This window comes from Kogia breviceps, chromosome 11 (assembly GCF_026419965.1).
Source record: "Kogia breviceps isolate mKogBre1 chromosome 11, mKogBre1 haplotype 1, whole genome shotgun sequence".
In the NCBI taxonomy this organism is placed as follows: domain Eukaryota; kingdom Metazoa; phylum Chordata; class Mammalia; order Artiodactyla; family Physeteridae; genus Kogia; species Kogia breviceps.
In genome coordinates, this window is record NC_081320.1 from 2,947,740 (window position 1) to 3,090,796 (window position 143,057).

Consider the following 143,057-nt stretch of genomic DNA (forward strand, 5'->3'; position numbering starts at 1 on the left):
CGCCCGCGGCGGAGCGCGGGGCCGAGGCTGCGACGCCGGGCAGCCAGCCCCGCACCATTGACAACCCGGGCACGTCCGCGGAGCCCGGGGGGACGATCAACGGACCCTCCGTCCCGGGAGCTGGGGACACGCCTGTAAGGTGTGTGATGCTTTAAAGATCCTTGGTACTACTTTTGCGCGAAGCCTTTGTTCCAGCTTTGTCAGCTCGCGCGCCTTCGGCAGCTCCCCCTCCCGGGCCCTTCCACCCTCATCACCCCCCGCCCGGCCCCCCCAACCCCTGCAGAGAGGGCCTGGCGCAGGGAACCTGCCCGGATCAACTGCCCCGCTCCAGATCCCCTCCTGCAAAACGCTTGTCCCTCGGTTACATCTCCCCTTCGCGCTGGGGCAAATGAACACGGTTTGCACTGCCTTCGCCTTTGGGGCGAGGTTCTCCCAGAACAGGCTTTCTGAATGTGACCTCGGGCTGCGGCGGCGGCGGCGGCAGCGGCCTCCTGCTGGTGGTGAAAGAGCAGCTCTCCAGCCACAGGCCGGGGCGACCCGGGTGCGCACAGCAGGGCCACGGGTAGGGGGTAACCTGCCCTCCCACGGTAAGGATTTGAGGATTCAGACGAAAAGAGCAGGTTAAGGATAACACGGCCGTGAACTAACTTGACTCCTGCTGGCAACAGGGCCACCAGGGCCCCGTATTCCTGGGTAGGGTGGCCCTCTCCCAGCCCCCAGATTAGGTACAACTCCTCTTTTAGCGAAAGTACAGCTAGATGCAGGGTGTTTAAAGGATACTCTGGCAAACAGGAGGCGCAGATAATGACTGTTCCCATACACACAGGCTTGCACGAATCGTCGTATGTGGTCACACATTTCCCATTTCTCCCTAGTGTTTTTAAATTAAAGCTATTTAATTTGTCTCCATTCCTTCTTTCTAGGCCTTTATGCCTGCACATAGACATTTGGAGAAAAATCAAGTGTGAGCTCCTCTCCCCGGAGAAAGTTCTGTATGTTATGTAACACACTCAGACAGGGATTCCTCGGGTTACCAATTTGCTCCCAATCAGCCAGCACTTGGCTTTCTGGCTGGGGTAGGGGTGTCAGGGTGATGCAAATGGATGTGGCGGCTTCACTGGGGGGGGAAGCGCTTTTCTTCCCCCTTCTTGAAGCCCCAGTTCAAGGCCCAGGAACAAAGGGAGAGGTAACTGATCTGTCCTTTGGTCTCTCTCCCTTCACTTCCACCGCCCTCACCTGCAGACCTGCAGGCCCTCCTCCTTGATAAAGAGAGGAAAGCCTGTGAGTTCAGGTACACAAGCAAGTAGTGCTGAGCTGCGAGGCCCCCCTACTGAAAATCAAAAAAACCCCATTTTAGGTGTGCCTTGAGTCCCCACCACCTCCTCTCCGCCAGATGTCCCCGGACCCAAGGCTATTTTGCTTAGCCTCCCTCTCCTGTTAAAAAACATCCAGGACAACTATTAAATAGTTCCTGGAAGAGTTAAAGACATCTCTCAGGTTTGAAACAGTTTCTAAAAGCCCCGTTTGGGAGAAGTCTTGGAGGAGTACAAAGCATCCTCAGTAGGATGGCCCGAGCAAGTCTGAAAGATTTATCCCCCAAAACGTGAACTCAAGAGAGTTTGTAGGTGTTGTTTTCTTCACCGATGGGTGTTTCCCTGTTGTGACCTACAGATTCTCAAGACCAAGATAGTAAGACATCTAGTTTCATTTTGTTAGTTTCTGGGTGATACTACACTTTCCGATCAGACCTAATTTATTTATTTTTTTAAAAAAAAAACTCTGCTGGAGAGTTTTCAACCTTGGCAATGTGAATGAAGAACAGACTCTCCCTCCGAGATTCTTACACGGGCAGAACGGACGGACCCTGCCTGCCTCCCCTTCACACCTGCAAGTTGCCCTGCCTGAACCTAGGTGGATTGAGGGTGACAGTTTTGGGCACCTTGTATTTCAGTGCTGGCACAAGGCGAGCTCTCTGAAATGAGTATCTATTCTGTTTCAGAGTGCAGTGTCCCAGTCGGTCTTCTGCCAGGAGGGACACAGTCCTGCAGGGCAGAACGAATGTTGGATCTCCCAGGAAGCTCTTCGTCAGAACATCCCTTGCCCTTTTGTTTTTGTTCTTGAATTAAAAGATGTGTTTGCTTTCCTCTCAGTGTTCGTCCCGTTATTTTGTAGCTACAACAATGAAATGTGGAAAGCAGTTATTCTTTTTTGTCCTCTGTAAACGTCTCGTTTGGGGACCTCGGGAAGCTCCAAACCTACCTCAGGTGTGTCCTGTGCTTTTGACGTGTACTCACCCCTCCCTGGCACACCCAGAGACTCACACTAGGGTCCCCCCTTTCCCCTGGGCGTCCTTGCTCTCCCAGACAATGCCCCTCTCGCAACTCGAAAGAAACTCGCAGGGGAGAGGGACTGACTTAGAGAAAGCATCCCAAATTAATAAAGACCAGACTCAAGTTCTCCAGGTAGGTGATGCTTACACTGGGGGCAAGGAAGCCAAGAACCAGCATCCCCCCAGGTGCGACTCCCGTCAGGAAGGAGTGAGGGCAGCAGGCTCATTGCCACAGAAATTCCTAAAACTGTGGCAACTAAGTGAGGTTTACGGTTCAATTTTGCTATATTCCCAGCCAGCTCAAGTTATTTAAATTTTAGTTTTGTTCACACACGTGCACACACACCCCAGCTAGGGTTAAGTTACCAGCGCAATTTCCCTGGGCAACTCTGGTGACAGGAACCACAGCCAACAAACTTATTTTCTGAAGAGGAAAAAAGGAAAAAAAAAACACAAAACACACAAAACCTCTCCATGTCTTTTAAACGGTTATTTTATACTATTAACATCCCCACAGACAGGAATTGGCCGGGACACCACTGCTGCTTTTTCTAGGAACAGGTAAACTAACCATTCTTCTTCCCCTCCCCCAAGACACGGCTATTTTTAAAAGCTAAAATTTCTCTTTCCAAAGGGAGGAGAAGGAACAAATTCCATTAATGAATTACGTACATGGAATGTGGCTTGTCTAGGGCAATTGTATTTGTAAATAAATGGCTTCCTGTTTATTATGTACGTTTTCCTGAGAACTCTGATGCCTGTGAGCACCTAATATAGCAAATATTCAACTTTTGGTTTAATTTCCACTGGGTTTCTTTCTTTCTTTCTTTCTTTTCCTTTTCTTTTCTTTTTTTGTATTCACTACAAAGAAATCAGGTTAAATTGAGTCAGTTGGGGGGCGGTGTTCATGATCCTGGAGCGTCCAGCTAGACCAGGGGAAAAGTAACCTCTTAAGTTCTCACGTTTGCCAAAGTGCGAGCGAAGGGGGCTGGCTCCCTGGAAATGCTGCTGTAATTAATCTGGGGAGTTTCACTTTTGGCCCCGGATCTTTCTAAAGCTGACCACGGCCTGCTGTGGCCGCTTGAGAGGCGAAGCCGGCGCGATCCTGCTGGCGGGCGGCTTGGGCACCGACCCGCCGCCTGGCAAACCCGCCTCCCTTAGCGGCCGCGTTCGCCCACCGCCCGCTCGGGGTCGCCGCGCAGGCCAGCGGCCCGCAGCCCCCGGGCGGGGATCGCGAGGCGGCCGTGGGGCGCCCGAGTTCCCCCACCACCACGCCGGGGGCGAGGGCTGGGCCTGGAGCCCCGAAGTCCACCGAGCGCCGGCCTCCCGCCGTCCCGCCTCCGCTCGAGTCCCGAACAAAGCAGCGCCCCGTGCCCCGGGCCGGCCCCGCTGACCCCTGCTCCCCGCCCCCGCCTTCGGACCGCAGCCCAGGGCTGGAGCCTGTTCCGAGCCGGTGCGTCCCCTCCCCGCGCGGCACCCTTGGGGAAGGGACACGCAGTGCCCCCGAGGGAAGCCCCAGGCCCGGGTCTCTGGCCCCGAGCCAGGTCCTTGGAGACCCGGGGCTCCAGCTCCGTCTTTACTTCTCCTCCAGGGCCCTCGGGCGTGGGCCCCCGAGAGGGTCGGTCAGCAGGCCCTGAGCTCGGCTTTCCCCGGCTCCACGGTCATCGAATTCCCGGCAGAGCAGGCCGGGCCCCGGGACGGAAAATCCGCAAACGTGGAGCAGAGGGCAACAGACCTTTCCACCCCGGTGTTCCCAGAAGTTGTGCCCAGACGCCCGGGGCCCGAGCCGCGCTGAGCGCAGCCGCCCCCCAGCCCTCCCGGGAACCTTGCACAAGTTCGCACCCCGCTCCTCAGGTTCTCAGGTTTTCTCCAGCTCCCGGCCTCGTCGATTGCTCCGCCAACCGTCCTTGGGTCTCTAGGGCTCCCGAGGCCTGAGTCGGTCCAGAACTATGATAATCATTGTTATTATCAGACTGGGGACGGAGCGCAGAAGCAGAGGGCGGGGGCTGAGGGACGGAGAGGAAACGCTGATGAGGGGGGGATATTTCAACCTGTTTCCAAAAGTTTCAGTTGACAATTGCCGGTAACCCCGATAGACAACTCCATTTAAAAAAAAAAAAAATTTACTACTGCTCTTGAAAAGCCGTTATTTCTTACATCGCTTTTAGGAAGATAGATGAACAAAACATCGCGTTTCAAGCCGTTTTGATCTGTAATTAAATGGCAGGATCGGTTTGTATTCTCCTACGGCTTTTACAGAAGTTGCAGTGATCCAAAGTCGGGTTGCTGTGTCAGAGTGGCATTTTTATTAATGAGAATACAAAAAGCTTGCATATTCTTAGCCCTGCTTGAATTTAGTTGCTAAGCAACCGGTGTATGGTAATTCATCCGCGAAATTTAAATCTTTGAGAAAGGATCGTGCGTTTTGCTGAATGGTCGCCACGAGGAAAACAGCTTGTGGGACTGTCCGCAGCTGTTACGGCCGGGCCGCCGGGCAGAGCCGGGCCGGGCAGGGTCGGGCCACCCTCCCCCGCCCCGCGAGCGCCACGGCCCCACCTGGGCGCCGGGCCCCGCGCTGCGTCCCCGAGGGAGGCGGGCGTCTGCAGCCCGCGGCCTGGGGCCGGCACCACCCTCCCCCGCTCCTCGGATCTCCCACTTCCACCTGCGGCAGACCTTGCACCTGAGCCAGCCGTCTGCACCCCAGGGTGGAGGGGCCAGGCCGCGACCCCGCGCCGCCCCCCTCCCAGCGCCCGCGCCCCCAGGCCCGCAGCGCGCGCACACCCGGCCGCCGCGAGCACGCCGGTTGCCCTCTTCCTAGACCCCTCTGAGGTCACTTCCAGGAGGACTCTTCCTCGAGGAAGATCCGACTCATACAGAACGCAGCCCACAGCCCTCCAGAAGGCCAGGCGGCCGCCGCAGGCCGGCAGTGACATCATAGGCTCCTGCTCGCCACGCTCGCGCCCGCATTTTAGGAGACAGGAACAAACACGGATGTGAAATCAAGAATGAAAGAGACAGTAATCTAATTAATAGGCCATGAGCCAGGCTAACAGAATCAAAGAATCTGATTACACAAGTACCCCTCTTGCTATCTCCGCCGCCCCGCCCACCCCCGTCTCCTCCAGCCTCCCTGCCGCTTCCTTTCCTAGGTTGGAAAGTCCAGGAGGCAAACCCAGAGCCCTCCGATTTCCTCGCTGAATTCAAGATCAAGCCCACGGTGGGGCTCCATCAGCCGGGAGGTCACGTGGGTGACCTTCGGGACCTCGGAACAGCCGCTCTGAGGAACTGAGATGACCGAGTGACCTACAGAATTTGGAAAGCTGGAGAGGTGACCCCTACACTTCCTACAGTATCACTCTCAACCACAACAACGACCACGACCACGACCACCATCACTACACCTGCACTAGTGGCTGCTTCTCCTGTTAGTAACAGGACCAGGAGAGAGCCATTCTCCACTCAGAGACATTTTAAGAGGGTCTACTTTTCCAAAAACCCATAGCACAACTCTTTTTTTCCTACATCACCTTGCTTCTGGGTCACCGGTAACTTCAAAGTTTTAAGTCTCCTTCCACACCCTTCCCCACCACAGACATCTGAGCACAGCCATGTACTAGGTTTTATTCCTGCTACACATTGGCGTCTGTTCTAATAGGTCCAGCCAGCCATGTGCCATTCATGAAAGAAGTGAATTCTCTCATTTCTATCCTTCTGCCTTGAAAAAAACCAGGTCCACCTCCTAAATAATTAATTTCAAGTCTGCATCCAGTGCCAATACTTGTTGCATCCATTTTAGAGTTTGATTAATTACCCTGGAACTGGGGCAAACTAAACTCAGTGTGGAGAGAATGTTTCTTCCTTCAATTTAGTTCCGAAAGCTACAAGTTATTGATGGACCTTTACTCTATTTACATACAAATTGGTGCAAATGTGGCCATCTCTTAAAATGCATTTTGTATAAATATATAAGAGTGTCATTTTTGATTTAGCTTGAAGAGGTTGATCATTTATTACAAAAATAAACGAATAAATACAACAATATATTGTTGCTTCCAACAGGATAAATACTTTACAAATATATAATTTAAAAAACAAATTTAATTGTTAAAATTATTTAAAATATTACACTTATCGATAAAACTATCAATAGCATAGACTGCATTTAATATTAGAACCGATTATTCTCTGAAAGTTGAAAACCATTCATAGAAAACAGATTATGAGCTTGGTAATGAGCGTACACTGGGGGCTACAGGGAAGCAGGGGGAACCTTTCAGATCAATAATGGATAGTTCGGTTTGGGAACAAAGAAGTAGTCCTTGGCTAAGTACTTAAAGAAAAAAGAAAAAAGAAAAAAAAAAAAAAAAGGCAGAGCAACAACAGCAAAGGGACTATTTTAAATACACCTTGAATGATTTATCGCCCAGACTTGCAGGGGAAGATGATTGGGTGAATGAGACGGCTGTAGCTTGGACAACTGATCAGAAGCCACGGGAGACTGCAAACTATAAATGGGCCTAGCTTGGGATTAGCCAGATTGATGGAACAGAACTTTGTCACTTTCCTCTGAGTTGGAAGGGGAGGGGGGGGTGGGCTGAAATGGAGGAAACAAACGAACACTTGACGAAGCACAAGACACTTGCGCTACAAAGGAACACAATGACCAAATTCATTAAAAAGATCTGGTGATATATAACAATATTTTCATTATTTACATGTGTAACAATATAAGCCTTAGCACAAAACCTCTCAGTTGTATCTGCCCTCACTTGTTTTCCAACCATGAATTTCATTTTGTAAATACATTCAAAGGGTTGATTTTTTTTTAAAAAAAAAAATATGGAGTGCAAGCATGAGCTCACTTTAAAAAAAATACAAAATAATGGAATAAAATGGGCCAGCTTTCCCAGCTGCTCTAAGTTACTCTGCTACCTCTAAATCAGAGCTTCTTCCAAAGTAAACAGCAAAGGTTACTTTTTAATAGAAAACAGGGTGAAATCCAATGTTAGTTCTTTTGTTGTCAGCCAAATCAAGTAAGCAAATGCCTCCTAACATTTGAAATAGACCCATTCTCTCTCTGATCAACCACTACCAGTCCTGCAGGGAACACAGGTTTTCATCTCACGCGCCAGTAGCATCCACCCTATAAAAACAACCACACCCGATCCTCAGCTTTCCAATAAGGCCTTCCGTGCTTGCCCCTGTAGACCCTCAAAAAACGATAAAGTTTGTCACCACCCCCCCCCCCACTCCAGGTTGTAAATTTGCTGGGCAAAGAGATTACAACAGCAAGACAAATAGGAAACGAGAAGGCAAAGAAAAGTAAATTGTGGTTTCTTGTTTTCATTTTTTCCCTGCTCTCTGTTTAATAAATATGGCCTTTTTCAGATTTCACAAATCAAAATGATTGTGATTTTTAGTACGATTTGGTGTTTAAAATAATGCAACTCAATACACGGCCATCTGGCTGGGCTTGATTTATGAAAGTGACACAGGGTCTGTCTGGAAGAAATAACTGTTCCTTGTTGCTCTAACAGTTTTCCGGGTTTTTTAACCCCTGCATTGATATCACAGGGAGAGGGAGTAAAGATGAGAGAAGACGCAAAAAGCGAGTGACAGCTCAATGAGATTAGGGGGGAACTAATCTACAAAATCATTGCTTTATCACCCCCAAATACTTTTTAAAGTACAATACGAAGGGACTCAAGGAAGCAGAGCCTTTTGCGCCTTGTTACTTACAACCTGAGGCATTACACTTTCACTTTCCCACATTGTAAATATTGATACATTAACTTGATAAATGTGACCGCTCTGCAGGGTGTATCTAAAGAGTGATCAAAAAGTGAAAACCCCCAGCACCGGTAAAGAAAATACAGAATCGTACTGGGGGAAAGACGGAAACACAGACATGTAGCATCTTAAGTCTGAGCTGGTGATCACACTGAGGGTAATGCAGTGTGGACCACAATCCGGAGTTTAGAAGTACATTCTCCCATTATAGAGAAAACAAACAAAACACCCCCCCCCTCAAAACGGCTTAATAATTTAAACTTAATTACATATAGTTATTAGTGGGAAATAATTGATATAAAAATATTTCGTCGACTTGTAAACTATTCTTTACCACTATTAGTCTTCAGAAAAAAAGAGGAAAGAGATGTAGCAATATGGTGGGGGAGGGGAGATGAGAGGGAAAAGAGAGGCTAAACTTTGGTGGTGGTGGTGAGGGACTCTGTGTTCACCACTAATAACGAGTTGGCACATTTTTGCCGGGGATGTAGTCCAACGTTCTGATAAAGATGATAAAGGACACAGGTATCTCTGAGAGAAGGACTAGCATTTAGACAATCTCACCTAAAAACACTAAAAACACCCACTAAAACTAAGGGAGGGACACATTTTGTGAAATTAACAGACTAACAAGGAGTGACTACGTACGTGGTCAATTACTAGCGGTCTCTGTCATCGCCTTTTATTCTAGATTTGCAAATGTACCTTAGGTGGGGCAGACGGCTTCCTCAGCTCTATCCCTTCAGGATTTGCATTGTAAAAAAAATATTTTCTAAAGGACTCTTTTCTTCCCCCACAGTGTTTATGCATCAGACACAGACTATTTCATTCTAACAAATTTATTTTCTCGATCAGCTCTTATGGAATCACTACTCAAATTAAATTACAATCAAATGATCACATCAAAAGATACCCTTATTACCTAGCAACTGTCCATATTTTCATTTCATTTTGATTTGTGCTCGTCTGAAAAAAACACGTAATACAAGATCTGGGGAAAAATAAATTACCGTTTTGCAGCAGTTCATAAGTATTCTGAATAAAATATTAAAAGAAGTCATTTAATGAAAATATAAAGCAAATATTTTTAGATCAACAACGGATCTAACAATTCTATATTGCCGTCTTTTGAAAAGTCTGTTTATTAAAACCTACCAAAAACACTGCTTGGAAAGGGCAGTATTATATAATCACATCCACAGCACCCATTCAATCAAAGTTGGCAACGGATTGAGGAGAAGAGTCCGGAGAAGTGCTGTCTTTCCAAATCCCTTGATCTGAGTCAGTCCAGAAATAAAAAATAAAAAATATTAATAAAAAAAATATTAGCGGTGGCATCTTTAGGCGTCGTCCACCCATCGAAGCGGCAGCCGGTAAGCCGGGGTAGGATGCCGGCGGGCCTCGCTCCGCGCCCAGTCCGCCCGCCCGCGCCCGGATTCGCCGGGGCCTCTCCCACTGGCCGCTGGACATCCCCTGCTCTTTCGAGATGCTTTTATTTCCAAGGTTACTTTGAGGATACGTATTCTTTTTCTTTTGGCTTTGCTATCAGTCTGTTAATTTCAGAAGCTGTGAATACATATATGTATATATATATATTTCTTGTTTTCCAGAGATTGTTCTTTTTTTTTTTTTCTCCTTCCCGTTTCATAGGCAATTTGTTTGTCCCCAAATGACTTTGATATGGACAAGAATAACAGGGTCCGGGAGCACAGAGTCACCCCTGATTAAACCCGGTGCCTCTGCCTGCTTTCTGGTCGCTCCCAGGAAACAAAGTTTCGGTGGATCTCTCGAGGCGAGGGGTGGGGGGCGGCCCTCTGGAGGGAGGAGGTGGGAGGGAGGGGGGGGATGCTTTTTTTTTAAACAAATGTTTTTGTTTTTTTTTAAGAAGATAGGACGAGGCAGGTGCTAAGTGCTCTCCACCGTCGCCCCGTAGGACTTCTCCGGGTGGGAAAAGCCTCGCGAGCGCAGTTTTGGGGCGCTAGGCATCTTCACCCTTCTTTAAAAAGAAGCCCTCAAACGAACCCCCACCAGAGTAGAAACGAGATCTCACGATCGCCCCCTTTTTTCTTCCGGTTTTGCCACGGTCGTGTATATAAAACAGTCTGGGCATTTCTAGGCTTTGTTTGTTTGTTTGTTTGTTTCGCCCCTCCTTCCTTGGACTTCAAACAACGTCTCCTCGGTGCGTCCCTCTCCTTTCCCCCCCCCGAGGGCGGGCAGGCCTGTCTTTGGGAGGAGGGGAGGGCGGCCCGGCCCGCCCGGCGGCGGCGGCGGCGGCGGCGGCTTGACAGCGGCGGCGACGGCGGCGGCGGCCCGCTCCGCGCTCGCTGCGCCCGGGCCTTCACTGCACGCTCGTCTGCAGCCCGTGGTGCGGCGGCGGCGGCGTGTCTGCGCTCACGGTGCCCACCTGCGAGTAGACGTCGTCAGGCGTCTGCTGCTGGATCCCGGGCGGCGTCATGCGCTTCTCCTTCTGGCGCCGGTTGCAGAACCAGACCCGCACCACCTCCTTCTCGAGCTGCAGGCTGTCGGCCAGGTTGGTGATCTCCTGCGCAGAGGGCTTGGGGCACTTGAGGAAGTGGCTCTCGAGCGCGCCCTTGACGCTCACCTCGATGGAGGTCCGCTTCTTGCGCTTGCGGCCCTGCGCCGCGATCTTGTCGATGCTCGTGGGGCTGCCGGTGCTCGAGTCCGCCTCCTCCAACCACTTGTTCAGCAGCGGCTTGAGCTTGCACATGTTCTTGAAGCTCAGCTGCAGGGCCTCGAAGCGGCAGATGGTGGTCTGCGAGAACACGTTGCCGTACAGGGTGCCCAGCGCCAGCCCCACGTCGGCCTGCGTGAAGCCCAGCTTGATGCGCCGCTGCTTGAACTGCTTGGCGAACTGCTCCAGGTCGTCGGACGTCGGCGTGTCCTCGTCCGAGTGCGGATCGTGGCTGTTGAGTCCGGGCCCCGCGCCGCCACCGCCGCCGCCGCCGTGGTGCGGGGGTCCCTGCGCGTGGTGCGGGTGCGGCGGGTGCGCGTGCGCGTGGTGGTGGTGGTGATGGTGGTGCTCGGCCAGGTCGGGAGTGTCCCCGCGCACCAGCCCCGGGTGCACCAGGCTCTGGGCGCCGCCGCCCGCGCCGCCGCCGCCGCCCCCGCCCGGCCCCGGGGGCGCGCTCAGCATGCCGTTCACCGTGAAGCCCCCGGGCTGCGAGTAGAGCAGGCTCTGCGGCGGCGGCTGCTGGCCCCCGGCCATGGACGGGAGGTGCGCGGCGGCGGCGGCGGCGGCGGCAGCGGCGGCGGCGGCGGCGGCGGCCCCCCAGCCCCCGGGGTGGCCCTGGTGCGGCGGCGGCGGCGGCGGCGGCGGCCCGAGGTGCGGCGGCCCGCGGTGGTGCAGCGCGGTGCCCGCGTGCAGGTCGTCGCGCCCCGCGCCGCCCTTCACGTCGGGGCCCTGGGGCGGCGGCGGCGGCGGCGGCGGCGGCGGCTGCTGGGGGCTGCCGGCCATTCCCACGGCGCTGCCGGACCACGGCGAGCTCGCCTCCACGGCGGCGGCGGCGGCGGCCGCGGCGGCGGCGGCGGCGTGGGGCAGGGCCGTCACCCACTGGTGCGCGTGGCTCAGCATATGGCCGCCGTTGCTGGCGGCCATGGCCCCCTGCATGAAGTCGCTCTGCACCATCTTGACGGAGGCCGGGTCCCCCCGGTAGGCACCCGAGGTCACGGCGGCGCTGCCGGGCGGCATGCCGCCGCCGCCGCCGCCCGCCCCGCCGCCGCCGCCGCCGCCGCCGCCCCCGCCGCCGCCGCCGCCGCCGGCCCCCGCCGCGTCCGAGTGGACGATGGAGCCGGCCGCCAGCAGGCTGTTCCCCGGCAGGTAGGGGTTAGAGGCCGCCGTGGCCATCCCGCTCCGCTCCCGCCACCCTACCGCCGCCACCACCGCCGCCGCCGCCGCAGCAGCAGCCGCGGCCGCCGCCGCCGCCGCCGCCGCGCCCCCCCCGCCTCCCCCCGCTCCGCCCCCCGCCCCGGGCCCCCGCCGGCCCCGCCGCCGCCGCCGCCGCCGCCTCCGCCCCCGCCGCCGCAGCCGCGGCCGCCGGCTGCAGCTGCAAGGCCGCTGGGCAGGGCGCGGGGGTCGCCGGCCGGCCTTGGTCAGCAGCCGCCGCCGCCGCAGCCGCCGCCGCAGGAGCCGCGCTCCGGGGAGGGGGGCTCGCTTCTCGGCGGGGCGCGCTCCGTGGCCGCCCCCCTCAGGGGGGGTCGTGGCCGCCCCCCAGCCCCGGCGCGATCGGCTCGCTCCAGCGGGGCTCGCCGGGAGGGGCGCGGGCCTGCGCCGGGGCTCCGGGCCGGGCGCGCCGGCTCGCGCTCCTCCTCCTGTCCTCGGGCGAGCGCGGACTCTGCCGGGGCGCGGGGCTCGGTCCACCTGCTAAGTGGAGGTTTCGCCGGAGGCAACAAAGAAAGCAGCCGCTCCTTTCTTCTGGACCAAACCGTGGACGCCCGGCGACCGGCCGCTCCTCGCCGCCTCCTCAGGAACGCAGCTCACTCGTCTCCCCTTGGAGTAGTAAAACTTTTTTTTTGTCCTTGAAGGCGTGGTGATGCTGGCTGCTCGCGTGCGGAGAGGAGAGGCTGGCTCCTGCTCTCCCCCTCCGGTCCTCTCCTTTCAAGTTTTGTTCTGTCCTAGGAAAACTTCTGGCGCTGGTGCATTTCTCTCAAGTTGCTATTGCCGGAGCTCGTGGTTGCCTCTGAAACAACAGTCCTGTTTCATTCTCCTCGCAACAGTCACAGTCTGATGCGACATCTTTCCTTTTGGGTAGAAATTAGGAGACAAATATAACAAGGAAAAAAATTGAACAGGAGAAAAAGGAGGTCGAGTTTCTCGGTTACCTTGCTGCTGACGGTTGGGGTTGGTGTTTTATTTTTTTCCCAGCAGAGGTCTGCAGGAGGAGGAAGAAGAGTGCACTGGTGGAGGTGGAGGTGTGTGTGTGCATATAGGGGATCCTTGATACACAACCAACTCCAGTGGCACGACGCACGGCTCAGAGGCTGCCCCGACGGCGCTGGCGCTGGCCGTGCCGGAGCGGAGTTGCCGCGGGAGCTCGCTCTGCGCCCTGGTTCGCGCGCTCTCCCTCTCTCTTCCCCTCTCCCTCCCTCCCTCTCTCGTTCTCGCTCTCGCTCTCCTCGCTCTCTCGCCCTCTCGCCCGCCCGCTCGGATCTGACAGTTCGCTCTCTGTCCCTCCCTCTCCGAGCGGGGACTGTCGAATGTTTACCCTCCGCCGCGAGCGCGCACCCACCACTGCACTTTCCCAAATACAAGGAAGTCGAGCACCAGGGCCCCCGCTGATTGGCTACCCGCTGGGTGATTGGCAGGTCCGGAATGACTGGCTCAGGACGCGCGGCCCCCCTTCCGGCCGTTCCGATTGGTTGCTTTTTAATTTAGGCAGAGCGTCGTAGAAGCTGGAAATCTGTCGTCCCCCTCCCTCCCCCCGCCGCCTCCCTCCGGTTCGCCACTTTCTCCTCCCCGCCCCTCCTCCGCCACCCCCTCCGCCACATCTTAACTCTTAGTGTCCGGCCGAGACGTAGGCTTTACCTCCGTGGCTCTGGGCATCTCAATAGGTCTGGGAGGGGGAGGGGGCTGGAAGAAAGGGAAAGGAGTTGGGGGGGGGCGTGCGTGCGTGCGGGCGGGCGGGAGGGGGTCCGCAGGAGAACGTAGAGGGGAAAATCGTGAAAAATAGCAACCTACCCACTCCACCTGGTACCGCGTTGTGCAGCCGTCCTCCCCGCCCCCCACCCCATCCCAGAGATCGGTAACGCGCCCGGCACGGATGTGCCATTCACGCCAATACCTATAGGCAGATGTGTCCCCAGTGGTTTCAAAGTTTCCTTGCTCCTCCACCAGCCGGCCCCCGTCCCCGCCTCGGCTGGGGTGCGAAGGGGGAGCTGGCGGCGCCGAGAGCCCGGGTAGCGGCCGCGCTCCTTGGAAATCCGCCACCGCAACTTTCCGCAGCCGCTTCGCGCCGGCGGCGGCCCCCTTTGTTTAAGTTCTCGGATGCCATAGTCTGGGAAACCTGCAGCCCGGGACCAGCGCCGGGCCCGCGCGTGCGAGAAGGACCGCAGGCTGCAGCGCGCTCCCCACCCCCGCCTCTCCCTTCCCCCGCCCCCTCCGCCGGGATTCCGGCGAGGAGCGCGCGTGCCCTTGCGAGTCCCGGGGTGCCGGGCGGCGGAGCGCTCGGCCGACCTTCCCCCCTAGACACACCGTCAGTGTGTCTGCCCCGACCCCCGCCCCCGACCCCCAAAGGCGTCGGGAAGCCTGCGGCAGCGAGAGCGGCCTAAGGAAGCGGATCGGCCCGCCGCGCCCTCCACCGCTCACACTGTGTGCGGGTGCGTGTGTGTATTTCTTTATTTCGGTGCGGTCGCTATTTAGTGGTGTTTCGCCTGCTCGCTATTCTTGGGCACGCTGGCGCTTTCTCTTTCTCTGCGGCCTCGGAGGGTCTGCGGCGGGCGGCGCTGAGCGCGTTCTCAGCCCAACCCGGCGGAAAGAGTTAAGGGGGCCGGGAGGGGGAGCGCGCGGGGTGGGCGGGAGAAGAGGGGGTGGGGGGAAGCGGCCGAGCGGAAACGCTGCACAGAGGAGCCTCAGCGAACCAAGAAAAAAGAGAAAGTGGCCACGAAAACAAGGGCAAATTGAACCCTCCTCGGGGATTTCCAATGAACTAAGCCGACTCGGACGTTCAGTAAATACATCGTCCCTAACGAGTGTGCGTGTGCTTGCACCCCGCACCCGGCCGCGCTGCGCCGGCCCTGCCCGCCGCCCCGGACGCAGACGCGGAGCCGCCGGGGTGCTCGGGGCTGCCCTTCTCCCGCGAATAAGTCCTCTCCTGAGCGCAGTTAGGGGTACTCAGGGCCGGAGCTCTCCAGCCCAGTCGCAGACACGCAGCCCTTGCGAGATCTCGAGATGAACGGTGTGCGCGTAGCATTTGTGTAGGATCTGGTCCAGCTCCTGCGTGCCGGGGGGAGAGGTGCCCTCGTAGGTAGGTAGGTTTTAGTGATTCCATTATTGCGAAGGTACAGACCTGAACGGCGGCGGTAACCAAACCCCAGACAGAACGGATTTTTTCCCTGCGCGTCCCCCTTAGGTTCCTTTTTATATTTATGTATGCGTATATGTATATATGAAAGATGGAACACAGATTTCATTGAATAAATCTGAGATCTCCAGGTGCAGACGTTTGGATAGTCGGTGCCAGCACCCCATGTTTTCCTTTCCTGCCGATTTTGCTTGGATCCGGCTCAAAAACCGAGAGAGTCTCGTGGTTTTGTTTACACTGAATGGGGAGGATAGGAACAGAGCCATGGGGCCCCTTTCATTAATATACAGTGAGGATTTTGTCTAAATTACTGCTATGAATTTCACAGTACACGCTTTCAAAAGCAGTCTCAGGTGGCCTGATGAAACGTGATAGCGCTTCTGCTATCCACTTTACACACATCCACTCTCTTTCTTTTCAAGGAGGGTGTGTGTGCGCGTACGGGAAGCCCCCCAAAACGCCTTGCTCCTCGAAATCAGAAATACACTTCTGTTCCGAGCTCTGTCCCCTTCGTCCTCCCCCTTCGCGCACTTAGTTCTCCAGTCGCTCCCCAGCCCCACCCATCCGTCCCCTCCCTTTGCCGAGTGTGATTGTTTTGTCTGGAAAAAAAAAATCCAAAGTATATAACAAGGGGAGAACAGTTAGTGCTGATTTTCATTTGCATACATTTTCATATATTTTGGTGAAAATAATAGACTAGTGGAGAGCTGGGCTTAGAGGAGTCGCTGGAAAGGCAAGGCTAAGGAAGCACCGCTTCTGGGGAGTTGAGAATATGCCTCCCCCCACCCCAGTCACCTTTTTAAAAAAAAAAAAAAAAAGAAAGAAACATCTTCATTTATTTTAAAATCTAACCTTGGAAGTTTGCTCGGTAAGTGTTTTTCATTTTCTTTACCTTCTTTCTCTCTTCTGCTCCTCCTTTCAGGTTTATTTATGCTCTTGTAGGTTTGGGAGCTTGTTTCCAGTGCTTGGGACAAGAGAGGGCGACTGTTTTGAAGGAAGGAAGGGAGAGAGTGTTTGGGGGGAGAGTTAAAAAAACCCAACCCTGCTAAAATATTACATAAAACGATGGCCTCATTCCAAAGCGCCCCACGGCAAGGCACTTTACTTATTTATTTATTTTTTTTCTGGGGAGGAGGAGAGTGCTATTAATTTTAATTGTTGATTGTCAGGGAAATATAAAGGCCCTGAAAAAGAAGTGAGGATGGAGCACGCAGCATTATAAATATTTCTTGCTTTGGGGTTTCTTTTTTCTAGAGAATCAGGACTAGAGGGAAAGAAACCCCCTTTCTGTAGCCAGTGCTGATGTGTTGAACTATGTGTGCCTGCCTGGGATTGGGGTGAGGGATTCCTGCTGGGAACAGGGGGATGGAGTGAGGGAGGGGGGCTTGGCAAAGGGAGGGCAGGGAGCTGGAGAAGAAGGAGGCAGGGGAGGAAGACGTGGCAGGAAGTCCGTGCCCCCCTGGTTAAGGCCGCGTCTGGGGAGCTGGCCGCAAACTGCAGTCTCCCAGTTCGGTAGTGAAAGGCCATCAGAAAGAGGGTGATCAATCAAAACTAACCAGGACACCTTACACTTTATTCCCAAAGGAGGCTGGGGCTTTAGCGTGGCGTAGTGTTTTACTTTGTTTTCTAGTTTTGACGGCCGGCCTTGCCCCCCCCCCCTCACCCCCCGACTCTCGCCACTGTCCCTGGGTTTTGTAAAAATTAAGGGTGCCTTGCTTGCCAGGTGCAGTTAATTCGAGAAATACGGCTGGAGGAAATAGCTAGGCCAAGTCCAAGCCCATGGGAGAACCCTACTTACTGTAGTGAAATAGGCTGGAGAGGACCCTAAAAGATCCTTGGTTTTGTTCTTTTTAGAGGAAGTCACGTCTGGGGTGGTGAGGGGCTGAGAATCCAATAGCTGGAATATTATTGCACTTTTGTCTCCGGAACACCTTGCAATTTGAAATTTGTAATTTCTTTGGAAACAGTTGATGCCAAATCAATGAAATGGTTTGTCAGGAAGGAGGAAGAGGTTTCACTTGGGGAGGGGGTAAGAATCGCCAGTTTTCCGCTCCTTGTTTTGCGTGCCTGGCAGCGTCGCTTTTGACTGAGGTTAACTCTCTGTGCTCCATTGGACCAGATGCCATATAGAGCTGCTCCCTGAAGATCATTTGTTTCCTTGATGGGGAACATTTCTGAGCAGAGCATATTGGTTGCCATAGAGAGAAAAAGAAAAGGAAGAACACTGGTCACATTAAGCTATATGTTTGTGCACTGGGCTTTAGATAAAAGGACCTTGGCTCAGCCAAAGAGAAGAAGCCGCGATAGAGATTTCTAGCGCCACCAAAACTAGCTTTATTTTGTTTTGGACTTTTACAGTTGAAACATATAAGCTAATTTTATTTGTTGTTGTTAATTTTATATGACACGGTTTACTGAACAAAATAAACTTTGCAAGTGCTCGGGAGTCGCACTCTTGACTTGTCAGCAGGGGGCGCACTGACTCGTCTTAGCAGGTACCGTGTAAAATGCAGCTGTTTCAAAAGCAAATCTGCTCTTCCAAACTTGCCAAAGGAACAAATGCCCCTACCTTTCTATGCATATTCACAACGAGCAGTGAATTCATTGCAGAGCACAGCGCCTTAAAATAGGACAGTGAGCGCCCCCCCCATCTCCCACCCATCTCCCACCCAGCCCCTTCTGTGAAATGGCCCCGAAAGAAAAACAGTTCAAAAAAGTATTCCTCCATTTCTTTCCGCAGAGTGGATGTAAGTCTGGAAAACAGAGTTGGGCTGTGAAAGCAAAAAACACTTTACAAAATTATTAGGGGTATGTAGTAAGCTACCTCAGAAGCTGGCTTTCGGGTTGTATATTTTGGGAAACAGTCAAGAAGAGAAAAATACATTCTAAAGATATTATCTACTAAATAGTGAACATTCTTCAACTTGATGCAGGCTTTGACTTCTAAATAAAAATCCAGCTCCTGGAGACTTAGTCAAGGCATCCTGGATCTCTTTTACTCCATTTGATATTCAATGGCTCCTTTAATTCTTCATACCTCCTCTGGCTGTAGAAAGATTTTGGATGTATCCTTGAAAGGCTTGTTAGGGAAAAGGGAAAATACAAAATAGCCATCCCTGAGAGGTCACTGTGGGCTTGAAACTTTTTTTGGCACAGTATGACTTAACACAGTTGCAGAAAAGTTTTAAGAGAGCACAGGCTTTCCGCCTCAGAGAGTTTTAGATACAGCCAAGGAAGACTGAACTTTATTGTGGGGAAGGATGAAAAGATACGTGGAAAACTTCCTAAAATAGTGAAGGGCAAAAATCCTGCCCGGTTCTGAGGAATTAGTCAGTTTGTCACTAACAATTCTCCCAAGGAGATTTGGAGAGCCTAAAAAAGGGAAGCCATGAGTGACTTGTGAGAAGCTGGCTTCCCTTGTTCAGCGGCTCCGCACACCTGTGAGTATGCCACTGAGGCTGCAGGAAGGGCCCCGGGCTGGAGGCTCTACCGTCCCTCTGGAGGAGCGGGAAAGACATCTTAGCCTTTCGAACTCTATTCCAAGGCAGCCAGGTTCCAGCCAGAAGTTTTGCTTTGAAACTAACTTGAAAAAGTCAAGGTTTGGGTTTAAGTGGTATTTCATCTAGGAGGGCTGAAAGATTATGGGAATAACGTATGCAGAGGAGACACTTTAAAAAACATTTTAATTCCATGATTTTTTATCCGGGGGCTCTCACATTTAGAGTCAGGAAATGTACTGTCAGGTCTGTGCGAATAACACAAAGTGGGCAATGGAAGAAACCGTGTAATTTGAACCCAAACATGGCTTTTTCTTCAGCTCTCCGGACATTTCAGACAAAAGACTTCTGGGGGAGATCCACAACGCACGGGACCAATGCCCCAAAGCTCTAGGTTACTTTGCAGGCCCTGGGCTGCTAAATGCATTTTAAAATTATTCAGGAGAAAGGGCACTTTTTTGTTTAGCCAGGCATTTTGTAAGACAATAGTTAAGCAATAATTGTACATATTGGGAGTGTACTTTTTGGTGTCGCTTTTCATGAGATCTGGGATGGTTACTATCTTGGCTGCTTCGTATGTTCCTTTTCTATAAAGTTACTTAAAAAAAAAAAAAACCTGGAAGAAAAAAAAAGCTTGCTACTCATGGTATCTACGATCTTAGGTTACCTCGAGTAAAGGAAATAGAAAATAATAATTCTGGATAAAGCAACAAGTTAATTTGAGAACTGGCATATTATAGAGACCGCGTTAGCGTTCTGTAATGATCTGGAGGTGGGAACAATTACGCTGTGTGTGAACTAAGATCCAAAGAGCTGGGCAAAGCTACAGACTTTAAATTGTTGGGGACGGTGAAATTGCTTTTGCCAAAAGAGAGAATGAAGAACATCACCTGGGTCAGATGTACAAAATACAGACTGGGTATTTACTCATTTGCTTCTATTTGAGGATGATGAGGCGCTCCGTCCGGTACCGTGGCAGTGCAGAAGGACATCTGCCGTTAGCATTTACAAATTAAAACGTGTAGCCTACTCACAGTCCACCCTGTGTGCCAGATCCAAAGAAAGGGCTCTTCAGTGGTAGCTTTTGGGTGGAAATCAGTATTTGTCATCTGGCTTGGTGGTGGGTGGGTTGTTTCTTGGTCTTGCTAAGTTTTGGGAAGTGTCCCGGGGGTTCCTCCTATGTGGTTCTTTGTATCACTTGGATAACTGATCTAGCTGATCTGCAGGAAAGGAGCAAGCACTTAGTTCTCTTAGATGGGCTGGAAGGAGCAATGATACATTCAGACACTTGTGATTTCTCACCCTCAAGTAAGAAGCTTTACTTCTGATGCTTATAGGACAGCTTTAAACTACAGACCACCTCAGATTGTGGAATCTACATTAAGAAGGCACGATAAGTTGTTAATCGAGTGTATGCTTGAAAAACATCCCATTTCCAACAGTTTGCTCACTGTGGCTGCATTCGTGCACCTGACAAGTCTGGTAATGAAAGCTACCAATCGCTAGGGAAGCCGTGGCGGACATAGTGTGATGGGCTATTCTTTCCTGTCCCCCCTTCACCGCCCCCCCCACCAACAGTGGTCTTCTTGGAATTTAAATTCACAGGGCTAGGTAACAGAGAACCCAGCTGATTGATCAGAGTGATGATGATGATTTATTAACAAAAACATGTGGGTATGTCTAGCTAGAAAAATATTCCAAGGTCAACTTGGTGTTTTTGTGTCTGTGTTTTTAAAAACAAAATATTAACTCAGCTTTGCCAGAGGGGTGGTTGGATTTTTTTTTGAGCTTGTGGCCCTGACAGAATGAACTCTCCTCTCTTCCTTGAGGACACGCCCTGCCCAGAACCACCACCCCCCCCCCCCGCCCGCCCGCCCGCCCGCCTGCCCGCCATTCCCTGTATAGCTTCTCCTTTCTGGGTTGGGATCAGGTAGTCTCCTGATGGATGTCTTTGTAGCACACCAGAAAGCAATTCTTGTGCTTTAGTGCCTCTTTTTTTTTTTTTTTTTTTTTTTTTTTTTTTTTTAAACACTTGAACTTAGCTATTGTCTGAGGAGCTGGGTGCAGATTGCAGCTCATCAGGCTGAAGGCTGCTCTTTTGGGCATTTCCCCCAAATGATGCTTCTGTGGTGTCTTTTCTCCTGTGGATGCTGAAGCTCCCACTTCACTGCCCGGCTCCCTCCCTAGGCTCACCCTGGACTGTCAGCCTTAGGGGGTCTTCAAGGGTGGCTATTCTGCTCACTTTTAAAATACAGTACCAATATTCACTGATAACTGATACTTAGGATACTCTGTGGTTTGCAGCAATAAAATTCCAGCACTAAAATATCTGGCAAAGAGACTTTGGCGGTAGAACTAAATGACCTTGCTCGTTGTAGCTTCATGCAACTGGGGCTCGTTAGTCCCCAGTTAAAAGTTCTGTGTCTGATTATAGCTTTGAAGGCCCACCTCCTCCCCCCAGATTTCAGGTAGGGAGCCTGGTTTCTCAACAAAGCCCAAGGGGAGGATCCCAAGCTTACAGTGGTGTTGGACAGCCCTCAGCTCTGAATTTAATATTATATCAGGGTGCAAAAGACCTCCAGAAGTCAAGGCGTGTGTTGTCCAAATGGCTTAGGCTCTGTTCCCTTTATTTGAAATCCACATCGCAGAAACAAAACAAGTAAAACTTCCCTTGGAAGAACATTGACTATTCAAGTCTCCAAAATTCGAAAACACTGGGCTGTCAGTGCTAGGGTCCAGGAAGCGATTCCTTTGCAGGGTTAGGAAGTCAGATTGGGACGTTCCCTAGAAAGGTTTGTTTTGTTGGGCGGGGGGTGGGGGGGGTCTCTCTTCCGCAGCCGCAGGGTCCCCCTGCTCGCCCCCTGCTGTGACTTGCGTCCCTCCGAAGCGGCTTCTCTCAAATAGGCGGCGGCTTCTGGGGGCCCCAGGGCCGAGCTCTGCTTCCTTAAGCTGCATTTTATTTTACTGAGAGCACAATTTGCATAATAAAATGAAGAGGACCCATTACTCCCCTTTTCTCCGTACACGCTGCCCGGCAAGGACTTTGAGACTGTTATCTGAACACCCACAGCGGCCTTCAGAAGTCGAATTAGCATTGCTTTTCTAGGGGAAAAAGAAAAATGGAAAGCGATTAAACGCAAAAAGGCCAGGGGAGAGGGAGTAAAGGAGGAGGAGTGAGGTGGAGGAGAAAAGCAGGGAGAGAGCGAGGAGCGCGGGGCCAGAGGCACAAAGGCGAGAGACCAGGCGGGGTGCGGGCCAGCGACGAGGGAAACGCTGAGTCACCCTAACCGGTCACCGGGGACGAGGCGGCGAGATGCCGCAGCCCAGGAACAGCCGGCGCGCATCGCACCCCACCTTCGAGGCCTCCTTCCCGCCCGCCGCCGGCGGAGCGCGGCCGTGGAGCTCGGCGCCGCCCGCCAGCCTTTGTCACCGGCTCGGTGCGCGGCCGCGGTCTCCCGCGGCGGGCTTTGTTCTGGCGGAGCAGGGCAGGGACCCCTCGCCCCGCCGCCCCACCCCCCCCGAGCTGGGGAAGCTGGGGGTGGGGACGGGGCGAAGGGGACGGGGACCAGAGGAGCGTCGGCGGGCGCCTTGGAGCCTGGGATTTCCTGCCTTCGCTCTTTTCGTAATTGAGCTGTTCTCCTTCGGGGCGGGGGCCGGGCGGCGCGGGAGGAGGAGGAGGAGGAGCGGGAAAGAGGCGCCCGCTCTCCGCCTGCCGCAGGGGCGAGCGCGGCTCGCGGCGGATCCGCATTGTGGCCGAGTGTGCACGGCTGGAGGGGCGCAGGCATGGATGCGGGAGGAGAGCCGCTGAATCTGGCCCCGCGTTCCAGGTTTCTGGCCAAGGTTTCGGCGGCTGCGGGGCGCCTCGGGTCGGTGCCCGGTTCTCCCCCAAGCTCTGCTCTCGAGGTGCTTTGGGACCGCGCGTGGGCGCTGTGGACGCGCCCTGGGTCCGGCGGCTGCCCACGGGGAGCGCGCAGATCCCCGTCGCCGAGGCCTGTGGCTGGGGACAAAGAGGCAGACGGCCGGAGCGACCAGCGGGCGGGCGCGCACAGGCACCCACGCGCGCACCCCACCGGGGCCCTCCCCTGGAGCCCCCGCGCCTCGGGGCCCGCGGCTCTGCGTCTGGAATGTTCGTCCCTCGCACAGCCCGCGCCCTCCTCTCACCCTTGCCTTTAGCAAACGGCGTGGGATCGTGTGTCACCCTCTCCCTAGCCACCCCCAAAGGTGTGGGTAGATTGCAAGAGTTGCTGCTCTGTTATTGTTTGTCAAACAGGCCCTTTCTCTGGGGAGAGGGGCGAGGGGCATGTGGCGGATCCCGGGCCAGGATTACATTAATCAAAGCATTATTTCCCCAGAGAAGCCGAGCACAAATGAGAGTAAATCCTAATAAAATTGGATCGCGGAGAAGTGGTACGCTTTAAGTAATCTGTGCTGCCTGGTAAAAAAAAAAAAATCTCACGTTTATAAGATGTGGGTCTTAAAAAAATATCTGCACACCTTTGGCCTTGGTTGCTGGGTCCGTAGCGATCGGGACGGGGGACAGTCACCACCCCAAGCTCAGGTGAACTTCTTAAGTAAGAAAGGGACGTGGACACCCCGGCGTCCGAGGTTCTATTCCAAGGGTACTCTTGGCCCAGGCGCGCCTCTGGAGTATTTGCAGAGGCCCTGGGCCGGATCGAGACCCCTCGGTGCCCTGCGAGGACGCGGACTCTGTTCCTCTGGGATCGTGGCTCCACCATCCTCCTCTAGCGAAGCTGCAGGGCGGGCAGTCCCCGTGGGTGGCGGCGCGAAGCCCACCAAGCGGGCGGCGGGACTGCCACGTCTCCCCGGCCCCCGGCCCGCCCGAATAGGAAAGGGGGTGACTGCTGGGGAAGCCGGGGACACGGCTGGCCGGCGACGCTTCTGGTACTTTCAGGTCGTCCCAGCCTGGAAGCAGGCTCGCACTTCGTCCGCCTCCGTCCCCCAGCTGGTAGGAAGCTTTCCGATACCCGGTGCGGCCGTGCGCTAGAGAAGAAGAGCTCTCCTCCCCACCCAGAGCTCCGAGCAGGCAGGCAAAGCCCACCGGCCAGGAGGAGACCTCCCCGGCCAGCTCCCGTCCCCCTCCGGCCGCGGGACACGAGAGCGGACTAGCTGGTGACAAGCGGGAAAGCGCCGTCCCCGTCCTGCGGGCGAGCACCAGCCTCCGGACTCCGCGCGACCTTCCAGAGACGCGCGACCGACACCGCTTCCGCGCCGGCCTCGCGGCCCCTCCTCCGCGCCCGAGGCCGCGGCCCCGCGAGCGCGGCGCCCCCTGCAGGCCGGCGCCGGAGGAGCCACCGCGCCGCCCGCGGGTGGCCGGGTCCCGTGGGTTCACCGCGCTGCCCACGGCCTCGCCCGGCCCGCGCGCACGCGCACAGCCAGCGCCCCCTCCGCACGCGAGCTGCCGGCGGAGGGGCGGGGGGAGAGCCGGCTGGAGGAGGGCGCAGGAGGGCGGCAGGAGAGCCGGGGGTGGGTGGGTGGGGTGGGCGGTTTGCGCCGGGTCACCCCTCCCTGGCCCTTCCTCCCAGCTCCCGACCCCTCTCGGGTCGGCGCCGGGCAACCCCGGCCGGAGTAGGCGGCCGCGCGCCTCGTTCCCGGCCCGCGGGCTCCGGAGTCCCGGGAGCCTCGCTGTCCGCTCGCGGGGCAGGGCCGGGCGCAGGGAGGGGCTCCCCTGCGGAGCCGCAAGGAGAGCCGCTTGGAGCCGTGTGCCTGCGCGTGTGTGCAGGTGCGGTGTGCGTGTGCGTGTGCGTGTGTGTGTGCACGCGCGCGGGTGCGAGGGCGGCGTGCGTGGGCGGCGTGCGTGTGAGTGCGGTGCGCGCGCAGGGCAGGGCAGGAGGCGGTGAGGGATGCTCTGGTGCAGCCGTGAGATCTAAATCTGCCACCTAGAACTCCCCCGCCCCCAACGCGGGCGTCTCCTTCCTCCGCCTTCCATCCCCTCTGAGCCCCAGAGAGATCCCTCTTGGGGTCCCGGCATGTTCATGGACCCCCGGACTCACGTGAGCGAGGGTGAGCCGAAAGGGACCGTGTCCTCTGAGAAATGCGACCGAGAGCCTTTCCAGGCTTCTGCCTGCCCTTGAGACGGGATTTCACCCACTGGGAAGCCACGTTTCAGGGGCTTGTGTATCTGCTTCCTCTCGGTCTTGGCCTTCAAAGGGGCTTACGTGGAGGTTGTTTTTATTATTTTTGGAGGCATAGGGTGGAGGTAGGAACCAGTTGAAAATTACTTTTGGGGGGGGGGTCTCTTTAGCTGACCTGCCAGCCAGTTTTCGGGCTCCTTTCCAGTGATGGGAATTGTTTTTTTTTTGGGGGGGGCGGGGAGTGCAGACACCCACATCTTTTCAGTTCTGAATTAATGACTCTCCTTTCCTCCAATCTCTGATTTTCATAATTTCATACAAAACAGGGCTGTCAGTTATGTCTTATTGGAAAAGAGGAAAGCAGACTAATAGAAGAAAACTTGGGCCCAATGAAATTCCTCCTTCTTACAACATTAACTAGCCTATCCAAATTGTTCAACTCTCAAGGGGGAACACAGGGCAGAGGGAATTCAGAAAAAGGCTAAATATTTCTCTCCATCACTGAAAATATGAACCCAATCGCCCAACTGTAGTTTTGATAACGTGACTTTCAGAGGATCCTAAAAACAAACTTTATAAATACTTTTAGTGCCCTCTTTTTGTCCTAATGTTTGCATCTGGGGATTTTCACTAATTTGGAAACACCATTGGTATATATGTTTTTGCTTCTTGGATTTAGATGGACATTATGTGGTTTAACTCTTAGCCACAATTCACTATAAGACCTCCTCCTGTTCGGGAAAAAGGCTCTGAGTAAAATTTACTCACACTCACCTCCAGAGACTCTCACCAGCCAGTATCTTGATACTATTTCCATCACTCCTTTTCATAAGATAATGTATAGACAGCTAAATTTTGGTAAAGAAGGTTAATGGTAAAATGTCAATGTTTAACAGGATGAGCTTTTGTTTTTGGATTCAAAGTTCAGCTTTTCTTTGAATTATTTATCAAGCTGTTTGCCCATAGGCCTTCCTAAGAGAAGGACAAGGTGAAGGGGGGGGCACCACTAATTTATTTAAAGCATATGTTGACATAAGATTAAAAAACTAGCCTTTTGGAAAACAGTAATAAGTAAACCATGTCTATAAACACCCACCTTTGGGACTGTGAAAAAAAGGAAACCTAATTACTTTCGTAGAAAACAGCCTCAGTTAACAGTTAACTAAAATATTGTATGGCAGTCCCTTGGAAGCTCCTCCTCCTCCTTCAGTATAGGACCCTTTGGTAATATACACATATTTATACATGATGTAAATATACATATGCACGAGGGTAGATGTTTATGTACATAACATAACAAAATATATACATACCCCAACTGAATACATTTGCATATAACATGCCCATGTGTACTATACCAAACTTCAACGATTAACAATACATTTTATAACAGATAGTCCTAAAATAAGAGGAAGAGTGAGTAAATCTTATGCCTATTGAAAAAAATTTCAAAATTTCTTTTGAAATCTGAATTGTGCCAGCTGTAGGTGACACCACAAGAGTCAGTTAAAAATAATCCATGCACAGTATTAATATTTTCAGCACGCTCCATTTAAAAATACTATGAACGACTCATTTTACATAAAATAAAAAAGGGCACCATACGTTAGAATTTACAATATAAACATTCTATCTAAATTCAGGTACTTTTCTTTTTTTTTTTCCCTGCAAATGAAATACTGTTGTCTTAGAACAAAAATTCAATTCGGCACACAATGAAAAAGAGCATTCGTTTTATTTTCCATTCTGCTGTAAAGAAAACATTTTTTAAGTAGTTTAATTCCGTGGGCCTTTATGTCATTAAAAGACATTCAGTAGTCTAGTGATAATTCCAAATGGAAAAACAAGTTGGAGACATATGTTTATCCTTGAAATGATTTGTGTAATATGGGATGACATCTTACTTATTTGCCTCTTTTTAGATAGTATTTTGAATCTTTGCATTTTCAAAGACTTTTTTTTGGTTGAAATAAGAATTACAGTTAAAATGAATACATTGGCAAGAATCCAAACGCCTGTTCGCGCTGAGCAAATGTAAAGAAATATTATACCTGAAGGTTATGCTTGAAAAGTGATTTGCCCTCAATGATAAAAAGAATCAAAATGATGAAGTTTTGAAATTTTCTTGAAGACCGTGATAGAAGGAGCTCTCTCATGTAATGAGAGTTATTTTTACTGATATTACAAAATATTTTGTTGTCTTTCCTGTGTTTGTATCAATGTATATTTCTTTACTGAAAAACATATACGGTGTTTATGATGGCATTTATTCCCACATGTAATTTATTGCTTGTTTATTTCAGAGTATTTCAAAGACTGATGACTCATCGGTGGTGTCTAAATATTAGTGATGAGCTTGTGAAAATAAAAATCAGTTTAGCCCAAGTGCTTTTTGAGGTTTGTTTTTTAATTTCTTAAAAAAATTAAAGTTAAAATGATGGAAATACCACAAGTGGAAAAATTTTTTAAAAAAGAATATTACTTGGAAAGAAGTAAAAACATTTTACTCTAGATGGGGTTTAAAATCAACTGTAAAAATAAGTTAGTCGTTTATTTTAGAAAGTTTTCTTTCTGATGGTGCGGTATGATAGGAGACATAGGCTATATAATGATCTGAAATTGCACAACGTGTATTAAAAAATTTGGATAAAGAGTCATTCACTCCAAAATGTAAAAGAATCTTTTCTGTCGATTTAATTAATGAAGTGAGTAAAGGACTGTTTTAGTAAGCTCAGGTTACATATATAGAAAGATTTGTGAGAATAAATACTTTGGTGTTGTGTGGCCGAAAAGCAGACAGAACTATAATGTAGCGAATAAAACTCCCTAGAATGTAGGCATCCAAGATCCAATGTTTAAAAAATTTGTCAGTTACAGAAAAGAAGGGAAAAAGCTTATTAACTCAGGGCAACTATAAAATGTTGACAGATATCAAGTTTCATAGCCAACCAGGCTGTTAGAAAACTGCTCAGATGTTGGTGGAGAGCAAGTTACTCTGTGAAACCAGTTTCACAGTGAATTATCTTCTTAATAAATTTAAACTCCAGCTTCATAGACTAACCATTTTCTTCCTCTCTCCTCTACTTCCTCCCTCCCTCCTTCTCTGCCTTTCCTCCCCTGCCTTTTTTTTTTTTAAGTCTGTAAGCAGTTGGGTGAGGCTGCTTTAGTGAGGTTCCGAGCGACCCCCAGGGAGATTTCAGGTTCTCAGCCTCACTGTTTAGACAATATTAGTGACACACATCGAGGTGAGATGTATCTGTGGTCTCTCAAAACATTTATTTTCTTTCCTCATCCAACTAATGGCATGTTTTAAAGAGAGAACCAGGCAATGTCTACCAAAGGCAAAATCAGAGAATGTAATTAATTATTTGAAGAATTCTGCCTAGCTATTAAGAAAAAAGAGAGAGAGAGAGTGAAATTTGAACAGTCTAGATTGGCTAGCTATAGCGATTAAATTTGTAAGCTAGCGACAAATTCTAGAAGATCTTGCTTGATTCCTCATTGTACGGATGGAACACATACCTGAATGGACCCCCCAGGTGAGGCAGTTACTAGATTTAAATAAAGAGAGTGGAGGGGGCTGACTTTCCAGGTTTGGCTGAGTACATTGACTGAAGTTATTAGATAATTGTTCAACTTTCTACTTAGCCCCATGAGAGGAGACACACACATATTATAAAATACTTTAAATTAATGTTAGATAGTCCAGCTGGGATTGCTAAAGTTATTTACATTTAGCAATGGATTAAAATGTTAGCATTATACATTTAATAAATTAGAATCTTGTATGCTCTGACTTGGAAACATCTGCAGAACACATTTTCAAGGGTCTTTTAGGGAGGAGAATTTTCTCTGTGTAATTTGAATTCAAAGGTGCTGTCCCTTTACCTTCTGTGTGGGACAAAAATATGAGAGGACAATGTTATGTGTTGTAGGTGGTAATTAGATCCATAGACTATTTTAGAGTAGTCTTTGGTAGAGTAGGATAATAAGATTTGGGTTTAGTTTATAGAACATTAGTAAACCTTAATTACAGGAGATTTTAAAAAAGATATCTAGTTGCAAATATTATTTTAAAAATAGCACCTAGAATCTATATTAATGAGCTTTGCTTACTTGCTCAAAAATTTCTGGAAAATTATGTCACTACGTTTTGCATTCATCTAATTAAACAACTGAAATATTGTTCTAATGCATAAGCTACTCCAAGAACAAATAAAATGTATGCCAGATAAAAAATATTGCTGATTTCATATTTGCTATAATAACAGGAGGGAGTGGCCAGGTGAAAACTATAGGTGAGTAATGCTTTATATTTATTTATAAAGTTGTTGTGTTACACTAACAGAAATTATGAAAAAAGTGTGATAATCTTTTGAAATTTTTCATGATTCCTATTTCTAGATGCACCTAAAAATAGGGAAATACGTAGAGCTTTAATGTTTGCTTGCACAGAAAGTAAACATCTAGAAAAATTTAATGAATAAGTGAATGAAGGATATTTAGCAACTGGGCAGTTAAACCTAAGATTGTACTTTTGCTATTTACAATTACTAGTCATACTACCCTGTTTTTTCCTTGAGCCTCCCACAAACATACACAACGTGGAATTGTTACAGAATCACTCATTATTTCTCACCCCAGATCCTTTTCAATGAAATAATGCCATCCACTGAAGATTTATGGCAAAACAAGATAATAGACTTATTATTAGGAAGTTCTCCTGTCGTAAGAATTTACAAGATTTTTTTGGAAACAATACCTCTAGGGATATCTATTTTGCTTCCTTTTTTTTCTCATTTTAGAGTTAAGGCCTAATTTTCCATGTTGGCCATTGATCATGGTGGAGGCTCTTCAGAGGTAGCCATGTAATTTCTTTATCTTTCACCTGCAAATTACACACATTATTTTGCAGCTCAAAATAAGCATTCCCAATGAGTTGCATTCAGTAAATGTCTTTCACAGCATTAGTACAGAACTGAGGTACAAAAGAATATTAATCTAATACATTCCAAAATTCAAATACTTGTGATTAATAAGCATTATTATCTATAAATAAGGCCCTAATGATACTTTGGCAGTGTTGTAAACACAAGAATCAGAAGCAATTATTGTCATTATTGTTCAGCAAGTACTTCCCATGAATACCAAATGGGTATTGCTGTCCAGCTACTTGGCAAGTAGGGTTCCCATAAAGAAACAGCTGTTGGCCAATCAGGACTGGCTACTGTTTACTGCCCTTAACCCCAAATGCAGGGTCCTTAAAGAAAGGAAAAAGAAAAAAAACAAAAAACCCCAGCCATCAAAAGAGTTTTGATGTGATTTAAAAAAAAATATCGTTTCTAATAAATATAAAAGCATCTTGAAAATGGTGCTATTGTGAAGCACTGACGTTGGTGAATTGGCTACATTAGCAACCATTGTGTTCGCGAGAAGGAAAGGTCTCATTTGTGAGGCTCTAGGCCTAGTGTGATGAGCTGCCCTGGAAGTAAAATCAATGGACAACGAAAAATCAATGGCAGCAACATGAATTACCCTTCAGAGAGCACGGGCTTGACCACGTCCTTACTTTTTTACCTTCCTCAGTCTACACCGAGCTCACCCCTCTCTATTAAACAGGACCAGCCCACCAGGCCCAGCTCTAAAGTGGTGTGTGTGTGTGTGTGTGTGTGTGTGTGTATGTGTGAGACCTGCTGCAGTACAAGTAAAATAAGTTGCTCATGTTCATAGGAAACCTGACACAGTCACACATGCCCTGTGCTCCCCGGCTCTTAGAAGTCAATGCCGGGCCCGCTTTGGCTGTGTCCAGGAGCTGATTTTAGCTTGCAGTCTTAGTCGATTCAGTGGCACTGGTTAAAAGCGAAGTTGGTTTTTGTGGAGAGGGGAAAACGTTTCATATACATTTTCCTAAGGGATACATGCATTTAGCATCAAATGTAGAGTTGTCTATTTTTAACTTTTCTTGTGCCAAACCTTATGCTTTAAAGATGTTATAGGTATACAGTGGGGGTAGGGAAACATTGAATTGGTTTCCAAGGGCATCGGAGAAACTTAGGAGGGCTGGGGTGGCAGCGGGGTAGGGGATGCGGAGGAAACCACCGTTGGCAGTCAATTTGCGCGAGGGTGTGGTCTTTATGGAGCGTGTGACATGCACCGCTGGAGGTACAGACTCTCAACCTCAACCCCCGACAGACCCCTGGGTCCTGGCGCTTCAGCTTTGATGGGGTTTCCCCTCTTGCCCTCAGAAAACTGAAACAGCCGGGGATTCCGTCGTCCTCCCAGTAAACTGGGAGGGCGACCAGGGAGAGTGTCCACCTGTGAGGTCCTTCTGTCCTTCTGAGAATGTTCTTGCCACCGTTGCCTGGGCTTTGTCGTGGGAGCGAGGTGGTCATGCGTGGGGATGCAGGTGGCTGGACTCCGAAGCTGTTGCGGGTGGGGAACCGTGGATTCTAACCCGGGCCCTGGCCACCCTCTTCTCTCTCTTCCGTTTTGAACTCCTCTGCGTGGGCTGGAGGGTGAATGGTCCACCAGGACTCATCGGCTCGTGTTCATCTCTCTGAGTCTGGGAAGATGAGAAAAGGTGAGCTCTTCCAAGCAAATCTTTTCTCGTTTTCAAGCACAAAGACTCCGAAGAGAATTTCTATGACAACAGCAGTAATGATAAGAACCAGATTTTACTAAGGACTTAACCGCGTACCAGGTATTGAAACATGCACCTCGTGTGCAGTGTCCTAGTTGAGCCTCTAAACACCCCTTGAAATGCAGCCTGTATCCCAGTTGGACAAATGAGCCAACCGAGGCTTCCAGGGGCTACGTTACCTGCCCAAGGTCCTGGAGCGGTGGTACCCAGTTCTGAACTTTGGTCACGTCTCTTGGAGACAAGGTGCTTTTACCAGCGATGCTTTACTGCTTTGCAAATTCTGGGACCCTGCTGCTTTCTCCCTTTCTTGGAGATCCCCAGATGTCCCCTATTTAGGGCCACCTCTGTGCTTGCTTGCAAAGCAGCCCTGTGGCATTTGTGAGTGCAGCGCCCCCAGCAGTCTCTGTGTACACTAGTACCATAGTGAGCTCCGTCTCCCAGGCCCCCGGGATCCTGAGGGCAGGATAAGGCTCCATAAGCCTTCACGGAGTCACCAGAAATGAGTGTTACAGTTCGTTTGGATGCTCCATGAACGCCGAGGTATGGCGAGTTACGAGGCGTGAGTGTGTATCTGTACACCTTGCACGAACTAGACAGCAGTAGTGTGTCTGTTTCTCTGCATCCGAGCACCCCTGGGGAGGAGGGTCACCTGCTGATGGGAAGTGCCCTCCCTAAACGTGATGTTGGCTCCGAGTCCGGAGACGTCGCCTCTTCCAGGCCGGTGGAGGAGCTCGCGGGGCCGCGTCGTCTGGTTCTGGCCCTCTCTCTGCTCAGCCCGTCGACACCTTCGCAGGGACCACGCGGATACCTTGCAGCCACAGGCAGAGCCACTGTCGTTAACCTTCTCACCGATCCGGCATCGTTCGGAGACAAAGGAGCTGTTTCAGGCGAGCCCGGGATGGATCAGCGAGGCTGGACCCTGCGCCTCCCCGGGGAGCGCCTTGAATCTGGGCCCCGCAGCAGAGTGTGTGCGAGCCTGGTTCCCGGCGAGAGGGAGAAGGTGGGGTTTTGTTTGGGGTCCAGGAGGAGACGGAGTCGGCTGTGGGACCCTGGGAAGCACCGGTGCTCCACTTGTGACCGCGACATCAAGGGTGACAAAAGCCCCGCAGTGATTTCGTTCTAAATGGAATCTGCCTTTGCTGCTGCAGCTGGTCCCCAGAGGGCAAAATGTTACCCGTAAAGGTCAAAGTGAAAAGGTTACTTGGCTTTTAGAAAATGACTTTCACCAAGTTATTAATTAGTTATTCGTTAATTAATATGCTGCCTCATTCCAAGAAAGAATTTGAAGCAGTTTATAAAAATATGTGACAGGGGAAACTAATTTGGGGAAAATGAGCCAAGTGAAGTCAGCATATACTGATACGTACCCTCCAATGCTTACTCTGCTTGGTGATGTTAGAAAGTCATGACGTGAGAGTGGGTTTGCTTTCCCCACGGCAAAAAAAGAGAAAAAGAATAAAAAAAGAGTTTTACAATAAGCTATCAATCTATGTTAACTTTTATTTTAAAAAGGCACTCTTTTCAAGATGGACCATCGACTACATCTGACTTGAATGTATTTCCTAAACATCTTTGATAGAATAGCTAACCTCCAAGAAGACGTTGTGAAAAGAATTCACTACGATATCTTCTGTTTTAAAAATAAAAAAGCTAATCTCGAGTCCGTTAGGATTTTACATTGGTGAAAAAGTGTTATGATATTCTTTGACAATTTTTCATGCTAGCAATTGGCGTTTTACTTCCTATGTTTACTTCCCATAAGATAATTTGACACTTTGCAAACTATAGATCACGTCTGCTTCTTCTCAGTAAGTCGCAGGAAATCAATAAGTGATATATGTTTTGCTGTTCCTTCTATTTTTTGTTTAGGTAGTCAAGAGGCAGGTAGTATAAAGAACTCGGCAAGGTTCCATGTCTTCAGGGGTGTATAAATGCATGCACAAAGCCACAAGTAGGTTAGTGGCGTGGCTCCCTCATGCCACCTTTCTGGTCTCAGTTCCTCGTCTATTAAATCAGGGCATGGGATTTGCTTGATCTCTGAGTTGCCTTCTAGTCATAAAATTCTGTGTTTTGAATTTTCTGTCATCCTGAGAATCCATTAATGTAAGCATGATTTTTAAATATCTAGTTATATTTCAATTGATACAGAACTTGCATGGAAAGGAGATTACAGGGCATGCTATTATGCAGTGTAAATCAATAAAATGAAAATGTAACCATTGACAACATTTGTATTTTCACCTATTACAGAGCTGTGCCATCTCTTTGAATACAATACACTTTTATGCCCCATTAAAGCATGCTTGACATAGCTTTCAACTACTTGCAAATGCTGAGAAGTTGAAAAACATAACATTTACAAAAGATACATCTGGTGCATATTTACATGACTTGGAATAAGGAATCATTTAAATACTGCTGAGCCATCTCCATATTAGGAGAAACGATATTCCACGTCCATATGTGAAATCGGTAGTAAAATACATGTAGGTTTAAATTTCTCTTAGGCAGTTTTTTTGTTTTTTTTTTTTACTTTACACATGTTAGAAATATGGAAATATTGATTAGGGCTTAATTCATCTATTTGAGTTGTTGGGATTGCTTTCTCCCTGAATTTTATAGATTGCATCATTAACTCTAGTTTCTTTTCTAGAGGAGATAAGTTTTGAAAGGGGCTGAAAGTAGCACTTTCTACTTAGAAAACTTGCTTCTTCAGGTCTAGGAGTTCTTAACCTGGGCACTATGGGCCCGGTAACATCCAGAGGCAGGCTTCAGAGGCTCTGTGACCCTCCGGAGTTTATGTGTAAACATTGGTGTGTGTAGATATGCAGATCATCTCCCCCCCCCCTTTGGAAAAGACCTAACTTATATTGGTATCTCAAAGAGATATGGCCCTGGTGTAGTAGAAAACTTAGAATCATAAGAAATACTTGGGGTTACCCCTTACTAGTTGTTGGACCCACTTTCTGCAGGCCTTACCTGTGAAGTAAAAGGATTGTACCAGATCATCTTAGATGCCCCTTTGCAGCACCAGCATTCTCCAGGCAGAAACTTACCTCCATCTACCTAAATGCTTAAGCCACCAGTGCCCTCAGCATCTGTTCTATCCGCTGCGTTCCTTTTTAGGTTGTAACCGTGGAGTTTCTGCGTGAAGTCTAGGTGAGAGGGCTGCATACATAGCAAGCTGGGAAAAAAAAGCACACACCTAAAAATTGTACAGCTCTTCTAGAATGCCATGTGGTACAGCATATGAAATATAACTTGTACCCTCCAGCTCACACACACACACTTTAATTAATGTTATGGGCTGTGCTTTAAACTGAGAGAAGTGAGAAAATCAAGGTTAAGGATGCTCTGTTCTTTACTGTGTAGAAGGAAAAAAGAGACAGCTATGTAAATGAAGGGTTTCGCATCTCCTTGTCAATTTCTTATCTGTTGTCAGTTTGAATGATTTCTAAATCAGAAGAATGCTGAAGATCTGTTTTCCCATCAGTGTTGAGCCTAAGGAATTTGGAGCTGGAGTTCTGAGCCAGGAAACAGTCCTGTTTTGAATTCAGAGGCTCTACTGCTGAGCACGGATGCCAGGCTGATGATAAATTCCAAGAGGTTCAGCTTGATATTTCAACCCCAAGGTCAGAGAGAATTCCTTGGAGTTGGGCAAATGAGGCAAGTGAGGGTGGCCGGGGCATCTGCAGCAGTCCCCGTGGCGGAGGAGCGCCTCACCAGGTTGTGGCGATGTGGTCAGCTAGGAGAGACGCACCTTTACCAAGTAAAATACTGCGGTAATGGGCACCGCTGGCCTCAGGCTATGGTAACGCTCAATTTCTATACGTTTCACGTGGTGTAGCTCCAACATCAAGAAGGCTTTCTAAAAGTTTCACTTTATAGTTAGTTATTATGGTGTCACGTAGACCCGAGCTCCAAAGCTGATATGATCTATTGTGCAAAAATTCTTAATTTGACAGATTCTCCCAGGTTTATTTATTTATTTTTGAGCCCTTAAGATGGATTATGACAGTGTGGGCTAGCTCCACATGCATATGCTGTACGCCAGATTCCAACCTCGGCGGCTGGCACTCACCCCACCTTTCTTTCCTCTCATTCCCCAGACATTTTTCTGTATTGCAGATTTGTTAACAACTCATTCAATACAACAAGAGGTGATAACTTTTTCTGAGTTCAAACTCCGCAAAGAGACAATTTGAAAGGGTCCTCTATCGAGATGTCTGTGGTCATGAACTTCATACGAAGTCTGAAATATCACACACACTGTGATGTATCGTAATGACACCAGGAAATCTGGGCACCTCGGGATTAATTTACTATTAAAGACGAACGTCTGGGCTCCCCTGGTGGCGCAGTGGTTGAGAGTCCGCCTGCCGATGCAGGGGACGGGGGTTCGCGCCCTGGTCCGGGAAGATCCCACGTGCCGCGGGGCGGCTGGGCCCGTGAGCCGTGGCCGCTGAGCCTGCGCGTCCGGAGCCTGTGCTCCGCAACGGGAGAGGCCACGACAGTGAGAGGCCCGCGTACCGCAAAAAAAAAAAAAAAAAAAAAAGACGAACGTCTTTCTAATGGTTGACAGGACTTTCCATGACCAATTGAAATGATAAAAACAAAGGAGACGTGATTAAGGATTGAAGTATCACAGACCAAATTTCGATGAGGAAATAAACACGTATTTTTTTTTCTAAAGGATCCTAACTGTAATGTTCCAAAGCATTGTCAAAAGCAAAACCACATCCTCTGTGCTGGATGTCTTCTGAAGCGGTTGAGTTTTGGCTCTGCCCCTAACCGTTGTTCACCTTGATGGAAAGATGCTTTGATTCAGCCTGCATCCCAGGCAACCCCAGGAGGGGGGAGGTCCGAGTCAATTTGGGTATCGATGTCATGTTTTCATCTCTGGAAGGAAGGAAAAGAAAAGACGGCCACCGTGCGTTCGATGGCGTTTTGTCTACCTTGGAAGAGATCTGAGTGACCAAGTTTTGTCCCTTGGCGTTCCGTGTTCTGCCACGGGGAAGAGCAGCCACGCCGGGCTTTGCTAAATGACATTTGAGCTTTTCTACCTTGGAATATTCTCGTGGGAAAGCCTCTGAGCGTATGGATGAAGCAACCACAGTGAAACTGAACGGCGTGCTGTCCGTGACATTAGCTGCTTTAGGTTAAGTAGAACCCCGTCCATCGACAGTGTATCTGTTTATTCATAGGCGTTCACACTATTTGAATCCCAAGAAGAAGTGAAATAAAGTGTGTCTGCAGCTCCTTAGAAGGAACTGCCTTACAGGTTGAAAGGATCGTCACGTCCTTTCAACGGGAGATCCGTGACATGGAAGGTGACAGAGAGTAAACAAACGAAAAAGGATCTCTGACAGTCCCTGTGATGCACCTTATTCAGACTTTCCCAAGTCCCTTCCCTAAGGCCTGGGCGATCCTGCTGTACTTAAGTGCCTACCTTGTTTTGATTTGGAAACCTCATTTGTTTACAGTGGTAATTTGGGGGTTGGATAGCATGATTCAGACGGGGGATGGAATTCCACCTTGGGGAGGTTATGCGTTGGCACAGGTGAGAACTGAGATCCTCTGCTGGGATTTCTGGGGTCTGCCTAGAGAATGTTTTCTTCTGTCTCTTGAACCTTATTTATGTATGTATGTGAATTCCAGAGCAGTATTGCTAAGTAAATATGAAACAGGCACCTGGATGGGGAAAAAAAGTCAGTTGTTCAGCCAACTCCACTTCTCAGTGGAGGCACTGAGACCAGAAATCTCTATGATTCTTCTCTAGGAGTTATTTACAGAACACCGCCATGAGATTACAAAAATGACCGGGACAGTCTCCTAAACTATATTTTTGCATTCTAGGATGGAAAGCATTATCATTTTAAATATAAAAATATTTCCTTTACTTGCTAGTTGTTCTCAGAATACTATACCCGGCCTTAAGTTTCCGCTTTTCCTCATGTTATCAACCAGGAAGTTTTTTCTGATGGAAAAGATGATTAAAAGAGATCAGGAAGTGTGCCTTTTTTTTTTTTTTTTTTTTGTGGTATGCGGGCCTCTCACTGTTGTGGCCTCTCCCATTGCGGAGCACAGGCTCCGGACGCGCAGGCTCAGCGGCCATGGCTCACGGGTCCAGCCACTCCGCGGCATGTGGGATCTTCCTGGACCGGGGCACGAACCCGTATCCCCTGCATCGGCAGGCGGATTCTCAACCACTGCACCACCAGGGAAGCCCCGAGGAAGTGTGCCTTTTAAAGGTGTGATTCTTCATAAGAAAAGGCATGGCCTACTAAATTCTCTAGATAAAGTGGCCTGGGCTATTAAATTATCCCTTCAAATTTGGGAATTTATGGATGAACATTCACTATGCAAGGCTGAAGGTTCGTGTTCTAGATCCAGAATTTAAGAAAAACCATTTTGCCACTGATCTGCAGCGAGGAAGCACTGCCATTGAGGAAAGCACATCATGTGTCTATATCCTTGAACAGCTGGCCTGTGTGGACTGAAATGAGTGATAATTCAGCTATAAATTCCAGTTAAGTTGGTGAACCAGTTAACTCAGTAAACAAATTCAGTAGAGCTAAGTTAAAAAAAATAAATTGGATGGTTCAAGTAGATCAAAATCAAAGAATGCTATAAAGGAGTATGGACGTGCCTCCCCAAATGATGACCGTCTTGTGATGCCATTTGCAAAGAAGTGAAAAAAGAGACCGCAAACATTTTTGTCAATTATTTGAGATGAGCGTGTCCATTTTTGGGTCCATAAAGTAGGAAAGTAAGTGGAGAAAAAGACTAGCTTTTAAAAACCTGGAGGTTTACACCCAGAATCTTTTTTAGAAACCTGCATGTGTTTTGAATATTAAAAGGCTGTCCTTTCTCTTCTTTCGGTTATGCTTTTTTACGTAGCTAATGGTTTTATCGGCATCCTTAACCTGAGTCAGATGATTTGGCCCTTGATGATGTTTCTAGCGCCTCTGACGTCTGTTTCAACTTGTTTTCTAAGGAGACAGTGTGTATATAGTTTTATGCAGAAATGATTTTGGCCATTTCAAACCCCTCAGTTTTAGGTTTATTTTTCTTATTTTTTTTTTTCATTTTGCTCCTTGGATTTTCTTCCCTTTTGTCCTTACCCTCTTTTTAATATTGAAAATCAATCTCCCACGCCCGCATTTGCTGTTCTTTGCTTTGCTCCGTGGTTCCCTTCTTTCCCAGTGATATTGCTGGATTTCTTCTCTGCCCCACCGTCAAGTTTCCCTCTCAATGTCCCATAGGCATCTGTTGACTGCCCTTTATCCCTGCATCCTTATCTTTTCCTGTTCTCTTTGCTTTTATGGATATGGTATGTTGTCTTCTTCTCATAGATATTTCCCAAGCTACTAGAAACGTCAAGCCAATCTGTGTTGACAGACAACGAGCTTTTGTAGTTTTCATTTAGTTTTGTAGGTGGACTTGCTCCCTAATTTCTTTTCCACAGTTGCTCCGTCCTCTTCTCTTTCGTATGTGCACAGATCCTCTCTTTCTTCCTCACTTGCCTTGTTGAGTCCTTGGTTGTCTGGTGGGCTTTGGTTCCATCGTGGAGATTTCTGCCAAGCCCACTTCACATGGGCAGTTTAGGGCAGCCTCCCGTCCGCTAAATAGACGGTGCATCCACACCCACCCTTTCGGAACAGACTTGGCTGGTCCCAGGAAGACACCCCAGGTGGGACATCGCACCGTGTACATGTTGAGTCAACAGACAGACAGGCAGGGTTCTGTCCGGGGCTCTCCCCTTGCCACTGTGGGTGTCACCTTGGGTAAACACTGAATTCTCTGTGCCTCTCTGCATTCTTGGAGATAATAACACCCAACTCATAGGGTTTTTGTGTGAGTTGTGTACTCGGAGCATTTCCAGTGTAAGCTAATTCCCTCTGTACTTAGAGGTTGCAGAAAGCTTCAAGCCTGTAAGTTAGACGCAGCAGACACGCTAGACGGGATGGGAGAAATAATGCTGTGAATGTAGCACTTCTGATGTTTCAAAGTATATTCGTATCGTCCATTTCACTTCACCCTTACAATGATCCCGAGGGCTGCTGAGGACTCCAGGCCCCTCAACAGTGGCCCTCTTGGGGCCACTGCTGCCATATGATTCACTGGGGAGGAAAGAAATGCCCACTAAAAAGCCATGTGGATATTATGAAGGTAATGGGGACAAAGAGGTCGTCCTGAGTGTAGAAAATTGGAGCCATTCAGCCTCATAGAAAAGAGGAGTTTTATGTTTCATTCCCAAGTTCAGAGAAAAGAAAACCTTTCCTTTTCTTTCCTCTTTGCTGTTGTTGGCAAGGCTCTGTAAGACGGCAACTCACATAGAAGGCACACACTGGGCCAGATTTTCAAAGAGCCTCTATGCTTTGCATGTGTTAGATTTTTTCATGCAGAGCTGCAGCTCTGGGTGGTGGGGAAGTTTGTGGGGTGGAGGGGAGGGTGGGCACAGATGGCTTTTCACATGTGCCACCTCACTTTGAATGTGGAAATGTACTAATTTTGTGAGACTTAGTTTTCTTAAAAGTAGAGTTCCTTAAGAAGGCTTATAGCCTGAGCAGTGCAGTCTTTAAATGAACAGTTCTGCAGATGAGATGCAATCTGGGTCTGTCTGGTGGACAGTGGTGTGAAGGTGCTTTATTGTTGGAAACAGAGCTCAGCTAAAGAGACTCCAAATTACCTTGCGGTCCGTGTGGATTACGGTGACTTCCAACTGCTTGCAGGTCATGTTATACCTTTTTCCTGGGCAGTTTTTGCTAGAATAGACCTTTGCTAGGGGACGATTAAATGCCTCAGATTTAGTGATTTGATAACAGAGCCTCGAGGATTTGGTTTAGTCTCAGAAAGATGTAGTTTCCTTCTTTCCCATGTGACCACCAGTGACTTTAAATTCTCTTCCTTTGCCTCTTTGCCAGTTGTATCTGTTCAGATAGAGAAGGTTATGCTGTGGTAGAAAAAAAACCATCAAAATCTCAGTGGCTTTACAGCAACAAGTCTGTTTCTTTTTTTTTTAATTAAGAGAATTTTTTAAATTGAAATATAGTAAAATGTGTTAGTTTTAGGTGTATAGCAAAGCGATTCAGTTATATATATATATGTATGTATGTATGTACGTGTGTGTGTGTATTGCAAGTTTGTTTCCTGTTTCCATTTCTTGTCCACTGTGGGCTGGAGGAGGTATCCGCCAGCTGTAGACATTTAGGGACTCAGGGTGCTGGGGCCCTTCTCTGTTCTTGGTCCCCCACGTGCCACAGCAGGGGGAAGGGGACCTGGTGAAGCTTGCCCTGGCTTCTACAGCTTCTGCCCAGAAAAGCCAGCACTCCTCACATCTCATTGGTCAAAAAAGGCATGTGACCATGCCTGACTTCAAAGTAGTTGGGGCCATTCAATCCTACTCTGAGCCTAGAAGGACGGGAAGAGAAATATAAATAAACCGCCTCTGACGACCTCATCCTCGATTACACGAATCTACACAGGGAAGGGATTTCTCTGTATGTATTGTAATTAGCACTGCCGGTGTGCATTTTCAAGCCTTGCTAAAAAGGTGTCACGTGTCTCCACAACAGTCTCCATGCATTGACTCTTCTGCGTCCTTGGACTCTTAGGATACTTTGGAATGCTTTCAGTAACCATGATTAGAATGAAGATAATAGTGAAGAATAAAAAGTCACCCACAGAGAGAAATACACCTCTTAATCAGTTGCTTAAACTCCACTTCGTTTCTTTCTTTTGAAAGTGCCTTTCAAGTCTTTATCAAAGAACATCTTTGTGATCAGATTAATCAACAATTGATGGGTGAGGAAGCTAAGACTCAGAGAAGATAGGTAGAGACCTTTCAAGTCTCTGATATGTGAGTTCGAGTGTTTAATTCATTTTCTGGGATTTGACTAATCACCACCACCATCCTCACCGCCATCACTAGTACCACCATCTCTCATTATAAACACACATTTGTGTGACCCATATAATGTTTCTCTTCACACCATCATGGGAGCCATAACATTGGTAAGATTTTTAGTAATTTTGTTTTTTTTCTCCATATTGCCTAATCTAGGAATTAAAAGGTCGTGGAAGAAAGTGACAACTCAGAACTGTCTTCAGGACTGAGTTTGGATTAAGCCTATCTGTTACCCTCTTCAATTTGCATTTTTTTTTCTTTTCATTTTCTTCCTGTGGTACTCTCTTCCTTGAAACTTGAAAGAGAACCAGAGCTAGAAAATGACATGCTCCATGGCCTCCAGGTCCCAGGAAAGGGCTGTATTACTGCAGCACTGACTTTAAGTCCTTTATCACAGACATCACTCAGGTATGGCCTTTTAAAGTGCACAGGTGTGGGGAGTTCCCTGGTGGCGCAGTGGTTGGGAATCCGCCTGTCGACGCAGGGGACGCGGGTTCGTGCCCCGGTCCGGGAAGATCCCACATGCCGCCGAGCGGCTGGGCCCGTGAGCCGTGGCCGCTGAGCCTGCGCGTCCGGAGCCTGTGCTTCGCAACGGGAGAGGCCGCGACGGTGAGAGGCCCGCGTACCGCAAAAAAAAAAAAGTGCACAGGTGTGGGGAGTTCCCTGGAGGTCCAGTGGTTAGGACTCCACCCTTCAATGGCCGAGGACCTGGGTTTGATCCCTGGTCAAGGAACTAAGATCCCACAAGCCACGTGGGCTGCAGCCAAAAATAAATAAATAAGTAAAGTGCCTAGATGTGCCTCGGATTTCCAAAGTTGAGGCTATTTTTCCTGCCATACTCTGCTCAGCAACCAGCAGGGGAAGCTAGAAGGACCAGTCCAAAGGAAAGTGGCACAATTACCCAGTGAATCAGAATGATTTAGCAGAATCATTGCAGTTGGAAGGTTTTACTTCATGAGTTTGCCTGTCTGCTCTGATTTGGGTGTGAGGCCCTGGGCCCCTGGGAGAAGTGTTCAGAGTGGGTTTTCTTTGGAGGTGACTCCATTGTCCCCTAAGCCGAGGAGATCAACGTTCTGTCGTAGCCTCTGGCTTATGTGGGAAAGGTGGCATCTTTGACCCTTGCCCGTGGCCTGTGATTTGTGTCTTTAAACACCGTTGCTGGCTGAGGTAATGGTGGAGAGTAGAAGGGATCTGGCCCAAAGCTAAAGCCCTAGAGCTTTACCCGCCCCCGCCTCCCACCCCCCAAATATTAACAAAACAAAGATGTTATTAAATTACCAATCCTGGCTCCAATTGAACATGTGCCAAGAATCCCATGCTTCCACCTCACATAATACGTTTTATTTTTCTTTTGGGGATTTGTTTTCTGAATCAGTTTACTTCTTTGTGGCCCAATAATCACCCAATGGAATTCTCTCCATCTTTCATCCTTCATCATTAGGAAAAAACACAGTATCATTTTCTGGCAAGAAATAAATATCTCAAAATGAAAGACAATATTTAGTGACCAAAAAAAAAAAAAAAAAAAAAAGAATCCCTCAAGAGTACTATTTTTTCTGATGAATCAGAACTGGAAGTGATTAAGGGCTCAGTACATTAAAACAATGAGCACTCGTGTTCATTCCTTCATTTTCATAAGAAAATCAAACGTCCTCTTTTATGTAAGTGGGGGGCTACTTAACAAATCTTTTAAGTGAGCCATAGACAAGTGAATTGGCATGGTTTGAGGAAATGCATAGAGGAAATTAAAAATATTTATTTTATTGAACTAGTATTCCCTGCTGGAGATTAAAGTAGCAAATCGAGCCCACAACTGTAAGACAGATACTATTCAGCAACTGAGTGTCTATTTATTTGGTCCCTAACTGTCAACTTGAACTTGAGTAGAAGTTTTAAGTTGTTACTTACTAAATGCTTATAAGAGTCTTCCTCGAATATAAAATTGGGTTGTTTACGATTGTATTTTCATAAAAATATACCTAGTCTGATTTTATTTGGATTGGTGGATTTTTAAAAAATGTGTTCGGAATCGAAATTCCTGAGAATCTTTAGGGTGGCTGAAACTTTGGTATGGTGTAGAGAATTATGATTTTAAGATCATGTATTTTGATCATGCCAGTTTGGAAAGCTCCTTATGCCATTTTTTTTTTTTTTTTTTTTTTTGGGTACGCGGGCCTCTCACTGTTGTGGCCTCTCCCGTTGCGGAGCACAGGCTCCGGACGCGCAGGCGCAGCGGCCATGGCTCACGGGCCCAGCCGCTCCGTGGCATGTGGTATCTTCCCGGACCGGGGCACGAACCCGCGTCCCCTGCATCGGCAGGCGGACTCTCAACCACTAGCGCCACCAGGGAAGCCCCCTTATGCCATTTTATAACATATTTCATAAGGAAATATTTTTCAAGGCATTGTTTAGAAATCAGGACTAGCTATTTTCATTTCAGGCTGCTACCTCTTTGCTGTTTGAATCAGAGCATGCTAGTTAAACTTGGCTGTGGCCAGTTTGATCATCAGTATCTTTTTCATGGATGTACAACTATAGTTGTAGCGCAACTTAGTTTTTATTTTAGATTTATAAAGGAAAGGATATCTGGAACGAAGGTGTAAGCACTGAGAGGGTCAGGAGGCAGAGAGTAACTACAATATTTTAAGTTACTATGTTCCAATCGACTAAAGAATTTTGTGTCCATTTTCACGTGGGGACACTTACTATTTTGCAGTAACTATAATTCTCATCACTTTACAGGTGAGGAAACTGACAACTCAAGGAAGATACTAACTTTCCCGCCCAGCGCCACCCCTCAGGGCTGGCAGGTGGCGGAGCTGGGCTGCTGCGGGGAGGCCAGGTTGGTTTTCTCCACTGGAGGCTGGGATGCTGTGGGGTTTCCCTTTTGCAGTGGGCAGAGACCTGCGTAAAGATGGTCTTCAGGCTCCTGGGGCAAAAGGTGATAAGTGCAAAAAGCGAGGCTGGCTTCCCGTCCTCTCACCCTTCATAGAAATTCTCCTGTACAACGTCCGTGCATCTTCAAGCAGCCTTTTCCATGGAAGAGCTCACGTGGGCACGCGTTCAACTCAAGTCCCAGTGGGCTTTCCCCCAGGGGCTCTTTCACAAGATTACAAAGACTGGGAAACTCGCCCACGATTATTAATATTTAAAAAAAGTCATTCTGGCTTCTTTCAGGGCCGTATCAGTTTCAAAGATCGCTGTCAGGGTGCGAGCAACTGAAGTTGAAATGGCCGGAAAGCGGAAACTTTTCTTCAGAGTTGTACGGTGGTGGAATATTCATAGAAGTGTAATGTGACACAGGATGCCGAGTCGGTGTCGAAACTTTGTTCCAAACCATATTTGCTATTTGTAAAGCTGGTCCCTCAGGGGCCAGCTACGGATAAGGTAAGGGGTGGAGGGGGGGGTGTTGCTGGCTGCCGAGTGACTGAGACACAGGGCTGCAGGAGGGGCTTCTGGCCACAGGAATTAGGGTTCTTGGGAGCGGGGAGAGATCTGGGGTCCAGCCTTTCCCACACTGGGAGAACCACCTCTGCCTCAGGTAGGGACACCTTTCCTTCCTGTTGCCACGTAAGTTTTGTGCCTGAGTTTGAAACATGAACTTTGGAGGAATTGATACAGAATCATTGTGCAGTTCTGCTCGTGGGGAAGTGACACCATTAGCTTTTTCCTTGAAAGTCTCCTGGTCAGGATGTTGCTTAAAAAAAATATGGCGCCATGGATCTTGATGAGTGTCATCTCTCGATGCTGAAAGTATATTTTAAAAGGAACCAAAGGTATCATCTACTGATGACCCAAATTTCCTTGCAAGAATGAACAAATCTCTCTCATTTTTTTCCCCCCTAGGAACTCTGTGCATCTGTAGTTAATCTAAGAATTAACATTTAGCAAATTACTGCCTCAGTGCCTTAAATGAGGTATGTGCCTGGTGGCTCTGTTGATTAGAGCCCCGTGCTAATGAGGTGCTAATGAGGTCATGAGTTCGGTCCCCAGGAGGGCTGGTTCACTTCTCCATGGTCCCCCTCCGGACCCTGGCCACGCCTCCAGAGGAACAGTGGTCACAAGTGGCCTTCTGGGGAAGAATCAACACAAATTCTTCACGATTTGTGGGAAAAGACAACTCAAAGCAGATGCCTTGAGTTAACCTGGAATATGGCAGTGATCCCGTGGGGTGACTAAATGCTCCCCTAGGAGGCTTGCAAAGACGTCCTACAGACTGGGCCAGTGCTACGCTTCCTGGGGTGGCTTCCGTGCTGGGAAAGCTGGCTTTGATGTGTGTGTGGGGGACTCTGTCCTGCAAGGAAAGGGGAGTGTTTTCTAGAAACAGTGAGAGTTGGGATGCCTATTCAAGAGGCAGAGTCAGCGGGATGATGTAGGGGAATTTGGCTGCATTTTCATTGATCACTTATTCCAAAGATGCATCATTTGGGGTCTGCCAATTAGTGTCTGTCCTCATGCACCCCCCTGGGACCACTTTTCCTGTGGTCAGGCCACGCCACCGACTTGTCTCAAGCTGGCAGCAGACCCAGGAGTGAAGAGCTTTCAGGGCATGGAGGATTCTCACACTCATGCATTCTCTCCATTTTGCACTCCCAGAATCCACTTTTTCAGGTCCAGGTTCAGTTCTGAAGCTAAACCTCAGCCAGGCATGACTGGATGCATTGGTGTCCTCTGAGGTCGTTTCTTGGGTTTAGGGAAGGATATAATGCCTAGCGACCTCCAGCTCCGCCTGGTGACATTCCTGGTTGAAACCAGCACCCTCGCTGGCTTCCTCCTATTTACCAAGAATACATTCTCCACCTCTCTTTTGAAAAATTTCTTTTTAAAATAATTTTGACCACTAGCAGGAGTTCAGTAAATATTTGTCAAGTGAATGAGTGAGTGGATGAAAGAATCAAATGTAGAACTGGTTCCATTTAGAAAAAGGCAGTGTTGTTAATTTTATCATTTTCTTGCTTTTCTCTTTACAAAATTCTATGTGTTTATTAAAAATAGTTCAGAAAATAGAGATGAGCAGAACTTAAGAAAATAAAGATCACCGGTAATGCCGTCACTTGGAGACAGCCTTTCTTGACATTTTGGGGTGTGTTATATTTATATCTATATGCATATCTATTATATACATGGGACTCAGACAATGTGTATTATTGTGTAATTTTTTAAACTTATATCCAGAATCTTTGCATGATAGTATATACTCTTCTGTGTTATTATTTTAATTTTTTCAGAGCATTTTATTCTATGACTTGACTTCGACTTAGTCGCATATTAAAACATCCCTATAGCTTAAACTTTCTACATAGCTTTATTTCCTTGGGATAAATTCCTACAAGAGGAATCGCATGGTTCCACGGTTTTCTAATTCACTACGTGTTGGCAAGTTATCGGTTAGAGCAGTGCCACCAATACGTACTCCTGCCTGCGATCAGGTAGTGTCTGGCCACACTCCTTTGTTGAACGGTGTGTTGTCATTTCTTATATTTGCTAATCCATAGGCAAAAAGTATATCCAAGTTCTTCTACTTTGCATTTATTTTTTAATTAATTAATTAATTAATTAATTTTTTTTTGCGGTACATGGGCCTCTCACTGTTGTGGACTCTCCCATTGCGGAGCACAGGCTCCGGATGCACAGGCTCAGCAGCCACGGCTCACGGGCCCAGCCGCTCCGCGGCACGTGGGATCTTCCCGGACTGGGGCACGAACCCGTGTCCCCTGCATCGGCAGGCGGACTCTCAACCACTGCGCTACCAGGGAAGCCCTGCATTTCTTTTTTTAAAATTTATTTTTTGTTTTTTTACTCTATTGCACTCTTTTATATTTTAAAAATGAATTAACAGTTTTTTAATTTTTACTTTTTGGCTGCATTGGGTCTTCGTTGCTACACGTCAGCTTTCTCTAGTTGCAGGGAGTGGGGGCTACTCTTCGTTGCAGTGCGCGGGCTTCTCATCATGGTGGCTTCTCTTGCTGTGGAGCACAGGCTCTAGGTGCGTGGGCTTCAGTAGTTGCAGCCTGCGGGCCCTAGAGCATGCGGGCTTCAGTAGTTGTGGTGCACTGGCTCAGTAGTTGTGGTGCACGGGCTTAGTTGCTCTGCAGCATGGGGGATCTTCCCGGACCAGTGATCAAACCTGTGTGCCCTGCGTTGGCAGGCGGATTCTTAACCACTGTGCCACCGGGGAAGTCTCTAATTTTTTTTTTTTTTTTTTTTTTTTTTACAGTAGGTCCTTGTTGGTTATCTATTTTAAATATAGCAGTGTGTACATGCCAATCCCAACTCCCGTAGTGAAACTGAGTATTTTTTCATGTGGCCATTTTAACATCTTATTTTCAAACTGCCTGTTAATGTTTTTGAAAACCCACATATTTGGGGGCCCAATATACATACCCCTCTCTACTTCATGGACTATTGTAAGAATTAGTTGAAATAGGGCTTCCCTGGTGGCGCAGTGGTTGAGAGTCCGCCTGCCGATGCAGGGGACGCGGGTTTGTGCCCCGGTCTGGGAAGATCCCACATGCCGCGGAGCAACTAAGCCCGTGTGCCGTGGCCGCTGAGCCTGCGCGTCCGGAGCCTGTGCTCCCCGGTGGGAGAGGCCACGGCGGTGAGAGGCCCACGTACCGCAAAAAAAAAAAAAAAAAAAAAAAAAAAAAAAAAAAAAAAAGAATTAGTTGAAATAACCTATTTGAATATGTTTGAAACCGACACAGCAATACACAGATGTGTTGACCACGTTTCTGACCTGTAGGGTGAGGCTGAGAAGGAATGGCCGTCTGGACGCTGAGTCAGTGGTACCCATTGGAGGCTTGGGCAGCTCTGCCTGATGACGTATGGGGAGAGGCACCTGTGAGAAAGGGAAAGGGGCCTTGACCTAGAGATATGTTGCTGAGAGAAGGCCACCGGAAACAGACAAGGTCAGAGGCACAGGGGCTGGCAGCTGGAAATGTTGTTTCAGTTGTTACAACTAGTATATGGTACTTCTCTAATTTGAAAGTGATCCGATAAAGAAAAAAACAGTGAAGACACTCCATCCTGCAGCACGGTCGGCAATTCGTGAGGCGGCAGGAGCTGAGCTCGGGCTGCCATGGGTGCCCGTGCTGACTCGGCCAGAGCAGCGCCAGGGAGCCTCTGAGAGTCACACCTGGACCCTGCAGGACGCCGAGCTCACGGCCATCTCGCCCTCAGATGACGGGGAAGCCTTGCCTCCTTGGCAAGCAGGACCCTGTGAACAGGTAAGACGTTCCCCTGGCTGGAAGTAAACACAGGCCATCCTTCCAGAGCCGGTGTGTGCCTCACTGCCTGGCAGGGAGAAGGCAGGGCTTCCGTGCAACGGGAAGAACTGGAGTTTGCGCAGGAGGAGAAATGCGAGCTTTTCGTCGTCTTCAGTTCAAGGGCTGCCACTGCAGCCTGCGATGCAAAGCATCTGACTGGGCTTTTATGTTATTTTACACCAGGTAAAGCTGCTTTGAGGCCACACTGTTTCCTGGGACAGGGACAGTGCTAGGGCCTGGGGACAAAGTTGGGGACAGACTGTGATAACCTCTGGCTTCCCGCAGACTCAGCTGGGTTGGGGACACGGACGGTACACAGGGGACCGGGCGAACGGGGAGAGTGTGGTCTGTGGCAATGGTGCTCCAAAGGAAACGGAAGTGGGCAGGGATCAGGGCTGGGCCATTTTGGATTTGGAGGCAATGCAACGTCTTTCTGGGGAGAGCACGTTTAAAGCAAATTAAGAATGAGGAGACGGGCCAGCCGGTGAAGAAAGGCAGACCGAGGAGGGAGGAGGTGTCTCAGCCGTTCCCCAGAGCGACAGCAGAGCAGAGAGCTGGTCAGGATGAGGTCCGAGAGGCCAGCAGGCACCAGACCACACCTGGCCTCATTCGTGCTTCACGTTTGGAAGTTTGATGTTACCCTAAGCGCAAAGGCGAGGTGAAGTGTGCTTAGAAATCCAACATCATAACGCCTTGCTGAAGCCTCGACTCGGCGTGTGTAAAGATTTGTTGAGTGAGCTCAAAATAAATAAACAAATTGATGTTCTGTGCTTGGAAAACATCCTGTTTTATTTTATTCTATTTTTAAACTTTGGCTTTGGCTTCTATTACATGAAAAATCACTCCCACTTAGATTTATTTTTGTTAAAAGACCAAGCTTACAGGGATGAGAATACAAAGTCTGATGTTGAGAAACGTGCCTGAAATGAAAGGAAAGGTTGATGAGACAGGTCTCCACAGCCTGTGTGCTGTGGAGCATTTTCAGAAACCATCAGCCACTGTGCAGGTGTGGAGGCAGCTCAGAGATGTGAAAAAAGGCTTGGCAAGGCCACATCCCTGTGTGAGGTCCCGGGAACACGTGTCTCTGCTCTGGTGGACTTCCCGTGAGCCCAGGGCAGATGGTGGCCACCGTGGCCTCATGGAGTTGCTTGGGCTCCTTTCTGTGGCCTCTGGGGCTCTTGCTGTAGGAGTTTGTGGAAACAGGAAGGCTATGGGATGGTCATGGGGGTTCTCGTTACTCGTGGGGCACTGGAGGGGCCCGTGTCTGCTCATGAGGTAGACTAGAGACTCAGCCCCCTAACCTCCCTCTCTGACGACCAAGCGTCCACCTCTGAGACCTAATCAGGGCTCCCACATCTTGAGGTTGGGGAGATCAGTGGAATTCCACCCTTCTCCTCCCATCCCAACACTTAAAAATGTGGGCTGTGATGATTTTGGACATGCCGCCTCTCTACACATTGGCCTCTGGGTCCTCTGTCCTCCTGGAGCCCTTGCCAGCCCTCCTCGTCCTCCTTGAACTTGTCTCCAGGGGAGTCTGCTGTGATCGCTAGCATCACCCCTATTATCTGGGGTCCACTGAGACGCATCAGGGCTTTGGGACACGCACACGTAGCACTCAGGCCAGCTATGGTAGATCTGCAGCCACCTTGGGTTTCGCCTTTCCTGGCAGGATCCCATTGGGAGCTCTCTGGGGCAAAACATTTCTTTTGCAATTTAGTCGCCAGCAGGTGGGATACAGTATTCCCTGCCTGAGCTTGAATTGAAGGGACCCGTAATCTTGGAGTTCCAGCTCTTGAGAAGAATGGCAGCTGCTGGAAGATGTGAGCTTGACCTTTGAAATGGGCTGACACCCGGGAGTTAGTGTGAGGTAGATAAACAAACAAGGGCTGTGGCGTTGGGTAGGTGTAGGTTCCAGACCAGCTCTGCACTTCCTGTCATGCAGCTCTGGAGTAACAACTTGTATGATCTCTGTGAGGCCCATTCTTCCATCTTTAGAATGGGGGTAGTACAGTCCACTGCATAATATCTCGGTGAGGATGAAAAGAAGAGAATGAAAATAGCTGTCACACAAGAGATGCTCAAGAGACATTAGCTCTTATGTTCCTTTACCCTCGATAATGTCATGACTCCTTCCCAAAACAGAACATCCTTCAGAATAGAATCCTACCCATTTTTTGGCTGATGGGACATCCAAAAGGACATAGGTGCCTTTGTTTGGTTTGTGGTAAGTTGACTTTGCACTTTAAAAGGGAAAAAAGGGAAATGTGTAGTCCCTCAAACAATGACCCCTTTTAAAGCCTACGTTGGACTCCGATTTCAAAGAATATTCTTATTAACATAGTTCCTTATAAATGGAGTACGACTCATCAAATATTTATAAAGAGTAGCCTGAGAAGCCAGTGTAGCGCTTGGCAAGCCTGGGGACACTTCCCACATGCTCTGTGGGACGGCGTAGGTAGGGGACACCCTTTAATTTTGTGACAGGATTTGGGGGCTCCGGCGCAAGCTGGCCTTGGCATGGTTTCTCCCAGTTCAGGGCCCGTTCAGGCCTCGCAGGCAACTCCCTTTGAAGTCCACGGGAGCTCTTTGAATGGAAAACATACACAACGGGGTGCTGATGCAAATAGGAATCAGGCCTGATGTACGCGGGGAATAAAGGTGCTTCTCCACCCAAATATTAGCTCTTTAGCCAGGAAACTATGGTTTGATCATTAAATGAAAGAGCCCCTCCCTGCCCCCAAAACCCCACAATCTACCACCAGAGCTCCACCATCCATTTGCTCAGGAAATGATAAACCTGCGAGTTTTAATTAAGCAACAGATACAGACAGTGCAGGGCTGGTTTTGCTTTAAACATATCAATAAAATAAGCATTCTCAATTCCAGGGCAACTTGCTCAATGATAAAAAAAAAAAAACTAAGCATCACTATCTTTTGAAATATCACTCATCAAGTGTGATCATTTAGAAAAATATCTCTATTAGAGACAGTTAGAGATGTTTTTTTGGTTGAAAATGCAGTCGCCGATGGAGTGCAAAGCTGCAATTTGTAGACAGGTTAAGTAAATTAAATCACTCACTGTCTTTTTTTTTTTTTTTCTTTTCTTTTCTTTTTCCTTTTCCAATGGCTTTAAAAGTTAAAGGTAATTTGCAAAGAAAATGCTCGGTTGAATTGGTTTGTAATATCTGTTAATGATCTTTAAAAAAATCCACTTATTCACAACCCTGTCCCTGAGGGAATAGCAGTGTGCTATCAGAAAAATTTCTAAAGTCTGAAATGTCATTAGCTAGTGATTTCTTTGAAGTAAAAAGCCCTGAAAAAATAAATTATATAAGGTATACAAGTGCGCAGGACAATCACTTTGATGAAAAATATCTGTGTTTTTCATGCCGCAAAATGCAACAATTGAGATCCAAGCTGCTAAATTACAGAGCTGTCTTTTGAATTACGTCCATGTAGGCATATCTGCTCTGTTTATTTCACACATATACTGAGTTCTTCCATATATTTATAGATTGTTGATGTAAAAACAGTAGTGCTAGGAACCATTTTGATTATATTCCTTGTGTTTACCTTTTGGAAATACAAGGTGTTGCCTAAATATGGGCCTACAGGTGTTCCATCCAGGATGCAAACAATGACCTGTTTCAGTGCAGCAGCCTGGATCCCAGAGCCAGGTGCCGGGAACGGAGGTGCAAACGCCAGGCAGCGCCTGGATGGTTCACTATTAGATAGCAGAGCTGTGAAATACTACACCAAAGGGAAAATTTCCTTCCTGACCCCAGCTGGCTATCAGTTTTTGCCTGGAAGCAGGGGAGTCTTTGTAATATAATATTCGTCAGTGTAACTGCTGAGGCTGTTTCGGCTGCTATAAATAGCTAATCTTTTTTTTTTTTTTTTTTGAGGGAGGAGTTGGATTTTACGAAACCATTGGCTAGAGGTTAATTATACATTTCATAAGAAAGCATTTCCTTGCAGCCAGCCAAAATTTGTTACCTTTTAATCCTGCTTTACATAAGAAGGCTGGAAATATAGGAGTCTCCCCAAGGTCCTTCATTATTGCCATTATTTTATACATTGGGTCTTTAATTTTTTTTTTCCATGTACATTCCTTACCTCTTTTCTAAACTGCAGAGGGTCCCAGTTTTATTCATTTTTCCTCAAGAAAAGACATTCTCTTCTTCCCAGCCCAGCTGACCTGTAATCATATGTGTGGTTCTTCCCGTTTTCTGCTCAGTAGCTGACCAAGAGAGCAAGCTGAACCCAGGTAAGAGCAAAACCACTGATGGATTTTAATAAAGATATTCTGTACTATTTTCTGTGTTAGTGCCTGCATTTGTGTCACCTAAGGAATAAACATGTGAGACTTTTTTGAAGCTTTATTAGGGTTCCACATATGGAAGCTTGCAAAGAGCAGAGGCACGTGACTCAATGTGTTATCCTGGAGGGAGCGCACCCCTGTAACCACCCTCGGGGTAAGAAAGACAGCACAGCTATCCCTGATTGCTCCTGTGGTGGGACCCCTCCTTCCTCCTCAAAGATAACCACCATCCTTATTTCTGACCTCACAGATTGTTTTTCTTCTTTAGGGGGGACATCTTATAAATGGAATCATATGGGAGTTGTTCTTTTGTGTCTGGCTTCATTCTTTCAACACTCTGTTTGTGAGCTGTATCTCTGTTGTTGGGTGTAATTATAGTATTTTTTCCCTGTTGTATTTCCTTCCATTGTATCAGTTATATAGCACAGTTGACCCATTCTACTCCTGATGAACATTTGAGTTGTTTCAGTTTTAGGCTATTTCAGAGAGGGTGGCTGTAAGCTTTCTTGTGCACGTCTTTGGGGTGTGTGTGTGTGTGTGTGTGCGCATTTCTGTTGGGTGTGTAGACCAAAGGGGGACTTACTACGTTGTAGGGCACAGCTGTGATTGGCTTTAATAATGTCAGTTTTCCAAAGAGGTTGTGTCAGTTTCCACTACCACCAGCAGTAGGAGAGACTTATGCTGCTCTACGTCCTCCTTAATGTCTGGTTCTCTTAGTCTTTTTGATTTTGGTCGTTCTGGTGGTATGTAATGGAATCTCATTGTGGTTTTAATTTGATTTCCTGGATTACTAATGAGTTGAGCGTCTTTTCAGGTACATTGGCGATTTGGGTATTTTGTGAACAGGTTTTCAAGTGTCCTGCTTGTTTTCCTATTGTATTGTTCATCTCTTTTACTGATTTGTAGGAGATCTATGTTCTGGATATGATCCTCTTTTGGTTATATATATATTGCAAATATCATATACCACCATGAGCTTGACTTTTCACTCACTTTATGGTGTCTTGGGATGAGAGGAAGATTTCAATTTTAGTGTAGTCTAATTTACCAATACTTTCCTTTATAGTTAGTGCTTCCTATGTCCTACTTAAGAGAGCTTTGCTTACCCCGATGCCATGAAAGTATTCTTTTATATTATCTTCTGGAAGCTTTATTGTTTCACCTTTCACCTTTACATCTGTAATACACATGGTGTTGACTTTTGTATACGGTGTGAGGCTGGGATCAAGTTTGTTTTTCCTCCATCATATCTACTTACCTTACACCATTAATAAAAAAGACTTCCTTTCCCTAGTGCTCTGAAGTGACACTTTTGTCATAAATTAAGTACTCATTTATAGACTGATCATACGACTTTTCCCCCTTTATTCTGTTAATGTGGTGAATTATCCAATAGGTTTGTGAATGTCAAACCAACCTTGCCTTTCTGCACTAAACTGAATTTGTTTATGATGTATTATTTATTTCATGTATTATTGCGTGCTTTGATAATTTTTACAATATGTATGGATGAAATTTACCTTTAATTTTCCTTTAGTGTAATGTCCTTGCCAGGTGTGTTATCAAGGTTTAGCTGGCCCATAAAAGGAGTTGAGATGTGTCTTCTTTACATTCTTTAAAAAAATTAAAACATAAATGAATCTGATCTAATATAGTGATTAAAAATATACATAGTTTGTCCTAAGTATATTAGTCAGGGTTCTCCAGAGAAACAGAACCAATAGAATATATATAGACATAAATATGATCTACTATAGGAATTGGCTAGTACAATTATAGAGACCAGGAAGTCGCTTGATCTGCTGTCTGCAAACTGGGGACCAGGAAGGCTGGTGGTGTAACCCAGTCCAAGTCTGAAGGTCTGAGAATTGTGGGGTTGGGGGCTGAAGGGTGAGCAATGGTGTAAGTCCTGGTTGGATTCTTTTCTAATTGAAGCAGAGTTGATTTATGACATTATATTAGTTTCAGGTGTATAGTATAGTGATTCAGTACTTTTACAGATTATATTCCATTAAAAGTTATTACAAGATAATGGAATACACCTGTGCTATACACCTGGTTGGCTTCCGAAGGCCTGAAAACTGGGAGCTCCTATGTCCAAGGGCAGGAGAAGATGGGCATCCCAGCTCAAGCAGAGAGAAAATTCACCCTTCCTCTGCCTTTCTGCTCTATCCAGGCCTTCAGTGGATTGGATGGTGCCCACCGCAGTGGTGAGGGTGATCTTCTTTACTCCACCCACCCATCTAAATGCTGATCTCCTCCAGAAATGCCCTCACATACATGCCCAGAAATAACGTTTCACCAGCTACCTGGGCATTCCTTAGCCCAGTCGAGCTGACATGTAAAATCAACCATCACAGTAAGTATTTATTCATCACAACTATCTTTCATTCCAGGCTTCTGTATATTTTAAATTAGACTTTCGGCAGGAAACCGGTTTTGTGTGAGTTTTGCCTGGGAAGGCAAATAGAAGTTAGATGATCTAGGAGTTTTCATGTGGCTCTCGGCAGTAAGCTCGTGTGCCCAAGGCTGAACTGTGTCACTGTGTCTCAATCCCAAGACTCATGATCAAGGTCCATCCTGGGTTTAAAGGAGAACCTATAAGATGAGAACTTTCTGGACATACGATAAGCATTCAGATAAAACACCTGATCCCAGTGAGAATCTTCAAAGCCAATTTCATCTCCTCCCTTTGACCCGTCCGTCACTGTTCCACTGACTTTTCAAAAAAATCTCATTCAATACTGTATATCTCATAGCTCACCCATCTTTCTGTGCCTTCTTGCTGTGGTCCTCCAGACTGTGGCATTTCTAGAACACGTAGTCTTCATTTCATCCTCTTCTCAGCCATCCAAGTGCTCGCTCCAAAATGGACAGCTGGCCACCTTAGCCCTTGTTGACAACTCCTTGATGGCTTTACAAGGTGAAGTGCAGGCTCATGAACACACACGCAGTGCCCCCACTGGCTGGGCTGTTCCTTGCTCCTCAGCCTGCATCCCCCTCCAGCATCTCCAGCTGCCTGCAGTTCCTGGTGTGCGCCGTGGGGTTTTGTGGGCAGCTCTTTCTCCCAGGCGTAGGCTGTCCAGGGCTTCCTCCTGGATAATCCATTCTTTGATAATCAGCTCAGGCCAGAACCCCTGACTCCTCGCAGCTGGGGCTGCGTGGTCAGCTTCTGATTTCTGTGGTTAGATGGTGAACTCTTTGCAGGCAGGACCCAGGTCTCAGCCTGGTGGCCAACAAGTGCTCAGTAAACATTTGTAGATTCACACAGAAGAAACAACACTGACTAGTTGACTAGCTTGCATTTCATTTCATCTCTTTTTGGAAGCCTGAGATGGACCAAGAGGGCCCACATACCATGAGGTAGGGAGGTAGGAAGGCCAAGGCTATGGAAAGTCCGTAGATGCCACCTTCTCCTGTATGACTGAATTCAGTTCAAGTGGTTACAACTCTCTTACGTGGCATTCGCTTTTTGGAGAACGGATTAGCAGCAAGGATTTTCTATAAAGATAGATTTTTCTGGAGTAAGAAATATGAACCATTTACTCTAAGAATTTAAATGAAAAAAAAATCCTACTTAAAAGGCAACTGACTGAGATCCTTCCCCTTTTCTCTTATTAATAAAAGAGTTTACACAGAAACTCTATACGAAATTGTATGAGAGATTCACAAGGATCATTAAAGTCCCTACTAGACATTTACTTCCACTTTGTAAAATTGGCCATACTCTCCAAACGGTATCACATAAAAATGGACTTTCCGGGGCTCTTCTCTATGAATGGCTTTTAGCTGCACAGTGGCGCCATTCATTTTATTTGGCCCATTTATTGCAAGTACATTCGAAATTTGGCCTTAATTATTTTTCCTTTCACAAAAATATTTTGTGGGATCTTTTTGAATCCTGACTACTTCCTTCTTGTCCCTTAAAACAGAATCCAGGAGTGTTACTTTTGTTCTCTTCTAATTAAAATAATTGCTTGGTTCCTTTTAACTAGATTCGTGCAGTTATTAGCCTAATACGTGGATGGGTGCCATGGGGTGCTTGAGAGACAGAATGAAAAGTGATCGTGTAGCTTCGCATGAAAAAGGTTCTGTGGTGACGAGGAACATTTTTCCCTTTCAGCCGGCGTCTTATAAGGGCCTTTAGTAAACCTGCCCCCCCCCATCCCCTTACTAAAAGACGATTAAGCGAGAGAATAGTTCTATTTTCTTTATTAGGTATACAGCCAACCCGGTACCATTTGAAGAGGGGCACTTGATATAGCTGGGTATGGCACAAAGACCTGGGGTCTGGTTTTAATTTCTGCCCCGGCTTTGTCTTCCAGAATAACGGCATTCGAAGGGTAAAAGCCCCATGTCTCCTCGGCCAGTGCGTGTTTATCAGAGGACAGTGGAAAAGAGGGACAGAAATGCCTGGATATAACATTAAGAGTTGGCAGGACCCGGCCTCTAAAAGGAAGTGTTAAAACAATGTTTTTGACGTCAAGGCTTTTCTCAAAGTTGATGTAAGTCCTGGGGTTGGTCAAAGGCCCACGGGCTACATCTGACCTGTTGCCTCTGTTTGTAAGTTAAGATTTAGGGGGCCATAGCCATACCCATTTATGTATGTGCTGCCTACGGCTGCTTTTGGACCGAGACGTGGAGCAGTGGTGACAAAGACCATATGGTCTGCAAAACCTAAAATCTTTACTACATGGTTCTTTGCAGAAAAAGTTTGCTGACTCTTGCTATAGTCTATCCAGTTCACTGAGTGTCTGCTAGGTATCTACTCCGTGTGGAAAAATGTGTTTACAGGAATTTTAACTGTGGTCCTCTTTTGATGAGATGCGGAGGGCCTTTGGTGATGTGCTTTTGTCATGGGTGATCGGTATAGGTGTCTAGGTAGCAGGAAGCGAGAAGGATTTGGCCCAAGAAGTCATGGTTTGAGAAAAGGTTCTGCCATGATTGTCTTGGTGGCAGGTCATGGATCATGGCTGGGCTCTTCCTTTGTCTGCTACCTGGAGGAGAAGGTGTTGATGGCTTGGAGTGCACCTTTATTAGTGACTTAAAGACCTATGGTCACCTTTAATAAAAAAAAAAACATCTATGGTCAATATGTGGACTCCTGCTGCCAGGCCAAAAGATGGGCCCCCTCTGCACCGGTTGGTTGGGAGGGTCAAGTAGAGAGAGTCCAACTGTTTTCTAAGCCATGAGGTGCTGTATTTGTGGCACAGATATTATCCATAAAACATTGAATGAGTGTTATTTCTCTTTGGCATGTGAGAAAATGAGACTTAGCCTGTCAAAGATTTAATAAGCCAGTAGAAACACTGGAAGCTGGGTCTCCTGGTTCTATTCGCTGTGCTTTTCAGTGCACCATATGCTTCTGTATGTCATGTTTCTTTCCACGGTTTCAGAAATACTCAGTTCTTCAGTTCCTTCTCCTCCCTCCCTCCCTCCCTTCCTCCCTTCCTTCCTTCCTTCACTATTTCAACAATATTTATGAGTCTGCTATGAACTGGAAAAAGAGCTGACTTTTTCAGGGAGAGTGATGACTACTTAAAGAAGAGTTGGAAGACTCTTAGAATAATTTTGTTCTCGGACCCCTATGGCTGGAGTCCAGAAGTATATAGATTTCCTCATGGTTTCTCCTGAGCCGCCCAAGGAGCTGGCCCTTATTTTTGATACGAAGAAAGAGGGTAGATGGGATGGGAAAGGGAGAGTAATCTTGTCACTCAACAAAATGTTGCCGGAGACATTGTTTTGGATAATGTGTGTATGTGTGTGTGTGTGTGTGTGAATGTATGTGTGTATTTGTGTGTATATGTGTGTGTATGTCTATGTGTATTGTGTATGTGTGTATATACATGTATATGTGTATGTGTGTATATGTGTATGTGTTTGTATATGTGTGTGTATATATGTGTGTGGTTGTATGTGTGTTTATGTGTGTGTATATATGTGTGTGTGTGTGTGTAACCAGATAGGAAAGAGAAGGAGAGATGGTGAAATGATGACAGAAGATTATACCAGCAACCAAAAGGTGGAGATAGTCTAGGTTTAGAGGATTTGAAAGTTAGAATTTTTTACCTAAAGTCCAAGAGAATCCCTATCAGAGACAGTTTCAAATATGAATTGTCCAATTAGGTGGCATATATGAAACATGCCAGTATGTTGACCATAGTGTCCAATACAGTCTTCAATCAGATTGTATTCCGTCAATGATGTGTCTTGTAATTTTTGAAATGATGATTATCAAATGTGCCTGGAGGAAGCAGCTTTAACCAAAATACTGAATTTGTTGTGTCCTGGTAGGTGAAGTGGAGTTCTTGAAAGTTCTGTTTTTGATACTTGTCCTTTTAACGGGGGCGTTTGCCAGTATTTCCCTTATAGTCAAACAATCAATGTCATTGGCTACTTAACGCCCTTCAGGTAACCTTGAACCTAAGAGTCATATGATTCTCTGAAACAAAGGTACCAATGAAGTTGACTCATCAAAACAAAACAAAATAAAACCTTCCAGAATCTTCCATTGTACGGTTGTCACCACAAAGAGCTCTGGGAAGTACAGTAGAAAATTATGCCTTTTCCTCCTTTTTCACCCACATCAGTGAGTCACAACCCTGCTGACTGAATTTGGAGGTGGGTGTATCTGACCCTGCAATTCATCCTTGAAGCTGTGCTACTTCTCTGATATTCCCTGGACCCAGGACGCTCTTGTTTTCAGAAGTGCAATTTGTTTCAGCACAAAAAGCATATGCATTGCAGGACTTAACACTGATACAGATAACACTTTTCCTCTCTAAGAAATTTGTAAGCATTAACCAATTTATTTAACTTTCCTGCCGTGAAGTGAATTTTCTTCCGTTTGCTGTGGGAAAACCCTTCTTTTTCTAATTCTAATCTTTTAGCAGGTATTCTACTGAGAAATTGTCCCTACGCTGGAAATGTTTTGTAGAGGGGGAAATAAATCTCTCGACACAGTGTAAAATTCTACTGAAATAGATGACCTCCATTTCCTCAGTGTCTAAGGCCTCTTTTTAAGCAAATTAGCAACGCTCCAGAAAAAAGTAAAATCTCATTGAAAACTGCGGGAACTATTATTGTATTACTACTACTGTTACTATCATTACTGTGTGCAAAGTTCTTAATGATTTATGTGTATTATTTTGTGTTCCCCAGAAAGGAGAGCTTGTGGAAAAGCTCATGTGCTGTCTCTTCAGTGGAGAGTTCAATCCAGGAATAGGATGTGATTAAGGATCTTGAGATGGAGAGTTTACCTTGGATTATCTGGGTAGGTCCTAAGTCCAGCTGTGACTGTCTTTATGATAAGGAGGCAGAGACAGAGGCAGATTTGACACACAGAGGAGGAGAAGGCAGTGGGACCACGAGGCAGAGGCTGGAGTGATGCGGCCACAAGCCAAGGGACGTGGGCATCACCAGGGGCTGCAGGAGGTGAGAAAGGGACCCTCCCCTCCGGCCTCTGGAGCGGGCACAGCCCCTGCTGACAGCTCCGTGTGGGCCGGCGACACTGAGTGCAGACTGCTGGCCTCCAGAACTGTGAGAGAATATACATTCCTGTTGTCTAAGCCACCACATCTGTGGTGGTTTGTTACAGCAGCTGCAGGGCGATAATTCAGGGACCATCCTCCCCAAAGCACGAACTATGAGGTCTCAGGAGAAACTGACCCAGTGGATGAAGAGGAGGGAGAAACGGGAGAGAACGTATCTGCCAGTTCCAACCTCCGATTGTTCAATGGCTTCCCTCAGGGGACAGTAATACCCCTTTATTTCCCCCTTACCTCCGGGTCAAGCGTGTTTGGAGACTGAGTTTTGCTGGAGGGTCTCAGGCTTCAGGGTCACAGGGGAGCCCCAGGGTCGGGGGGGGGCAGAGGCCAGTCATGGGGAGACAAGAAGAGCCTTCATTGGTTGCAGCCTCTGAAGTCCGTTGCTTGGAAGGTGAACTTTCAGGCAGGGGCAGGGTGTCCAAGTCACCAAGGCATAGCGGGGGCCTGAAGCTGTGATCTCCTGGTCCTCGTCACAGGCCCGTGTGACGGGCCTCCTCTGACGAAGCCCATTCCCCAAGCCTGAAAGCCTTCAGCTTATGGAGCTCACTGTCACTCCGGGCTGTGCATCTCACCTTTAAATGCAGTAGCTGCAATCTCCTTCAGTTGAGTCAAAACCTGCCTTCATGTAGATGTCACGATTGGTTCTAGTTTTACTTCCTGGTGCACATAAAGTAGGGCGCACTCTTAGACACAAAAGTTCTCACCAAATATCTGAAGACAGTTTTTTTCTGTTTTCTTTTCTTTTTTTTTTTTTTTTTTTTTTTGCGGTACGCGGGCCTCTCACTGTTGCGGCCTCTCCCATTGCGGGGCACAGGCTCCGGACGCGCAGGCTCAGCGGCCACGGCTCACGGGCCCAGCCGCCCCGCGGCACGTGGGATCCTCCCGGACCGGGGCACGAACCCGTGTCCCCTGCGTCGGCAGGCGGACTCTCAACCACTGCGCCACCAGGGAAGCCCCTCTCTGTTTTCTTTTACCAGGCAAAGCACTCCCCGTTTCTTCAACTCTGGAGCTGTGGAGGAGTACTCTTTGGGGAGTGGAGGCCACACCCATCCCTTCTCTGGGCGTGTTATCTCCCTCTGTCTCACGGAGAAACTCACACCATGCACTGGAGCTTCAGGTACCGTCTGCTCAAGCACACGGGTGTCTTGTCTCCTTGGTTCTCACGTCACTGAGTAGCTAGAGATTGTTTCTATTTTAGGTTTTGACAAACACATCATTTTTAGTTGTACTAAACATAGCATTGATGAAAATGCCCTTTTGGTAGCCTTGAGTACAGATGACTATATGGAAGGATGTGTTAGTACCAAAGGAGCCCTAAGAGCCCCAAGGCATTAATCGATATGCTAGGGGTGCTACTGTGTGAGATCTGTAGAAGTCAAATGCCACCCCACATCACGACATGTAAATACCCACAGTTTTATGCAGAATTGAGGCCCGTCGGTGATGCCTGAAGGTCAGTGCCAGTCAGCCACGCCAGCCTGCGGAGCATTCTCAGCCAACCTGTCCTGCCACCAGCCTTCCTCCCCAAAACAACCAACCAGCCAAACCCACTTCTGGAGCATCTTCTGGCCTGGAGGTGGGCAGGTTTCCTCTTCTTGGCTCTCAGCAGGAAGCGCTGATTTGGCTTCTGTTCCTGGTCCAATCCAAGTCCCAGCATCGTTGGCGAGAGGAAGAGCCATTGCCGTGGACTGAAAGGCCAGTGTGCACGGCGTCCCCCCTACCACGTCTCACAGACGGAGTGGCCCCGCGAGGCAGACACCACGCTCTTCAGTTGACAGGTGACGGCATTAAGCTCCGTTCAAGGTAACTTTCCCAAGGTCAGAGAGGAGCACAGCCAAGGTTCAGACTCTGCTCGCCCATGCGGCGGCCAAAATGATTTGAAGTGTAGAAGAGACGGGGCGCCTGGACCACGGCAGGCGGACCCAGCCTGGAGCTGGCCCTTCCGAGCCCCCATAGGGGCTGGGAGCCCGCAGTTGGCACTGGATGGCTCAGCCTCTGTAGGTTTCCCCTCGGTGACCGGGTCTTCTCACGTCACATATGGGAGAAAACAAGACCCAGCTGGCCCAGTTTCCGAGGTTCACGAACATGAGCGTTTCTGTGGCCCGACAGCCTGGGCAGGATGGGAGAACAGAGGCCCTAGTACAGGTCCCACGTAGCTGGAATGGACCTTCCAAAGTGAAACCTGAGTGCATCATTAACCTGTTGATAATGGTAAGCGTCACCTTCTTCCTCACTCTCATCACACCAGCAGATCCCCTCACCGCCCCCAGGAAAGCCTTCTCACCACGGTTGCTTTCACTCTACTACTCAGAAGGGACGCCTTTCAGTGGGCTCCCCCCGCCCCCAGGCTTGATGCCGAAATCATAATTCCAGGGGGCAGAGGTGAGTGCTGTGTATCTATCTGGTTAAATTGCCTGTTGTTTTAAATCTATTTGCACAGAGACTTACGTCCTCCAGGACACAGGCAGTGACACAGCACATTAAAAATTATATCTGGATCAGCGGTTGCCTCTGTTGTGTTTATGTAGTGCGTGCACGCGTGTGTATGTGCGGGCACATGTGCGGGCACGTGCTAACCCAGTGGTCTCTTGTTATGAAGGATGTGCATTCAATGATTATGAAATAATCGCAGCTTAAAAAGAAGGTTGCCTCCATACTTGATTGACCAGTGAAAAAATGAGGGAATTCTGTGACGCACTAAATATGTAAATTACATTAAAAGGAAACAAGAACGCGCTCTTCACCCAGACTTTTCTGCGTGAATGGTGGACCCTCCACTGTCAGGGGCAGGGCGGCAGCAGGCCTTTCTTCCGGGCCATTTTCCTAATATTTCTGCTTTTCCTCAGGGCCTGGGGACCAGGACGGTGGGATCTCAGCCCTTGCCCACTGCCCACGTTAGAACCTTCATTAATCTGTGAGTTCTTTGCCGCCTCACCTTTACCCAAAGAATAATGCCTCCCCCAGAATTACACAACAGTCAGTGGCAAAGTTAATGGAAATCTGGATCTCTTAATGTTTTTCTCTTTCTTAAGTGATTCTTTGGTTTCCAAAGAGTGAGGTTGAACTCAAAGGATGGCTTTAATTGAGGAGGAGTGAATTGGTAAGAGAGAGAAAGCAAAGGTAGATAATTTTCCAAGTGACTGAAAGATAGGGTTTTTTCTTTTTTTTGAAAAATACTGTATTTTGAACTTAAGGAAAATAATATTGTTTCAGTGTTTTAAAAGATATATTAATGGAAGCTTAAGTTGGAGTTCAATAAAAGCTAAAATTTGCAGTAATTCCCTTCTGAACAAATTTTCCTACTATACTTTTCTCCCCAGGGTATCCACATTTTGCCTTTGCTTATACAATTGGCATATTTATCTATATGAACTGTAAGATCATCTTAGACTTGACCTTTGAGTTTTTGGATTAAAAAAAAAATTATTAGTAGTATTATTATTTTTGCAGTACGCGGGCCTCTCACTGTCGTGGCCTCTCCCGTTGCGGAGCACAGGCTCCGGACGCGCAGGCGCAGCGGCCACGGCTCACGGGCCCAGCCGCTCCGCAGCACGTGGGATCCTCCCGGACCGGCGCACGAGCCCGTGTCCCCTGCATCGGCAGGCTAAAAATTAATTTTTATTGTAGTATAGTTGCTTTACAATATTGTGTTCGTTTCTGCTGTACAGCAGAGTGAATCAGCTCTACGTATACATAGATCCCCTCCCTTTCCGTGCAGGTCAGCACAGAGCGCTGGGTAGAGTTCCCTGTGCTGTACAGTAGGTTCTCATTAGTCCTCTATTTTATACATAGTGTTTCCCTTTAAGATTTCATTTCCTTTCAAGTTTTAGGTTGGGGCTTCAGGAATGTTACTGGATGGAGTGACCAGGGCATTTTCCACGGCCCGGCTCACAGCTCTGCTGGCTCCTTAAAGGGCTGGAGACGCTTTGAAGGAGGTTGACACCTCTTCTCTTTCCTCCCAGGGGACCAGGGAGGGAAAGAAGGAAGTGGAAAGTGACGGAGTTCACTAACCACTAGAAAGAAGGTGTCCAGCTCCTTTATTTTAAGGAGTCTTACTTTCCTGATGACTGCAGTGTTTGTATCGTAGGCACTTGGCCTGTAATTTGGCTGCATCCTGCAATACTGTTTATAGCAGTCCATAACACACAGAGTAAGCGCTGTTTCACCGGATTCTCACATCAATTTGCTGAGGCAAAAGGGACCAATATTTTGATCTCTGCTTTGTAGAAGAAGAAACGAAGTGTCCAGTGGATCGGAATTTGTCCGAGATGACCCAGCCGGTGGTGGGGGGCGGGAGGTACAGGTCTTCAGGCTTTGAGGGGGAGAGAAAGGGGGTGAGAAAGGGCCGAGCACTTAACTCTGATGGAGCTCTGGATAACGGGGGTGGGCAAGGCTCACCTGCAGCCCGTCGGGACCCACACGGCATCCCCGTGGTGCCCTTGCGTGGCTCCAGTCCGACCACTGGGAGCTGCAGTTCAGAACGCTGGTTCCCACTCTCGTTGCTGTCTGTAGCTTCCAAACTATTCAGACAAAGGGCTCCGAAAGGCATCTGGTCAAGCTTTGCAAAGGGAGAAAACTTATCCTCTGATTCCCAAAGCCCTGAAGTCAGGGATTTGATTATGCTTATCACGATCTCAGCTTCCACCGCTCCAAATGTGGTTAGTTTTGTAATTAGTTAATGTCATTACCTGTCATCAAATCCAGACAACGCGGGTCTCCAAAACTTCCCATAGCAGAGAAACCCACAACCTGACATCTTTCCACCGTTTTACACAGAGTTTCTTCAATAATCCTGGCAACTGTCCCCTCCTTCCTAGACCACAGGTCTGAAAGTTAGCAGAAAGATTATTTCTCGTATTTTTTTAAAGGCCATTTAAAATTCTTCAGTGCCTCTTCCCCAAACTTTTCTTCGCTCCAAGCAAAGCATAAATAAAATCTTTTCAGCAACTCTTCTACTCTTCTCTATTTTCCTTCTTATACACGTCGGTTGTATTTTGCTTTGGGCAGAATGGCCAAAATAAGAGCGGGTTTATTACCGTAGGGAAACACCCCGTTAAGGACTATTTTTACCTCTTATAAAATGCTGTGCTTGTCTTGTTACCTCCTCGCTGTTAAATCCTGGGTGAGCGGTTTTCTTCTGTGCTCCTATGCAGTCATTCGACAAATACTCTCTGAGTGCCGACTGCGTGTGGCTACTTGTGGGTACTTGGGACACAGCAGGGAACAGACCGTTTGCATCCTGGTCCTCCGGGAGCTTACGGTCTGATGGGAAAAGAAGACGATAGGAAAGTCAACAGTGCGTGTGCCCCCTCCAGACCCCCCTCCTCACCTCCCTGCGGCGTGGGCAGCCCCGGCAGGGGTGGGGGGGAGGTCGGCCAAGGTGTGTCATCAGTGGCCTCTTCGCCCTCAGGGTCTGTCTGGGTCAGGACCCTAAACGGGGGAGCAGGTCGGTGGGCTCCTGCTGATGGCCCCATCCCCTCTGCCGGCCCAAAGGTGACACAATTGCTTTTCTGTTGCTTAGGAATCAGTCCTTCCCGCGGCTGCTTCGAGCCCGGGATGGTAAGTGCTCTTCCCGGGTTTGGTTTTCCTAATCTTAAGAACCCCTTCCATAAGCAGACCACCCGTCGGCTTCTCCCGAGTCACCCACTGGAAGGCGCCTCCTGTCACCACCGTGGTCTGAGGCGGTGCCGCGGGACCTGCCGTCTCCTCCACGCTGAGTGCATCGGCGATGAGGCCTTGTCACCTGCACACTTTTGGACTAAATGTCCTGGGGTTTCAGGCCGCGTCGCTCCCTATGACACGATTACTCGCTGATAAGGCACGTGATGTAGGCGTCCTCACCATGTACGTGCGTCACTATACGTGATAAAACAAGCGCACCTCCTCTGCGCGCCCTCTGACCCCGCCGTCCTGCTTGGCCAGCGCTCACTGCCTCCCGGATTCCGGGGGCCGCAAGGACCTGCCCGTCCACAGGCCAGTTCAGCAAGCTCCCCACGGCCGGCGCGATAGGGTCCAGCACCCTAATGTGGCCGCGGAGACCCTTCTCCCCCTCGCTGCCTAACTGCTCTGCCGGTGCTACCCGTGCTCTGTGCTCAGGGGACCACCGGGCCGTTCCCGGCCCCCGACGCTTTTTTTTTTTTTTTGCGGTACGCGGGCCTCTCACTGTCGTGGCTTCTCCCGTTGCGGAGCACAGGCTCCGGACGCGCAGGCTCAGCGGCCACGGCTCACGGGCCCAGCTGCTCCGCGGCACGTGGGATCCTCCCGGACCGGGGCACGAACCCGCGTCCCCTGCATCGGCAGGCGGACTCCCAACCACTGCGCCACCAGGGAAGCGCCCCCCCCCCTCCCCACACTCATTTTTATTTATTCCTCTGTGATGAAGGCCCAGTTCAACAGCTCTTGGGAGCCTTTGCTGGTTTCATCATTTTGAGGAAAGGGTAGGGTTTTATCTTCTTTTTAAAGGTTCTGATTTTAATTGTTTATTGTCCTGATTCTGAAAAAAATGCATCTCCATGAAAAAGCCATAGAGAACATAAAATACAGAAGTTAAAAAATATGTCTCACTGTTGTATCTAAGTTCCAGGGGCAACTGGGATGTACTGGGGGGCTTTGTCTTTAGCTTGGGAGGCAGAGCACATGTATACATCGCCAGGACACCTCTGCTGACCAGTGTCTGTCGTTTCGAAAGAACTTTTGTAGATTCTCGGGCTCTTCTGCCTGCCCGGTTCACACTGGCCTGAACTGCCCAGTTAAGCCAAACCAAGTATTTTCCTTGTCTGCATTTAAGCTGATTGCTTGTATTTGGGGGAGTGAATCTGGGCTCCGAGCTCTGCAGTTCATGGCTTCGCCTCTTCTTGGAAGCAAGGGCCGAGGATTCAGATGGCCTGGAGCATGCTCCTCTCAGTGGGTGGTTTCTGTACTCGTCTCTCTCCTCCTGGAAACCCCTGACGGATGCCGTCCGGGTGAGCTTTGCTGCTCTGCCTAAGATCTTCAGGGGTGCCCTGTACTTCCCCCCAAGAGACATCAGTGTGTGTTAAAGCCACACTAGGATTTCCTGTGCAAAAAGCCCTTGAAATATGAAGTTCCCCCATCTCCCGATGATAAAAGCGATGCGGAAAGAAAAAACCCCAACGTAACAGCTTTGTTACCCGATGGTACGTATTAGTAAGCTTCCCTCAGAAAGAGCGCTGAGAGATTTCATGCGGCTTTGGGTTATACTCTGCGGAATTCGTCTGCAAAAGCTCCCGAGTGGCCACCGTTCCTGCGTATGTGTTTCTCGTCTGTGATAGATGAAATAAGGATACTATTCTTCGTTTGGTGATGCACTCATTCCGTATAAGTTTAAGTTTAAAACTCTTAGTTTTCGGCAGCTTATTAAAAAACACACACCAGTCTGGCTAAAAAATATCCTCAGGAAACCAGGCTGGAAGAAGAGGCGGTGAGACAGGAATGAGCTGTTTAGCTTTTCTTGGAAAATGGCATAATTCTCAGAGGAACGAAAGGCCAAGCATTCCCCGGATTTTTCTCCGTCACATGTGCCAGTCCACAAAGTGCTGAAACCCCAGACACAGAATCTGGATTGATTTCAACTTCAGTCATTCAGGTGTTTGTGGAACAGAATAAACACCACCCGGAAGGCAGTCTCCTGCGTTCCCAGAAGTCCCAAGGTCCAGTGTAATTTTAGGCAACACTTTTTCGGCTTCTACATAGATAGTAAGGTAGTCATTCAGTCCCACATAAGCGGAGTATTTTACTCTTTACAAAGAGAAATCCTAAATCAACTGACGTCTGGCATGAACCCGCTGAAAGAATTTATTTTTCTAGGTCATGCAGACCTCGCATCAATCTGTTCACACTTCGGTAACTCAGTGGCGTGTTTGTTGAGTGAATGTTGTACGGTCGCGTTGTGTCAGATGTTACGAGCTACCGAAATCAACGTGGCATCTGCTGTTTTCAGGGAGCTCGCCGTCTATCCAGTGACACTGGACGCAAACGTAGGAAACAATCAGTGGATAGCACAAGGCATTCAGTAAATAAGGATGGGACAGGAGTTGGAAGAGAGAGAGAGACAAAGCTACTGGACGCTGTCAGAGAAGACTTGAGGCTCTAGGGTGTCATCTGGGGGAATTTGAACAGGTTGAGGAAGAGAAATGGTTTATCAGGCTGGGATTTAGCGAGAGAAAAGCCACCAACTAGAAGAAAATGAATTGAGTATCTATACGCCAGGTGTTTCTTAAAAAACTAATATCTTTACCTGCCTGAGCTAAATTAATTCTAATAATAACCATGTGACAAGGTATTTTAGCTCCCATTTTAGAGGTGAGCAAAATGAGTCCTAAGGGTATAAGTAATTTGCTCAAGATCCCACGGAAGGAAGCTGCTAAACTGGGATTGTCTTGGGGACATGGAAGCGGTCTGTCTGTCCATCTCCCTTCCTTCAAATTAGAACAGTGGGAGCCCTGGTCACCTGCTGCTTGCATGTTCTTGCCTGGTGAGCGAAGAGCGGAATGGGAAAATCTAGGTGTGAAAACAAAACTGCATCCGGACGTTTTCTGAGCTTCAGAGCCGACGAGGAAGGGGAGGGTCGGGCATGTTGACGTCCCTGCAGTGACTGCCGCCCCGGAGGTCCTGCTGCCCCTTGAGCTCCCCAGACCTCCGCTGCGTGGCCGGGGATCCCAGGTAGGGGGTCTTCTTCCTCTAATCAAAGACAGTCTGCACACAGGCTCTGCTCCCCCTGGACAGGCCCCAGGACGATTTCTCCTCAGAGAGGAGTCTAGGAGCCCGCAGCAGACGGCCACGTTCTCCAAAGCTGTCTTCTTTCCTCCCTGGACGTGACGCCACCCATCAAGAGACTTTACTTCCCAGCTTCCCTGTCTGGACGTGAGATGACAATTTTGCCCATAAGATGGGCGCAGAGCCGATGTGAGCAGTTCCTGTTTCCTGTCTTCACTGGGCGTCGCCCTTTCCAGTCTCTCTCTCTTTCTCCCCGTGGGCTGGGACCTGGACGTGCTGGTGGCCCTCATTAACCCGGGCAGGTGCGCGGTACCCCGCAGGACAGCGGGACGATGACAGGGAAATAATCTGTCTCTCTTCATCACCGTGTGACACGGAGCATCCTGCCAGCCTGGACCGTCCACTCCAGAGAGTTACGGGAAAGAGAAAGCAGTTCAGTCTCGTGAGCCACTGTATTTTGGGGTCTGTTTAATCTAAGAGCTGAGGGTTTTACTCTGAGCAATACAAGACATTTCTGGGTGGGGAAGTAGAGCGTTGATTTCAAGTCAATATCTTGTCTTCCTTCATCTTTGTCCTTCTTTCCCTCCTTCTATAAGTATTTTTTCTTTCTTTTTTTTTTTTTTTGCGATACGCGGGCCTCTCACTGTTGTGGCCTCTCCCGTTGCGGAGCACAGGCTCCGGATGCGCAGGCTCAGCGGCCACGGCTCACGGGCCCAGCCGCTCCGCGGCACGTGGGATCCTCCCGGACCGGGGCACGAACCCGCGTCCCCCGCATTAGCAGGCGGAATCTCCACCACTGCGCCGCCAGGGAAGCCCTATAAGTATTGTTTGAACACTAACTGTGTAGCAGCAATGGGCACATTACCGGTGATGCTGAACAGGAGGACCATGTCTCTATCTTCCTGGCACTTTGTCCCTGCCTTCTGGTAGGGGAGATGGACCAAAACAAGGAGATGGACATTAGATTAAGACCTTCCACCTACAGACTGGACTCTGTTGTTGTGAAGCATGTAGCTTTGGGGCTGGGGAGAGAGAAATGGGCGAGAGAAAGCTACTTTAGCCAGCGTGCTCAAGGAAGCCTACGTGCTGAGCCCTAAAGGAGACAAGGAGGCAGGCGTGCAGGCAGAAGGGAGCATGTGCTAAGGCCCTGGGACAAGGAAGAACCTGAGGGTCTGAAGACAGGGGTGGAGGAGGGGAATGCACTAGAAGGTGGGCAGTACCAGTGAGACTGGATCTGGGTTTTACCCTCTGTGCCCTGGAAGCTGTTGAGTTCACAAGGAGTATCTGTGTGTGGAGGGGGGCAGACAAGTCACCTGGTTATTGTATAAGGTCACCTCTACTGCTTTCTGGAGAAAGGACCCTGAAAAGGTAAGGCTTTTCACAGCTGCCACAGGCTATCTTGGTCCTGGCAGTGGTGATTGCGAAAATTTATTTTAAAAAAACCATTGAAGAATTTCTCTAATCGCACAGTATTTGAATTCATTAAAAAAAAGAAGTCCAAGCCAGTAGTTTGAAGAATTAAGTTGCCAGAAGGTTTCTTAGACCATATGTCGTCTAGAGGCAGCCAGGCTGGGGAAGGTGGGTGAGAGTTCGGTGGTGCCGCCGTCCAGTCCGCATTCGTGGTTTGCGGCTGTGGACGAGACTGGTGAAGCGGGTGGGAGTAGTTGCAGTGGGGCTTTCCAAAGCTTCTGAGGGGCCTGGACTTTGGAATTTCTAGCTCTGGTGCAGAGGCAGCGAAGGAGGAGATGGAAATGGTCATTTATAAAACCTGCCCAGCCCACAAAAGCCGCCTACCTATTATTCTCAAGCAAGTGAAGTCCGTGTTTAAGGACCATCCTTTCCCGCGAATATCAGTTTTTTAAGTGTGATTTTACCTCTTGGAGAGCAGTATCCTGACCCCTTCTGCAATGAGTTTGAACAAGCGAGTTATTTCAGGAAGGAAGGAGCATAGTTCCCAGCCTTTCTGATGTCCGTGCAGTTAGTATTGGGATTTTCTTTAGAAGGTTTTCTCTCCTCCCCCGATTCATGGAGATAAAAGGACATCACATTGTATACGTTTAGGTTTACAATGTGTGGATTTGATACACATATATTGCAAATTTCTAAGGATTTTTAACACTGTCCTCAGAAATAGGAAATTGTTTGATTTCTCTCTTTTTTATTTTATTTATTTATTTTTGATTTCTCTCTCTCTCTCTTTTTTTTTTTTTTTTTTTTTTAGAGGAGTGATATCAGGATCTGAAACAGTCCAAGTGAAGTATATTGCGAGACTCCTTTTGTTGGGTTAGTGTTTGCATATCTGAACAATCTAATGAGAAAGGAAGTCCAGGTTTTGGCTTCTGCACATCAGGAAATGGTTACGTGCCCCAGCCTGGCCTTGCAGACGGGCTGAGGGGGGAACCCTCCTTTCTCCCCTCCCCCTTTCCATCTCTCACCCTGAAGTCATCTCCGAGGGCTTGGGGTACGCTTGACCACCTGGAGAACGGCCAGCGGTCACCACAGCTGCTCCCGGGCATCGGCCTTGGAGCCAGGCCCTCCTGGGGGGCAGGAGAGGCAAGCAGGGGTCAAACGCGGCTGGATTTCCCGGGGCAAGGTTACCCTGTGTGCGCCCTGGGAGAGGCCTGGAGAGAGCCACGTCAGATGTGCGGGCTCAGAGCCCAGGCTGCGCTGAGCTGAGTCCCAGGCTGGGAATTCTCAGTTTTCAAGTCCTCCTTTCTCTCCTGTGGAAACAGATAGGGAAGGTTAATGAGATGAACGCGGCCAAACACTGCTGGCTTCTGAGAAGGAAAAGAGCCTGTTACGCGCTCCTGCAGACACAAGCCCTCTAGATGGGCACAGCTCACCGAGGTCTCCTCCAGGAGGACTTGACTGGCTTCTTCAGACAACTCAAAAGTAGCATGTGTTCAGGGCTAGTCACTCGGCAGCGTGCCTGCTGAGTCAGCAATCGAGAAACCCTCCTGTTTTGCTTCTGACCTTGCACCAGCTTTGCCCAACACCTGCCACCTTTCCAAATATGCAGTGATTCATATCTGGAAAGGACAGGTCTTTTTATTCAAAAAAGAAGTTGGGTCTGTGATGAACTGTGATAAAATGAAGAAATAGTTAAGGACCCAAACCGAACAGTATATATACGGAGTGGAAAGATGAGATACCTCTTCGGCTGGAGATTTTCTGCAGAAAATATTCCAGAGAAGAGGGAAGATGCAAATGTATGCGTGTGTGTGTTTAATGAGTAGTTTAAAAAAAAAAAAAAGACCTCTAAGTGGGAAGAAGAGAAGAAAGAAGAAATTTGGGTGCATCTGTAAGATCGCCACAATTTATGAGAGTTTAAAAAGGCAATTTCTTTTTAAGGAGCCAATTCCTAATTTCCCACATAAAAGTATGGGAGTTGAATGGTAAATCCTTCTCGGCCGACAAGACCCCTGAAAAGGGTTGGGAGAAAGAGTTACTGTTCCGTTTCCATTCATGTGTCTTGAAAGCCCGTGGCTGCGAAACTGCCCGGGACCGCAGAGGCCTGGGTTTCAAAGCTGCCCGATGACTTTTCAGAGCTGATGTATTGTGGGGCTTTGTTCTGTCCGGGTCGCCCTCGTTTTGTTCTGCCTGGGCTGTACCACTCTTCTGCCGCTGCTATTAACCCACCCTGTCTACTCCTCTCCATTCAGAGGCACATTTTAACCCTGCCCCGCACAGGGCGCAGCATGAAAGGCTGAAAGGCTGAGCATCACTTCGTGAGGAGGGACTGAGAGGGAGGGGAGGGGCGGGGCGTGTGGGGTGCTGGGTGTCCAGGAAGCAAAGAGCAGGGGAGCAAGTGGTGTGAACCGGCTCTGTCCGTCGGCTGGGAGCCGGGCAAGCTGGAACAAACCTTTTTTCTCACACTGTCCCCGTCTGCCTGACCCGCCTGCTCCGGCACCGGGAACTCAAGCTCCTGGAGCCTGCAAATGAGCCGGCCCTTATTTTTCAGTTTTGATTCGATCTCCTTGCTTGTGCTTAATAGGCTCCTTATAGCTCAAGCGTTGTCAGACCGGGATAAAGTGGCAAAAGATACAGTGATACGTGTAAAAAAAAAAAAAAAAATTAAATCAGAAAACTGTGGTTTGGTTAGTAACTCAGATTCGGTTCCTGGCCTTATGCCTTCCCGGAAATCCTATTCTATTCAATTATATTCCACATAGAGAGGATGCTTCTCTGTCCTCCGCATCACTCACCTTTAACGGTGCAAGGGGACCCTCCGGAAGGCCCAAGGGGTCCCGAGAGATGTTGGGTTATAAAGTGGTAGCAAACGTTCCCCAAGGGCCTGTGGCTTCACATCGTCTGTGGTTCTCACGACACAGCCAGTGGGGGGTCCCCCATGGCGGTTCAGGGACCCCTGCTGCTGGAGGGTTGTTGCCTACATGGGTACCCACGAGCCCTGTGGACGAAAGAAGAGACCTCTCAGGGCTCTCACCTCGGCGATGAGATCTCCAGCTTGACAACGCTTCCACGACAGCTGGCCCAGCGGTCGCACCCGGCTGCGGGGCCGCGGGTCTCCGTCTCTGCGTCCGGGAGGAGGAACAGGCGAAACGGGCATCCCTCCAGGACACCGAGCACACGCTCCCAGGGACAAGCAGGGGGCCGCGGGGAAACACAGGACAGCAAAGTATTTTCAAAACTTTAACTGAACGGTGAAAGTCAAGGATTACATGGTGTGAACGTAATATGCCCTCCACAGCCATTTGGGCTGCGTGGCCTCAGGCAGATCACTAACCCATGGGACGTCCACTTCATCCCAGATACAGAGGCTCGGTGGGTCTGGATCAGTGGTTCCCAAACCTGAGTGGGCTTTAGATCGGGGAGGACTTATTAAGCTTTAACTGTAGGACCTCAGCCCTAGTGTCTCTGATTCAGCAGGTCTTGGGGGAGGCAGGGGGCAAGGCTCTGCATTTGTAAAAAGTTTCCAGGTGATCCAGAGAACACACTTGGAGATGGTCTCCAAAACTGGAGAGTCCGGAGTGGCTAGAGCATCCGGTCCGACTGGTCCAGAGAACACACTTGGAGATGGTCTCCAAAACTGGAGAGTCCGGTGTGGCTAGAGCATCCGGTCTGACTGGTCCAGAGAACACACTTGGAGATGGTCTCCAAAACTGGAGGGTCCGGTGTGGCTAGAACATCCGGTCCGACTGGTCCAGAGAACACACTTGGAGATGGTCTCCAAAACTGGAGGGTCCGGTGTGGCTAGAGCATCCGGTCCGACTGGTCCAGAGAACACACTTGGAGATGGTCTCCAAAACTGGAGGGTCCGGCGTGGCTAGAACATCCGGTCCGACTGGTCCAGAGAACACACTTGGAGATGGTCTCCAAAACTGGAGAGTCCGGTGTGGCTAGAGCATCCGGTCTGACTGGTCCAGAGAACACACTTGGAGATGGTCTCCAAAACTGGAGGGTCCGGTGTGGCTAGAACATCCGGTCCGACTGGTCCAGAGAACACACTTGGAGATGGTCTCCAAAACTGGAGGGTCCGGAGTGGCTAGAACATCCGGTCCGACTGGTCCAGAGAACACACTTGGAGATGGTCTCCAAAACTGGAGGGTCCGGAGTGGCTAGAACATCCGGTCCGACTGGTCCAGAGAACACACTTGGAGATGGTCTCCAAAACTGGAGGGTCCGGAGTGGCTAGAACATCCGGTCCGACTGGTCCAGAGAACACACTTGGAGATGGTCTCCAAAACTGGAGGGTCCGGAGTGGCTAGAGCATCCGGTCTTTGCTACGTGTCATGGGGTAGCATCAGCTGAGGAGTTGACTACTGGCTGCAGTAGAGTTTTCATGTGGAAATTTGACTGGAAAGTGACTCACCAGAGCATCGCTAACCGCTAACCTTTGTTGAGAGCACATTTGCATGTCGGGTTGACACATAGAGTTTAAAGACACATCTCAATTACAAGATGTGATCCAGACAGCTGCCCTTGTGGGGACAGAGGCGCCCACTAAACTCTGAGCAATTACTTAAAATTAGACTTGTCAGATTTGTTTAGGGTGACCAGGCAAGTACATACATTGACCCAATGTCACTCTTCCTGGAAAGAAGTTGTAATGATTTTGTATATCAGTCAGACTGTTCAAATACTAATGCCGCCTTCATGCTTTAATCACCATTCTAGTCAGATGTCATTTTTAGAAGCCCTTGGGGATTTGCATCCCTTAATGATTCTTCAATACCCAAACCAAGCATTCTTTAATTGGTGTAAATTGAGCAGTGTTCCAGTGCAAACAAGCAGAGGGCAGACTGATCAATGATGCCGTGCATGTCTGGCTATTGGAAAGCCATCGTCATCAGATCAGGTGACAAATCCTCAACTCCAACTGCCTCTGAGGAGACACCAGCTCATGGACCCGGCAAATACCAGTTCTACTTGGCATCACTGTTGGGAAGACAGGAAGCGGTGATGCCCAAATCTCATCTTTTAGGAAAAGGGTTAAAAAAATCCATCATAAAAACACCCTCTGTTCCAATGTCAGAAAGTGTATTCTGGAGCCTTCAGTGAGAATTCAACTAGAAACAGTATTTCTATCCCCTGGAGATTTGCTGTCTGTCTCTCTTTCTCTACTTGGAGATTGCAAACAGTATATGATTTTTGTTAACTTGACAAACCATTTTTTCCCATGATTTTTTTTTTGTTGTTCCTGATGGTGCGTTATCCATCTAACCATCTGCGTGTGCTTGGGAAACATGAAACAGGTGTTCATTCCTTCCTACTTTTCGTATGATTGAAAAAACTCCAGGCGCTATACTTAAGAAGCCCAGGACAAATCCTTCTCATAAATGTGTCAAGCCCACTTTTCACTCCTGTCTCTTTCCATCAGCTCTCTCAAATTGAGTGCTTCTTACTGGGGCGGTGGGGGGAAGAAAAGGCAGCAGCAGGCCCATCACACCCCCCCGGCTCAGGCCTGCCAGCCTCCTGCTCCTTGGCTCAGCGAACGGGTCCGTTGGCTGCCCGGGTTCATTGTTAGTGTATCTGGTTTTAAACAAAATGTGCCTACTCTTGCGGGGGGGTCTCTCAAGTTGATTTCAGTTTGAGTTTTACAGTGGTCCAGTGCTTCAAATGAGTGGAAAGGAGGAGTAAGAGGCTGTCAGCATCCTCAACAATCTTTGCTCCGAGCTTGGATTTAGAGAGGAGCTTTGGGTGGGTAAGTGCACGGGGGCAGCCTGCCTGCGCGCGGCGCGCCGTAACCCACACACGTCCTCACAGGGGGTGTATTGCTTCCTTTAAGATGCTCTCGCCAAAGGTTTTGAGGACCTTGGGGTAAACCTTATGGGGGTGTCTTAGACTCCGGGATTCACTTCTGGAGGCCGGCAGGAGAAATGAGACAGGATGACACCTGAGCTATCTCCCTCTGCTGGTAGGTCTCGCGGACCAGAACATCACCCTTAGGAAGAAAGCACATTCTTGCTGAGAAGCCAAAGGGGGTCAGTGTTTCTTTATGTGGATCAACTTGGACGCTGTCAAAGAGCAGACCTGAGCGGGGCTGCAGAAATGGTCTGCACCACCCCCGACATTTCTGAGGGACCCCTGAGTCGGCAGTCTTGTTCCTGTCACCTTTTCTCTTGCAGACACTGCTACCTGGCTGTCTTCAGCCCTGTGATGGAGCAGAACGCCTGTCTCCACTTCTGGCTTCTTCCCCGAGCGGTCACGTGACCCCTCTGGGTTTCCGTGTCATCATCCCTAAGCGAGGGAGTTGAATTAGATGAGCCCTAAGATCCCTTTGAGATCTCACAGCTGAAGAGTTATTTTCTCCAGCGCCAGCTCTCATGAAAGCCAAGGGCAGGGAGCCCGCCTTACGTGTCTTTGGAGCCCCTGGTCTGACGCTCATGCATGGAAACGAGCATCGAAACCAGCACTTCCCATACTTGAATGTGCCTTCAGATTGCCTGGCATCACCTAAAGAGAAGATTCTGGTTCGGTGGCTCTGGGGTGGAGGCTGGGATTCTGTTTCTCTGACAGCTCTCAGGTGATGGAGCCAGGCTGAGCCACAAGGCCTCAGACCAGAAGCTAAGTGAGACCCGAGGGCTGGTCTGCTCTGCTCGGCACGGCCTGTCTCAGAGCGCACAGCCCCGCGGGGTTTGGGTAAGGGAGCCCTGCGGGGTGTTCAGACAGAAGGCTGAGCCGTGGGCGACGGGTGCCTTGGCCAGGTCTCGTCCGCACCACCTCCCGTGTTACTTCCGACGGGCTCGGAGGGCTCTGGCTGCAGACCTGGCCCCTGGCCTCGCCGGGCACTGTATGCAGAGGGGGCAGGAGGCAGGCAGAACCTGGGAGGGGCTGGCGGGGAGAAGCAGCTGCCTCTGCCCCCTGAGTCCTGGCTCCTGGCCCATTGCCCACGGCCACGGCTCTCAAGCATACGCTCGTAGGTGCTCTCCTTTCCCCTTGGGTTGGTTCCTCGTTGACGTCCATTGCAACCAGCGCCAATTACTTAGAGGGAGTGGGGGGGGGTTCCACAGTGTCACTGCGGCTCCATCGCCATTTTATGGAAGGAGCATCGGTCTGGGAGGCCAGATATATGGGTGTAATTCCGGCCGGCCCACGAACCAGGGAGGGGCATGCCAGCCAAGCGCCCGAGGCCCTAAGCCCGCCTCCCTCCCGTCCACACCCACACGCAGACCTGGGAAAGGGGCTTTCCTAGCGCGCAGTGTTTTCTAACTGAGGTGAAATCATATAACATACATGGAACCACGTTGAAGTGTGGACATCGGCGGCGTTCGGGCCGTTCACGAGATGTGCCACCACACCTGGCCTCTACTTTCGAAACTTTTTCACGTCCCCAGAAGAACTTAGCACGCCTGCGCCTTGCTCTCGTTTCCCCTGCCCCCAGCCCCTGAACCACTCCTCTGATTTCTATCTGTGTGGATCCCTCTTCTGGGTATTTCATGTAAATAGAATCATACAGCCTGTGACATACCTTTAAAAATTTTACGTATTTATTTTTACTAGCTAGAGACATTACATTGAACGCTACAACAATTAAGACTTGAAACATATAAATCCACGGCGTTTGGAACCACGGACTTCATGTGCGCCTGTGGATACGTGTGTGTGGCCACATATCCGTGTGCATGTGTGTATGTGTGCGTGTGAGTTTAAGGTCCCTAGAGAACCTAATATCCAGCTGAGGGTGCTACCACGCCCCAGGTCCCCTTTAAGACAGATTCAGGGAATGAATAAACCAAGTACAGACATAAACTCTGTCTCCCGGAGGATAGACCCTTTCTATTCATAGTCTGCTTTGCCTTCCGAAGGGAAGAGCGTGGCATGTGGAGGCCAAGGGAAACCATAGATAAGTCTGATCAAAGTTGCCATTGGCAACAAACTCTACCGTCACCACTCAGCCCTTTGGAAATTCTTGCCTTCCTTTCCCTGTCCTTCCGGCTCTTCTCCTCCTTTGCAGTTTATTCCACCCAGTAACTCTGGCCCTGCCTACCCAGCTCTCTCTCCGCCTTATTTCTCCCCTCCTGCCATCCTGTTGGTTTGCTACCGAAGGCAGTGGGTATCCCCAAAAGCATGGGGTTCTTGGTCCTACTTACAAGAGTTTATTAGAGGACGTATCGCCTGGCTTTTCTAGATTGCTCACCCTGACCACTAAAATATTTTGAGCATAAGCTCCCAATATATGCTTTTGCTAATCTATTATTTCTTATTTATTGTGCACCACTACTATTGCCACCAGACGATAGGCATTACAAAACATACATAAAGGTGAAAATTCAAAATAATGAGAATTTTACGGACACGTAGAAGTTCTAATATTTTTTCCTCACAACCCATGGGGTCCCTTTGGTGACCCGTAGGCCAGCGGTGGAAAAAGGCTTCTCCAGTCTAGCTACAAATTCCTTGCACCTCCTGAAGACGGGCCTCCCTTCCACAGATCATCTGCCTCCCCAGCTGCCCACTGGGCTCCTGGGAATCACAGAACGGAAGTCGCCGCTGCGAGTGACCTTAGCTGTTTCTGCTCTTGACGTTTCCTTGACGCCCCTCCCTGGCGTGCAGGGCTCACTGCTGCCCTTGGAGCACCGCATCCCACAAATGACCTTTCACTCGTTCTGGGCTTTTTTTCCCAGTGCAACCATCCCTGCTTTGTAAAAGAAATGACAAATTAAACACTTTTTAAAATGGTATGATTCCTTTAATTAATTAATTATTTAAAAACGGAATTATAGTTGATTTACAATGTTCTGTTAATTACTGCTGTGCAGCAAAGTGATTCAGTTATACACACACACACACACACACACACACACACACATATACACATCCTTTTCTTTAATATTCTCTTCCTTTATGGTTTATCATAGGATACTGAATACAGTTCTTTGTGCTATACAGTAGGGCCTTGTTTAACGATTTTTTTATCGTGGTAAAAAAACATAACAAACTTTACCATCTTAACCATTTTTGATCATACAGCATTAATCAGCAGCATTAAGTATATTCACGTTGTCATGAAAAAGAGATTCAGAACTTAGAAATCTGAAACTTTATACCCATTAAATGACAACTCCACTTTCCTCCCTCCCCCAGATGTCTGGTAGCCATCATTCTACTTTCTGTTTCTATGAGTTTGGTTATTCTAGATACCTCATATAAGTGGAATCATACAGTATTTGTCTTTTTGTGACTGGCATATTTCACCTAGTGTAATGTCTTCAAGGTTCATCTATGTATGTTATAGGATTTACTTCCTTTTCAGGGTTGAAGAATATATCATTGTATGTACACACCATGTTTTCTATATCCATTCATTTTTTGATGGACGTTTGGGTTTCTTCCCCCTCTTGGCTATTGTGAATAACGCTGCTATGAACATGGGTGTGCATATACTTCTTTGAGACACTGCTTTAGATTCTTTTGAATAGATACCTACAAATGGGATTTCTGGATCATATGGTAGTTCTAGTTTTTGACTTTTTGAGGAACTTTCATACTATTTTCCACAGTGTTTGCACCAACAGTGTATAAGTGTTCCAGTTTCTCCACCTCCTCACCAACATTTGCTTTTTTTTTTTTTTTTTCTCCAATAGTAGCCATCCTAAGGGGCTGGGTTTTTTTTGTTGTTGTTGAATTATAGGAGTTCTTTATGGATTCTGGATATTAACCCCTTATCAGATATGTGATTTACAAACATTTTTTTTTCCCACTCCATAGTTTGCCTTTTCGCTCCGTTGAATGCTTCCTTTGAAGTACAGAAGTTTTATAGTTTGATGGAGTTACATTTATTTATTTTTGCATTTGTTATCTGTATTTTTGGTGTCTTATCCAAGAAATCTTTGCCAAGTCCAATGTCATGAAGCTTTCCCCCTATGTTCCCTTCTAGGAGTTTTATAGTTTTGGGTCTTACATGGAGATCTTTAATCTATCTTGAGTTAATTTTTGTGTATGTTATAAAATTAGGGTCCAACTTCATTCTTTTGCATGTGGATATCCAACTTTCTCATCACCATTTGTGACAGAAACTGTCCTTTCTCCACTGAGTGGTCTTGGCACCCTTGTTGAAGCTCATTTGACCATATACAAGAGAGTTTATTTCTTGGCTCTATACTCTATTCCATTGGTCTATATGTCTGTATGCCAATGCCACACTGTTTGTTTTGATTACTGTACCTGTGTAATATGTTTTTAAATCAGGAAGTATGAGTCCTCCAACTCTGTACTTTTTCAAAAAATCTTTGGCTATTTTGAGTCTCTTGAGATTCCATATGAATTTTAGGATGATTTTTTTTTTTCTATTTCTGTAAGTAATGCCTTTGGGATTGGTAGGAATTTGGTTGGATCTGTAGGTCACTTTGGATAGTATTGAGCTCTTACCAGTATTGTCATCCAATTCATGAGCATGGGATGTCTTTCTATTTATTTGTGTCTTCTTTCATTTCTTTCAGTAATGTTTTGTGGTGTTCAGTGTACAAGTCTTTACCTTCTTGGTCAGGTTTATTCCCAAGTATTCTATTCTTTGTGATGCTATTGCAAATGGATTTTGTCTTATTAATTCCCCTTTTGGATTGTTCATTGTTAGTGTATAAAAACACAAAGCATTTCTGTATGTTGATTTTGTATCCTGCCACTTTGGGGAATTCATTTATTAGTTCCAACAGTTTTTTTTTGAGGGGGGATGTGTGTGGAGTCTTTAGGGTTTTCTACATATAAGATCATGTTATCTTTGAACAGAGATAATTTTGCTTCTTCCTTTCTAATTTCTATGCTTTTAACTTCTTTTTCTTAGTACTGTGTGGAATACAAGTGGTGAAACAAGGCATCCTTCTTTTGTTCCTGATCTTAGAGAAAACACTTTTGGTCTTTGACCATTGCGTATGATGTGTGCCGTGGGCTTTTCATATATCGTCTTTATTATGTTGAGATAGTTTCCTTATATTCCTAGTTTGTCGATTTTTTTTTTTTTATATCGTGAAAGGATGTTAACTCTTTTCACATGCTTCTTCTGTGTCAGCTGAGAAAATCATGTAATTTTTGTCCTTCATTTTGTTAATGTGATATATTTCTGTCCTTCTTTGTTTGGTTCCTGGGTCCTATTAAATATTTCTTCCCAACTTTCAGCTCTCTGACGATAACCTCAGTTTTCAGTAAAACTGTGGGTTGGGATTTTTGTCCATATGTTATATGTTGTGATTTCTTAATTTTATAGCATATTTGATTCTTCAAGCATGCACCGTTCTGAGCTTTGTTTAGGAGAACACGACTCCACTCTTTTATAATCACCCAGCCCTCTATTGTAAAACTTCCAAGTTTTCTTTGGACTCTTCCCTTTTTCAATCTCTTTTCAAATGCCTAAGTAACCTCCTATGTGTCCCCCCAAAATTCATTCTTATTCTTTTCTGTGAAATTGCTCTGTCGGGTGACTCAGCAGTGAGACAATACTGAAACAATAGTAGCTGGAATGCCACATTACCCTGGATGCCAATACCACCCCCTGATCCCGCGTATTTTCTGAGTCTTAGAAAATACCACTTGGATGTACGTCTTAAGCATATTTCTGGTTACTGGTGCAAAAACAAAACAAAACAAAACAACAACAACAACAAACCCCCCCAGAAAACAACCCAATAAACAAAACAGAATGATACCTATACTTAGCAGGCAATTGGTAGAATAGGAGTTTTATTTTTAAAGTCAACCATGCTTTAACCCTAAGGCCATTTTATCAATGCTTTATTATAGATGTAATCAATTCCGTTCAGAGATAAATGCCTAAGGAATTAGATCATAAATGAAGGAAAAGCAATGTGGAACAAAACTGTAAGGATGTGAAGCATGAGCGATGTCTTGTCCTTTCTGAAATTTGTGACACCCAAGCTCTGTTTTTTTTTTGGAGAAGCCATGAACCAGCAGAGATGAAAATAAAACACGAGGGGAACAGCACAGAATCAATCACGAGATGCTGTCTTACCACAATTATTTTTCTAAATACTACCATAATTACACTTAACTTTTATTAGTTATATATCGCAGTGATGTTAATGAAAATGACATATCAAAAAGGGAAAATTTACATAAAGCTTTCTGTTGGAGGCCCGTGAAAGCTAGCTGAAAATAAAAATAAGTCAAAACTTCAGTTTGGACATTTTCTAATTAGGTAATTGGCAATGGACTCTTACTTATCTTTTTATCTTGAGAGTTTTTTTTTTTTTCAGATCAAAAGCTTTCCCCCTTATTAACGTTAAAGTAATAGCCAAGTGTCTGCCTAAAACTATTATTTTTTTTGCGGTACGCGGGCCTCTCACTGTTGTGGCCTCTCCCGTTGCGGAGCACAGGCTCCGGACGCGCAGGCGCAGCGGCCACGGCTCACGGGCTTAGTTGCTCCGCGGCATGTGGGATCTTCCCGGACCGGGGCACGAACCCGTGTCTCCTGCATCGGCAGGCGGATTCTCAACCACTGCGCCACCAGGGAAGCCCTAAAACTATTATTTTATGGGTAAAATGGTTACATCTTTGTACCAGTATTATAAAATTCTGGATTTAATAATTCAAAGTTGTGGGGCTGGCATAGAATTTCTTATGAGAAACGCACACAGAAATCCAGGATCTTGCAAAATGATTTATCTTCCATTCGTGTTTTAATTCTATTTTTAGTAAAACTTGATTGTTAGTAGATACAAGCTACCGTGCAGCCTTGGTCGTTTTGTAGTAAATGATTTATCATTATCGACAGCACTGGAAACTCCTCACTTCTTAGAAATGAAATGCACGGCAGGCCCCAATTTTTGTCTTTTCTGAAACTGCTAAGCAAACCGGAATTGCCTGAATCCTCCGCGGGGTCACGTGGAACCCATTCTAATCTCCTGCGTGAACTCGGGGCTTGTGCTTTCAGACCCTGGTCGTGGCCTTCTGAGACCTCTGAGGAGCTGCGAGCAGGACATTCTCTGGCAGAAGCTTTACCGTACGTGTTTTATGCAGCCAAGCTACAGGAGTATAAAATTTACCTCTAACATCTTGGCTCTGTGGTTTTAAAAACCCCAAACGGGAATTCTTCTGAAATAGCTGTTGCAAGAGTCTTAGTTTGGCTGGTGTGACTCCCAGGGGTTATTTGTGGCAGGATAGCCTCTCGTAAGGGTGAGAGGTTCTGTCTTATTTCACTTGAGGTTCAAGCTCTTTTCTGGCAACAGATGGTGTGATCAGAGCCACTGTGATCTCCTTAAAGGAATAGATGGGGTTTAAGACTAGTAGAAGGACAAACTAAAATATATAGGTGCGGGCTTCCCTGATGGCGCGGTGGTTGAGAGTCCGCCTGCCGATGCAGGGGACGCGGGTTCGTGCCCCGGTCCGGGAAGATCCCACGTGCCGCGGAGCGGCTGGGCCCGTGAGGCGTGGCCGCTGCGCCTGCGCGTCCGGAGCCTGTGCTCCGCAACGGGAGAGGCCACAGCAGTGAGAGGCCCGCTTACCACACACACACACACACACACACTATATATATATACGTATAGGTGTGATCCAGAGGGGTAAGAACATGCCAGTATATGAAGAATAAGAGCAACATGAATTTGAAAAGTTACACCAACAGCTAGTAACACAAGCGTCGTTCGGGCTCCGTGGTTACAGATGACCGTGGGGCCACGTTGCTCAGAAGGAGGGGCCGCAGGAGGGACCCCCGAGGCCCCTGTCATGCTCTTGCCCGACATCTGTTCAGTCTGCACCCTCCTCCGAGGATTTCTGTGAGCGTGGGGAGGGAGGCTGGTCAGCCCCCTGCTGCCCCGGAACTCTCCATCCGCACGGTCCCTGGTGACCATCACTGTCTGGAACAGAGTGTAGAGCTCGCAGATGAAGGCTGGGTCCATCGCTGGTCCGCCCACCCAACTCAGGAATTGGTTAAGTATCCTGCCAGGGCTGGCAGGGCTGGCGAGGGATGTCCAGGCCTCTCCCTGAGCAGGTGTGAGTGACCCGTCGTTCACCTCTTCCCTGACGTCAGGGCTGCCCAAGTACAGACGCTGGGCCACCTCCCTGCTGGAAGGGAGCATCTGGGGAGGCGTCTCGTGGCAGCCTCCAGAGGCTGGGCGAGACCCGCAGGCTTAGCAAACTGGTCTGGGCTGATGAGACCGTGAAATATTTATTGTGATGCCTCCTCTTTTTTTTTTTTTTTTTTTCCTTCAAGTTCAAAACTCCTTGTCATCCTTGGGCTGAAGTCCGTGGATATGAGAGGAATTCATAATTAATCAGAGGTGGCCTCCTCGTACTTACTGATGACCTCGGCTTGCAGCAGGCAGAAGACAAGTGACAGTCTCTGCCTACTTGCTCCATTGAGTGGTTTTTTCCCCTAATAAAACAGAAAAGTCCGTGAAACAAAAGAACGCAATCCAAAAAACTTGCCTGTTTGATGGTCTCTCACTAGTTCTTGGTGTGTGAAATATTTTCTCACATGGGTGAGAAGAGGGGCAAATAACTTTGCTATTTTAAAGTAGACATTTATATGAAGCACGTTTAGTCTTAAGGATATTTATTTCTTGGGACTTCCCTGGTGGTCCAGTGGCTAAGGCTCTGTGTTCCCACTGCAGGGGGCCCGGGTTTGATCTCTGGTCAGGGAACTAGATCCCACAGGCCGCAACTAAGCGTTTGCATGCCGCAACTAAAGATCCTGCAAAAAAAAAAAAAGAGAGAGAGAGAGAGAGAGAAAAGATACTTACTTTTTATTTCCCTTGAGTGTCTACAAAAAGCAGGGAAAGATTGTGGGATTCTTCAGATAATTCAGGCCAAAATGCCGATTTTCCTTTAAATATGTGGAGAATGGAAGAAAAATCTAGCTACATCTGACATGTGTTGTTTGAGTACTCTTTTGAGTTGGTGGAAAAGGCCATGGCCTTACCCTCAAGCCAAGTCGCCTATCAGTGGAAAAATATTACATATTTGTTATAAAAGAGGGCTTCAAGTGTCTGCTGAAAGTGGACACATGTTTTCCTTCAGTGTACACACTAGTGAGTAATTTGGCATTTCCCCGTTTCCATCAGTCGTACTCTGATTGGTGTATGGATTACGGAGAAAGATGGAGGCTCCCCGTGGGGGTATAAGGTGACTCGTGCTTTGGGTCTCCCTAGCAGTCTAGTCCTGGCACCTGCCATTCCCCCAGGGATCTCTTGCTCCAGGGAAACTTCCTTGGCGCTCCCAAAGCCGTCCAGATCACCTCCTTCCCTGTGGCTTTACATCTGCTCTGGTCCTGAGTCTGCTCTTTGTTTGTTTATTCATTGATTAATTGATAGGTTCATTCATTTATTTGGCTGCGTCAGGTCTTAGCTGCGGCATTCGGGCTCTCCGTTGCGGCGTGCGGGCTTCTCTCTAGCTGTGGTGCCGGGGTTCTGTAGTTTATGGTACGTGGGCTTAGCTGCTCTGTGGCACGTGGGACCTTAGTGCCCCGACCAGGGATCGAACCCACGTCCCCTGCATTGAAAGGTGGATTCTTAACCACTGGACCCCCAGGGAAGTCCCTGACTCTACTCTTTGGGTAGCCTCCTCTTTGGTACCTTTCTGACCAATCCAGCTTCCATCCCATCCTCTGCTGAGAAGGACATCTCTCCTTTGGCCTCTCACTTTCTCTTCTTCACGTCCCTAAAATACCACGTTTCTCCTTTCAGGAGCCACAGATATTCACTGAGGGCCTCTCCTGCCACTGGCTCTGCTTGGATGGTGAGAAAACACAGTCCCTGCCCTCTGGCTGTTCACATTCTAGTGGAGAAGAAAGATAATCAACACGCATATAAAATGACGCCAGGTAGTGTGATGAGGAAAATACGCAGAGGTTTTCCTGTCTGACTTTCCCAGCACACTGTGAACCCTGAGAGCAGGTCCTGCGGGGTCCCGCACAGAGGATTCACGTGGTGGTAGGTGCCGAATGAATGAACAATTGAAAGGAGCATTCGTTGGACCTCTAACTACCTTCCCACTCTTCCCATAACTGGAGGATGTAAAAGAAATAAGAGCTAATTTTACTCGTTACAGCTGGAAAGTTTTCTCTTCTTGAAGAACATCTCTGTGGTATTTTCAGAGATAAAAAGGAATCCTCCCTCTGACTAGAAGATCACTGTTGGTTTATACAGGCAGACACATCCCTATAAACATCTTCTGCCTGCTGTTAAGTCACCGTTCAAGTAGATCACCCCCCAGACACGTAAAAAAATGATGGTTCTGTACTACAGGTTTTCATTCCTATTAAATTCTGTGGCATGTGATCTTGAACAAACATTTGTAGTCAATATTTGATAAAAAGTCCGATTCCGTCAAGTAAACAAAGCATTAGAAAAAATAATTTCATTCCTTTGCTAAACTAAATCCATTAAGACTCTAACACAAGTAGAACTGGGGCCAAAGGATATTGGAAACAAAACAAAACAAGTGAGGCTCATTGCACATTTGCATTTTGAAATTAGTTGCTGCCCTAATTATTTGTCAGTAGAAGCATAAATTAGGCAAATAAAACTTAGAGTAAGCTTTTGGGCACCCAAAGGATTCTCTCCTCAAGAGTAAATTGTCATAAAGGTTCAGTGTGACAGTTTACTTTTGCTGTCTTTCTGTGATGGAGGAAAGACAGGAAATTGAAATGGAGCCCGTGGAAATGAAACAGACTCCAGAGAAAGAGATAGACGCAGGTGGGCACTTGTGGTTTCCCCTGTAAGGTGTGGGTAGGTAACAACAAATAAACCAAGCATGTTGGGACCAGGAGCTGCTTTGGAAATATTACCTATTAAGTGTGACTTCATGACTCCAACGTGGAACCAAAACACGAAAGATGCAGTTAGCTTGGAGCTGTGGTTCATCTTGCTGACATCAATAGGATTGAATAATTGGAGTATTTGCTCCATCTGCTTTCCCATACACCACACCATGTCCATGGAGGCTTCTAGTACAAATTCTACTAGAATGTAAACATTCTACTACAGCTGGAATGTTTCTTTCTGTTGCATAATCAGGCATACATTTGTTGGTGGCCTCTCTCCAAAGCTATGAAACAGCACAATGATGCTAAGTAACAAACAGCTCCAAATCTCAGTGACTTAAATGAACCCCTAGTTGTTTTTTTTTTTTTGTGGTACGCGGGCCTCTCACTGTTGTGGCCTCTCCCATTGTGGAGCGCAGGCTCCGGACGCGCAGGCTCAGCGGCCACGGCTCACGGGCCCAGCCGCTCCGCGGCACGTGGGATCTTCCCGGACCGGGGCACGAACCCGCGTCCCCTGCATCGGCAGGCGGATTCTCAACCACTGCGCCACCAGGGGAGCCCGAACCCCTAGTTTTGCTTGTGCTCCAGGGCTTCGGGTCAGCTGTGGCTTGGCTGATCTGGGCTGGGTTCTGTTGGTGGCTCTCCTCCAGGTACGTTCCACAGGTGTGTGGGCCAGTTGGGGCAACCCTGCCTCAGGCTGCAGGTGGAGCTCAGGTCTGTTTCATCTGCCTCTCATTCTGCAAGGATCGTCGCAGGGCTTAGAACGATCTGGCCCGTGATCTTCCCGAGGTGGAGGTGTGTGCTCTCAGAGGAGTGAGGGTAAACATGCACGCCTTAGGCCTGGGCTCCAAATTGGCACGTGACGTGTCTGCCCACGTTTTATTGGCTAAGGCAAGTCCTGTCGTCAAGCTCAACATCCGTGGGATATGAAAGCAAATTCGTCCCATGGAAGTCGGTGTCGTATGTGTTTGGGGCGTGGAGTGAATATTTGCTAAACAATAATTTAATCTACCATGACTACCTATATGTCAAAGAAGACCTTCATCTTCTGACTGGGGCCTTTACACATGAATTGTTTAAAGTCTGCTCTTTTTTCTTTTTCTTTTTTCCCCCCTCTCATGAGTTTGTTAATTATAAATGTGTTAGATGAGCTAGAAAGACCTTCTTTCAATAAGACAGAAAATTTAGAAGGAAACATGGATTAACCTGCAGCAACGATGGCCTGGGATGACACGGTGGAGTCTTCATCCTGCTGTTGGAAAGAGGGGTCCTTGGGATGTAGGTCTGCAGGTCTTACTCAGCTTTGGGGCCGTGCTCGGAGCTGCCGGGTACAGACCAGCTGGGCAGGAATCCCACCTCTGCAGATGCATGCATGACTCTTCTGCTCCGATGACAGCACCCCTCTTCCCTGTCACCAATTGGCAACCCCCATGGCAGAGGATGTTTTTCTGATCATTTTGCACTCATTAAATGCAGCTGTCACAACACAGGATGCGAGGATGCATGCAAAACTTTTCTGCCACGTCAAAATCAAGCTGAAAAGCTTTTTAAAAAGGAGCTGAAACCTTTGAAGCTTGTTCTCAAGGAATATAGGAAATATCGCCTTTTGTTGTTGACAATTGAAAGTGTTCCCCTGCAACACAAATTAAATCTTGGCCCAGGCGAAAGAAACATTGTTCATCAAAACTTTGCAGCAGAAGCCATTTGGCCAACCAGTTGCGGTTTGACTGTGCTGTTCCTGGGGCTGAATGACCTAGAGGCTCCATACCCATAGGCCTGGCTGATCCCTGATAATGGTTCAATGGAGCAGAGTAGCTCCTTGACTCTCAAAGAAACGTTATGAGAATGAAATCATCGCACACCTATCGTATACATCGTTAGAGAAGTAAAACAAACGAATGGATTCTGGGGCCATAACACACACCAGCTGCACTGGACTCGCTGGACAGAGGTGAGGGCCTTCCAGGATCTTGGCATGGTCATCAGAATCCCCTTCTCCAATCCACGGACCTCCATGGGAACCAGCCTAAAGGACTATATTTTCAGTAATGTGCTTACTGATGTAGCTAGTACCTCTTAATTCTTGCTGTTTGCTAAGGGTCACTCTTAACTTTTGACCATCTCACAAGCTGATCCTGGCTTTTGCTCCTTTGAGAAGCCTTTCCCCTTGAGCAAAGAGGAAGAAAGGGGTCTTGCAAGCTGAAACGGGCCAGACCTCTAACACCTGAAGTGACGGGTCCTCTCTAGGCAGTTCTTCTCTCTCTACATCATGCTATGCACACAGAAAGGCCTGAAACGTATCCTTGAGGTACAGATTTTTATCTGTAATTTTGAAAGTCTATTTTACTGTAAGCTTTCCTCATGGTTAAAAATTAACACAGTCCATTGGGAGATTGGGATTGACGTATATACACTAATATGTACAAAATAGGTAACTAATAAGAACCTGCTGTGTAAAACAAAGAAAATTCACACGGCTCTTGTATTTTGAAGTATTCCCCAAAATATGAATACATTTCCGCTGACTCTTAACTCCATCGTGGCTGGTTCATTTCATAGAGAAATGAAAAACTACAGCCATCCACATGCTTTCAGTGCATTCTACACTGTGACACATATCTATCTTCTGCTTTTTATATGAAACTTTTATTAATAAAATATTTTGGAGCAGAAGAGTAAACGTGGCCTGGGTAAGGGGGCCACCGGCTGTGACCTCTCATCCAGCCCGATTACGAGCGCAGTTGCAACGGCTGTGCTCAGGTGTGTCCATCTTGTGTCCCCCTGGCGTCCCCACTAGACTGGGATTTGGGGATGAAGGATAGGGTTTACCATCACATGTGTAGCCCTGATGGTGTAATGCAGGGCCGAGTCTAAAAAATGGTGAAGCGTAGAGGGGAGGAAGGAAGGAGGAAGGGGGTTCCTAGGGGTGGCCACGCATCGACATCAGAGGACACAGATACAGATGTTTAGACCCCTCCCCCCCTCCCCCTCCTCCCCCTCCAGGCACACATCACAGGTTCCCGGGCACATGGCAGGAATCATCAAATAACTGAATCTCCTGGGGAGGGTCGTGGTCAGGGTCCAGATAAGAAAATCCACCTCCCTACACACTTCCAACCTCTCAGGCTCTACGTAAGATCCCCTTCGGACAGATTCTAAGGGGAGTGAGAGGCTGGATGTGGCTGGCTGAGTGCCTGTGCCACGGCCCTAGAGCAGAGAGAGAAGGGCGGGGCCACTGGCTTGGTGACCACGAGAGCCGGGGGCACGCAAGATGGACACACGTTTAAGTGACCCACAGCCAGATGCACGAGCTGTGGGTCTGAGGGCGGCGCCCGCCTCCCTCTGCATTCTCGTGCTTTGGGTTGATGCCGCGGAGGGCCTCGAGGAAGCCGACGCAAGGGATGGAGAGGCTGGCTTCACCGTGATGCCACACTGGGGAGGAAGCCCCAAACCTGCACAGAAAGGAAGAATGTCCGGGAAGTGTGGGTGAGAACCTAGAATTCTCTGGTGTTTTGGTGGTCAGGCTGGGCACTGAGCAGAGATCGGCAAGCGGACGTCCAGGGGGAGAGCGGGAGCGCAGGGCCTGGGGTGTGCTCCCCTGTCCCGGGTGAGCCTGGGGGGACCCTCCTTCTGGAAAGGGAGGAATCCACCTACTGGTCGCTTTTGTTTATACACAAGAAGACTCTGGCTAGAATTTATTGGAATTTAGTAGAATCGATTAGATCTGAATCGGTTCGATCTGCTTTATCAGCTCTGGGAGGGGCGCTGGTAGTGTCTCCTGCGTGCGGGAGGCCCCCGCCGGGGCTGCTTTCCTCCCCGCTTGCTGTCCCCCTCCTTCCTCCTGCGCCTCCTCACGAGCCGTCCTTGGAGAGCCAGTCTGCCGTTGGTCTCTTCCTCTCCATCAGTTCATATCTTAGGCTCTTGTTATGTTCCCTGCTAACGCAAATGATAGTTTGTAGTTGGCTCCCTTCCCCGTTTCATTATTTGTTTGCCTCTTCCGGGAGGACAGGGTGACGCTCTGAAGGTAGAACGGAGTCTGACACATCATGGAAACGACACAGGAGCGCGACCAAGTAAATATGCGCAATGCGCCGTGTAAAACTGAATAAGATCCACGCCTTTTCTCCACGACTTCAGGCTACGGGGAGGAGCCCTGTACGCAGTGAAGGATCAGGACACGGCAGAAGGATTCCTATGGTAGTGACACCCCAGGGGTGCCAGCGGAAAGGGCCGCCCCGGTCGTGGGCAGGTGTGTCGGGAGGGACCACTCTTCCTCGGATGAGAAGGGCAAGTCGAGAAGTAGAGAGCGTTCGTGGTAGAAACGGGACCCTCCTCGACCGACACCTGGAAGATGCTCTTTGCACTCCTGGTGTTCTGACCCACAGTCAGGGTGTGTGTGTGTGTGTGTGTGTGTGTGTGTGTGTGGAGAGTGGTTGTAAAGAATCCTATGGTGGAGCTCGTAATTCTATTGCACATGTATATGTATGTGTGTGTGTGTGTGTGTGTGTGTGTATGGAGAGTGGTTGTAAAGAATCTTATGGTAGAGCTAGTAATTCTATTGCACATGTATATGTGTGTGTGTGTGTGTGTGTGTGGAGAGTGGTTGTAAAGAATCCTATGGTGGAGATACTAATTCTGTTGCACATGTGTGTGTGTGTGTGTGTGTGTGTGTATGCGTGTGTGGAGAGTGTTTGTAAAGAATCCTATGGTGGAGCTAGTAATTCTATTGCACATGTATATGTGTATGTGTGTGTGTGTGTGTGTGTGCGTGTGTGGAGAGTGGTTGTAAAGAATCCTATGGTGGAGCTAGTAATTCTATTGCACATGTATATGTGTATGCGTGTGTGTGTGTGTGTGCGTGTGTGTGTGTGTGGAGAGTGGTTGTAAAGAATCCTATAGTGGAGCTAGTAATTCTATTGCACATGTATATGTGTGTGTGTGTGTGTGTGTGTGTGTGTGTGTGCGTGTGGCCTCAGCCTGGAGCAGCAGGTAACTTCGCTGTCGTGGGCAGTGCCGGCCTGTTCGCGCTGAGTTGCCCCGGGTATCTTCTTGTCTGTCTCATCCTGTTTCTGTCCCGTCTGCTGCCCCCTGAAGTCAAGCTGGCTGTGCCGTGTCCTCTGTGATGAGGGCCCACGTGCTTGTCACCCCAGGGGGTGACAGTAGCTCACACCCATTCCAGAGGCGACACAGACAGTATTTAATTCTGCTATTCATGCCCTCTTAACAGGGCTGTGTATATACCTTTCATTTTAATAAAAAAGTACTCACGATTCGGTGTAATTGGGACCATTTCTGAGTATTCCTGAAAGCTGTTGAGGATAATCCAGAGGGCTTCGGGGTTTGCGGAAACCAGGACTGGGTCTCTGAGGGTTAACGGCGTTGTCCTGGAAGAGGACTCGGGCACTGCAGCTCCCAGGAAGGACGGGCCGACCCCGAGAATTAGGATCGGCCACCACCTAGCATGGGGAAGGCCACCCCGGACCTGGGAAGCTTTTGCATTTAGTTTTTCATTAATGAAGGCTTCAGAAAGTGCACTGTCCCTAATTCCCTTTTGAAAGTTGGAAACTTTAACGTGCAGTTAATTAAATGTTGTGTTGATTTGCAAACCCTGAGCTCTCAGAGGCCTCAGGGAGGTGGAAGCAAGTTTAGAAATCAAACAACGGGAGGACTGGCTGTCCCCGTCTGACCACAGAGCGGGCGGCACTGTTTGCTCCAGCCGCCCGGGAGGCGGGAGGCGATGCCTGCGCCCGGTGGCTGGGACCCGCGGAGGGGAGCCGTCGAGCCCTGGGGGGAAGGAGGCTGCTCCACCCCTGCCTTTCTCTCCGATGCTTTGCTTTCAGAGGCATTCTTTTTTTCCCCCCCTAGTGCTTCAGCGCTTCTTTGTACTGAGCAGAGCTGTGTCACGTTGGAATTCTTTTCACACAAACTAAAGAACCCAGCTGGGGTGCTGGATGCGGCCCGGCAGAGCTGCAGGCTTCTTGTGCGCCCCTCGTTTCTGGGGGCAGGTCAGCTGCCCAGATGGGCTCCCTGCGTCCAGGGGCCCGGGGGCCGGGGTGCTGCACGCGCGTGGGTAGCAGTGGGCTTCTGGGGAGAGGGAGTGGGGAGAGGGCTTGCTGGAAATCCGGGCCCCCAGGATAGGAGGCTGCGTGGGGCAGGTCCCCAGAGCCCACCTTCCCTCAGCCCCATCTTATGGATGGGGACATGCAGACAAGAAATTCAGTAGCTTGATTTCGCAGGAGAAAGCACGGGTTGCTCTGGAGAACAAGCACCTGTTAGCAGTGACAAACTTATCATCCTTTTGGCCCTGGCGGAAGGCGCCACTTACGCAGTCACCGAATGACAACTTGCAGGCTTACCTGCCATCAGAGCACGCTTTCTTGAGCCCCACGCCTGGCAAGAACCAAGCACCGGCACCCGATGCCCAGATGCCTGCCTATCATCTGGGCGTCCGAACTCCCCACCTGCAACCCTCCTATGTGGTCATCTTGTCTGTGACGCCCCGAAGAGCTGGCCCAGCTTCCGGGACTGACTTCGGAAAGTGTTGGCAATGTGGCTATATTCTTATTATGAATAAAAATTTTAAACCCAAGCTGATAAACATATTTTTTTTTTCACGCTGAATTCATCAGGAATACATTAACATTTTCTAAAAGGTAAAGACGGAAAGAAAACGAAAGAATGGTAAGGAGAACGTTAGGATGTATTTGGCCATTAGGAGTCCCCTTGCCTTCAGCTCCGGTGCGCAAAGCCAGACTGTCACCCTGTAGATCTCAACGCCTGGGGAATCAGCCTGTGGAATAATTATCACCCCCGATGAAGAGAGTAAGAGCGTGTTCCCGTGTGCGCAGAGCCATTCATCCTAAGAAAGAAATCTGGAGTGAAAGCGCACAGCATATTTTGCACAGGTCCTGTAAAAGGATCCAGGCAAAACAGGCTTTGCAACATTAGTTATGATCATATATGGAAAAAGCAGTTACTTTCTGTGCTGACATATGGCTGAGTTGGTACCGTGCCCGGGAATCTCAATGTCCCCCCCCCGGGAGGGCGAGCCCAGGCTCCGTCCTTCGCCCCGTCGTCGTCAGGACCCACAGCAGAGGCGGCCTGCTGAGAGATCACCGGCGGAGTCAACTTGCAGGCACGTGTGCCAAGACCGGGCTGCTGTGGGCACCGGCCGCGCGGAGGTGCCGCTGTCCCCGTCTGTGATGATGGCTTTTCCCAAATCAGGGAAGTTATGAATGGAGCCCAAACCCATCTGCTTAACATGCAAAGCGCAGTGACAGGCCCTAGTAAACAAGAACGACAATGCAATAGCCCCCAAACGCTTTTACCATGAGGGTGCTTCCTACCTTAGAGGGGGGACATTTCAGCTTGTTCGGATGCTGTTCTATAACCAGTGTTAACTCACTTGCAAAACGTCTAACGCGGCGAAGCAAACACTCGGAGTTTTGTTATGCACGAGGCAGAGGCGTGTGACCTCTGAGGTCAGGGTGGTCTTCTAGCCACGCACGCATCTATCTGACCGCCGCTTGGTTCACTGAAATCTCCCTGCGGGCCGGCTCTGTGCTTGGCCTCGGGGACGCAAAATTGACACTTGTCTTGAAGGAATCAGTCTTGTGGGAAGGACAGGCACGGCAGGGCCACCGGGTGGCACATGCTGTCGTGTTGGGGAACTCCTCAGAGGGAGTGAGGGACATTTTGCAGTTGACCCCGGGAAGGTGGGGAGGCCTTAAGTCTCCTAAGTGACACCGAGTGGAAATGGAGAGGGCGGTGTCTTTGGGACAGAGCCCATCTTGCTGAGCCTCGTGGCTGGGCTGCTTCCGAGCTGCCTGCAAATGAGGGACCCCTTCCAGTCTCCACTTCCTCGCTCGTAAATCCAAGATGGCAGTGCTCCCTCCCAGCGATGTTGCAGGGTTTCAGTGGGGGATTCTGTGCAGAGCTGAGCGGGGCCCCGGGCGACGGTGGAGGCAGACCGCGGTAGTTGGTGTTACTACGGGCAAGGGAGCCCCGCGGGGCTTTGGGGTCCCGGGTGGTCTTCAGCATTGGGAAGACCCTCTGAGATCTGTGTTTCGTGAGGGACACTTGGGAGGGATTTTGGGACCTGGATTAGGAGAGGGAAGCGTGGAGGATGTAAACTGCAAGAGCGGGAGGGAGTGCTGAGGCCACCGCCCACGTGCTCATGAAGCCGCCCAGTGCCAGGGGGTGGGGCAGGAAAGAGATGAATTGGCAACGCATTTGGGAAGTAAAACAGGCAGGGGTGACAAAAGAGAGAGAGAGAGAGACAGAGACAGAGACAGAGAAACAAGAAGAGAGGGAGAGAGAGAGGCAGAGAGACAGAGACAGAGCACAGGAGATGGGGGAATTTCCAAGATGAGGTTGATGGTGATGACTCAGACCGAGATGAAGAATGAGGCGAGAAACAGACGGGGTAGGAAGCGCGTGAAGAGGGGCCCCTCCCTGTGCCCCAGGCGTGTTCCCGAGTGTGGCCTCAAGGAAGAGATGAGGCTCCGGCATCTCCCGCACAGGCTGGTGCAGACCCTGTAGGAGGGGAAGCCAGTGACCTCCGGAGTCCGCAGCGTGACCTCAGCAGGTGCCCCTTCTGTCCTTTGCAAGCAGCATCCACCGAGCACTCTCGACAGGGGGTTTTGAACCATCGTCTTTGGGTTCTGAGAACACAACTCGTTACGTGATGGCCTGTTGCCTCTCCCAGGTTTCCTGACTTGCAACGATTTTCTTTTCCACTCTTGTCGGGCACTTCGGCAACGGAGTAGGAGTTTGGGGGAAGCTCAGTGAAGAAGCGCTAGGTGGAGGGCGGCTGGTGCTAAACTCACGGGCTCTCTGCAGATCCAATGAGCCCGCTTCTCACGGTCAGGGAGCATCCTCCGTGCGCCTGGGCCTCTTTCTTCTAAACAGTGACAAGCATCATGTGTCCCTCGAGCCACAGCAAAGATACCCTCCATCTAGTAATTTCAGGAGCAACGACTTAGCTCAGGGTGTCGAACCCCAGGGACGCACACTCACTCTTTCGATCTGGGGCAGTAGCCGGTCTTCCAGTGGCGCTGAGCCCAGCAGCATGGGGCCCGGGAATCCACCACCAGCCCCCGGGGAGCTCTGGACGGGGGGTCAGCCCAGAGACGTCACCACACCAAGGCCAGGTGCAGGCAGCGTGCGCCCTAGTTGGGGGTAAAGCGTCAAAGAGACACAGACCTTTCTCCCTTCTATACACTTCCTCAAGGAAGATGTTCCCTTTTCACTATTTTACAAGTAGTCGGTGAAGAAGGAAACCCCATCTAGAGAGCATTTCGCGACCCTTCTGCCCCTGTGCTGTCACATCCCTTGGGATTCTCCTAAATCCCGCCCCCCCACAAATGATGGGACCCCTCTGTCTCATCCAGTTCCCCAGAAACTAGGAACCAGCCGTGGATCTGTCTCTCGTGTCCCTGCTCTGGAGTTGGGCTCTGGTGCGTATTTATCTCTAATTGGTTTCTTCTTTAATATTTATTGAGTAAGAGGCCATTCCTCTCTAAAATCCTTCGGTCAATCCTCCTCCTTCACTAGTTCTTAGCGCACAAAAATGTGTTCAAAGCATGGAATTTTTCAGATTCTGTTTCTCATGCTACTTTTCGCCAAATTTCCCTTCTCCACCACAAAAGCCGCCAACAAGTCCTTCATGAACGGGGCGATAGTAAAAGAGGGTTTGAGGCTTGAGGATATTTGTAGATTCTGAAAAATGCTCTCTCTATGTGTATGATATATGTAACTCAGAAAATATGCAGACCACAAACATTTTTATTTTTCCTGAAGTGTATTTCGCGCAAAAGTACATTATGCTTTAAGTTCTTAATGACAAGAGTAAGATGAGCTACTGGTGAAGAAAGGGCACTTCGCACGGCCTCCGGCTCTGGCCCGTTGTACTTGGATCCCAGACACGACGGCTGGCCTGTGTCTGTGGATTAAGAGGTAGTGGGAAGGCTGTCGCTCCCCCCGTGCCCTGGGGCTGTGTCCCATGCCTCCTCCAATGGGAGAAGGTTCTTTGCCGTCTCAGGGTCCTGGGCCTCACGTGGCTGGAAGACACCAGTGATTGTGACAGTGACGGTCCACAGAGGTGCCGACTTAAAAAAGATGCACGAGGTGAGAGCTGTGAGTTAAGGTTTATTTGCGGCCAAATGAGGACTATAGCCCGGGAGACAGCTGAAGCAGAACACCCCCGATCCTCCCGGACGCCGCGGGCACTGACCTTGGCCGCCAGAACTACCAGCAAAACGCAGGAGCCTGAGGAGGGCAGCACGACCTCGGAGGGGCCTCTAAGGAGGGCACAGGTTTGTGGGGGCAGGAAATCATTTCTGATTTTGCTCCAGAGGAGAGAGGGTAAGAATGAGAAAGACAAGGACAGAGGAGGGCTGGAGAGCAGAGGAGAGGCCGGGGAAGGGCCGAGAGAAAGGGACAGGGCAGAGGAAGGGGAGAGAGAGGCCAGCCCACAGCTCTCAGTTTCTGGGAAAAGTGGCAGAAAATAACAGTGACATCTCAGGGCGGAGAAGCCCCAGGACGGCTAAAACCCTGCTGGGTGGACTCAGCCCCTAAGCCAGCTGCTCCCCGACCCTGCCCTCCCGCCTTGCTCTCCCCAGGCCCTGAGGGTGGCATTCACAGTGTCACACAGGACACCGCGCTCATCGGGGTCCTTCGCGTTTCCATCGTCTCCCTCTGTCCCCACCCGGACGGACTGGATCCGGATCTCCTCAGCCCTCCCCCATCTGGCTCCGTCTCAATGAGGCCCTGGGGCCCCTGGGCCCCGGAGGAACCCGACCCCCTGAAACACACAACAGGTGCCCCTGGCCACCTCCCAGCTACCTCTCCTGCCGCGCTGACCTTGAACCCGGTGCCCTTGCCACCCAGGAGCACCTGTGATGTCCCCGAACAAATCAAGCTTTCTCCTGGAGTTGCACACGCTGCTTCTTCAGTCTGGAATGAGACGGACAAGGCCACAGCTCTCCCAGGAGCGCCAGGCCCGGGCATGCCTTCGACCCTTGGAGGTGGGCCCCTGAATTGCTTCCACTTTCCAGAGAGGACCGAAGGGACACCTTGCCCATGTGGAAAAGTGTATCAGATAAGGAAAGAGAGAAAAAAAAAAAAAAGAAGAAGCACACACATTTGGCACCGACTGTATACCAGGCTGCAGCAGGCACAGGTATGTGTTCCAGATCTAAGATGCTGTGATGTGAATGCCAAGCTGTCATATTTTCTAGAACAGACATTTAAAAAATTTTTTCTTTTCTTTTCTTTTTAAATTATTTTTTTATGAACAGACATTTTTGATCAGTGTTTAGTTGGAGGAGAAGCAACCTGTCTCCCGCAGACTGTATTCATTTGCGTTGCCGGCTGCGGCGTTTCTGGTGCGATAAGGTAAAGGGAGGGGTCCCCTTACCTGTCCCCCCACCAGTGCTGTCCGTGTTTTTGCTCCTTTGCACGTGGCTCTTGCCCGTCTTTGAGTCACGCAGATCCACCTGCAGGAAGAGCTCCAGAAAATTTGGGAAGAAAAGAGAGAGGAGAGATGAAAGGTACATTTTTTTCCCCCAAGAAGCAGGAAAACAGAAGGAAAATAAAGGTCTTCTCAAGCGTGTCCCCGGCAGCCCCGTCAGGTGAGTTCTGTTTCCTTGGATGCTTTGTTCCCTCGCGCCTCGCCGGTGCCTCCTCAGTTTCTAGCATCTCTTGGGGAGAAGGCCGTGAACATGAACGGTAGGTCAGGGTCAGGAACAGGGTTCTGGGTCCTTCGTCTGGTGGCCTCACTCCGCCTTTGTGTCTGAGCCTCTTCTGGGGGCAGGGGAGGCCCACTCATCCTTGCGGTCACATCATCTGCTCCGGGATGAGACGGCCTTGCATCTTCCTCCATCCATTTACATTTCAAACTGACGCCTGCCTGCTCTGGATTCATTATTCAGGAATGCTGGTCACTCGCTCCTATCTCACGTAAAAAGTCCAATCCTTTTTTATCCGAATCTTCTCTCCCCGAGTCCTTGTGTAGTTTTCTAAATGAAATGCTGTGAATTCCCTTTGAGCCCCTGGAAACGCCGCATCACTTCCTCGTTTGCAGAGCGTGCCTGCCTGGGCTATCCGTTCCCACGAGTGGAAGCCACCTGCCTCTGACCTTGGCCGGCACCCCTGTGGGAACTCCACTTTGAAATAAGTAAATAAAGGGCTTTGGAAGCCTGCAGGGTTTTTTCTCTCTTTATGGATAGAATCATGAGACATAGTAGAAGGACACGGGCTTTGGTATTTAAGAGAATTTGGGGCACCCCCCCCCGGCTCCGGCACTTATTTGCTGATTGGTGTGAGACGCTGCATGAGTTATGGACTCTGTGAGCTCGACTTTCCTCGTCTCTACAATGGGTATGAATGGGGACGGGTGGCAGGATGTTGCGGGGAGTCCTGAGGAAGACCTCCACTGACACGATCTGAGTGTGGACGGTGAGCTCCCAGGTGCACCAAGGCTTTAGTCTGGACCCTCAGTGCAAATAACGCAGCTGGCACCGAATCAACCCTCAAGTACAGTTAGAAGGTTTTTTATGCGGTTACCTTTACCCTGCATGAGATTCTTCCCAATACTGACATGCGCCATAGGAGGACTAAAAAAAGCCCCAGCCCTCGGAGATGCTGACCTCGGCTTTGTCCTTCCAACTTTTGAATTCCAGATCTAACGCTTTTGAGTTGTGTGATTTTAGAAAAATTATTTCATTTTTCCGGGCCTCAGTTTTCTCATCTGCGAAACGGTCCCAATTAAACCTACCTCAGGGGGAGTTTAGCAAAAAAATTAACTGCTAACGTAGTAAACTCCCGGCATATAGTGGGCATCCAACAAACAATTCTGCTTTCTTAACATCATGATATGAATGTCTGTTCATAAATAAGCTCTGATCAATTCTCTCTAAAAAAAAAAAAAACACAAGGAAGATTCAGATTTTTCTATGTTGTTACCCAAAGTATTATTAGACTTTAAAGAAAACAGGGCATAGCCTTCATCCCATAAGACTGAGTTGACTGTTTTTTTGGCAAGAAAAAAGGCATAAACACAACTGACATCAATTTTCTGTGCATATTGCATCTTGTCTCCTTGTTTTACAGTTTTCGAAAACCGGAAGTCCATCTGTCTCTGAAGACCTTTCTAGCTTCTAGAAGAGAAAACACTGCCTAGATGTGGTCGTGCCGCTTAATCTGGGTGACTTAAAGGCGCCTCGCACGTTCTCCTGCTGGCGTGTGTGGCCAGGATGCTGATTTATGGCCGCCTCTGCCCTGGCCGGTTAACCCCAACACGGGTCCCCTGCTCTGTTCATTTTATCATGATCGGTCCCCTGGCTCTTCAGCGCTGAAATCATAGCAGAGGCCAGCCCGCGGCTTGGTGCACGATGCTTGTTTATGCCCACGTGGAAACACTAGCCAAGACGTCCTGGACTCCAGAGCACTTGCCTCTGCAGTGTTCATACAATCCGGCCGCAGTCCGAGAGCTACCCATCCGTCGAGTCCGTTACCTGGACAGCACGCTGTATGCCTTGATGGAGAGTCTTGTGTTTGAAAACAGTAACATCTTGACTTATTTTTCCAGTCCTGGCTTTCTTGGTCCCCCTTTTCTCTTTAGCTCTAAACAATACACTTCCATGGGCTTCCCTGGTGGCGCAGTGGTTGAGAGCCCGCCTGCCGATGCAGGGGACATGGGTTCGTGCCCCGGTCCGGGAAGATCCCACGTGCCGCGGAGCGGCTGGGCCCGTGAGCCGTGGCCGCTGAGCCTGCGCGTCCGGAGCCTGTGCTCCGCAACGGGAGAGGCCGCAGCGGTGGGAGGCCCGTGTACCGCAAAAAAAAACAAAAACAAACAAAAAAAACACTTCCTATTTCAGTGCAAATGTCCCCTTATTCTGGAAGAGGCAGAGACTCCCACGCTTTTTGGCCATTTCTTGCATCTACCACTCGGACCGTAGAAAAAGAACAGAAGAAGAAATTGCATCTATTTTCCATCTTTAACGAACAAGCCATCAAATTACCAAAGTAAGACAGATCTAATTCGAATTTCAAGGAATTCCTGGGCCCACAGAGGGGCAGGAAGGTTACGCGTCAGCCAGGGGTCTGTCTTGGGTGGGGTTAGCTCTTCCTGTGGGAGCTTGGCCTCCAGCCCTGAGCCTCCACCCTGAGGTCAGCAGGCTTGAGGCAGGAGGCAGGTAGAGCGGAGGGGGCATCCTGGGAACCCCCTGCAGGCCTCTTGCCCCCGGGGGTGCATTGCAGTTCCCCAAGCCCACCCGTACGGCCGCCCCTGGGCCGGGTCTCAGGTGCAGCCCCCATCTCCGTACACACGTCGGGTGATTCCCTTATAGAAGGGTGGTTGGCAGCTTTGCTTCATCTGAAACACCAAGAACAATATCTTCCCTGGCTACTTTCTACAGGGTGTTATGAAGAGTAAGATGCAATAGTACCTGTCAAGGCTGGTAAAAGAAGAAAACAGCATAAGGTATAGGTGTTAAAAAACTCCTGCCAACTAAATAATAGACGACTTGGAACCCCTGGGCCGAACTCTGGGTGCCGGGGCAGCGGTAGTCACGGGGGTAGGGGACTGACCCCTGTCAGGTGACCTCCCGTTAGTCACGGAGCATTACGGCCTCTGCACCAGCTGTGTGCTGAGTGCCGCCTGGCTGGAGCTGTTCCCTGCCCTCCCCCCCCACTCTCCTTTCCTAGCCCAGGTGGCAGCATCCTTTGTGTCAGCTGTCCTATCTCCCAGCCCCGGTGTCTGGCGCAGAGCAGCATGTGAATGCGCGGGCCGGGTCCTTCCCCCCTCCCGCATCTCTCTGGATGGCTACAGAGACGTGAATCTGTACCTTCAGGTGAGAGAGAGGGTGTGATGCCCCTGGAGGCTGGTGATGAGAAAGCCCTGCCTCCCACCCCCACTGGGGTCCTGGGGGTCTTGGTGAACTCACTGTCCCCAGAGCAGCGGGACACACATCTTCAGCTGCGGCTATTGCTAACAGTTTTGAGGATGGTTGTAATGAAAACACCCCTCCACACCGTGCACCCCTGGTGTGCACTGTCACCGCCGGTGGACGCTGGAGGGACGCTCGGTCAGTGCTTCCCATGTGTGGCCTCCCCTCTGTCCCGAGCACAGGGCAAGACTCGAGCAGCCCTGGAAGGAGCTGGTGGCCATATGACTGGCACTGCCCAGTGGGCTGTGTGTGAACAGAGGCGGTTAAGAGCTTTCCGTGCTCTCTTCCCCGGGAGCCATGTCTTGACGTCGTAGCATCGAACGACGGGAGGAGCCTGGATCCCGGGGACACCAGGTGGGTGAGCGTCCTGTCGGTCTGCGTGGGACTCTGCAGACACAAGATAGAAACTTCTGTTAGGCGACAGGCACTGGATAGAACAGAAACGCCCACAGACAGGATAGCGCCTGCTAGTTTGGCCTTATTTGTTACAGTAGCAGAATGTAGTGTATGTCCCAACAACTACAGATAATATGGAATTCATAGAGATTTTGCTCAGCTCTGCCACGGAGATGGCCCTGGGTGTCAAATAGATTCCCAAAGTTTGATAGCCAGGAATTAGAAGAAAGGAAGGCTTTTCTGTATCCTTTATGTATTTCTGTTTTTTTTTTTTTTTTCTTTCTTAAGTGGCCATCAATTCAGAGAGACTAGGTGACCGGGTGACAGTACCGAATAGAAACACAAACAGACAGAATTGGAGAGAAGAGTTTGGAAGGAGGGTTTCCAAACCCCGTTCTCCCGCCAGGACTCCGCTTGCCTAATTGATACGCTGTTCTGGAGCGGCTCTGTCCGCCCGACACAGGCGTCCTGGAGGTTAGTGGGAAGGAGAGTGTGTTGCTGAATCTGAGACCCCCGTTCACCCTGCGTCCATTCTGGTCAGGTCTGCGATCTGCTCTGAATGTTGGCAAAGCAGGACTGCCGGTTGCAGAGGCAGGAGAGGGTAAGGCAGCCCCAAGGAAGTCAGGGTAGCAGAGAATTCACGTATTTGCTCTCGGAAGCTTAAAGAGTGCCTAATACGGCGCCTGATAAAGCGCTAAGTGACGATTCATTGATTAAACTGTGACTATGAGTTAAGAATGGACATGTCAATTGGTCGTGGCCATTGCTCTTTAGAAGCTCCCGCTGGCTGTGGAGAGAAAGCACGTGCATCCTTGTCTACACTTTCTTCTCAGCACACCTCACCCCCTGGCACCAAAAGCACCAAGGTCTGGGACGGTTCAACCTACCGAAATTGCGCGGGCCCCCCAGGGTGACCCACATTTAATTCTCTATCCTATAGTCTCTGATGCTATTCTTGGGGGCAGGGACTTTCTTTTTTTTTTTTTTTTTTAATTTATTTTATTTTATTTTTTTTTAACATCTTTATTGGAGTATAATTGTTTTACAATAGTGTGTTAGTTTTCCCTCTACAACAAACTAAATCAGTTATACATACACACATGCTCCCACATCTCCTCCCTCTTTGGGGGCAGGGACTTTCTAGCCACAGGGAAGCAGCTGGCAGCATCTGAAGACCTTCACTTCTCGCGATGAATCTAAACTGCTGGCGAAAATGCACGTGGGCATCCTACGCACGTGCACCACCTGTGCTGCTTCTAGAAAACCCCTCGGGTAGACACTGAGGCACCAGAGGAACGGCGGGATAGAAGAGGATGTACTTCGTTCACGAGGAACGGGGGTTCTGTCTAACCGAGTGCCGCCTTTCTAGGCCGACTTTTGGAATTTCATCTCCAAAGCAGGAGAGGACCGTCCAGAGCTGACACCTCTCAGAGAGGGACAGGCTTGCTTTGACCCCTCGACCGGGAGCTTCAGGCGCCGTCTGTGGGTTCGGTGACCTCGTCTCTAGCAGAGGAACGCTCACTGGACCTTGGGGCTATGACACCCGTGTTCCAGGGGGCTGGGCTGGAGATAAGACAGTTTTACTTGCCTTATTGAGAAAGGAGAGAGAGCAAAGAAAGTCGTTCCCGTTTTTGCTTCCCGGGAAGATTCCCAGTAGCTTGGCTCTGAAGAGCAGCAGCCTGTATGTGAGTCTGTGACCCTTTGAGAATGTCCTCTTCCTCTGTCATATCTTGCGACGGCCGTATCTGCCGCTTGTGTGACCTCCTATCCGCTTGCGAAATGGTTGACTAGAAACTAAAGTTAGTCTGGCGTTGACCGTGTGGTCTCAGGAGTCCCACAGCGTGTTTTCCTCCAGATGTGTATTGGGGGGGAGATCAGCAGCAAGCTCTGGGGTAGGAGGCAGCCCTGGAGTGGGGGGTCCAAAGATGTCGTAGGCCGGGGCGAGCCCTTGACCTCTCTGAACCTCATTCTCATCAAGCACAGAGAAAACGCTTCTAGCTGCCGGGTCCGATGAGTCCTGGGAGACGGTGTTCTAGAAGAGAAAAACGCGCATTTGTCCACTCTTCCGCCATGATTTTGTAGACTAGTTTGAGAGAGTTCTGAATTCACCCAGTAATTGCACTATCTTCATTGCATATGAAGACACACAGCTTCAGTAACTTAACTGTAAGACCTGCACACTGGCTGGCTTCCAGCCTCCTCCTAACGAAGTAGATGAATTAATCCAGAAAATTACTGTCAAGCCTCCGTATCACAAAGCAGAGGAGCAAGGTTGGAAATTCTCTGTGAAATCCGGTTTTTGTCCAGCAGATGTGGTTCATTTGAGAGACCTCAGTGGAATATTTTCATTAAGGATTTCAGTAACTATTATATTTAGATAGTGCTGGTTGGGTAGAAATCTATTAAAATTATAAAGTGTTTGTCAATTTACCGATGGGAAGAACAAGCATCATTCTAGGCTTTTTTTTTTTTTTTTTGGTCTTGCTAGACCCATAGCAATTAGAGGAATCATATCATGACGCTGGACCTATAAAATCAGCCAATCTCAGCCCCAGAGTAGTTGAGAATCAAACCATTAAAACCGTCCCCAAATCAAACAGAGGCTTACTGGAACGTAATCTGTTAATGCAGCACATTTATGAAAGAAAATAGACAGGATATAAAATTTCCACGTACAAAATCCCTCAACAAGGACTTTTTTCTACGTCTGTCTCCATTACCTTGATAAAACTGAGAGTTGACCAGGAGCTTGCTGAATTTAGAACGAATAGGGACAATTAGGTCCCAAGGATACATTCTCATAACTCCTTTACTCAGTTTAGATTCACAGGTTTAGATTTTTCTTTCAGATTTTCATGTTTATGGTCCTTAGGTGAGGCTGAGTACTGCCTTTTGACAGAGGAATCTGAAGGAACTACAATTCTAGATTCTATAAATTTTTCTTGACCAGACACGTGTCTTAGTTCTACCTTTGATCAGTGTTTCATCGGTCAACCTCTTTTGATGGAATACACATTTTATTGAAAGGTCAATCCAATCCCCCAAATTGGTGTTATTGAGGTATTTTTCATATGTTCAAATTATGGATGGCTTAGTTTATATACTTTATCCCCACATGAAAATTCTGGCATTCTGTTATCCTTCTCACAAAGCAAGCATTTATAGCTTCCCCGGCACATGTGAAAACCAAATTTTATGAGGATCCAAGCCCAACCAGGAAACTTTAACAAAGACTAGACTTTAGAACAGCAAACTTTAGTTGTGCAAAGGACATTGGGTTGGAAGGTATCCTGGTCTACCTAATTCTATTTATGAAATTGCATATGTGCTTGGAAACTCCGTTTAGATCCAGCTCCTTCAGCTGGAGATGGAAACCATATGTGTGTCTAAGGCCCGTATGTTTGGGCTTGGAGAGCCTTAGATTTTGTTTGGATTTCCAACTCAGCATCATCTGCAGATTTGGAGGCATCCTGGGAACATCCTCGACCCTCTGTGTCATGCAGCAATATTTTTATTATCCAATATTCTTCTTCTGAGATGAATTCCATTTCCATATGTTTAGAATGGCGCGGTCTTTCGTTCTTCAAAGGTCGTTTTAAGTGAAACAAAGATTTGCGGTACATAGGTGGAAAATTCAGGCTCACAGTCTTACACTTGGGTAAAATAGCATGTTGTTTATTGTTTATTTGAATTCGTGAGGTCTTCTTTCCTTGATTTCCTCTTTCTTTTGTGTAGGGTGGACTTCTGCTTCACGTTCTTATACCCAAGAATTGTGGGTGTTCCCTGGTGTGAAGGTGATTGACCGCCCACTAAATCTGTTTTCCCATTCTTTCATGGTGATGATCTAGTTGTAGGTGCTTGTGTGGTCTCTCGGCACAGGGCTGTATTTCAAGCCTCAGGTCTGTGTTTAAGTTCTTGCCAATGAAATGTGAGCAGAAGTGACAGGAGACATTTCTAGGTCGGTGTCCTAACACACAGCCTTTCTCTCTCGTTAATACTAAAACACAGAATAGCCTACAACCTGCTCTGAATGCGCAGGTGATGGCAATGTCCCAGGGGATGGGGAAGGAACCGAAGTCCCCTAATATCTGCAAGGAGCAGAGACGCCTGCCAGATCACCCCAGACTGCTGGATTGGGAAAAGAATATTAAAACAAAGACTGTATACGTATGTATAACCGAGTCACTTTGCTGTACAGCAGAGACTGGCCCAACATTGTAAATCAACTATACTTCAGGTAAAAAAAATATACCTGGGACTTCCCTAGTGGTCCAGTGGTCAAGAATCCATCTTCCAATGCAAGGGGACATGGGTTTGATTCCCTGCTGGGGAAATAAGATCCCACACGCCATGGGGCAACTAAGCCCACGTGCCACAACTACTGAGCCCGCACGCCTCAACTAGAGAGAGAGAGAGAACCCACACGCCACAACTAGAGAGAAGCCCGCGTGCCGCATCTAGACAGAGAACGAAAAATCCCACATGCCACAACGAAGATCCCACATGCTGGGACGAAGTGAGAGAGTAGCATTGACATATAGACACTAATCAAATGTAAAATGGACGGCTAATGGGAAGCTGCCGCATAGCACAGGGAGATCAGCTTTGTGACCACCCAGAGGGGTGGGATAGGGAGGGTGGGAGGGAGACGCAACAGGGAGGGGATATGGGGATATATGTATGTGTATAGCTGATTCACTTTGTTATACAGGGGAAACTAAAATAACGTGGTAAAGCAATTATACTCCAATAAAGATGCAAAAAAAAAAGCATCCTAAAGAGACGTGAGAAATGCAAAAAAGAAAAACGAAAAACCCCGCATGCCACAGTGAAGATCCCACATGCTGCAACTAAGACCCAATGCAGAAAAAAAATAAAAAAATAAAAAAATAAAATAAATATATATATATATATATATCTGAAAAAAAGCTTCTTTGTCCTTAAAATTAAGTTTTTACCCTAAAATAATGTGTAGGTGTCAGGGCTTGTTCATCATAATGAAAGGAAAAGAAATCCTTCTCTGCGTAGAACCAAGAGAGACTCTTGGGCTGTGCTGACACAGATGCAACAGGAAATCAAATATATTGATTCATTCAGGAGAAAATGGGCACTCTGGTTATTTGGCCTCACTGTATTAGAGCCAGAAGGAATGTGTATTCAAAACAGGAAGTCTTTTTTCTTCTCCGTGTTGGTGGTCGTTTAAAACTTTACTCGATGAAAGTAGAAACTGTGCGATTAACGATGGAGGTCATAGTTGTTTAGAAGCATCTTTTTAGTGAAAGTGTGAATAGGTACGGATGGAAAGCGCAGCGCGGCAGATTTTCCTGCGAGAAGACGGCCAGGAGCTGCTCTCGCTGGCCGCCTCTGTGGGGGGGGGCAGCCGCTGGGCTCTGGCAGGGGAACTCTCAGGGGGTCTGGGTCTGGGCTTTCACCTGGCCCAGCCTCAGTTCCCTAAACTGTAAAATGGCAATGGTGATACCCACCTCATTCATTGTGCTTGACGGCTCGAGTGAGATCGCATCTGTGTGTTCCCTGACGCAGCACTTGCTCCAGAAACAGGACCACGTCCTGAGGTTGATGGCACCTTCTCATAGGTTCCCTCTGGGGATCGAGGTTCCCTGGTGAGGGCTGTGGAAGCAGAGTCAAGATCAGGACTCCGACAATGAAGGAGATGCAGCTGGACTTTGAGGTTAACCCTCTGATTTATCCAAGATTGGGAAGAACTAAGATGTGCTAAAGCTCCGAAAGATCTCAGAAAGCTAAGTTGTCTTTAAGCATAAAAGAAAAAAATATGCTGTCTGTTTTGGCATTTTTCACATTATTATTTCAGGATTTTTATTTGACTCTGTGCATCCTATTTGATGGATGCAGTATAGTCCAAGGAAACATTTGAATAAACAGATGCATTGTTCAGCGGGCCTGTCGGTAGTGCCTGTATGATATCCATATGGTATTGAATATTGAAAAAAAAAAGAACTGTTTGGGTGTTTTATAGACAGATTCCAGATGTCTTTTTTTCACATTGGGGAGTTTAATAAAATGGAGAAGTGGAGGACTTTATGCAAAGCCTGGGACGTAGTTAGAAACAATGAATCGTGTAACCTATGATGGTCAAGACAGTGGTAGCTGTGGTGAAATTTCTAGTTTCTAGTCCACGTACTTTGATTTTGAAGACAAATGATCACGACTAGACTTACATCTGTCTTAGACCTGCCTTAGGTGTGGTTTTCAATCACAGTCTCTGGTCCATCTGAAAATTCGGGAACCACACATCTGGCCTGGATGATGTCAGGTGTGGTTTTAGGAAATCAGCTGATCACGCAGATTTGGCAGTAGTTGAAATGAGCGTCCTCGGAACATAGTGGGCTCAACAATTGATCTTGGCAGTTAAACGATCAAGGTGGAAAACGGCACGATTGACGTACTACAGTGATCAAACTCAATTAAAAACTCCAACACAATGAATGGATGGCAGCAGGGCCCGGGGGGTTGGTTGTAGGTATAGGTACTTTCACTCCTGTGGCTTGTTGTTTCCATGAATACATGTGTGAAATGGTTGTGTTTGTGTACAAAAATAAATAGCTGAAGCAATTATTCATAGAAGCCAAGTTCCCACTCTTCACCTATCACCTGAGTAATTTATATTAATATCCAGATTATTAAATACAAATTGAACTGAATTATCTGAGTACAGAAATGAGTATGTGAATTTGCAAATCTGCAAGTATGTACAGTCTAGCCTGAGATGGATTTATTCATTTGATAGGACTAAGGTAAGCTTTGTAGATTTATCATCCATGGAGCAATTTGTTTCTGTGGCTCTGTGGCCACCAACTGGATCCAAAACTTGACCAACCATCTACGTACACGTCATTTGGCTGCAAGGAAGGATGGGAGAGAGGGAGAGAGAAAGGTGACATCAGCGATAACATCTCTGTTATCATTCTGGTTAAGACCACCCAAATTATATGCCCGTCTGATGCAGATCAAGATGCCGTGATCGTGTTTGAACGATACACCTCTCAGGTTTGCTCCTACATTTCAGGCTGCCTCTTCCGAGTCTCTTAGTTTCTGAAATGTGGGATTTCCTCATGATCTCTTTTGGGCCATCACAATTTTTTTCACTAGGCTCCTGTCCTAGGAAATCTCATCCATTCCCGTGGTTTTTGTTTCACTTATATTCCAGATCTGCTCCTTTCAGTGCAGAGCTTTCTGGTAAAATTCAGATGCATCTTCAGATTCCTTTATTTATTAAGATCTCCATTTGAATGTCTCATGTTCCCTCAAATCCAAAACTTCTAAATCTGTCTTTATCACTTCATCTTCTCCTCTCTCTGCTAAATCCACACTTTCAACAACGCTCCCTCTCTGTCCCTTTTCTCAACTCCCGTCTCTCACTCACTCAGTCAGTCAGATCCCTATGTCCCCTGAGATCACTTTATTTCAGGCCACCGTCATTTCCCACTTGGCCTTTCCTTCAGATTTCCCATGTCTCCTCTTGCCGGAGGATTCCTGCAGTTCCCCTGCCCATACTTTCCCCCCCATAGTATTTATCTTGGTTTGTAATCGTAAACTTGCGTGGCTAAGTGGTGCTTATCTCTTGCTGTAAATGTGAGCTCCACGACAGCACTCACTGGCCTCATTTTGGTTTGCATTGTCTGGTTATCTGGTGTAGAATAGAAGTTAAGTTCATATTTGTTGAAGGAATAATTGAATCAATCTGGCTCCTTGCTACAGCTTAATCACCATCTCTCTCTTGGGTCTTGCTCTTCTTGACCCCATTTAACGTTTTGCAAAACAGAATGAACTTTGAAAGCGCATCTAAGCTTGCCCCGTCCCTACGAATCATCCTTCAATGAATGAGAGAGTCTGAACCTCTCCTGGTTTGGTCCCCACCAGTGTCTCCAGTTTCACTTTTATTTTTGCTGCTTGCCTCTTTCCCATGGAACCCTCCTAGTTTTGCTAACGTCCCTGCATCCTCCAGATCTCAGCTGAAGTGTCACCTGCCGGGAATCTTTTTGTGAATTTCCAAAAGCTTCACAACCTGTTTTGTGCCTCTACTGTAACTTGCATGTATCCCAGCACATGGAAGGATAACCCCGATTTGTTACGTGTCTTTCTCCCCACAGGATGCTTGAGGGTGGAGTCCAGTGCCCAGGAAAAAGCAGATGGATGTCTGGCTCATAGCGACAGGATGCACGGTGCTTGCGTGGCCCAGGGCTCTGTCTCAGAGGGATATGCTGAGTTAGGCTAGTGTAGACTTGTGGCTGCCTCGGGTCAGTGGGTCCTGGAAAGGTTCTCTCAACCTCACTGGATTCTCCTTATCCTGCTAGGACCCCCACAAAATAATTAATAAGACAAGGTGAGGAGTGAGGGAAAGTAATCAGTGCACAAAGAAGAAGGAGAGTGAGGGTGGAGCCCAGATAAAAATATCCAGCAACAGCGCAGGAGACTGTGATAAAGAGGCGGGTGAGTTATCACCCATTAGAGTCTGGGGGATTTGTGACCCCAATCGTCTCACAGTGAGAGCACTGCTGTGTGACAGAGTCCCCCAACTTTGTGTTACGGGGGTGCGATTGCGATACAGAAGTGGCAAAATTCTTTGGTACATTTGGGAATATGGATCTTGATTCCATTACTTTAATTCTTCGTTCTAATTCTGGCAAATCACAGAATGGCCCATTGCCTCTGTTCCTTCTTTTTCTAAGATGGGCTGAATCAGACTGGCGTTTGTGGCAATAACTTGCCCTTTTGGTTCTCAGGTTAATTTTCAGAAAAGCTCAAGCTTGGTTAATGTTCAAAAATTTAAAGTTACAGGCAGCGGAACTCCTGTTTTCACTTCTTCGTAACTTCCAGAAAATTGTGCCACTTAAATGACACTTCCACGCTGAGTCACAGACCAAACTAAAACAGTTTTTAGGAAATTAAGAATTCGCTCATTTCAGAGACTTCTCAGTTACATTGAAGAGAGATAGTGTGTGATTTACGAATAACATTTCAGAGTTTTTCTGGTTATTAGTGAATCAAAACACCAAAATCTAAAAGCCCAGAAGGGACTTCCCTGGTGGTCCAGTGGGTAGGACTCTGCTCTCCCAATGAAGGGGGACTGGGTTCGATCCCTGGTCAGGGAACTAGATCTCACATGCATGCCGCAACTAAGAAACCCACACGCTGCAACTAAGAAACCTGCATGCCACAACTAAGACCTGGTGCAGCCTAAATAAATAAATATATTTTTTAAAAGGCTGGAAATATGTAGTTATAAAGGTAAGAGGTTTCAAAGACAAAGACTTAAATAAAAAAGAAGAAAACGGTGTTAATCTACCACTTGATAATTTCTGAGTCAATCTTAATTTCCTGTGTACTGTAGACCCATATTCCACCTCAGTGAGGCTAGATCCATATTTAATTGTAAGGAGTACACGGAAACCAATAAAAGATAGTGTAAAGTTATGTTCACTTTAGTTCAAGTCAACAGACATTTCTTTTAAAAGTAAGTATATTATTTTTTAAAATAAATATACATTTAAGGTATACAACATGGTAATTTGGTTTACGTAGTGATATGATGACTGCAGTCAAGTATCAGCTGACATAGTTGCCAGCTGATGTGTGTGACGCAGCCCCTGAAATCCACTCTGTTAGCAAGTTTCCAGCATTTACCACGGTATTGACCGCAGCCATCACGCTGCAGGTCAGATCGCCAGCCCTCCTCATCCTCCATACACTACAGCTTTACACCCTCTGACCAGCATCTCCCCTTACCTCCCCGCCCCTGGTAACCACGGTTCTACTTTCCACCTCCATGTAGTTGACTTTTTAAGATGTCACATACAAATGAGATTCTGAAGTTTTTTTCTTTCTGTGTCTGGCTTATTTCAATCAGCATTATGTCTTCTGGGTGCATTCATGTCGGTGCAAATGACAGAAGCTTCTTTTTCAGGGCTGAATAATATTCCATTGCACAGCTATTCCACAATTTCTTTGTCCATTCATCTGTCAACGGACATTTGGGTTGTTTCCATGTCTTGGCTGTTGTGAACAGTGCTGCCATGAATATAGGGGTGCAGATCTCTCTTTGAGGTACTGATTTCATTTCCTTTGGGATTATTCCCAGAAGAGGGATTTCTGGATCATATGGCAGGTCTGTTTCTAGTTTTTCGAGCAACTTCCCACTGTTTTCCATGGTGGCGGCACCAAATTACATTCCCACCCACAATATACAAGGATTCCTTGTATTTTGTATCCTCCTCCACAACCTCACAAACACTTTTTATATTTTTAAAAAAATAATAGCCATACTAATATGTGTGAGGTGATATCTCATTATGGTTTTGATTTAATTCAGCAGACATTTCTGGAGCTCCTACTCTCTGCCAGATACTGAGATAGTTACCAGGGTTGAAAAGGTGGCCATAATTTATCTTTGCTTTTGAGAATCTCTGAGTCTCCTGGGTGAGAGACTGTGACTTGATCTCCTTTGGCTGCTGTAACAAATTTCCATAAACTTAGTTGTTTTCTTAAAACAGCACACTTTTTTTTTTTTTTTTTTTTTTTTTTTTTGCGGTACGCGGGCCTCTCACCGTTGTGGCCTCTCCCGTTGCGGAGCACAGGCTCCAGACGCGCAGGCGCAGCGGCCGTGGCTCACGGGCCCAGCCGCTCGGCGGCACGTGGGATCCTCCCGGACCGGGGCACGAACCCGCGTCCCCCGCATCGGCAGGCGGACTCTCAACCACTGCGCCGCCAGGGAAGCCCACAGCACACATTTTTTATCTTATAGCTCTGCCGGTGTGTCTGCCGTGGGTCTCACAGGCTTCACAGCAGGAGCCAGAGGGCCGTGCACCTTCTGGATGCTCCCGGGGAGACCCCATTCCTTGCCTTTCCGGCTTCTAGAGGTGCCTGCAGCCCCTGGCTCCTGGCTGCATCACTCCGGCCCCCGTTTCTGTCCTCTCATCTTCTTTTCTGGCTCTGATGCTTCTGCTTCCCGCTTATGAGGACCCTGGTGATGATATTGGACCCACTCGAAGCTCCAGGGTGATCCCGCCATCTGAAGACCCTCAACGGAGTCACATATATGCGAGATGTCCCTTTTGCCGAAGAAGGGAACATAGACATAGGTTCCGGGGGCTGGGATGTGCCATCTTTGGGGGCCATGGTTCACCGCACCTCAGCATCTAAACCACTGAACCGTCGCAGCCTAAACTTTTATTCGCATAGTCCTAGCAGTCCTGTTGCTCAATGGTGTGGGGCAGCTGCTCCAGTTCTATAAGCCACACCCAGGCGGCACAAAGTACAGCACAAGGGGATCAGCAATGTAAGACAAGCCGTGCAAAGCGTTACTGTGGAGAAAACAGCGCAGGTAAAGGCTTTGGGACTGTAGGTGATCTTGAAACTTGGCCTGGAGGTATGAGCTCATCAACTAGAGAGCTGGACGTGCAAAGGCACCAAAGCATGAAGGCGGCTGGTGTTTCTGGGAGTGGAAAGTAGCTGGGTTTGTTGGACATAAATGTGTGTGTGTGTGTGTGTGTGTGTGTGTGTGTATGGTGTATGTGTATGTATGCGCGTGTATATGTGTGTGTATGTGTGTGGTGTGTGTGTTTGTGTGTGTGTATGTGTGTGTATGCGCGTGTATATGTGTGTGGTGTGTGTATATGGTGTATGTGTGTGTATGGTGTATGTCTGTGTATGCGTGTGTATATGTGTGTGTATGGTGTATGTGTGTGTATGCGCGTGTATATGTGTGTGGTGTGTGTATATGGTGTATGTGTGTGTATGGTGTATGTCTGTGTATGCGTGTGTATATGTGTGTGTATGGTGTATGTGTGTGTATGCGCGTGTATATGTGTGTGGTGTGCGTGTGTGTATATGGTGTATGTGTGTGTATGGTGTATGTGTGTGTATGCGCGTGTATATGTGTGTGTGTGTGTGTGCGTGGTGGGGTGTAGTTTCAGAGGCATCTACCCCCTCTTCCGACCACACGGGTCCTAAGTCCACACTAAATCACCCAGGACTGTCAACTGTAAAGTTCTGATGTCCCAGGGACGCTCTCGTGGTCCAAGGAAGCGATGGCAGGTGGGCTGTCCTGCCGTTGCCTTGTGGTCTCCGTCTGGATCATCACTGTGCGAGGCACACGGCCTGGATGGAGGTCCTGGGGTCTGCGGGCAGGGCAAGCTTCTGCCAGTGCAGGGGGCTCTAGGAAACCTGCAGGTGCCCAGGCTCAGTGGCCGACACCCGCCCTCCCCTGCGCTCCCGCGGGAGACTCGCCCAGCCGGGCAGTTGCCCTGGCCGCCCTCAAGGCCGCAGCCCTTCCTGAGCCGTGGGTGTGGCTGTCCGCTCCCTCCCTGCACCTCCTTCTTCTGACTCACTGCCTCAGAAAGGCTCTTGTCTTGAGTGAGAGCTGACTGCTCTGAGCCTCCTGTCTTCCTTCTTTTGAACTTCATATATTCATTAAAAAAAGCAACAGACTTTATTTTTTTCGGGTGGTCTTAAGTTTAGAGAAAAACGGAGCAGAAACTACAGAGAGCACCCGTGTGCCCGCCCCGCACCCCGCCCAGTCCGCCCACAGAGGTTCCCCGTTAGTACCATCTTGTGTTAATGTGGTACATTTGTTACAACTGGCGAGCCAATCTTGATTGGCTCGATAATACTGAGGCTATCAGTGATATTATTAACTAAAGTCCACCGTTGGCATCAGGGTTCACTCTTTGGGTTGTACATCCTATGGATTTTGACCAACGCATGATGAGATGTTTTCCTTTCTCGAGATTTTCAAAGCAATGAACAGAACACCCGCCGTGCTATTTACCGCGATGCCGGCCTGTGCCACTTAAGTGTCGCGGCCACTTTACTGAGCTAAGCTTCTCCCCCCACCTGCCCGCCCCTCAGCCCTCTCCGTCACAGGTCAGAGTCCTGGGGCCTGTGACCAGCGATGGCATCCGCGCCCAGTTCCAATGTCTTCTTCTGAACGTTTGCTTTGCAGGGCTGCCCTGACACCGGCCGTCCCAGCTCAGTCAAAGACAAAGGCTAACGTGTGAGTAGTTTACGGGAGCCAGAGTGGGAGCCGGGGGAAGACAGCTGGAGGGAGGGCAAGCCCACACAAGCAGCTCCGTCCCGGGGACCTCAGGAGACACGGCGTCACAGAACCGGATGCCTCTGATCGGGGCGTGGTCAGTGCTCTTGGCTTCTTGGTTGCACCAGGGAAGTGCTGAGTGGGGCTCTCTGAACGCACCTGCGACCTCAGGGGAGCCTGGGGCCGGAGGTCAGGGGCTCGAGGAGCAGGTATGAAGTGCCGCGACCGCGTGGGACCGACCCCGCTGCAGGGCGGGGCTGCGCTGGGGGTGCAGCGGGAAGATTTCAGCTGTAACACTCCCAGGGCTGGTGCACAGTCAGAATGTAAGTGCGCAAAGTGCTTGGAACGCTGACCTCTGAAGTGTTAAAGCTGTGATGGTGATGATGCTGTCATGACGATTGTCACCTGCAGCAAAAAGAGCCAAGCATCATCACTGGACAGACTAAGCATGCCTGTCCCTCCCTGGGAAGCTGTCATACACACTGCAAGCGTCCTTGGGGCCGTTCCCCGATGGCAGGCAGTTTTGCCCGCCGCCAGTCTGAATCCGGTCCCCCGCACTGTTCAGATTCGTAAACTGCGTGGCTTTAAATCTGCCCGGTTCCTGTCTGGCTACAGCGCCCACTAGACTCTCTGGCCTTCCAGCTGTTTCGCGGGTTTGCCCTGAAAGGTCACATCCACTGATGGGTCCTGGACATTTGGTGTCTGCAGTAGTTGCTGGTTATGTAGAGGGGTTAAAAGTTCCATTGTCCGGGGGTTGCCCACACGCCCCTTGATTCTGTGTACGGTCGGGGTGACCTGGGTGTAGACCAGAGCCTTGTGAGCTGAATCTGAAGGGAGGAGAGCATAGTGGGGGCCTGGCCCACCTGGAGGGGCGTGGGTCCCCTGGGGGGGAGCTGTCCCTGACCTGCACTCTAGGGGGCGCCATGCACGCCGGTCTCGAGGCTCCGCCCCTGGGCCGGGTCCTGGGGAGACATGAGCTCTCCTGGCCCCCCGGACCTTTTGCCCAGGGGACTCAGCAGTACCCTCTGTCCTCTGTTTTCATTCTTTCGAGATCTTCACTTTGAAGGCCAAGCGACTACTTCCAACTCCTAATTATAGACAGTATTTTGTTCCTTTTGGGTGTGTGAATTCTGATACTCTGTGCTGTAGCATCCTTGCTTCCATCAGATACGACCAAGATGGGCTTCCCTGGTGGCGCAGTGGTTGAGAGCCCGCCTGCCGATGCAGGGGACGCGGGTTCGTGCCCCGGTCCGGGAGGATCCCACGTGCCGTGGAGCGGCTGGGCCCTTGAGCCGTGGCCGCTGAGCCTGCGCGTCCGGAGCCTGTGTTCCGCAAGGGGAGAGGCCACAGCAGTGAGAGGCCCGCGTACCGCAAAAAAAACCAAAAACCAGATACAACCAAGATTGGAAAAATACATCGCCATTGGGTCTCTTTATTTTGGCTTAAGGACATGTAAGAGATAACTTATTGGTAAAAATTTTTTTAAAAGAATATTTCCAAATATTTGAAATATTTTCTAATATTCCTATTATTAACTTAGTCTCATTGTTTGCTTTTTTGTTGAGTTTATGAAGAAATAAAAATACATCATGGTTCGCCACTGTAGACATTAGAACCAGGTCGAGTACAGCTGATAGGAGTTTAAAGATTAAATACAAATTGTAGGGACTTAAGATGTATATGCTCACAAAATAGTTTTAGATACAAGACAATTTGATTGTAGATCATACTAAGCCTAGATCAGTTAGACAGGAATCTTCTTTGCAAGCTTGTGATACAAGTGTTGCCAGGAAAATAGATATTTTCTGACTATTTCACAAAAATATTGTTATTTTTTTTTCTGTTAAAGAAAAGAAGGAAATACATTTGTCAGCCATGATGAGTTTTAAGGAGGTTCTATGAATGCGGGTGTGCCCCGAATTAAGAAAGCCAGGCCTTGAAATAGTTGACCTCACAGAGCACGTAAATTAGAGGGTAATTACATAAATGTTCTTCAGTTTGTGAAAGGATTTACAACAGGGTCTCTCTAAATAGCTAACTCTCTAGTGAATTTAAATTACTGGTGTGTGTGTGTTTTAAAATTAACCCCTTTTTCTTTTTGTAAAGAAACACACATGTTGCATCAAACAAGGTGTGTCAGAATTAAGAAGAGATGAAGGGTTTGTCACGCACACGTGTAGGCTGAGTTATAACTCATATTTACTAGGCTTCCTCTGGGAGAGGAGGGATTTTTCAGCAATAAACCGTAAAGGCAAGGCTGAGCTCACTTTGGCTCTCGCTTCTTGGAATCAGGAGTGCGGGGCCTCTAGGTACCTACATGGGTTGGGGCGCTGCCCTGGCTTCCAGCTGGGAACTGGGGTGAGGGGAGGGTGAATGTCTGTGGAGCCCAGGGCTGCCCCGGGCTGAGCCTTTCTGTCCTGGGGTGGGAGTGGGAGTGGGGGTGGGCATGATCCCCGATGGTGAAGACCAAGAGGAGGAGAAACCATTGACCTTGATTGGATCTGGCTCTGTGACCCGGAGCAGAAATAGAGCCCCTCCCGGCCTTAGTTACACCACCCTTCAAAAGGACATGGAAATTCAGCCAAGATGAGAAATTCTTCCATTTAAGACTGGGTTTCTCAATATCTGCACTTTTTTTCTCTTTTTTTTTGCGGTACGCGGGCCCCTCACTGTCGTGGCCTCTCCCGTTGCGGGGCACAGGCTCCGGACGCGCAGGCGCAGCGGCCACGGCTCACGGGCCCAGCCGCTCCGCGGCACGTGGGATCCTCCCGGACCGGGGCACGAACCCGCGTCCCCCACATCGGCAGGCGGGCTCTCCACCACTGCGCCAGCAGGGAAGCCCCAATATGTGCACTTATAATAGACGTGTGTTCCATCTACAGACCAAATCTCATGAACGTTCGCCCTCAGTCTTGGCCTATCCCTGCCCTTGCTGCCTTGCAGATGGCTCCTGGTTGTGCCTGTACAGACACATGTCTCTAACTTGGGGCTCTGCAAGACCATGGATTTGGTCCACCATGTGTGCATTCAGCTGGACAAGTGCTGTTCTTCTGGGTGGAAAGAATGACTTCGGGTGGAGGCCAAGGTCATTGTTTTGAGCTTGGTCTGTTGCTAATCACCGACCCAAGGTAAATTATTCATCATTCATTAATCCAAGGAATGTTTCTGTGTCTCCTAGTTTATGTTCATGACGGTAGTTGCCATCGGGTATCTGGCAGTCAGTGGGACACGGGATGTCTGTCCTACTTGGGCGAGTAGGCGACGGTAGATAAAGCAAGCAGACATAGAGACCAGACTTGTGGTTGCCAAGGGGGAGGGGGTGGGGGAGGGATGGACGGGGAGTTTGGGATTCGTAGATGCAAACTCTTATGTAAAAAATGGATAAACAACAAGGTCCTACCATAGAGCACAGGAAACTACGTTCAGTATCCTGTGATAAACCATAATGGAGAAGAATATAAAAAAGAATGTATATATATATGTATAACTAAATCACTTTACTGTACAGCAGAAATTAACACCACATTGTAAATCAACTCTACTTCAATAAAAAAAAAATAATGTTTGTGTTTTAAGCCACTAAACAGCTGTGCTTTAAGTAAAGCTATATGCTATGAACACTTTCTATAAGGTGTAAAGACTTTATTAAAAGAAACTTTGGAAGCACAGAAAACTCAGTTGCGTCAATTTCTGAGATCTTAAATTTCATTGAAATCAAATCTGACACAATTTGTTCAGGTCAGGTCTGTTATCAACATCGTCTCTGGCCCTGGGACAGTCTGTCTAGTTAAGGGGCTTTCTTTATTAGTTACCCTGCATTCAGAGAATCAAACCCAAATCTGTGGACTAAAAGTAATTAGATATTTTAAGCACTGATAAGAACATCACAAATAATCAATTTCTATGGCATTACCAGGTACTTTGTCAAGAAAAAGTCCACAAACACAAGAATTTATTACTGAATATCAGCCAGTCGATTGGGCATTGATTCCTCAGTATGCATCGACTGCTGGGTGTAAACGGAGGGCTGTAATGATACTCACCTTTCATTTTCCCCCTCGGATAAAAAGAAGGCAAGTTGCCCATAAAGCCCTCAGTATAAGCAAATGAGTGTCTTTAATGGCTGTAAAGATGTATTGTGAGACTTTTCACAAAAATAGGAAACCAGCAAACTGCTTGGGAGTAATTAGACGTAATCTGATGTGTGCCACCTCCTAAAGAGGCAGAGCTAATTACAATTACAATACACCATGCTTAGAAACATATTTATTATGCTTATTGCACAGATGTTTATTTCACCTGAAAGAAAAGGACTACAAAGGCATTTCCGTGTAATCAAAACAGCGATCATCTTCTTTTACTGACCATACTTATTTCAATTTCTCAAGCTCAGGGCAGACAGCATTTTTATCCACTTTAACCTCTGGGCTTCTTACGTGTTTAAAACGAACATAGCTTACGAACAAATTCACATATTCACCCTCAGCTCCCTCCTCCCCCCGACCGGAGACAGAATGAAAGACAATAATTTGACACAATAACTTAGCCAGAGTTTCCTGGGGAAAGGAATTCACCACTTATATATTCATTAAAAGATGAAACACGCAGTTAATCCTCAAAACTGAAATGAACCGCGAAGATCCAATAGAACTTCACCAGCACACTTTCATACATGCTGCCCTCATAATGAAACATGGAATATTCATTACTGTTATTAAAATAACACCAATTGGAACCAAAATGTAAGTTGTGACTTAAAGTAGGAAAGTGGAGATGGATTAAGAATATTCCCATTATTCAGGTTGACTTTGACCTATTAAGATGCAATATAAAGCAAAAACCTTCCATCCTATACCTCAAGTTAATTTTCTTTTCATTCTATCCGGAACGTGACTTCTGTGTTATATAGGAGATACCTGAAATTAAAGTTTACGTAGAAGAAGAAGGAAATTAAAAGAATTAAGGGGCTAACTGCAACCTTATAAGAATTCGGTGGTGATGCATTTCTTTTCAGGGCAGGGTGTGCTGAGGCTGGAAGCTGGGTGGGAGCTCAGTGGTAATGGTTACCATCCTTCCCAGGGAAGAAGGGACATGTGCTCACAGGCAGGCACATGTAGGTAGGTCTCTCGTGGTCCCCGGTGGTCCCTGACCCTCTGATCCCAGGATGTGTGGGGTTCTTTGTACAGTTAGGAGGAGAGCTCTCTAGCAAAATACCCTGGGACCTTCTTCTGATCCCATGTGGCCTCCTGATGTAGCCTTCAGGACACTAGCAGTGTCCTGAATTAAAATCTGCTCCCTGGAAAGGGCAAATCAGTGAAGATATATTTAGTCTAAAAATGCAGCTTCTAAAAAATGTAGTTTTGGAGTATGCTAAGCTATTTCCTTACACTGGAACCTCTCCTTTGCCTCAGAGATTTGTCAAACAGAATTGAGCGCCTACGCGTGAGCATGCACATTATCGCCAGAGTATGATAATTCCACGTGTCCTTCTGCATTTTGGAGAAAATACCAGCAATGGCGAAAGATGCCGACCAAGAGTTCTGACTACATTACTACTCCGGGGTTTTTCCCATGGAAGATTTAAACTTAGAACTCATTGAATTAACATTTTTAGTTTAAGGCATGATTGAAAGGCAAACAGTGTCTCATTGGTAGCTGGGATGTGATTGGATAATCTCTCTCTCAAGTTGATCAATTACTGAACAAAAGGACGCATACAATTTCTCCAAGTTTTGATTCTTAAAGATTTAAGTTGACAGACATATTTTCATAACAAAGAGCTACAATAAAGCTTTGGTTGAGTTTACAACAATGTCGAGACATGCAACAAAGACCCTTGGCAAAATATCACAAGCCTTGTTAAAATCTCAGCCAAAATTCTTTTGGGTGATCCTTTGGTTTTCTTCAACGTTTACGTTCTAAAAATGTGGAAATCGTAGGAGCCACTTTGACAGCAGCACTGACTAGTGAGAAAAATGGAGATTTCTATAAAGCACCGGCACCATCTAAATCTGCTTTAGGCCAACACTGAAGACTTTGCAATAAATCGGAATTCAAAGAGCCGGGCTGCACCAGGGAAGGTCCAGGCTGGCTGGGAAGGTCACGCTCCCCCCGCCTGGGGAAGCAGAGCTGCTGTGAGCACATCAGACAGACGGTCAGATGTGACCGCTGACACCAAAAGCCACATAAATGGGAGGCACTCTAATGACACACACATGATTCCGGCCCCTCTCTGCATGTTCTCACGGGGAAGATAGCACACATATAACGCGACAGCCTGAAGAGAGCATAAACTACTGGGAAACAAGACCTTCTGTGCTACGCAGGAGCCGTGAGTTTCCACTAGCTGCCTGGATCTGCCCAGGCATGTCCCATTGCTCATTCCACTATGACTAGCAATTAAACAGGGGGTTCCAGCTATAGGAGGTGCTACATCTGATTCCATAATCTCATCTTCGCATTACCCAATTTGACTTTTTTCTACTAAAAACCTTCACGCGTCCATATAGCTGTCTACGTGTGGGTAGGTGTATTCCTAAGGCACCTGAACAAATGTGACAGCCCCGTGATAATAGAATATGGATTCTCTACCATGAAAGAAAAGGAATTTTACAAAAGTACAGTCTCCATGGTTATTTTAAACACCCATGTGTTTAAAAATACACCCACTTTGATACTGTCTTTGAACTCTGTCCTGTCTACATGTGTTGGCACAAGAAGTTCCAAGTTGGTTAACCCTTGAATGTACAGAGAGATGGAATGTGAGCTTTAAAAGGCTCCAAAGAATAATAAATAATCCAAACCCAACTTGGTAAACGTGGAAGTCTTGAGAGGCTACAATATGTTACAAAGAGGAAATAGAAGAGAGATCTGTGAAGTGTGACCAAAGTATGAAAAGAATCTTGGGAAGGAGCGCATCGTGCGTTTATTTAAGTCAACTCTGTCTGCTGGAATGAAAAATGCCTTTTGGCGAGAGCCTGGTGGGATCCGCAGATTGTCAGGGGAGCAAGAATGACCACCGTTAAGAGACCTGGCGACGCGTGACATCTTCCCTTAAAAACGAACCCTCAAATGGGAAAAAAGAACAATACCTTAAAAATAGTTACTCACCAAGTGGCAGCTCAGATTTTGCTTTATTAGCATGGACAAACCAATTTTATGTGATAGTTTGTTGTATTTAAAGACAGTGTAAAACTCTCATTGCGAACAGTTGTTTACAGTGCGTTTTCCAGCGCTGAGCTGTCTTAAAGCTCAATTGTGCATTTTGCAGATAAAGTGGGAAAACTAACTGAAGGCTGTATTGTAAGCAGTGGTTGCCGTGGAAACCCCAGTTTCAAGAGCTGGTTCTCCATTACCACTTAATTTAGGCTTCCTAATTGCATTCCACTAAATCGGTAGCGACAATATCTGCAGAGCAAAACTGCATGCCCAGTCTAGCGCAAACCTCTTTGAAACAGGCTTTTTGAAAGCCAGGAGCTATAAAAACTCAGCAGGACGTGGACCATATGAGAAACCTGCAGTTCAGATGTACTCCTGTCTGCCTTCTCATCCTTGGTAACTTCAACGCGTTCCACACCCATCTATTAGTTCAGTCTACCTTAAAGATCATAAAGCTCTACCATGTGGAAAGTCATCTGTCCAGTAGCACATTGCTGCAAAATAGATTTAATTGTCCTCCCAACCCGGTATCACGTCCATCTTATTTTACTCCACACCAGCAGGTAGCCAGGCACAGGCTCACTTTCCTTGAACTGCCCTTGCTCACAATGCGAGGAGAACCATCCTTTCTCAGTTGAAACGATTGGCCGCTGTCGGGCTGAGCAGGAGAGCCAGACCGCCCATAGGCGACTGTGAGAGAGGCTTGTCAGAACCGCAAAACATAAAAGCATCCCAATTATCGAGCACCCCACTTTAAGCGAGGAGGGAAACTAATACGATTGTGTAGGGGATGCTCGGCGAGGAGCTCTCCGGCACTGTCAGATTAACACTTGAGTTAAACTCTTGTGAATCAGTCACATTATGCAGCTGCAGGAGAAATGCACACGGACCTATCAGGCTTCGGATTCCGGAGGGCTCTCTCCGCCCGAGGAGTGATGCCGGATGCCCTATTAATCTGAATTTCGTCGTGTTTATTATTTTGCAATGACGAACGTGGGCGACGTTGGAAAGATGGAAGTTGCCTGTGAGGGGATTCTAGGACGGAGGCGTGTGCCCTGGGTGGCAGAGGAGGAGGCCAGCCTCCCTGGGAGCCCGCGGTGGGCAGCCCGGGTAACACCCAGTGGGAGAGGCAGGCAGCCGGCTCACCCTCGACCCACAGCCGACCCCCCTCACCCCCGTCTTCTCTCTAAACAGCAAGCGCGTTCAGGCGGCGTGCCGTGCTGGCTTGCAGGACACGGCTTTGCGTCCATCCTCGGCGAGGCTCATCATTTCCTAGCGTGGGTTGCGAGGGTTTGGCATCTCTATTCTAGGCCAAGAGCTGCTTGCGCTCCAGAGAGGCCAGTAGGCAGCCGCCGCGTCGAGGCCCCTCCCTGGCGTCGGCGCACGTGGCCGAAGCAGCCCGGCGGCGGCTGCCTAGACGGCGCCGCTGTCCCCCATGTCGCAAGGTTTGTAATGCCCTTGCTCACCCAGCGGCCGGCGGCGGCGGGAAGGAATGAGGCCTTTCCCGGGACGAGACGTTATGAATGAGACAGACTGTCGTATTACAAGGCAAGAGGCTCCGTGCACTCCCCAAGATTAAGAAGGCGAATATTAAGGCAGTCTCGCCTCTCTGTTCTAGCAGGACTGTGGATGGAAGGGAAACAACTTCCCTGCCCAGACTTTGCCGGGAAGTCTCTCCACGGAGTCACGCCGAAGGGCAGGCATCTGAGAGCCCTGGTCCTGGTGGGTTCTGATCCGCGAACGCGTGCTGGTCCAAGGCAGCCGGGAGGTATCACGCTGCTGGACCGTTTCAAGCTGCAGGAGCACAAGGCCACTGTGTGAGCGTGGGCGACCGCTCGGTGGTGCAGACTTGCAAGTTACCTTTGCATTGAGTGCACCGACAGGCTTCTGCGAACCGAGAACCCGTTATCGTGGAGACTTAAGTGCCTGCAAAATTAGGAGCGACAGTCCTGGCGTTTCAGTTATCCTCAGTCGTGCACACCTAATCAGTGCGTTCACGTCCGATCCCCTAGAGCTTCCTGAAGCTTCTCAGGCACGCGCTTTGAGCGGTGAACACACCTCTCTAATTCGGCTGCACCCCGACTCTGGGTGCTTCAATACCCGTCCGCGTCCATCTCTGTGCGTTGTTTTCCTCTCCGTAGACGCAGAAAAGTAGATGAGCGTGTTTTGTGTCCTCGCCTCGATGTCACCATCCTTCAACGAAGCAAGGAAAGCCAACCCTCTCCCCCAGCCTTGCTCCCGGCCCCCAGCCCCGTGCCCTTGCCTGCAAAGCCCTCAGCAGCAGCTCCCAGAGGAGCCAGCGGCCTCGAAATCAAGGAAAAGTAGAGGCAACTTTGTTCAAGCATCAGGTTCCTGCCAATTTCCTCTCACGGCTACCCTCACGGAAACGCCTCTGATTTTATCTGCGTTCTCCCACTTTGCCACTGCTTATCTCTGATCCATCTCAGGAAACTCATAAAATAAAAGACTAATGTTTCCTTGTCATCCTTAACAATGACTTCTAATTCTCAAACGTCTTTGATCGCCTCTCTGTTTTCCTAAAATGAAACCTTAAATCTTTGGATGTAAAAAATCCAGCCTTGTTTCGGGGATACAGCCTGGGTAATCCACGGAAAGAAAATCACAGCAGCCACAGAGCAGATAACTGTTGAATTACAAATCATGGCGAGTTGCATAAATAGTTATGAAGGAAAACTGTGAGCTAATGCTGCTGATAGGATCAATAGCATCCTTGATAGTAACATACCCAGGGGTTCTATATGTTATCTATCCACCGAAATGTCAATATATTAAAACTTGGAGGAATTTATATCAAGATCCATTCTCTGTTAATTCCCAAGTGAATAATAACTCAAACTGGATATCTTAAAGCTCTTCTCTAATCGACTTAAGAAACTGGTTGAATCGGCCATCACACTGTTTCAACTAATGGCTGTTAGGAAGCCTTTCTCTCTCTTTGAAAATTTATACACCGTTTTAGCATATTGCCCAGGATAGCAATGAAAAAAAAAATGGACCCTTTATATATTCTGTAAGTCGTTAGGACCCACGCAATTATATTTACTAGAAAATATTTTATATTGATATTATTTCTTTCTGAATCCCAGTGCTTAGTTAGGGGCCCAGAACATATAAAATGCTTTTGGAATAAGCAAATATGCATCGACTGGGCTTTTTAAAAATCTTTAGCTGTCACTGCTCATTTTCTCTTTTTTTTTCTTGCTATCTTTAAACTAATTACTCTGTGACTTTTCAAATGTTAGATAGCAACCTATATACATTTTTGGAGAAAAATTAAAGATGCATTAAGAGGAAGCCTTTTATGATCCTAGGATGACACCACAGTCAGACTTCTATAGGTCTCCCTGTCATATAAGGCAGCTTTGAAAGTGGCAAGGATGTGTCCAGCTCACTGGGGGGTGGCTGATTAAATCTTATTAACACAAACATGGCTTTCATATATATCTCTCTACAAAAAAAAAAAAAAAAAGATTTTAGAGCTCCATATCATGGTCTACATATTAATTAATATTCAGTTTAAGAAAATTCCAGGAAAATAAACATCTTCCTTTTTTCTTTTCTTTTCTTTTTTTTTGTTTTTTTAAACAAACCCTGTATTAGGTTTGTTTGTTTTTAAAAGGTATTTGGCCTGATTCAAATGACAAAGCAGCTATTTCCTACATGTTTTAGGCACTAAAGAATGTTATCAAAGGGGGTCACCAGGTACCCATCTGCACATGGCCCAGTGCTGGGGGCTAAATCTGGTGAAGCAGCCAGAGCTCCCTGGGGCAGGTGTGATGGTTTTCAGTAAATCTGGCCATTGTCTTTATTTTTATTTATTTTTGGCTGCGTTGGGTCTTCGTTGCTGCGCGCGGGCTTTGTCTAGTTGCGGCGAGTGGGGGCTCCTCTTCGTTGTGGTACGTGGGCTTCTCATTGCTGTGGCTTCTCTTTGTTGTGGAGCACGGGCTCTAGGAGCATCGGCTTCAGTAGTTGTGGCTCGCGGGCTCAGTAGCTGTGGCTCGCGGGCTCTAGAGCGCAGGCTCAGTAGTTGAGGCGCACGGGCTTAGTCGCTCCCCAGCATGTGGGATCTTTCCGGAGTGGGGCTCGAACCCGTGTCCCCTGCATTGGCAGACGGACTCTCAACCACTGCACCACCAGGGAAGCCCCATTGTCTTTACATAGAACCTAAATTATCCATTCCATTTGAAACAAAAGATGTTCAAGAAATTTTGCTTCCAAACGTCTGGATTTGCTACTTTAATTCTTAGGAGAGAAAACATACAGTGTGGATGGTCTGGTTCTGCGCTTGGCGTTGGTGCAAAATGAAATGTAGCGCCTTGTTTTCAAAAATGAAGTGTCTCAAAAGGGAAACAGCAGAGCATTGAACCAAGCGTGGGCCCTTCTAAGCGCGGGCCCGTGTGTCTGCAGGCGTGGCTGTCGGTGGGCTGCCTGGGTCTGGATTCCAGGTGGCTCTGTGCTCTAAAGCAAGTTATACTCTCTTAGCCTCGGTTTTTTGGTCTTTCCCGTGTGTCCTTTACACACGCCTTCCCTCACACTTATCTGGTTGGTGTGAGCAAAAATGTGAAAGTGCATCGTGAATTTTCTTTTATTTATTTATTTTCCCTGTACGCGGGCCTCTCACCGCCGTGGCCTCTCCCGTTGCGGAGCACAGGCTCCGGACGCGCAGGCTCAGCGGCCACGGCTCACGGGCCCAGCCGCTCCGCGGCACGTGGGATCCTCCCGGACCGGGGCACGAACCCGCGTCCCCTGCATCGGCGGGCGGACTCTCAACCACTGCGCCACCAGGGAAGCCCCATCGTGAATTTTAAAACATAGTCTGAAACTGTGTCTTATGATTTCATTATTATTTTTAAGTTGTGGGATCGTGCATCGGGCTGGGAATGGACAAGACTGTGACAGTCGTATCCACGCTGTTTCCTTCTCTGTCCTTAGAGTGATGCCTTGATGTCCCTCTCAGTCTCCCTGGGCTCCAGGTCACTTGACTATGACATCCTATTTTTCTGTGAAACAGAAAGGACAACCCACCTTCCGTCCATTGTCTTAACGCTCTTTTCCCACTAGTCACTGGTCACCAAGAATTTATCGTACGGAAGTGACTGTGCGCCTGGGAATATAAAATAACAAAGTCCCCGTGAGCCACTTTTCTGAGCCCTGATAGCATAAACATAAGCACTCCGGTGAGCCTGCATGATGTCAGAGTGTAACAGGGAGAAGCCAAATCTTGACTACACGTGGGATCTGTTTCTCTTACAGCACAGAGACGGGGAGGAGATGAGGAAGGAAAGTAAAATTCAGGCCATAACATTTGCAAATATCCCCCGGAACTGCCGGCCTCGGGGAGGCTGTGTTAATTTGTGTTAATTTCTCGTTCCTTGCCGCCATCCATCCGCAGGCGGACGGGGTCCGGATGCTTCCCTGGACAGAGGCACTTTGGTTTAACCTTCAGGCGGAGGGCTGGGGCTCCCCGAGGCAGAGGCCACTGTGCACAGACAGTCTCCGTTCAGTGAAGACAGGCAGCCGAAAGCAGAGGTGAAAGTCAAAGAAACGGAGCCAACATGGAGTGGGATTTGGCTCTTTCCCGGTTCCAAAAAGAGCATGGCTCTCACTCAGACCCCAGCAGGAAAAGGCGGGGGGGACAGGAAGATATTTCTCCTCTTGGAAACCACAGCCGACTCTCCCATTTGAGAGGAGTAGCACCCAGTAGGAGTCGGGGCATCTCAGCAGGCCCAAGCCTGCTTCTGAAGGTCTCTGAAGCAGCCCCCCTGTTGCAGGCCTCCCTGAGAATAGAAGTTTCCATTGCATCTAAGGCAAAGGTGTTACGAACCACGTTTTGTTTTGCCAGATGCTCAGCAAGACCAAAGGATGAGGTGCAGAGGTTTGCAGCAAAGAGAGGGTTTATTCGCCTGGCAGCCAAGTGAGGAGATGGGAGAACGAGTCTCCGATTTGCCTCCCGGAGGGCGAGGGGCTCCGGGTATTTATGAGATAAAGAATAAAGCATCAGGGTGGTCTGAGGCGTGGGCATCGTGCGGAAAGGTGATTGGGAAAAAGTGTGGTCACCGTCGTTTTGAGCAGACGTAACTAAGCCACAGGTCTCTGTACATTAACAAGTGGAGGCACTTAACATGATCTAAGAGTGGGGTTTCCTGCCTTCTGATGTCAAAAGGTCACCGAGTGCCCAGTTGAGGGTCGGTGGTCCTATCCAACCTTAACTGGCTCAGCTTGAACTAGACACAGCTGACTCCAAGTTCCTGGAAAAGAACTCAGGCAAACATCTTTTTTGTGGGGGAGGGATACTTATTTAAAAATAAAAATTTTTTAAATTGAAATATAGTTGATTTACAATGTTGTGTTAATCTCTGCTGGACAGCAAAGTGAATCAATTATATATGTATATATATATATATATATATTCTTTTTTATATTCTTTTCCATTATGGTTTATCACAGGAATTGAATCTAGTTAGTTCCCTGTGTTATACAGTAGGACCTGGTTGTTTACCCCTCCTATACATAACAGTTTGCATCTGCTAATCCCAAAGCCCCAGTCCTTCCCTCCCCTCCTCCCCTTGGCAACCACAAGTCTGTTCTCTGTGTCTGCGAGTCTGTTTCTCTTTTGCACATAAGTTCATTTGTGTCATCTTTTAGATTCCACATATAAGTGGTATCATACGGTATTTCTCTTTGTCTGACTTAACCTCACTTAGTGTGATCATCTCTAGGTCCATCCATGTTGCTGCAAATGGCATCATTTCACTCTTTTTCATGGCTGAGTGATATTCCACTGTGTATACGTACCACATCTTCTTTATCCATTCTTCTGTCGATGGCCATTTAGGTTGTTTCCATGACTTGTCTATCGTGAATAGTGCTACTATGAACGTAGGGGTGCACGCATCTTTTTGAATTATATAGTTTTCTCTGGATATGTGCCCAGGAGTGGGATGGCTGGATCACATGGCAACTCTATTTTTAGTTTTTTTGAGGAATCTCCACACTGTTTTCCACAGCGGCTGTACCAACTTACGTTCCCACCAGCACGGTAGGAGGGTCCTCAGGCAGACATCTTATTGTTTAGGCTCCGTGCTGCTTCGGGGACACTCAAGTCCTTTGCAGTGACAGTTAAAATGACCTTGACTAGTGAAGGCAGGTGAAATGGATTTGACTCATGATTACCCACTGTTTCAAAGGGACCAGATGTAGCTCTCTTTCCTCCAAGACGCTTCTGACTGGATTGGCGTAGGTAGTGGGGAATCTGTGAGGTTCAGAGCTGGGCCTGATTACCAGCTGCAGTAGCTTAACCGAGTCTAAGTAGCAGCTTCTCCGGCTTTTCCCCAGAACCTCACTGGTGTGCAGGCTTGGCCGGAGGAGGCCTGGTAACCAAGGGACCTCTTCACAACACCGGATGTCATCTCAAAAACCCACGTGGGCAGAAACCACCACGCACAAATTCCAAGTCAAACAAGGCCAACTTGTATCCTAAGCAGCTAGTACCGTTAATAACAGAGAGCTCCTAAAATTTGAGATGAAAAAGAGGAACAGTCTGATGGCAAAGAGGGCAAAGTTGTTCAGCAGGCAGTTGACAGAAAAGATGAAAGGATCCTTAAACACATGAAAAGGTGATCAACCTCCTTCATGGTGAAAGAAAGGCAAATTCAGAGTACATTTAAATACAACTGGCAAAAAACTCCTACGTGTCAGCATAATTTGTGGCTGTGAGGAAACAGGCTGTATCATACATCGATGGTAAAGGTGTAAAATGGTACAACCTCTAGAGAGGGAAATTAGGAAGTGTCTAGAAAAATTATACGATTTTACCCTTTAATACAGAAATCTCACTTGTAGGAATCTATCCCATAGATACACTACCAAAGCCACAATAAGGCAGATGCACAAAATTATTCATTGCAACAGATTAGTATCAGCAAAAGGTCGAAAACAACCCAGGTGGACTTCCCTGGCCGTCCAGTGGATAAGACTCGGCCCTTCCACTGCAGGGCGTGTGGGTTCGATACCTGGCCTGGGAACTAAGATCCCACCTGCCTCGCAGCTTGGCCAAAACAAACAAACAAAGCCCCAAACCAAAAAAACAAACAAAAAAACCACCCCAGGTGTCTCCATTAACAAGGGGCTGTGGGACTAGAGTGTCCATACAAAGAAACTCTACATGCCCCCCGCCCCCCCAAAAAAGGAAACGAGAAAGATCTTTGTACATGGAGAGAAAAGAGCAAAATGTAAAACAGAAACCTTTGGCATGAGAGGCAATATAAATATATTTACTTATTTGTTTATATCTTCAAAAAGCAACACTGGAGAGATACACCAATAATAAGTACTGGATTGGCCAAAAAGTTCATTCGGGTCTTTCTGTAAGATGGTTTGGAAAAACCCAAACGAACTTTTTGGCCAGCCCAATACAAATCATTACCTTAAGGAGCAGGCAGAGGGGACAAATGAAAATGACACTTCTCTGAATTATGTCACTATTTGGCAGACTCACAAAAATATACAATTAAAATTTCAAGACACAGGAAATGGGTGAGGCTACTCTATATCAATTTGGTGACATAATCACACAGAGAAAAGAATAATTTGAAGTAACTTTATTTAGCCCGTACAGCCATAGAGGTGTATTTTGTAGGTGGAAACAGGGCTGTAACACAGTATTAAACGCCACTGAGCAATTTTATTGTTAGTAATGATATTGGTAATATTACTTTGTGGTTATTTTACATACTTTGCAGCATAAAGCAAATGAGTAATTTGGAGCCAAAATTTTCAGAGTCAGGGACAAGAAATACAAGTGTAAAAGCAAAGAAGACAAGCAAAATCCTTGCAATGTGGATTGAAAGTTTCAGTATTAACCTATGTTTAAAAAAATTACGAGCAGAGAGGTGGGGAGATAAAATTGATGATGTCTAAAGGTACAAACCTGCATGAGTAGTTAATAAGCCATAGTGATCTAAGGTACAGTAGAATAACTAGAGACAACAGTATCGTACTATGATGATGTTATGTGATAAATACTGATACAAGGGCAATCATGTTACAATATACAAATGTAAATATCAGAGTAACATGGTGCGCATCTTAAATTTATACAACGTTATAGGTCAAATATGTTCAATTAGAAAAAAGAATAAAAAAAGACTAACCCTGTCTAGAAGCAGAGGCATCTCTAAATAGTGGTCTCTAAGTGCGAGTTCCCATTGAAACGAACCAGTTCTGGGGCAGAAAATACACCAACGAGCCAGGATGTTTTGGTGTGTCCGAAAGGAAGGAAGCTTTCAGAGACTAGTGGACTCATGTCAAAACGACCCGCTGGACAATGTGAAGGACACCTCTGACCCAAGATAGAGCAATTGGAGCATCAAAAATGATGACTAATTTAAACACAGGAAATATGAAAATACATAAACTGTCAGTGATACTAAAGGCGGGTGGGGGGGTGAAAACAAAAACAAAACAAAAAGCCCACAGGTGCAGACAAAACAAAACAATGTGTTGGTAACCATTACAGGTAAGCAGGACGTCAAGTCCTCTGTCTGAGCGCTGACAACTGAAGAAAAAGAATCGGGCATGTATCCACTTTTTATGTACCAAAGTAGTAGCTTTCGTTGATGAAGGAAAATTCTTGACAAAAAGAGTGGAAAAGTTGACTGAATTAGAAGGTCGCCATTTTACAGCGTATAATGAATGATGTGACTCAAGCCCAGGTCATCCATGGAGGAAACCATTAGGTCAAAGTGCGATGGCAACTTGATGGGGGAAAGATCAGGCTGTCACCACTTAATCCACCCACACAAAACTGTAATTGATGGTGTTTCCAAGGGTGGCCCCGATGGCATCTCCCAGCCTCTTTTGCAGCGTGGCCTTGTGGGAGAATCTCTTTCCAATCATTTTGATCTAGGCTGGCCTTCTGACTGGTTCTGACCAATGGATGGGGTGGCAGTCATGTTATGTGTCTTCTAAGGCTGGGCCTTCAGGGACCTGCAGCTTCTGTCTGTCACTTGGAACCCTCCCTCTTTAAAACCAGTTGTCTCGTAAGACTCCCCAGAAACCAGGGTTCTAGAAGGAAGCCTGAGACAAGCATGTGTGAAGTGAGAGCAAATGAAATGGTTATGGTTGTTAAGCCATTAAGTTTGGGGTAGTTTGTTATGTAGTAGCAATAACGCAATTGGAAAGTCACTGTTCTGTGGTCTGTCGTGAAGTATCCACTTCAGGCACAGATTATCAAGGAGGAAATCAATACAGGAAAGCTGGGCAGAGGTTTTTTACTCTGGAAAGAGCGCACTGTCGCCATCAGGGCATCACTGAGTGGGGGACAGCCAGGTGCGAGGCAACCAGGAGTAAACAATCCATAAAATGTTCTCGTGAAAAATGAAAAACGCAAAAGACTCGGAGTTGAACCTGATGGATTCTTTGGAGCGAAATTCCAACTTAGGGAAAATATAGCCCTGGAATCGCGAGTTCAAAGACGCAGAGAAGAAGCGAAGAGATGAATTCGGGGTCAGAGGTTTCTACAGCACACAGACCTGGCTGATCTTCATAGAGCCAACCACAGAGAAAGAAGGGGGGGGGACAGCTCTAGATTAAGAGACTGGAAGGATTCTCAGCCACGCTGTGTACCGATCTCGTGGGAAGCGCGCTTCCCACAGGCCACGTGGTAAAAGACACACTGAGACTCTCAGGGAAATCGGAATATGGCTTGTTCCATGACACCAAGAAATTATTTTTAATTTTTGAGGCTGTGATAATGACATGGTAGTTACGTAAGGTGTGCCTCTTTTTCTTTTTTTAAATGAGATATATGCTAACTATGTAGACGTGAAATGACATGGGGGTTGAGATTTATTTTGAAATTCTCTACCAATTAAAAAAAAGAAGAAAAGGAGTCAGGACAGGAGGAAGAGAGAGAGAAAGGAATAAATGATAAAAACATCTTGCTAATAGTTGAATCTGGTGAGGAGATACAGGGACTTATGATATTAAAAGTCTCTCTACTTTTGCTTATGTTTGACATTTTTCACAGTATAATTTATGCAATGAATATTTACAAAATACGAAACCTGTGTAACTTTTTACATTCTGGCTTGAATCATGTCAGTACACCTTCCACTCTAGAAGTGTGGCTTTGCCAGTGAAATAACCTAGAGTTTCTTCCCAAATATTTGAGTAAACCTGAGCTTCCAGAAAGACCTGCCGCCATTTACATTCAGGATAAGAAGCCGAGGCTTTACTTCTCAGCACAGTCTTCTATTTGTTGGCTGTTGCTCAATCTTCTTTTAATAGTTTTCAGTGTTATGTGTTAGCTATTTAATTAGTTAATTGTAAATGATGGTTGGCTATTGTTAGGGTACGAAGAGAGAAATGTAATGTCACCCTGACAGTGTTTCGCAACCTTTGCTGGGCTTGCTTTTATTAACCGAATTCAGGCACGAACTGATGCCTGATGCGAGCTCTGGATTCCATCAATGCTGGAATCTTTCTTTTTTCTTTTTTTGTCTTTTTTTTTTTTCACTGCGGTAAAATATACATAACGTAAAGTTGACCATCTTAACCATTTTTAAGTGTACAGTTCAATAGAATTAAATATATTCACACTGTTGTGCAAATCATCCTCACCATCCACCTCCAGAAGGTTTGCATCTCCCCAGACTGAAGCTCTGTCCTCATCAAACACTCACTCCCCAGTCCCCCTACCCCATTTCCTGATAACCACCCTTAAACCTTCTGTCTCTGTGGATCTGACCCCTCTAGGGACCTCCTTTAAGTAGAATTCTACAGCGTTTTGTCTTTTTGTGACTGGCTTATTTCACGGAGTAGAATGTCTTCAAGGTTCATTCGTGTTGCAGCATGTGTCGGAATTTAATTCTTTTTCGAGACTGAGTGATATTCTGAATGATGAAAACTTGATCTGGTGGTAAGTCTGAGGGGTGGGGACTTAGGTGAGTGGGGGTTGGTATCTCTTTGGGGAAAGGATACTTTCTTGGAGGTTCACAAATTACGCTGCGGCATTAGTTGCCTATTTTGACGCTCTCTGAAGCCAACGCGGGCTTAGTGTTCAGAATAAAGACTTTGTAGAATTTATGAGCTGTGGAAAATGGAAGAATTTACAAGGGGTCATTGAAACAAGCATAGATTGAGAACCATTCCAGGCTGCTTAAGGGCTGCAGAGAGTGAAGCCAGCTTCCTGATGTCACACTTGTCTCTGACATCATGGCTTTTCAGAGTATGCCCAAGCTTTTTGTCACTCAGTGCGCTTACATAAATTCCAAGACAATTTTTGGTCATGAGAGCAAATATTTGCTGGGTTATTAGCCAAACGAAAGGAAAACAAAACATGGCCTTCTAGGACTCAGCCCATACCTAGGATGTGAATTTAAAGGAACATCAATTCCTCCACATTTAAGTCTGAATCATTTGGGTACAGGCCTGAATTGATCGGTTCTGCGGGGAGTTTCCCATCCCTCCCTGCGTTGTTAATATTCAAGAAAAACAATGATGAGTGTGGAAACCAAATGAGATTAAACTAAAACCCAGAATAAATAAGGATTTTGATATCATCCTTTCCTGACTCATGTCTTGCATGCTTTAAATTCTCCTGGTCCAACAAACACATTACAACTAATTATGGCTGAAGCCCAGAGGCTTGGGGCTTGTGAGTACATAGTGGATTCCAAGGCATGAAAACCTAGCTGAATTTCTCCATGTTGGCAAAAGGGCCAAAAACACTGGGGAGGTAGTGAAATCGTTTGCTGCCAAAGGCAGGGGAGGAGGGAATAGAAATAGAAATCAATCATCCTTCACCGCTTGGGGTTTTGGTTTTCCTCTAGTTTGTCCATTTATTGTAACAGCTGGAAGGGTGAGCTCAGCTGACTTAAAGATATGTTGTGGCACTAACATATTTGGTGACAACTCAGCCTTTGGACCTTTGACAAAAGCAGGGAGATTCAAATCAGAGCTAGAGGTTTGAGAATTCTCTGACATCATAGAGAAGAAACAGAAGGTTTTCTTCTTTGAGCTTATATATGGCGTGAGCGTGATCAGTTATCGGTCTTGAGGACTGAAACGCAACAGCAGAGAGCAGCAGGGAACGGGGTTAGAGCAGGTGACTTGTGGAGGCGAGGCCCTGTTACCCCACCAGGCAAGCGGCGATGGGGAACGGGGGAGGGGAGCACTGCCTCTGGCCCACAAGGCTTTCGGGGGCTCATAAAAGTGGTTTCAAGTTCAGAAGAAAAAATAAACTTTTGAGTCAAGTAAAGTGTTTTAATACGTAATATTAACATATTTCTTCTTATATTAACATGGTTGGAAACGAACAGTTTTTAATCTTATTTTCACGGAGGAAAGGTCCCAGGAAAGCAAAGTGTCTGGGTCCCATGAAGGCCAGGATGAGGTTCCGTGGGATGCTACTGGCATCCCCCGCCCCCTCCGCCCCAGGCCCCTGTTGACATCTCCGTCTTGGAAGCAGCCCCGGCGGGTCGGTCAGTCTCCCCTGGCCATACGGCTGTTCGCGTATACCTACTGAGTCCATGTAGGAGATTTATACGGAACAAAAGGGATTTGGATTTCGACCATTTCCCTTTGAGATTCAGGTATTACAAACCTAGGTGGAGCTTCTTTCCTGTCTGAAGCCAGTGTCCTTCTTTCCGCCGGACTCTTTGGCTGGGTGGGAATAGCAGACCCCCTTTCCCGAGAGGGAGGTCATAGGATTCCCAGCCCCTGGGAACCTGACCGCGAATCTCCCCAGGGGCCGGAAGCGGTGACTGGGCCGTGACTCCTGGGCCGCATCCGGTCATGCAGGAGCCGGGAGGGGACGGGGCACTAAAGGACAAACCCGGCCACATGTCCTCTGAGCCTAAACCGCCCCCCCCAAGCACAAGTGGGCCTTCTCAGCTCTGTACAATGACAAGTCAGGTCCGTCCAGGTCACCTTCTGTGGTATAGACTGAGATCGGATAAAGTAACCATTGTGAACGTGTTTTGTGAACCTGGAGAGTTTTCTCCCGTGTCAGGATCTATGTCGTTTCACATATTAGGCCTCAGTTTCTTTACGGGTAACATGGGGAGGACGATCCCGGTGTCCAGGTGTCCCCACGTTGGGTGTCATTCCTAAGCTGGTTAATCTGACCTGCATGTCATCATACTCTGGACGAACCCACTCCAGAGCAGAAGCTTCGCGTTCAGCGCGGCGGAGGCCTCCCCAGGGGAAGACACGAGGCTTCTGCGCCCGAGGGAGGGAGTGGTCCACAGGGATTGCTCCCAGCTGCAGAGGGGGGGCCGAGAAGGGAAGAGCATCAGGTGTGAAGGCGGGGCGGGTCCACCCCGGCGGCGTCTCCGTTCCCAGAGCGCAAGCTGGGCCCTCATGGCCTGGCCACGTGCGTGCTCTTTTCGGGAGACGCAGGTCCCCGAGCAGCGATCACACCGGACGTCAGACCTGAGCCCTCACTCCTGTTCCCGACAGCTACTTACTGAGTCCCAGCTGAGGCCGGCGGGGCGCCTGGGGGGCCTGGGGGCGGGACCCGGAAAGGCAGCGTGGCTCCTCGGCTAACATCCCCGCGGGGCCGGAGACGGAACCTACATCCACGGAGCAACTTCCCAACACCTGCGAACCGTGGGGAGACGAGGCGGACGCCGCCCTTCCTCTGGACCCCGGCCCACCTCCTTGCGCCCCGTGCCCCGCCGCCCTCACACTCGCTGACGGCCTCGTGCATGGCGCACTGGAAGCCGGCGGACTCTCCCTGCAGCCTCGTCCAGCTCCCTTACGCGCCTGCCTGCGTTTGGGTCGCCTTCCTTTTTCCTCCCGTCTCGACGGCCAAGCTCCCCCAGGCGCCAGCGCCGGACGCTCCTCTTTCTAAGGGGCTCCGTCCACAGCTGCAGTGCCCCCCCCCCCGGCCCATCACTTCCACAGCCGCGCACACACACTACCTGCCTCGCCCTAAGGAATGGACCAACCCCCGCCTGACACGGCGCGCCGGTTTCGGTCCCACGTCTGTGCTCCTTCTCGGTTACACTCCATAAAGGTCCCGCGTTCCCGCGGCTGGCTGCACACACAGTGGCGGGGCCCGGCGGAAAGCGAGATCCAGGGCCGGGGAGGCCCCTGTCCTCAGCGCGGGTGGAAGAGCCGCGGGGTCGCAGCCTGGAGGCTGGGATGCGCTGCGCGGCCCGCGTGCAGGGGGCTGAGATGCTGCGGCCGCTGAGGCTCCAGCACCCACCGCTCCCCGGGGTGGACGGCCTCACCGGCCCGGCCCCGAGAAGCCGCAGGGCCTGGGACTGACGCCCCGGCCGCACGCCCTCACCCAGGTCCCTCCGGGGGGGGACGGAGGCCGGCAGCCGTGGGGCGAAGGGCGGTGGGGGGGCGTGTCCTGGAGGTCCCGACCTTGACCCCAGACCCCCGGCCCGCACCCCAGGGGAGGCTGGAGGAGGCCGGACTGCGCGGAGCCAGGCGCCAAGCCTCTAGGGATGCTGCATCCTCGACGGTCTGTGGGTCCCAGCAGATGCCACTTAGCAAACCAAATTCAAAAAAACGGGGCTTCCCTGGTGGCGCGGCGGTGGAGAGTCCGCCTGCCGATGCGGGGGACGCGGGTTCGAGCCCCGGTCCGGGAGGATCCCACGTGCCGCGGAGCGGCTGGGCCCGTGAGCCACAGCTACTGAGCCTGCGCGTCTGGAGCCTGCGCCCCGCAGCGGGAGATGCCACAACAGTGAGAGGCCCGCGTACCGCAAAAAACAAAAACAAAAACAGAAACGTTAATAATTTCAAGACGGTGACCACAGGGCATTGATTCCCGGCGCGACTGCACTGCCAGATGCAGGGGCTGCTTGTCCTCAGCCCCACCTCACTCAGCTTGGCAGCCCCAGAGGCTCCGTCCTGGACGGAGGTTTTGAGACAGCCCCCCTCACTCTTACCTTGCTCACCCTGACCGCTCTGGGGAAACCCCAGCTCCCTGAGGCCCCATCCTATCCATCCATCCATCCATCTATCTATCTATCTACACAACATATATGTTTGTAAAAATGTTTCTATTAAATTAGTTGGCCCACCGTATCCGCGGGTTCTTCATTCGCGGATTCAACCAACCCGGGATCTTGTATAATGTTTGCCTTCCACCCGCAGGTCGTTGAATCCGCAGATGCGGAACTCGCGAGTACTGCGGTGGACTGTGTCGTGAAGGGGGTGGAGTTTGGTATCTGCCGCCAGTCCTGGAACCAATGCCCTGCAGCTATTGGCGGACAGATGTAGCTGTTTTGTGTGCTTGACGGATGCTCTCAGTATTCGGCATATACACTTAGAGAAAAAATAAGCTTTGAGAAGAATGGTATGAACTCTATTCCTCCCTTCCTTCCTTCCTTCAATAAATGTATACTGAGCAGGCTGCAGGATTCAGGATGCAGGAATATGAGGTAGTCTTCACACTTAGGGAGCATAAAATCTGGTAAAAACACACAATACTTTTTATGTAGCCACATGACTTTTTTGTCTTGAAAATTTCAAATGTCAGAAGCAAATTTCTCTGCAAACTGCAAGACAATCTCTGATGAGTGTTCAGGCGTTTTATCTTGAATTCATATTATCAACTTGATGTCTCTGCTGTGTTAGGAGAGATAGTCATGAGACAGCTGAAAGGGATAATATTAAAATAGATTAGGTGATTGTATTCAGTGTCTATAAAAAGCTATCATCCAAAGGCCTAGAAAGTTTATTTCTATAACTACTAAAATGTAAATGGACATTCAAATGTGGCATTCATATTTTTAGCCAAACATGGCTTTTCTCACATATAAACAAACAAGTAATCCAAGATTGTCAAAGAAGTTGTTAGAAGTATAAAATGACTAATTAAAATAAGAAATACCGGTCTTATTACCCTGCAGTGGTCTGGAACAGAATTGAATGCTGTTTGATTTAGGAATTATAGCAATTCATATCTTAAGGGCTCTGGAGTCTTCATCAAACCATGGAAAATATGGTACATTAACTCTGGAGACCATAGAGAGAGATGCTAAGCTAAGGAACATTCTAACCAATGGGAATTCCTAGGGGGGAGCCAGCTCCTTTTCTGCATTCCATTTTCGATCTGCTTAGTTCTGTGTAACCTTTGTTCAACCCTCACCGTTTTAGTCCGGTTCTTTTTCGGGGGGGATTGGGAGCAAATACTCTTATTTTCCAGAGGTCATCTATTCAATAGGCATATTTCCTTGTTCCTCCCTATAGGATTTTTGTGGACCTGAAAATGAAAAGGTGATGAGAAACTTGCAAAACTGGACACAAGGGCAGTCGAAGAAGCTCAGCCCCACCTGCGGGAGTAGAGAGGTCAAATTACAAATGTTAGAAAACAAAGCTGGGTTATGAGAAATACTTTGAGATCAACAACAACAAAAGGACAGCGTTTCTGCTTCAACTCAAAGATTTACACTGGGGTCTTGGAAGGGATTTCTCTCGGCTGATCCCCACTCTAGAATGTGATGTTTTAAGGTCTAAATGCAATTTTAAATAACCCGTCTTCCATTGATAAAGAGGTTCTGAAATTCTTTGCGTGGATTTGAATTAACACGGGATAAAACTTTCTCGTAGTTATTCCATTATATTGGCCAAGACAAATAAAAAAAAAAAGAAGACAAAGTTTAGCACGTATTTGCACAGTCAATGTACTCAGGTCGGCTTCCTTCCTTCTCAACTGTTGCTTCCTTTTCTCTGTTGCTTCTTTTCCTCTTTGTTTTCCATTTCCCTCCCTCCCCTTTCCTCCCTCCCTCCTTTCCTTCCTTCCTTCCTTCTTTTATACTTATATTAATGGAGAAATATTTCACTTGTAATTTTTTTTTTTTTTTTACCTTAAGAGAATTGTCATTCAGTCTGTTCTTTCTGAAATAAATCAGAATTTAGATATTTTTGGGTTAAATTGACCATTTCAAAAGTACATCATTACCTATTAGAAGTTTTCTCCTGGGCTGAAAATGTAGGCTTGTATTGCCAAGAGCAACTCCCCAAATCTCTAAAATTTGATATATTTATAGTTATACCGATGAGTAATCAGTAATAGGTAACAATTTTGGAAAACAGAAGAAAAAATTAATCTCTTAGAAAGACATTTAAAAACATTTCCCTTGAAGTCTGTGGGTAATAATTCCCATAGGAAATGCTTCTTTCCTTGTATTCAACTTGGGATTTGCTTATCAAGTCAATTCAATTGATCCAATTTTTATTGTGTCTACTATGTGAAAAGAACAACGTGTCCAAATGAAATCCTTTGGTATACCATTACAGGATATGGTGCATGCCTTACTACTGACAGTAACCTAGTGCCATTTAAAAACTATTAAACCCTGCAGTTGTAGAAGTGGTTCTTTTAGAGGGAGTGCTGGTATGTTTTTTCATAGGGCACATCTGGTGTCACTGCAAGGAGCTTCCGAAGGATGGCACAAGGACACCTCCGTGGGCTGAAGGGCCATATAGTTCAATCTCTTACTCTTTGCAACTTATACCTAACCCTACCACACGATTTGCTCTCTAGCTATACAAACCACTTATTACTGGATAAAATCAGAAACCCAGAATCAATATACCTCAAGAGATAGCTGATCGCATTTGGTTAACACTACTCTGAGTTCTATCCGTGGAGAGGATTCTTGGAAATGTTCTCTTTGATTTCAAATTTAGCAGATAGCACATTTAAAAACTTACTTCACTTCTTCTCCGATTTTTTCTTGATTGATTCACAGGTGAAGTTTTATATTTTTAATTCTTGTGGTATTCGGAAGTATCTACAAATGTTAAAATTTTCCTGGCAGCCAGGATTCAGTCAGAAATCAAATATAAGCAGATATTTGTGATAAGAATGTAGCTGTGAAAAAGTTCAATTTGTAGGGTCCAGCTGCCTGTGTCTGTGTCTCGGTTCTTTCACTCACCAGCTGGGCAATGCTAGGCAAGTTACTGACCCTCTCTGTGCTTCTGCAAGATGAGGTTGGTGATAGAGCTTACTCACAGAGTTATGCGGATGAATATCTGGAAAGCATTTAAAGTTATTCCTGGGACATAGCTAGTGCTCAATAAATGTTTACTATGATTATATTAAAGGGTAAAACGTAATGTTTTCTATTATATCTTAAAAGGTGTAGATACATTTAAATCCTAATGAATACAGTCAAATTCAGTTTCACAGGCACACACCTTTTGAGAAGAGAAGGTATCGTGTATGGGGAAAATGACAGGGGCTGAGTTCAGCATTACCAACTGCAAAGGAAATTTAAATACGGACACTTAGCAGACAGCAACAGAGGGAGGGCAAGAGTTCTGTCTTGATTTCTACTATCTCACCGGAATTTTTTCTCACTGTGCAGATACTTGGTGACCCTCTGAGGTCCTGGATCTTGAAGGAAGCTTTTCTCTCCTTATTTTCAGCATCTAAGTTTTCCATCAACTCTGCATCTCCCTTGGGGTCTAAAGTGGTCTCCTTCTGCTTCCTTAGGGTCGTTCCCTCGTTCTGGCAGCCCCTTGCCGCTGTCCCCCACCCCACGTTCTCCCCATCGGATGGAGCGAGGGGCCTTGGGGCCGTGGGTGCCGAGTCACGCAGCCTGGGGCCCAGCTGCCGTGCTTGTGACGGCTGTCCATGCCTGAGCACCCACTCTGCTACTGAGTCTGTATCAAACTGTTGAGATGTAGGACACCACCGCGTGGACAGCTGGAACTGAAGAAGCATTTAATCCCAGTTTTCTGAATTCTAGCTCAGGGATTCCCGTACTGTTTCTCACTAGCTCTCGCAGCTCTTGGGACTGAGCGTTGCCTGCGACTTGGCTCTTAGCTTTTGCCCCGTCACAAAATCACTTACTGGCAAACACGGGTACCTTCAGGCAACCACAGAAAAGTGTCGCAAACTCAAGGATGGCGTATGCTTACAAATCCTAGTGAAACCTTGCTTGTTTCCCTAGAGCGTCTCAGTTAAATCCCTACGTCTCTATCTGCGTCTACAAGATTTGTACCTCGGTGAGGAAAAACCATTTTGTTCTTTATTTGATGAACTGCATAAAGGCTAGAATTTCCTCTCTTTACAATGTTTACATCTTTTAAAAAAATGCTTACATTCTATATACAAGCCACTTTATAAATAGTAACAATTTCAATTCTGCAGTTAGCAC

General features: G+C 48.1%; 1 protein-coding gene and 3 long non-coding RNA genes across 17 annotated transcripts in view; 2 read left to right on the forward strand and 2 right to left on the reverse strand.

Moving 5' to 3' along the window:
* The window catches only part of LOC136792112 (uncharacterized), a 7,063-nt gene extending 4,926 nt beyond the window's left edge, over window positions 1-2,137 (forward strand). Inside the window, exon 3 of the long non-coding RNA XR_010835331.1 lies at window positions 2,000-2,137. This is a non-coding gene — a long non-coding RNA (uncharacterized lncRNA). The remainder of the gene's footprint in view (window positions 1-1,999) is intronic.
* An 8,267-nt stretch (window positions 2,138-10,404) lies between these two features.
* POU3F3 (POU class 3 homeobox 3) lies at window positions 10,405-12,011 on the reverse strand. Its single transcript, XM_059079527.2, has one exon. It carries the CDS (start codon window positions 11,982-11,984, stop codon window positions 10,458-10,460), a length of 1,527 nt encoding a protein of 508 aa, XP_058935510.1. The 5' UTR covers window positions 11,985-12,011; the 3' UTR covers window positions 10,405-10,457.
* Window positions 12,012-14,209: 2,198 nt separating this feature from the next.
* On the forward strand, window positions 14,210-87,338 carry LOC136792111 (uncharacterized). Of its 14 annotated transcripts, XR_010835320.1 has the most exons (10): window positions 15,871-16,024; window positions 44,038-44,137; window positions 44,473-44,682; window positions 48,328-48,521; window positions 55,058-55,240; window positions 57,207-57,386; window positions 60,043-60,154; window positions 61,406-61,545; window positions 61,844-62,639; window positions 86,255-87,338. It is a non-coding gene; the product is annotated as an uncharacterized lncRNA (long non-coding RNA). The 14 variants fall into 14 exon arrangements; XR_010835319.1 differs by lacking the exons at window positions 15,871-16,024; window positions 86,255-87,338 and adding an exon at window positions 14,301-14,452 and having other exon boundaries at window positions 61,844-63,557; XR_010835324.1 differs by lacking the exon at window positions 57,207-57,386.
* Window positions 21,249-23,885, reverse strand: LOC136792060 (uncharacterized). Its single transcript, XR_010835222.1, has 2 exons — window positions 23,148-23,885; window positions 21,249-22,650 (listed from the first exon to the last, which is right to left on the reverse strand). It is a non-coding gene; the product is annotated as an uncharacterized lncRNA (long non-coding RNA).
* Window positions 87,339-143,057: the final 55,719 nt, after the last annotated feature.

Excerpts from the sequence above, each read along its gene's own strand:
- POU3F3 (XM_059079527.2), bottom strand. The coding sequence starts at position 11,984 with ATGGCCACGGCGGCCTCTAACCCCTACCTGCCGGGGAACAGCCTGCTG.